This window comes from Grampus griseus, assembly GCF_964374135.1.
Source record: "Grampus griseus genome assembly, chromosome: 13".
Classification (NCBI taxonomy): domain Eukaryota; kingdom Metazoa; phylum Chordata; class Mammalia; order Artiodactyla; family Delphinidae; genus Grampus; species Grampus griseus.
Window position 1 is genome coordinate 30,428,758 of NC_139007.1, and position 144,179 is coordinate 30,572,936.

At 39.4% G+C, this 144,179-nt stretch overlaps 1 protein-coding gene and 1 long non-coding RNA gene across 4 annotated transcripts; one reads left to right on the plus strand and one right to left on the minus strand.

The window, feature by feature from the left end:
• Window positions 1-30,322: 30,322 nt before the first annotated feature.
• On the minus strand, window positions 30,323-97,721 carry FBXL4 (F-box and leucine rich repeat protein 4). Of its 3 annotated transcripts, none has more exons than XM_082669099.1 (9): window positions 97,595-97,721; window positions 82,325-82,413; window positions 81,061-81,644; window positions 69,203-69,545; window positions 63,320-63,564; window positions 55,427-55,589; window positions 39,207-39,278; window positions 35,444-35,756; window positions 30,323-30,839 (listed from the first exon to the last, which is right to left on the minus strand). In XM_082669099.1, the coding sequence occupies exons 3-9, from the start codon at window positions 81,570-81,572 to the stop codon at window positions 30,676-30,678; spliced, it is 1,812 nt and encodes a 603-aa protein (XP_082525225.1). In that variant the 5' UTR covers window positions 81,573-81,644; window positions 82,325-82,413; window positions 97,595-97,721; the 3' UTR covers window positions 30,323-30,675. The 3 variants fall into 3 exon arrangements, with proteins under 3 accessions (XP_082525225.1, XP_082525223.1, XP_082525224.1); XM_082669097.1 differs by having other exon boundaries at window positions 55,427-55,640; XM_082669098.1 differs by having other exon boundaries at window positions 55,427-55,640; window positions 82,296-82,413.
• Window positions 97,722-99,338: 1,617 nt separating this feature from the next.
• On the plus strand, window positions 99,339-106,481 carry LOC309831788. The gene is made up of 3 exons (XR_014297634.1): window positions 99,339-99,578; window positions 103,622-103,691; window positions 106,298-106,481. It is a non-coding gene; the product is annotated as an uncharacterized lncRNA (long non-coding RNA).
• Window positions 106,482-144,179: the final 37,698 nt, after the last annotated feature.

The window sequence follows — 144,179 nt, forward strand, 5'->3', positions numbered from 1 at the left end:
TCATCAGGCAAGCAAACAGGATCTGAAACAAGAAGTGAAAAAAAGAAAATAACATAGGGGAAAGACTCAAGACCGGGATGCTAATAACAAATTGTTTCAGATAGTCTTAGGTGGAACATCACAAGGTTCAAGGTTAGTGAGACATCCAAGCAGTGTTGCATTAGTTTACAAGTTTGCTGATCTATTTAAAGTCCTGCCTGGAACAGTGGTTTAAGTATATATATGCCCATTCTGAAAGGTAGTTTCTGGGCTTATTACATCTGATCATCTTTTCTAACTCCTAGTCAATATTACACAGGTCCCAAACAGATTCAGCCAAATGATCTTATCAATAGTCTGAACAAGAAGTGACAGAAAGAAGAAGTGTTTTGTGACTGCAGTCATGCTGATGGGTAAAATGTTTAAGCTGGCTATAGATTTGAGTTCTGCGTCAATATCCCCCTCCGTTGTAAGCAGAAAACAAGCAGCATATGCCCTCTGCAGGGCATTTGAGTGGACCTTGAGAAGGCTTTTTTTGTTCTTAGCCACAGGGGCTACTGACTGGAAACCATCACGTGTTAAACGGACACGCCACGGTTTTGACCCATGCTTGCCGTTCAGACTCTAGAGCTACTTGGGCAGTTTTGATGCCCGTTTGGGGAGTGTATGGCATGCCAAGTTGAAAAACTCCATGGCTGCCAGTGGGAGAAATTTGTGGGGCAGTCTTCCCTAAAATGTTGACTAGCCACAACGACAAACCCTTCCGTTTCCCTAAAGACAATAATGCAGAACACGGCCATCCTGAAAGAGCTCCTGTGTTTCCTCAAGACAGGTCACTTTTAAATTTTATGGGGTAAGATGGGGAAGAAATGATCGTGTGGGAGAGTTATGCGAAGGTCAGATGGAGGGAGTGACCATAAATAATATTACGCTTGGCACTTCTAAACATTCTCAGTTCCCATGAAGTTACCTCCCTTATATTTCAGATTCAACAACAAAAGCACTCTTCTCCTTCCCCTCCCGCTTCTGCCAGTGGGAACCACACACTGGTGGGCAAAATTTTCTGGTGAAATAAAGGCATTAATCTTTCTATCTTCTTATGTCTTCAAAAGCAACTAATAAAGAGATGTAACAGCAACAATGGGGAAAAAATGTCATGTGAGCACATTGGTACCTGCCCTTGTGTGTCTATATGCTGCATTCATTTGCCTTTCATTTGCCTTACTGTGGAAGCAGCTTGCATAGTGCTGGGTTGCAGGGTGAGAGGAATGATCTTTTTATCACTGGTCTCTGTGATTTGTCTTTGTTGATTTTTCAATCAGTTTATAGAACTCTGTTCTAGATTCTATTGAATTCCTAGACAAGTTAAAGAATGAGGTAAAGAACGGAGCTTGTACAGAAAAAGGAAGAAGGATGGTGAAGTGAGGGTCAAAGGTAAAAGTGTTTCTTCGGGTCTGTTTGCGTATTTCAGTGAGGCAAAAGGGACAGTGTTTATTTAAAATGAAAGAAAAAGATGCATCTTTGAAGTTACTATGAATGAATCTTGACAATATGACTAAATGGGATGTACAGCTAAATTTATACAAACGTTTTCCCTGTTCAGGAAAGTTTACTTTTTCAGTGGTGCATAGTCTCTTAACAGGGGGCAGATGGTGTTAGGAGAGAACCAGGGCTCCTGGTACATATTGCCCCTACTTGATTCAGGATGGGAAATAATGCAAAAGTGGCAGGGGCTTGCCACTCTGCTAGCAAATCATGGAATAAACTTGCTCACCTTTGTAGAACTTGGGCCAGAGTTATTTCAATGACCCTTATGTAGATGTGGGTACAGAAGGGCCAGAAAATGGCTTTTTAGTTTTCTTTAAGGCTTTGCTTGGTTGTGGAGATAAAGAAAAATCAGAATATTTTCACATTGTTCTTGTGTTTGGTGGGAAGCTAGGAAATTTGTTTCCTCCTTTTTTTTTTTAAGAAAAAAAGTTAATTAACTTTATCATGTAGTACTTTCCCTTTAGCATACCAACAACTCTGCTTGGCCTAGCTATTAGAGGTTTTAGACACAATATCATATCCCATCAAAACAACCCTGGCCTCTCTTATTGTTCCTAGAATTCTGGTTGTTGATAACATTAAGATGTATTTCTTTTTTTTTTAATGTCTGAAATGTTATTTAATACACCAGTAAAAGTGCATCTATATCTTAAAGTTCATTTCTTCCACGTCTTTCTGAGTTTTTATAGCTCTTTGTCTGGGATTTGGAGGCGGGGGGTCGGGGGGACTTCCTTACGCGGATCGCAGATGAAGAGCCTGGGCTCTGGAGTGGCCTGTGGCTGGCGGCAAACAGCTCTCTGCTCTCAGAATGGGGAGCTGTCATCTAGAAAAAAGAAGAAAATAAATGCCCCACAAAGACTCACTTGTCACTGATTTTAGAAAGACAGGGGAGCACTTGGACCCCATCTGAGCAATATGGAGGGGATTTTGATTGTTATAAATTGTATACGATTAACTCTCGGTGTGCAGAACGACGGCGATAGGAAACCTCGCTGTGGAGTAAATTTGAATCTGCGTCCATTTTGATTTGGAGCATATATTTTTCCTCCCACCAGTGTTTCCTCTGGGTTTGTTGTTTAAAAAGAAGGAAAGAAGAAAGCCACACACAACTAAATATGGCCAAAGTTTGGCAGCAGAGTGGGAAAAAGAAAAAGTTTCTTGCGGGTTTGTAACACAAATTAGCCATTGTAAATCACTGGGCTTTACGGTTCCGGCAAAAAATCCTCGTGGAAAGTGTTGGGAGTTCTTTCCCTCCTCCTATTAAGAAATCTCATCCCGTCCGAGGATTTTTATGTTCCACAGCACAGAATTCTGAAGAGAATGATTTGACTTTAACAACTTTGGGTCGTTTGTTTGCTACCCTAACAATATTCCTTCCAAGTTGTGACAGCGCCTGGGCCAGGCAGGCTAGTGTGCTGCGCGCGGGCGTCGGCCCGGCACACGGCGCACGGGAGATGCCCCAGCCCCGCTGCGCGCCCCCCACCTCGGGGAGCCCGGCCGCCGAGAGAAAGGCCCAGGCACCTCGGCCAGCCGGCACGGTGGGGGGGGGGGGGACCGAAGGAAGACGAGCCCGGCTCTTCCCTGACTCCAGCCCCGGCCCTCGCTCCGGGACGCTGAACTGCCCCTGAGTGTGGGCCAGAGATGGAGATTCTCTGCGGCTCCCGCTGCTCGGGCGCCCCGACCCCTAGGGGGAGGGTGGACAGCCCGGACCTCCTGGGCTGTTCCAGAACTCTCCCTTTCCAGGCAGACCCTGGGAGGCGGAGGGGGGTCGGCGATTGGTGGGTTCTCCCACCCCAGGCTGAGGGTAGAGCTGGTGGTCAGAAGAAGGAGGGCAGATGCCCTGGGTGCGGCCACCGCCCCCGGGGAAGTTGTTCCTAGTCGCGGTGAGTTGGTGGTGCCTCTCTGGGGGCGCGCGTGGCCGGGGCAGGGATGCAATGGGGCACAGAGGCAACTAAGTGTCGAGGGTCCAGGGGCGAGTGACTCTCCTAGCTTTCTGTCTGCGCGGCTTTTCCGCTTGACTCTGCAAAGTTGGGCCCAGGACATGGCTTTGTGCTTGAGAGAGGCAATTGTGGGAGAAGGAGCCACAAGAGAAGAGGGCGGAGGAGGCGACTGCAGGAAAACTGGGGAGGAAAAACGCTGCCTGCGAAGTAGATAATTTGGCCTTGTCCCGTTTGTCTATTTTGGGGGGAGAGGGGGTGGGGAGATGGGGAGGGTCAAGGAATGGAGCAAGGGAGCCGAGAGCTGGTGAGCGAAGTTCTGAGCGTGTTCGCTTCAGCCCACACCCATCAGACTTGTGGCTGCCCCCGACCTCAGCTGCCTGCCTCCAGTGGAGCGGAACCGAGTCTCCCAGCGCTGAAACTGGGAGGAAAACGAACCTCTAAACCCTCGGACACCGATCTCTCCCTGCTGGGCCTAAAGTCGCTCTTACGTCTACACAGGAGGAAAGTCAGTTCCCCAGCGAAGGGAACCTGGGAGCCCCTCTGGGCACCCCATCGTCCCAAGTCAGAGCTGAGGACAGCGAGCAGGGAGGGGCCGCGCCGCACCACGCGAGGCCTGGGGTTCTCCTCTGGGGTCTGGGTACCCGAAGCCCAGGCGGATGCCCGCCTTGGTCCCCCCAAGGCCCCTGGGAAGGGTCGCTTGGTGGGAGGAAATCACTCAATTCTTAAAACCCTTGTCGACGGGCGCTGGGAGTTCTAGCAAGGCCTTCCGCCTCCGGAGGAGGGCAGGCCCAGCGGGGCACTGGGGCTCTTACGGCCTGGGGTGCGCGGCGGGGCCACTGAGGTGGGAAGCTGGCCGAGGAGGGGTGGGAAGGCGGCCAGGGCAGAAGCAGGGATTCCGGCGCGGCGCAGGTCCGGGCTGGCGCCCGGCCCGGCCTCCGCCCCGCGCGCCGGGCCTCCTGCTCTCTCCCGCCGCGCCCGCCCGCGGCCACTCACCGGGCCCCAGAGCCAGCCCGGGCGGGGACGCACGCAAACAAGGATGCTTCTATTTACTCGCCTCTGCCTGTGGATTTCTAAGACATTCAGCAGGCACAATCATTAAACTAATTTGTATTTGATTGTTTGGGCGGACGGAGGGTAGTTTTATTGCGCTGAGCATTCAAGCAGGCACGCATCGCTGATTACCAGTATACATTAAATAAAGTTGTTTGTACACATTGTCTTACCACATATAGGCAGAGGCTTATTATTCTAATTACTCTAATTAGTGCATTGAAATGTTTTCTACTTGATTTGAGGAGACAGTGATTAGTTCTATTACTTCTTTTAACTCGTATTTTATGGAAAACTGTTGGTGCATGTTCAAATTACTTTATTTGCCCCTGGAATATAACGCTGACCCAAACGCAGTGAACTGCACGGCCCTTGCGGGGCCCCAACTTTGATGTGGGCCTCGGCTTGGAAGAGGCGTCTGTTATTTATTATTTCCCTCCCACCCGCGCGGCCGCGTCTCCCAGAGCTGGGCCCGCCGCCCCCGCCCCATCCTGCGTCCCAGCTGCGCGCCCCGCACTGGCCGACGGACCCGCGTCCCTGGCCCGCTGCCCCGCTAGTTCCCCGGTTGCGATTACTTTTAAGAGACGCCCTTAAGCATATTTCCCGTGAATCTGTTTCTTGAGCTTTAATGTTACTATTAATTGATAAGATCAGCTCATCAAACATACTATTTCGGTAGGGAATTGTAATTAAAACCTTAATCCTGTTTGAGACTTTTTTTCCTTTAAATTCCTTTTTTCTTATGGAAGGGGTGCAAAGTTCACTATAAAAAGTATTATAACAGGGAGATTAATTCGTTATCTAAATAACAATCTTTGCTATTGATCTAACGTACTTTCGCCACCTTTTGTTGGTCGGGGAGGCCCTTAGAAAGGAGAATATGACAAAGCAGAAGATTTGGAGCGAGCCCCACACACTGCGATCCACTTGGCAAAGCCAGGGGGTCTGCGGCCCTCCCCGCTTAACCACAATCCGAGGAAGCTCCCGAGGTGGGTCTTGGGCGGCTTCGGCGAAGCCACGGGGAAGCGCCGGGTCAGAGCCGCAGGCCTGGGAGCGGGGCCTCCTCGGTGATCCTCTCCCCTGGCAGAAGGAGATGTGCTCAGTTTCTAGGTAAATATTCCACCGGTTCTGCTTTTACTGTTAATATTTAAACTCGGATTATCCCATCTCTAAATGCGCGTTCCTAACCTTTGCCGGTGGCGGGGATGTAATAAACCCTGGCGGGGCCGGGGCGTTCAGTCTAGCCCGGTCTCTGCCGCCGCCTCCCGCCTCCCGCCCCCACCCCACGCCCCGTCGGCCCCCCCCCGACCCCCCGGCCCCCGCCCTCCGCCCCCCGCCGCCCTCAGCGAAAGCCGCGCGGGAATGAAATCAGCGCCTCCCGGCAGCTGACGGCTGAGCATCCTGGGCGCTCGCAGGCTGGGGGAGGCCGCCCTTTATCCCGGCCGAGGAGTCCTCCCGGGCTGCAGATGGACTGGGGCAACCCCGCGGCGTCCCGGAGGAGAAAGCGCTCGGCTTCCCGGATGCGGCAGCCCCCAAATGGCGGGTGGGAGGCGGGGAGGTTGGGCGGGGTAGCTGGTGTGATGGTGGGGATCGGAGCCTCTCCAAATCTCTCTCCCCTCCTCGCTCGCCCTCTTTAAAAGAGGTCGTGGCCCCAGTTTGAGAAGAAACCCAAGAATTTCTGAAGCGAAGAGGAGCGTCTGTGCTCCTTGGTCAGCTCAGTGGTCCGAGAGTTTCTTCTTTTCTAAGAGCTTCCCCCCACTCACACCCTCCTTCTTTCCTTCTAACAAAGTCCTCTTCCCGCACTCACAGACTTGTTATGTAACAGTCTCCCAGGCGGGTTTAACGAGAATAAAGGACACCCCAGCCCCACCCCTCTTTCCTTCCCCTTCCCTCCTTCCTCCCCCCTCTCTTCCCCCGGTGCATCTGTTCTCCAGGACTTTCTGTCCTCGCACCCAAGACGGCCGCAGGCCTTAGCCGAGTAGAACTTTGGCGCCCCACAGTGGCATCGGCTCAGAATTACTCTGGGTTTTACAGCCTCCTAATCTGTTCAAATGTTTTGTTGAAGATCCAGTTCTCCTTCCCTATCCTCCTCCTCTGCCTCCTCACTCTGCGTTCTTTCCCTCAACTACTAACCAAACGCTTGTGAAGGTGACTCTATGCATCTGACTCATACAAAGGTTTCTAAACATCCAGTTCTAGAAACTAAGTAGTTTCTAAACCATTCGGTTCCCAAAACTGCGTCTGCGAAGACCATACCTGCAACACCAGAAAAGTTCCCAAACAAAGTTAAGAGGAAAGCGCGCCCCCCCCCCCCAGTCCTTGGTTCCTGCATGTTTGGACTGTGGTGGGCAAGTCTTCAGTCTCTCAGAGAAGCCCCAGCTTTTCAGGGCCATCAAGACCAGAATACCAGGCTAGAAGCAATGGTTAATATCAGGAAAAAGGGTGTCCAGTAAACGCTATTTTAACTCAACCTAGGTTTCACCTGTGATTTTTTCCTATCTAGTAGGTTTGTTCAGTTTTAGGGTTCAAAAGAGAGTTTCCATCTGTAACTTGAATAGAGACCCATGCATGAAAGAACTTTCCAAAATAGGGAAAACATCTCCCCCACTCCCTCAACACCTACCAGGGGTGTCAATTCAGCACACAGAGCTGAGCTTTGCTTTCTTCAGAGCCCAGTGAATTAGTCCCTCTTTCACTCTATAGGCCATTTTCACCATGGATGGCGATTTCCCCCTCTGCCTTCTCCCAAGTAACATGACAAGGAGGGAGAAGAGGAGAACAAGGGTCTGGAGGTACTGGAACTGGGCCTGCAGTCAGAACACCTGCATTTGTGCACCAGCTCCGCACTTCTCTGTGCGCAACCTGAGGGAGTCAGTTGATCTCTGAATCTCAGTTTCTTGCTGTGCAGAATGTGGTTAATACCACTTCTTTCTTTCCAACAGGATTTCAGTAAGGCTCAAATGAAATAATGTCCAGGAATGCATATAAAATGTGAGTCTAATGGAAAGGGCTCTTGTTGCGAACTCCAGTGGAGGCTTCTGCTGTGACTGTCCAGCAAGAAAGGTTTTTAACTTAAAAACAATGATGCAGTCTTATGTCTACCAGAGTGGGGAAAGAGAAATGCAGGGACGGCCATCTCAATTGCATTATCCAGGAAAGGCATCACCAATTCTGATTAGCTTTAAAACCGGGCTGCCGCTGCATGAGATTTTTTGTATTTAGGATGTTCAGGCCCTGGCTTGTAGCTAAAACCGTCACGAGGGCCTCCAGCGCCACATCCCAGGACTCCTGCAAACCACTCCATGTCTTTGACATCTTACAACCTCTTGACGTTTATTGCATCCTTCTCCGGGAGTCATTTATAGCTGCCCGCCTTAGCCAGGAAGGGAATACTGGGATCATACACTTAGAAACCAATCACACACGCACGTAAATTAGCAGCAGCAACAAGAGCACTAACCACCGGCAGCTCATCGTGAATAGATACAGGCCTCCCACCTGTGGAAAGCTCCAGCGCTCCAGGGCCACGTCCAGCCACTGGGCTTGCAAATAAAGACAGTTTGGATCCAGCAGGCGCTCTGCGACACTCTGGAGTCGCCCGGAGAGGCGCTGTGGCGGAAGTCGGTCCCCCACTCCGGGTTACCCTTCGCCGCTCAAGGGCCCCATCCCACTCAGAGAGTCCTTCCACCACCGTAAGTTCCCTTCCACCACCCTAAGGAGTGGCCCGGCCAGTGCCTCCTTTCGCTGGCCCCGGGAGGCCCCCCTTGGGGCGCACAGCCGGGAGGGGCCGCGCCGGAGCTGGGGTCCCACGTGCGCGTCGGGTGCGGGCGAGGCGGAGTCTGCGCTCTAGTCCCGCGGGAGCCCCGAAGGTGCGGGCAGGCCCGGGGCGCCCAATGTGCAGGCGGAGCGAGGCTCGCCCAGGGCCGCTCAGAGCTGCACTCCCTCTTCCTGTTGGTAACGTGGGGCGGCCGGGGCTGGGCCAGGGCCAAGTTTTACAAACACTGTCTCCCCAGGAGTTCAAGTGGGGAGGCGAGAGGCGATCGGTCGGGGCCCGGAACCGCCACGCCGAGCGGAGTATCGGGGGCCCCAGCATCCCGCATCCCCGGGACCCGGAGAAGCCGCCCCGCGCAGACGAGGAGGTGGCCCGGCCGGGAAAGGACCTGAGGTCCCGCGATCCGCTCCCCGGCGGCCCCAGCCGCGATCCAAAGGCTCTCGCCTAGATGGTTTCCTTCTGAACGCCTGGAGGCCCTTGAAGCTTCCCTGGTCCCGCCGCGCCACGATGGGGGCAGAGGGGCTGCGGAGGCTGCCGAAGGCCCCGAGGGCAGCGCGCCTTGTGCGCGGGGAAGGGAAGCGAGAGGGCACCCGGACGGCCTCTGGGCGGGAGCCAAGGACTGCACACTAGATGCACTGTCACCTGTTTGCAGGAAAAGCCAAAACACTAGCCCCAGGACCGCAGGACTTCTACCAAGTGCATGGAGTCCTGAACCAAGATGTGTGGGCACTGCTTCCCGCAACAAGGCGTTGCTAATGCCTGGACGTGAACCCACACGCGTTTCCCAAAGGACACACCCAAGTTCCATTGATTAGGATCCTTAGCTGGAATAATCAAATTTGGAAGGGAAAGGTAATTTAGCACTCTTTTTGTTAAAAAGAGAGAGAGTGCTTTGGCAGAAAAAAGAAACTGGAGTGGGCCCTCTAGGAGGAGGCGACTGGCCCAAGGGGAGGCGGGGAAGCAGGAAAAGCAGGTGATCTGGTTTGGTCCCTGGGCCAGAGCAATGGAGCCGGCACCTGGCTTGAGAAGGCTGCTAAGGGAGCCTCCTATGGAGTTAATTAGTAGAGGGTGTTGAAAAAGTTTTAATTAGATTCGAAAGGCAATTAAGAGCCATTGTAGAGGACTGATCCGATGAATATCAGGCTTCAGGAAGGAAGACAGTGGGCGCAGTGCGTTGGGTAGGTCTGGGAGGACAGCAGGCAAGAAGGTTAGCTGGGGACCTGCGGGAGGGCCCGGACTCCACAGTGGTTGGAGAAGTCTGAAAGAGACAGCAGCTGATGGAAAGGAGGAAGAGAATGGTGAGGCCATGATTACACCGGGGGGGGGGGGGGGGGGGGATCAGTTGGCCCAGGATAGAGAATGGGAAGCAAGGAGAACTCTCTCTCTCTCTCTCTCCCTCCCTCTCTCTCTCTCTCTCTCTCTCTCTCCCTCCCTCTCTCTCTCTCTCTCTCTCTCTCTCTCTCTCTCTGTCTCTCTCTCTCTGTCTCTCTCTCTGTCTCTCTGTCTGTCTGTCTCTCTCTCTCTCTCTGTCTCTCTCATACACACACACACACACACACACACACACGAGTCTCTCTGTCTCTCTCTCTCTCTCTCTGTCTCTCTCTCATACACACACACACACACACACACACACACACACACACACACACACGAGTCTCATGAAGCCATCAGGATAGCAGCTTTCTCAGCAAGATTTGTCTGTTTATTGAACGTACCTCTAAGGCAGACCTTAGTAAAATCAACTTAATTTCAATTCAAGAAATTTTTATTAAGCACCTACCTACCATATGCGAGGCTCTTTCTTAAATGGTGTTTCTGTAACTGAGCTGGAGAGAACAGGAAGGAAGAGAAGATGAACATAAATCAGAGGCCACACATTTTTCATAGTAGGCGGGATCCACGGGCTGCGAAACCTTTACAGAAGGACCACAGCCAGGCTTCCTGTGACTTCCCAGAAGGAGGCCTGCTTGAGCCATATCACTTCTTTTTTTCATGTATCTTCTACCATATATTTTCATCCAAATCTTTATTTGCTTCCAAGGAAGTTAAAGAAAGGAGCCTATTTTTAAGAAATTTAGACATCCGTTAAATTTCCTTCCTTAACGCGTCAAGTCATCTAAAACTGGGAGGGGTTAGATTTGGGGTGTTTGTTTACATTTAACACTACTTCCCAGTTAAAGTGCAGAAACCCCTTTCTAAGATTTCCTAGCCTTCAAAAGATAGGAATGGTATACTGGATTACTTTTTGTTAGGAGGAAAGGCAGGCAATTTGAATAGAGGCCAATGGAATACAAATATGTCAATATTCTCTTGAATATAGTATAAAGGAACTGAGACTGCCTGACTTAAACGACAGAGCACAAACTGTTCCACATCATATCTTTTCCTCTTTTGTGTGCCACTGATAGTCAACCGTACAGTGGTTCTTTTTTTTTTTTTTTTTGGCCCTGACCAGAGATTGAACCTGGGGTCACGACCACTGGACCACCAGGGAATTCCCTGGTGGTTCTATTTGCTATTTCCCATTTAAAACCAAGCTAAGCAGAGGATCTTGATTTTTTTTTTCTTAGAAGTTTCCTAAGTAGTATTCAGAAAAGAACTTTTCACCTGAAAAATTTGTTAGAAATTAATATTTGGGGGCTCTTGGGAGAAAAATGAGGAACTATTTTCTGCAATATTTGTCAGAATAAGATGTAGTCCTAATATGTTAAGAGAAAGTTTTCTGGAGTACTTTCACAAGCACTTTTTTTAGATGTAGACATACTACTCCAAGACCACCCCACCCCCTGCAATGTTTTACAAATACGCCATATAAAAAAACCTCTCAGGTGCAAATAAGTGGATGGGACAGGCTTTTGGCGCTGAGTTGGAAGATGTACGTGTACGGTGGAGCCTCTCTTCTTGTCATTACCGTAATTAATTTGGAAAGAAGAGAAAAGGGTATTGTGAAATGATAGTGCATGGGGGCTGCATTACCAGAATAATCTGTATAGTGAGGCAACATTTTAGAAACCAATTTAAAAAATATTTCTGAAAGAATTTCAGGTAGTATAGATTTGAATGCTATCTTAATCAGATGATAACTCTAATGGATACCATTCTCTTTATAATTTTGCAGTATTTCATACAGAAAGATCAAAAGAAAAATATAACAAATACCTGCACACCTACCACACCATTTAAGAAATAAAACATTGCCAATGTTATTCACCCCTCAGTTATGGCTCCGTGATGGCCTTCTCCTCTCTTCCCCACCAGAGGTGACTGCTATCCTGAATACAGTTTTGCCATCCATGAATTTTAAAATATTTTTCTACATATTTTTTACACATGCATTTCTATTTTTTTATGTTTTAAAACTTCATATAAATGATATAAAACTTTTGAATAAACCACACTTCATAGAAACAATATTAAATATCTCAGATGCAAAAGGCATCTTGGGTACACTGCTATACTTTTCAGACTTACATAATGCAACATATTGGTTCAAAGGCCTGTATGGCTCTTCCAAACCAGTTATGTTTTCAAAAATTGAAGCTCTGCAGAGCAGAGTAAAAGGCAGAATTAGTAATTACAATGTGTTTTTGCATTTTTCAATAGGAGCAAAATCTCTATATTTTACGAATTATCAGCTTGGTTGTGTATATAAGCCAAAGAAAATAGACTGGAATGTATGTGTACTTATAAAAACTGTATATACTAATACTTGGCCCTTCAGAAATATGTACTTTCAAATAGAAAGCATTATTTTTCATTTGGAGTACTTTTATAAGTATTACATGGTTCAGGAAGGATGCTACTATATATATCAAGACAATTTGGAAATTAAAAGTGTACTAGTTTCTTTCTCCATTATAAATAAAAACAAGAGGGAGGTAGATTGTTCCCAAAGCTCGTCACACAGTAGCTCCCATCCGACACCCTTTCCGCAATGTGATTTTGCCATTCCTCCCATCAGGTGGTAGAGTTATTCCCCCACCACCATTCCTACCTAAGCTGGGTTGGTCCCTGCTGTTACCAAGAAAACGCGGCCATAGACATGACTCTACATGGCTTACAAGGTAAGTTTTAAAAGACCTTGTCACTTCTATTTTTGCACTTGGAACCTCTGAGGGGAGAGGAGAGATGAGATGAGATGTCTCAGCCAACAACCTGGCTGAGCCCAAGCCCGGCCAGCTAGCCGAATGCAGCCACACCGGCGCTCACACAAGATCAGAACTGCCCAGACCATCCACAGAATCAAGAGGAATAATAAGTCATCACTGTTTTAAGCCAGACATTGTGACGTGGTTACAACGCAGGAATAACTAACTGAAACAAGGTAATATGAGAATGGGCTTGTGTTACAGCTCAGGCACATTTGCGCGGTAAGGTGAAGTCGTAGGAAAATGTCCACAGAGGGAAGTCTTACCAGTTCTGCATCATAGTAAAACCAAACATTTTTTAAGTTCCTGGGGTGCCATTCCTGCCCAACTCACAGTCCTCCAAGGTATGTCTAATATGAACAGAGACTTTACACTAGATGAAATTTTTCACACAACCAGTCCAAATGACGCAACCAGTCCAAGTGACTCCCTAAGCGTGTGGGGAGCCCTGAACTCCTCTGATATCAGTATTATTTATATTTGCCATGAGGAGTTTATAATCCAAGTACACAAACACATACCAACTTCCAGAACAACAGAAACAGATAGGTATTATGTGTCAGCTGACTCAATTAGAATCCTTAGTTGGAGGAGAATTCAAAGCTAGGAAGAATAGGGTAAGAAAATGATTTAGCAGTGTTTAATAAAATGAGAAGACAGGGGGCTTCCCTGGTGCTGCAGTGGTAGAGCGTCCGCCTGCCGATGCAGGGGACATGGGTTTGTGCCCTGGTCCGGGAAGATCCCACATGCCGCGGAGCGGCTGGGCCCGTGAACCATGGCCGCTGAGCCTGCGCGTCTGGAGCCTGTGCTCCGCAACGGGAGAGGCCACAACATTGAGAGGCCCGCGTACCGCAAAAAAAAAAAAAAAAAAAAAAAAAAAAAAAAAAAAAAATGAGAAGACGGGATCTGGCAGGAAGTGAGATTGTACTTTACAGAGGGGATGAATGGAAAAGACAAAGAGGACTTGCCGTTTATAGGAAATGACTGGGAGGAGGAGTTGCTTATTTCTTCAAAATAGTAGGATCTGACTATTAGGGTGCTCCCATTTGCAGCTACTGAAATTCAATCAAACAGGCTTCTAAACCCTCAAAATCAAACAAAACCCAAAAGTAAGCAAAAATGGGAATTTATTGGATCAGACAACATAACCCTTCTGAAATGACTCAATCCCGGGGGACAAAAAGCATCAGCAGGACTGAGTGTGGCTCACTTCATCTCCTGGCGGCTGAACGCACTCTGGTGACTGGAACTGCTGGCTTGAATGTGTAAATCTGTATTCTGTACAGTGAGGAGCCCTAGCTTGAAGAGTTCCACCTGAGGCCCAGAACTAGTGCCCATCACTAGTGCCCATCACACACACTTACTGTTTAAAATGGCCATCATTTTAAACAGTAAGTGTGTGTGTGTGTGTGTGTGTGTGTGTGTGTGTGTGTGTGTGTGTGTGTACAGGTGTGTGTAAGGAGGGTTGCAATGCTCTGGTCAGTCCTGAGTTCACATGCCAACTTCTAAAACCAAGGAATCAGCTGTATCCAAACCATATGTCCTTAGAGTCTGAGAGTTGAGTGTTCCTAAAGAAAATCAGGGTGGTGGGTCAGGAAGCGGTAATATGTGGCTTGAATAGACAAAATAAATGGAATAAAATAAAGTGTCTACTATAATCAATGTACTTTTAATACAGTAATACTTGTATTTTAATCATCTGTTGGCTGTGACTTAAAGTAAGGATACTTGGAGAGCTCTTTCTCTCTTCTATCTTGACTTAGCAACTTAAAGAAATAGGTTGTATCAATATTTGAGTTACAAAAGAGAAGGTTATTTGTCTCTTACCCTACTGTTTCCTTATTTCTTACTATAGAGGTAATAGACCTTTCTAGGAAACTACCCTTAGAAGATTAAAAGATTTCATCTAAAAAATGTACTTATTTGAAATTCCACAACATTCTTAACGAAAAAATATTATCTGCATAATTACATTAAATGGCTTCTGGAATACATTACCACTAATGATGCTAATAGAGTTAGTCCAGATGCAAACTATAAAAACATCCATTATCTTTTGTCCTTGAAGGAACTTCAAAAATTGCTTTTTTTCTTGTAGGAAGCTTACAAATGTTATACTCTAATTTCTTGTCTGTTGTTTTGTAAACTGTTCTACAGAGCCCCGACAACTCACAGAAGTTTCTGAAATGATTCTGAAAATATATCCCATAAACTTGTACTTTTTTCTGTGGCCCAATTTCATATGTAATTGATTTAATGTCTGTAGTCACCAACATATTTAAATATGATTTTTATTTTCCTTCCTAGCTTGTATTCAGCCTACAGATATTAGCACTATATACAACAGAAACATTTTCTACTATTTTGTAAGAAATAAATTGTTACCATTATTGGTAATACGCAAAGTTGAAAATGGGTTTCATTGTGCATCAGTGTTATGTTAACTTATAGAATTTACAAAAAATGTCTGTAGTGATAAAGTAACTTGAATATTCTGGGTCTCAAGTTCATAAAAAAGCAAATGTCCAACAAAAGTGATGTTTATTAAAAAGTAAAGTAGATGTTTGTAAGGTAGGCAAGAGCATGGCGATAGAAGAGTATATGTAATGTAAACTTCTGCTAGCTTTGAGTGGTTGTATGACGTCATTATTACCTACACAATATTCTGAATCTAGTTAATAAAATGTTTTTATTTTCTTGTATATAATATGTAGGTCATAAGCTTTTTTAGATTAGGCAGTGTTCTCCAGAGAAAGGATATATATGTATCTATGTATATACATACATAAAGGAATTGGCTCATGGGATTATGGAGGCTGGGAAGTCCGAAATCTGTAGGGTGGGCTGACAGGCTGGAGACCCAGGAGGACCAGTGTTGAAGCCCAAAGGTAGTCTGCAGTAGGAAGAGGAAGAGCCAGTGTTGCAAAAGAAATCTGAAGGCAGTATGCTGGAGAAATTCTCTCTTGCTTGGGAGAAACCAAGCTTTTTGTTTGATTCAGACATTCGACTGATTGGGTAAGGCCCACCTACCTTAGGGAGGGCATTATGCTTTATTTGAAGTCCATCAATTTAAATGTTAATCTCACCCAAACACAAAGAATACACCCGGAATAATGTTTGACCCAAAAGCTGGGCACTCCATAGTGTCAAGTTGACATGTACAATTAACCATTCCAAATGCACTCCTTGTCAACTTGGCATCCATACATATCTCCTGAAACCATACTTATCTCCAAATAAAGACAATAAGAAGGTCACAATTCCACCTAACATGACACAATTATTCTGCATACAACCAAAACTGCACTAACCCTTTCCTGAGGAGAGGATGCAAAGTCCTTAGATGACATTTACTCTTCTTGATATCCTTAACTTAAATACTACAATGGAAAGTTAACAATACTTTTAAATATTATGATATAAAGAGAGTACCTCATATTACCTGATAAGGAGATAGGAGAAGGAAGAAATAAAGATATTTGCTATACAAACACACACACAAACATATTCATAGTAAAATAAGGAAGAAATATGACAATTTCTATAACTGGTCACATGGTCCTGGCTGGTGTTCCTGACTACTTCCTTCCACTATCCATTCCGTATTCCCTTTGCCTTTAGCGAGCACCTCTGCTGGTCCTGGTTCTTTACCTGGTGAGGTGACCCAAACCGTCATACCTGACAGTGTACTGTCATATAGGGAATACTGAGGCACCAGGCCAGGCAGTAAGTGACAAGTAGGGAAGTCTAGTCTTGGGTGGGGAAAATGTCCAAATAAGTGGACTGTTTTAATGTGTTTTAATCTTATTTTACTAAAAATGTTGTAAACTTTTCAACAGCTACTTGTTTCCTTCAGTTTTCCTAGTGCTTTGGACCTGTTGTCTGAATAACCTCAGTTCTGTTCCAGGCGGCTTATTTTTATGGCAGAAAAGCCTCTACCAGTATATGTGTTGGTTTTAGTGGGCATGTATCAGAGGATGCTGAGGAATAAATTATCCTCTTAGTTTGTTTTTTAATCAAGAAGGTTTCTAGTTTTCAGAGGAAATCCTGAATGCTATTACCCGTTCATATACTATCCTGTATGTGCTTCACATGAAGATAAGTGCTCATTTTATGGGAATGTAAATCTCGTGCCTTTCACCAACACTGAATTCATAGTTGGAGTTTCATATTCAATTAAGTAATTAAAACTTGTTGAAATGAAATATCCACTTTAAATTGCCACCATTTAAAATAAAGTATCACACATAATTAAAAAATAGACAAGAAAAAGATGGAAAGAAAAGAGTTTGCAAAAGAGATGATAAATCTGAAAGTAATAAATTAAAATGACTTTCAAAATAGATGGGAAATTAAGAAAAAGTAAAACTGCCTTTTAAAATATTGCCTATTTTATAAAACTTGGATCTTAATAGTCTTGCCTTATACTAGAGACAAGGCCAAGCTGTGGATAATCTCCAAAATTTTTTTCAATAAATATTTATTGAGTACCTACTATGTATCAGGTACTATTCTAAGCCCTGGAGACTTAGCAATGAACAAAGCAGTCTTTGTGCTTATAGAGCTAAAAATGAAAGAGGGGTGGATATAAATCCATCCATAGTTTGTCGAATAGTCATAAGTACCATAGTCATAATAGTCCTTTTATGAACAAAAATATAGCAATGTATGGAGCCCAGAGAAGAGACTATGCTACTTTATTTTGGATGGTCAATAAGGGCCTCTCTGTGTAGACAATATCTGAGCAGAGATCTAAGGAAAGTGAGAGCTGGCGTGGTGAAGATACATGGGGCAGAGCATTTCATTAGGGAGCGAGATGCTGAGGGTGAGGGGACTGTTGAGGAACTAAGATCTCATAGGATAAGGGCTCTGGTTTTTGTTTGTTTTTTTGTTTTTTGCGGTACGTGGGTCTCTCACTGCTGTGGCCTCTCTCGTTGCGGAGCACAGGCTCTGGACGCGCAGGCCCAGCGGCCATGGCTCACGGGCCCAGCCGCTCCACGGCATGTAGGATCTTCCTGGACCGGGGCACAAACCCGTGTCCCCTGCATCAGCAAGCCCCTCTGGGTTTTATTCTGGATGATTTTAAGCAGAGAAATGACATGATGTGAGTACATGTTAAAAGGAGTATATGGATATGGAAAATTGAAAGGAAACAAGGGAAGAAGCAGGAGACTGGATGTAATAATCCAACAGTAGTTGTAAGTTTGTAGTATTTCATTTTCATTTCATTCTGAGATGGATCTGCCCTGTATGCATTTGGAGAAGGCTAACACTAATCAAAGCACTTTTACTTCAAAGGAATATTAAGATATTTTAGTTTCCACATTTCTAAAATTTATATATGAAATAATTCCATCACTTACAGAGGTCCCATGCACTAAATGTGGTGATGAAAGAAATTCACAAAGACAAAATACAAACACCAAATAACGAATGTATAGCTGAGAAGCACGGTATTAATAACTAATTTTAAATTATTATGCTAAGTGTATAGTATCCCAGTATGTGGGTTTTTAAAAAAATTATTATTACCAAAATAATTTATAGGATTTGTACTGCTTAGACTAGTTTGGACAACTGGGGTGCTTGTTAAAAATGTAGTTTTCTGGGTTCTATCTAGTCTCAGAATCTCCATGGGTTTGGGGACAGGAAATTTACATTTTAAACAAGCTTCCAGATGATTCTTATATATAATGATGTTTAAACCAGTAAATCTCAGAGTAATGGAAGAATAGTAGTTTAAATATTAAGATAAAAACAAGTAGGATTGCATTCTATTACTTGGTCTCAAATCTATTTTTTAATCGGGCACAATATGAATAAAAGCAAATTAAAATTCTATCGCTCTGCCATAATTTAAAAAAAAACAGTGAGTTAAACTATAATAAAAATTGCAGAAGGATATGCTTTGTTAATTAGATGATGATAAGAAAGCATTAGAATGAGAGCTTTACAGTAAGAATGACCTTAGGAAACTTGTGGAACAACTTTCTTATTTCACAGATGAGAAAATTGAGACTCAGAAAAGTTGAATTAACAGCCAAAAAGAAGCACAGTACAGACTGTGGTCTCATGACTCTCGTTTCCCCTCTGTTATTTCCATGACTACACCATCACTTATCTAGGAATATTTCTGTGAGTTTATCTTTTTTTTTGCTTGTGGAACGCGGGCCTCTCACTGCTGTGGCCTCTCCCATTGCGGAGCGCAGGCTCAGCGGCCCCGGCTCATGGGCCTAGCCGCTCCGCGGCATGTGGGATCCTCCCGGACCGGGGCACGAACCCGTGTCCCCTGCATCAGCAGGCGGACTCTCAACCACTGTGCCACCAGGGAAGCCCCGAGTTTATCATATTTTTAATTTCCTACAAAATTAAGTGACAGTGATATTTGGGGAAAATTTATTTTATTTTCCAAAACATGAAATACAAAGAGTGAGGATCCTTCTAAAAATCCTGAACCTAAGCCAATGTAATCAGTAATAGATTTTTTTTAAACATTAAGATGTTATTTCCTTTCATATTATTTTGACGTCCTCTGGCTACTCATAGTGAGTACAAATATATGTGGTACATTGTGGTATCACTGTTCAGAATCATCTGTTCCCCACACTGTGGGCTATGACTTAACCATAGCTCCAACAGGATGAGTAGCCTTGTTGTCTAGTGACTGGGCTTGGTCACATGACTTGCTCTGTCCAACAGAATATGAACAGACTTGATGAACAGTATATCCACTGAGACGCTTTCATTTTTTATTTTTAACTTTTTATTTTATGTTGGGGTATAGCCAATTAACAATGTTGTGATAGTTTCAGGTGCACAGCAAAGGCACTCAGCCATACATATACGTGTATCCATTCTCCCCCAGACTCCCGTCCCATGCAGGCTGCCACATCACACTGAGTAGAGTTCCCTGTAACCAACAGGGACCTACTGTAGAGCACTTAAGACACTTTTAGATGCATTTCCCGTTGCTGCCAGTTCTCCCGCATCCACGCCCTCTGCCACCACAGGGCATACCCCAGGTAAGGCCTTCTCTGTCAGCCTGGGTCCTGGTGGAGCAGACCTGAACCTGAACCACATCTTGAAGGACAGCCACAGCCAACAGCCCACAGAGGCCAACTTACCACATGACTGAGAAATAAACGTTATTGAAAGCCACTGACATTTTTGAGGTTGTTATTCATTGCAACCTGATAAAGCTAGCACACAAATGCTCCCATATCCAGGACAAAAATCTGGTACCTGAGGCAGAAAAATATCAAAAGTGAAAATGTTGAGGGTCCCAAGCCAAGAGTCTTTGTTATAACAAAACCGTGTAAATATCTTATCAATGCGCCTGCATATATGTTAGTGATGTTTTTTATGTAGTTTAGAGGTTGATATACGATAGGTGCATATTTGAGTTATAGTCATTTGTGTCTGGAAAATAGGTGTAATGAATCTACATGACAATTTCATAATGTAAAATTGCACCAACATGCGGAAAGGAAGTGTCACAATTTATCTGGGGATATAATGTTCAGTCCATGGAAATATAGGGAAATGGTTTTTAAAATTATAATCCCACAAACACACAATGCTCTCTATCAGCGTACATGACCAGTGTCGGTTTTACATTAGCGAAAACAACTTGCTTCTCCTTGTGAGTTTTTTCAAAATTTTTCTTCTTAGTATTCTTAATTCTCCTACTGATTACTGAATATTAATTTAGAAAAAATGCTTTTGAATTTTCTTCTTTCAACGTATTCAATGGCAAGGAAGAATTTCATAGATTTTGAAGGACCACCTGATTACACCTCTGGGGGAAAACTAGCAATAGCTTATTACGCCTATTTCTCAGAAATTATGAGATCAACGTTTAATAACGTCATCCGGCAGTGGTGAACTACAGCCAGTTCATAACAACACAAAAGAGCAAACTGTGCATCTCATCCCAACTCAGGCTTGAGGGACTTCACATTGATAGCTTGAAATCAGTCACAGTGGGAGAATTTATAAGACAAAAATTGGAAAGCACTACAAATCAGGGCACTACAAATTTTCCCCCTCTGCCAGAGAGTTGGTTTTTAAACACTTATCAGTGTACCACTGGGCTTAAAAATTCACCTTCTTTAACATTTGGTATTTTAACGTTCAAAATATTAAAAAATAGATGGCCTAATTTGATTTATGAGGGAGGATGTAAGGCTACAGTTACAATGGAAGCTAGTGGCTTGTTACAGAGGTTTCAGAAGGACAGAAGGCACTGAGGCATGAGACTAGATGATGCGCCAGGAGCCCTGTGCCACTCAGACTCGAGACTGGTAAAACTGATGCACCCAGCTTAAGAAATGAGACCCTTGATTTTGGCAAGGAGTGCCCATCGATGGGAAATCAGAAGATATTTTAAAAGACAGAAGCTGAACAGTCATCTAATAGTCTAATAGTGTTTCTCTTTTCTGGGTAGATACACATGGTCAGACGCTGCTGACAAACCGTAAGGATGAAGTATGCTAAAAACACACATTTAAAGGTCTTTCAACTTTACAAATACTTCTGATTATAAAAATGTATAAATATTTATTTTAGGTTTTACTGGGTGCAATTATTTTTAAGACTTTTAAACAAGTTAGCAGGGCTTCAACACTATCAGTTCTTTATTTGGGGTGTCTGTCAGCAAAAACATCTCAAGTAAGAAGAATGGTATGCCAGAATGTGTGTTAGTATTAACAGTTCTCTAGCTTGTGTTGTTGTAATCTTAGCAGCAATTCATAAATATTCTATAGAACACATTGCTGAAATATAACTTCCCACTTAAAAAAAAGTTTAACAAAATAAACACATATTGTTTTTTGTGAGACAAATAAACGCATGTATATATATGTAACTAACATCTAATAGAGTTCATATAAAAGTATCTATTAGGGAAGAAACAATTCTCATAATAAATTACCACATTCCTTTATTAAAAGACTTTAGCAACAGATGATAGTAGTGAATTGTTATTACTATACCTTTAAAAAATATATTACATATTAAATATTTTTAAAATAGTCACTGATCAGAAGTTAATCTAACATTTCTACTTTTTTCTATTACTACACAATTGATGATTAGAATAGTATATGGGCTAGCACAAATATTAAATAAAGCAACTTGACAGTGAAATTCTACTGCCATTCAGTGTTATTAATACTGAATTAAATATAAAAAATATTAAAAATAATCAGATGGTACAGCAGTTCCTTTAGGCATTTCCAGTGACTAGATCATGATTCATATTTCACAGGATTTTAGGAAACCAATAGTAAACACATTCTAAAAACCTAATATATGAATAAAAATTGAGTGAGAAATTTTGGGCCAAAATATAAAGTAATCATGCTCAGAAACATTATTTTAAAATTCATATCATCAAAATATTTAGTCTACTTCCTAATCTTCTTAAATAAAAATTAAAAATATTTTTATTAGAAACAAATTATAATGTATAATCTTAAGCAAATATATTAAAAATTATTGTAGTGAATACTTTTGATAATACACCATATAATGCTGCTTAGCAGCATTTTCCAAACTGTGCTCTGAGATACTAAAGTTTCCAGGAAATGTTTACAGGTATTCTGCAGCAAATTAGCAAACACTACAAATCTTCACTCTATCCCCACCTTCACAGTGTCCATTAGATATTAAAGGTTCTGAAGTTCAGTAGTAAAGAAATCTAACTTTGTTGAATCCATCGTATCCTATGCTTATTCACCATAAAATTTGCTTTGCACAAACCATTTTTGAAAATTGCTCCCTGGTTGTTTATATACATTCTGTAACCACCCGCCGCATCTTTGCCTAGCACACAGATGTCAGTACATTTTTGTTGTCAGTATATACTGCTGACTAAATGAATAGATGAATGTGTTTTATCTTGTGTCATTTATTCCATTCTAGCTCACTAAAAGTAGTTTGGGTGTGACCAAGAACTGTGGAACAACTTAGGAGTTTATTGGTAATGAAGGAATTGGCTTCTACAAAAAACAAATAAGGTACATGACACCTTATAAGTAAAAGTAGGAAAATACTGTATCAAACTTCGTTTTGTTTTATTTTATTATTATTACTATTTTGGCCGTATTGCATGGCAGGTGGGACCTTAGTTCCCTGACCCGGGCCCTCAGCGGTGAAAGTGTGGAGTCCTAACCACTGGACTTCCAGGGAATTCCCTGGTTTGTTTTAAATAACAAACTAAACAAACTTTAAGTAAATAAATCTTATTTGGGGTAACTACTGAGAAAGTATAAAGGAAAAGTAAATAACAGAATGCAGTTTACAGTTTAATTGCAGATGCAAGCAATTTTAGAGTTTACAACGGACCCGAGCGGATGTCATTTCATAGCATGAGGATGGATTGTTAGCGTTCAGCACATAGATGATAGCTTATCTTCCAGGCTTATTTTCATCTAATTTCATAGAGGCTGTGACACAAACCTATTTACCCAAACCTTCCATTATATTCAGCAGTGTCCTGAAATGATCAGTTTTGAAAGTGAACTAATGAGATACTCAAGCTTATCTTATTACTCTAAAGTACAGGATAATATGAACAATAAAAATCATTAGACACTGAACAGCATTTTTTTTTTTTTTTTTTTTTTTTTTTTTTTTTTTGCGGTACGCGGCCCTCTTACTGTTGTGGCCTCTCCCATTGCGGAGCACAGGCTCCGGACGCGCAGGCTCAGCGGCCATGGCTCATGGGCCCAGCCACTCCGCGGCATGTGGGATCTTCCCGGACCGGGGCACGAACCCGTGTCCCCTGCATCGGCAGGTGGACTCTCAACCACTGCCCCGCCAGGGAAGCCCCATGAACAGCATTTTTATACAAATAAAATTTAAAAACATCTCAGTCAGTTGTCTGCACAGATTCTCATTTGTAACGGAGCTGTTTTATCTTTGGCATAATTTACTCAATTTATCTGATCATATGACTGCTTTGCTTTAAAATTTTTCCTTAAAAATTTTACAGCTAAGACTGCACTAATTTACTTTACCAAATACATTGATAAAAAATCTTCCTTCCTCTGAAAAATGTCGATTTTGACGTAACAGCCTTTTTCCTTTCAAAATCGAATAGACAATTAAATGGTATTCATATGCACAAAAATTTAAGCCAAAAATTCAGACTCATAGGCAAAAACATTAAATACACTCTGCTCTGCCAAAGGAAAAATCTTGGCCTCTATCCACATTTATAAAGCAATATATAAAATATATATAATAAATCATCTCTGATTAATTTCTCTCTTCCCTTTTGACTTGTAGCTATAGCTGCCAATCATCACCTCATTTGCTTATTGACATTAATGTACTGCTAGAGAACTAGGCTGCAAGTATAAAACCATAGCTGCAAGAAGTAGTGTTTTGGCAATAGCTAACATTTTGTTAAGGGTCATTGACAAAATTTCTGGAGTGGCTAAAAAAAGTTCTGAAGTAGCAATATTAAATGTGCTAAATGGGGGGAAACTAACATGCAACACTAATAAACGTGTGATAAATGGCTCTGAAAATGAAAATTACTCTGTTAGTAATAGACATCCTTTTATACCTTAAAGTAAAAAATGAAAAGCCAAACATTCATTAATAATATATATGGTAACCAAATGTATTTTTTATTGACTCTCCTTGGTTAGTATTATTACACTAGCAAATATGAGTTTTCAGTCTCTAATTCCTAGGAAACACCAAAAAATAGAAATATTTCTGAAAAGAAGTGTTTTTCTTTGCTACATGTTGGTTCAAAATTAATCACTCCGAAGGAGAGGAAGAATATTAACTGTCTAAACGTTTTGCTACATGTTGTCTATTTTTAGGGTCTTACTTCAGAGCCATTTAAATTGAGAGGATCCTTTAATTATGCTCCCAGAGTCAGGAACATACCTTTTATCTATTATGAGCCACTGGGAAGATAATTTGTCTTACCAAAATTCTAAGATAATTATAAAAAATTTAAAAGTCAGTTGACAATGCTAGTAACAATGGGTCATCTGGCTTCAAATTTTAATGGATAGTCTATATATTCTCTCTTATTAAGGAAACCCTTGTACACTGTTGGTAGAAATATAAATTGGTATGGCCTTTATGAAAAGCAGTATGGAAGTTCCTCAAAAAATTAAACAGAGAACTTACCATACGATGCAGCAGTCCCATTTCTGGGTATACATCCAAAGGAAGTGAAACCAGGATCTGTAGGGTGCACCCCTACATTCATTTCAGCATTATTCACAGATTCACAATAGCCAAGATGGAAACAACCTAGATGTCTGTCAATAGATGAATGGATGAAGGAAATATGGTGTTTGTGTGTTGGTGGGGGGGGATATGTATAAAATGGAATATTGTTCATCTTAAAAAAAAAAAAAAGGAAATCCTGCAATTTGCAGACAACATGGATGAACCTGGAGGACATTGTGCTAAGTGAAATAAACCAGACAGAAAGAAAAATACTACATGATGCCTGTCCAAACACCTAGGGCTTGTCTCTGATTGGTTCTCCCCCTTCCCCTTCATCCTCCAGACAAATTGCAAACTGTTCGAAACAGGATGTTGAAGGTGCGGATTCCCCAAGTGAGGAGATTGTTAGGAAAGAGGCCGGTGGGGAGAACCCGAGCACCAGGAGATGAGGGGATGAAGGGCCTTTTCCAAACTCTTCCCGATCAGACGATGTACCATCCTCTTTGTGTCCCATGCATGTTTCAGCTGTAGGAAGGTTCCCCTGCACCTGGAGTTTTGGGATCCATGGAATTGGGGGCCAGGAAGTATTACTCTAAAGGGGCTGCATTTGCTGACCCATCCTCACCAATTCTCTCAGCCCCACGAGTGTCCAGTCTTAGGTCTCATGCAGCTGTGGGTCTAGTGCGGTCAGTCCACATTGCATTACAGCCCCTGAACGTAATTTGTAAGTATTTTCACTGTCTCACTGTCTTTGTATTTCTTTTTTATAATTTACTTTATAATGGTGTATAGCTGATTTTCAATGCTGTGTTTCTTGCTGCTGTACATCCACTTGATTCACTTCCAGAGATACATCAATAAATTTTTTTTCAGATAAAAAAAATACTACATGATTTCACTTATATGTGGAATCTAAAATTGTCAAATTCATAGAAGCAGAGAGTATAATGGTGGTTACCAGGGACTTGGGAGGGAGAAATGGGGAGAGGCTGGTCAAAAGGTACCAAGTTTCAGTTATGCTGATGAATAAGTTCTGGTGATCTATTGTACAACAATGTGACTAGAGTTAACAATACTTTTTACTTGAAATGTGCTAAGAGGGTAGATCTTAATGTCACCACCAAAAAAATGTGTTAACTATCTAAATAGACAGGTTAATTAGCTTGGATGTGATTTTTTTTTCACAATGTATATCGAATTATCAATTGAATAACTGTATACCTTAAATATATACAATTCTAAATTGTCAAATATACCTCAATAAAAAAGAAAAAAATTCCGAAATTCTTGTTATGGTAAAAAAGTTTTGTTTTCTCTGAGTCAGTAAAATACTGTCCTTAATTTTAAAATCCAAATGGTAAAATGAGAAAGATTATAAGCTGAGGACAGGTTTGAATGTGGTTTATAAAATTAGGAATGGGCAAACCTGGGTTAACTAACTGATTTAAGAATCTCCTCAGAGGTCGCACATTCGGTCCACAAGCCAAATCCAGACTGCAACTTAAAAATGGTTTTCACATTTTCTAATGGCTAATAATAAATAAATCAAAAGAATATTTTGTGACACATGAAAATTACATGAAATTCAACTTTCAGTGTCCAGAAATAGTTTATGGGAACGTGGCGACATGTATTCACTTACTTGTCTATGGTGCCTTCCACATTACAATGGCAGAGTTGAGCTGTAGCAGCAGAGACCTATGCAGTGCTCTCATAATTTTGCACTACTGCTCAGCACATTACAAACTGTAGTGATAGTTATTACTACCAACATTTTGAATGCCGCACATACTGTCATTCCACAGTATTTCAAATTTTTTTATTACCAGTGCATACCGATAATGTCGGAACAACAAAAAAGTAGACTTCAAGTGTCATGTGTTTAAGGCACGGAGGAGTATGGATTATTTTGTTATCGAATTAGATGGCAAAGCATTGTGTCTAAAATGCAAAGACCCTGTAGCTGCTCTGAAAGAATATTATACATGGTAGAATTACCACACTAAGCACTCACCACAATATTTTCAACTCATAGGAATGTAGTGGCCAGAAAAGTTAGAAAATTAAAACAAGGTATCTCATCACAGCAGAATTTCTTTACAAAAATTAAAAAATGAAAATAAAGCTACAGCCAAGGTAAGTTTCTGAGTGGCTCATTTGTTAGCCAAGCAAGGAAAGCCATTTACCAATGGTGAGTTAATTAAATTGTTTTTGATTCATCAGCTAAAGAAATGTGTCCAAAGTAAACTTGCTTAAGACTATTAAATTAGCCTTTTGGCAAGAACAGTTGCTCAAAGAATTGAGAACATTGAGAACAACATCATTAGTCAATAAAAAACCAAGGCAAATGATTCTGAGTTGTTCTCCTTGGCTCTTGATGTGTCAAAAGGTGTTATTGATACTGCTTAGTCATTATGATTTATTTGATGAGTCAATGCCAAGGTTGAAGGGACTGAAGAGTTGGTTTCTATGAGTCGTCTGCATAGGACAATTACGGACAAGAATATTTTCTAAGAAGTTAAGAAAACATGAGCTCAGTATAACCTGAAGTAGAATCTGCTAAGATGTGTTACAACTTGTGGTGGTAAAAATATGTGTGGGGTAAACAAGGGCTTAGTTGGTCAAATTTACAAAGTTTGTGAAAATGCAATGTTTAAAACCTATGGTTATATACTGTATTATTCATCTGCAGGTACTCTGTGGAATATGTATGACTCAATCTTATGTTACTGAACTAGCAGTGTCAATGGTGAACTTCATCAGCTGTTATTTTTTCATCAGATGTAGAAGCTGAATACCCTCCCACCCAACAGTCTGTTGGCTGAGCAGTGGTAGTTTTACTGTTGAGTTTTTGAGATCAGAGCTGATACTGAGATTTTTCGGAACCAGAAGAAATGCACTCAACCGATATTACAGAATACTGAATGGCTTTGTAATTTAGCTTCTGTTGCAGCCTTGATAATGTTTTGTAATGAATGCAACCAAAAACTGAAACAGTGCGCAACAGTGAGAATAGCTACTCCCACTGTAGGTGGGATTCACTGGGATTCAGAGAAAAGCTTCCGACTCAAGGAGAACTGTAGAGTGGTGCTTCTCAAAGGGTGGCCCTCAGACCAGCAGCATGAGCATCACCTGACTATCATTAGAAATGCAAATTCTACTGAATCAGAAGCTCTGGAGGTGAAGCCAGCAAAACAGTGCTTAGATGTGAAACAGACTACCGTAAAGTAATTTTGAAGACAACTAACAGTGTTTGAATCATGAAGTCATGTCAAGCTGCTTTATATACTTCCTGTGCTATCAAAGGTAAGATAAGCGGCAGGAGCTCTATTCTCACATGAACTGGCAGCAGATATACTTTCTGAGCTCAAAGGATATGTCCAGGACCTCAATGCAAGTGTAAAGGAAATACCCATTTGTCAAAATCCATTCAATTATGCAATTGAGGAGCTTCCACCTAACCTTCAACCAGGAAGTGAGTCGGGAAGTGAGTAATCTGCAATGTAATAACATCCTAAAAGAAAAATATCAAGAGAAGAAAGAACCTAATGGAATTCTTTCAATGCCTTCCAAGTGATAATTATGCTCCATGAAAATCATCTTCTCGTGGATTAATGTAAGTATCTGGCAATACTTATCTGTATGAAAAGATATTTTCAAAAACAAAATATGTAAAATCTTACTATAGATCAACATTAACAGATGAATATGTACAATCAATTTTGATGACAAGAAATATTAACATTGAATCCCAATTAAGTGAAATATCCTCCCCCAAAGTATTTCTTTCTTCTTCTTAGTAGAACTGTAATACAAAAAACTGTTCTCAATTATTCTTATGTTTTGAATTCTGTCAATAAAAATGTTGTGGACATTCATTTTCTCTTTAGTTACATAAGTACTTACATAATAATCTCCATTTTGCCTCTTAGCCCACAAAGCCTAAAATATTTACTATCTGGCCCTTTACAGAAAATTTTTTGCTGACCTCTGCTCTAGAACCAGATACTACCTGGACACTTTTAAAAGCATGGACTGAATGAACTGTCTCTACAGCTGGATGGCTTGAGTCTGTATGCTGCTGGCTCTGCCATTAGCAGCTATGGGATCATGAGTAAGTTCTTCAATCTTTCTCTGCCTCACCTGTAAATGGGAGTAAGCAATGGTATCTATTTTACAGGGTTGTTAAGAGGGCTAAGTGAGTTAGTAAATGCAAAACACAGGAAAGAGTGCCCGGCACAAAGTAAGCATTAACTCAATGGCAGCTGTTAGCTTAAGACAAAAGCACTGCTTCACCCAGTTGGTAGTCCAATTATAAATCTCATCCTCCTAAAACGTCCACTGAATAAAACATTTAAGATGTTTACATACATTCCTGGGTGAAAAGAAAATCCAAATGCATGAAGCTAATAATAGAGGATAACCAAGCCCTTTTCCAACTGCCCTTTGCTTCTGCCATCAAATAGAAGACATCGTGGGCCATACCAACAAGACAGCAGCTCTCATACAATGGTTTCTTACGTGGAGGAGATTGGATTACTATTTTAATATTCTAAATGTCACGTATTACATTCTTTATATTCTATAAAAGAATAAACACAGTACTACTAGTAATTTATAACACTTATAATTTTAAAATTTGACATATGGCTTAATTCAATAATATATTCTTATTCATTCAGTATTTACTGAATGCCTACTATTTTCCGTATGTATAAATCCACTAGCTTTACTTTGGGGGTAAAATGCTTTCATATATGTACTATTGAGAGTATCCTCAAAAATTTCCTAGAGATATATATTAACTGTGCTAATTTTTAAACTAAATATGCTTTTTCTTAAATGACTACACCTTATAGCAAGAAATTCTAGACTAGTGCTGTCCAATATGATAACCACTAGCTTCAGAAAACTACCGAGTACTTGAAATGTGGCTAGTACAACTGATGGATGGAATTTTTAATTAAATTTAACTAAAATTAAATAAAATAGCCACATGTGGCTAGTGGCTGCTGTATTGGACAGCAGAGTTCTACGGGATCACTCTAGGATGTGTGGATATTGGAAATTAACATTTTGCCCTGTGTGGGAAAATAAATTTTGTTACACTATATATTTGGTATTAGTTTGCTATTCAAAACAGCCCTGCCTTTTCATTCCAGAAAATATTTTCTGTCTACTTTCTTAGCAGCAGAACTAAATCAATTTACTATTTGACAAAACAATGTTTGTTTGCTTTGTTTTCTCCACTGTCCCTGATTTCTAATTATTTAAGGTGCTGGGGCAGAGAAAATAAAATAAAATAAAATCCACATATAATTCAGAAGTCTTAAACCTTTCCTTCTGGCAAATTTTTAAGGCATCTGCTGAACAGCTGGAAAACTATTTCATTTAATAGTTTACCTCTTGTTCTTGATTATGCCCATATTTTACTCCTGTTATTATCCAGTAGTAAAATAGATAAATATATCAGAAGAAAACTGGAAAAACTGAAAACTTTCAAGTTGAAGAATTAGTGTATCAACGTAAAAAATAATCTTAACAGATAAAAAGTAAGATTCTTTCTCCAACCAACTCTGACAATTTTGTACATACCAAAAGAAATACTGGCCAGGTCATAAGGCTTATAATTAATAAGGCATCTTTACATGGAAGTGTGAAAAATTAACTTTATTCTTGCATAAATATCATGATATTTTATTGTTCAAAGTGCTCCTTTCAAAATAAGTTAAAATATTTCCATATTACTCTTTTATTAAACATCTAGTTATTGACTAAAGCACAATATCACTGATTAACATAAGACAAAAATAATATGAGCCACTCACATATTCTTGAAGGAAAGTGCTTACAATATTTTGTGAAAACATTTGTTTACATCACTGATTTAATGATTTAATGGACATTTCCATATTTTTCTTTAAAATCCACAAATGTCTTAAGAGATTCCCACCATTATAAAAACTAAACAAAACCAACCCCAAAACAAAACCCTACAAAAGCACATTAATTTTATTATAAGACATATATGAAGTCACTGAGTAAAGCTCTTTTTTATAAACACTTTTGGAAAGCTCACATTGAGTTCTAGCACAGCTCTATTATCAATCTGTGAACAGAAGGACACATCAAGTAAGGAAAGATCTTTACAAGATTCCAGGAGTTTTCTTAAAGATGCTGGACTTACCATTCTTGTTCCTGTTTAAAAAAAACCAAACAAAATATTATATAACACATATAATATCCTGATAAAAGTCCCTTTTTATTATTTAAAATACACTTAAAATAGACTTTTACAAATTAAAAACATTTCTTAAAACAAGACTTCATATTGAAATAGTCCTGTTAAAAAAAAAAAATTTCCCAGCCAAATTGGTATCTAGGACCTGAATTTTGTCAATCTCTACCCATTCTTATCTTCATTCCTACCTCCTACCCTTTCCAATCAGCTCCTCCAGACTTTCCTATTTCTGTTCACCCCAGTTCAAAACTGTTTGCACATCTCATTTTCCTGAACCCATGGGTCAAATCAGACAGCAATACTTAATGATTCAACCTCTAATTCCATGCAGTGCAATTACTGAGCAACTACCCTGTAGAAACTTCTGTTTCAGGCACTGGAGATACAAAGATGAGTAAGACACGTGTCTGCCTTAAGGAACTCATTGACTAGAGTTGAAAGCAAATAACTACAACACAATTTGATAAGTTCTACAGTAAGTGGTAGGTATAAAATGTCATTACTGGAAGACAAATGATGGATGATGAGTACTATTTAGCCCATGTTAAATCTGAAGTGATTATGAGATATTCGGTTGGGTTATAAATCATATAAATTATGTAAAGCACCTGATGGCACTCAATAAGTACCAAATATCACTAGGCTCTAAGATGTCATCTGTTGTAACTATAGCTTTTCTAAGGAGAAAAAAAAATCATCACAATCGTATTACACATATATACCTGGGATGGGGATTAAATGTTCTGAAACACTAGTCTATGCCTTTTTCTCTGAGAAATCCTTTCTTCGCCCCTCCCCACCATGAGAAGGGAGAAGTAACTATACTTCTACCAGAAGCTGTAACTATACTGCTACCCTGGCTGCGATTGGCCCCATGATAAACCAATGCAGATTCTCCTGGGAATTTAGAATTGGGATTCAGTAAAGCCTCCAGTGCCCATTTGATCTCTTGAACTAAAGACATGGAAAACTGGGTCAGGGCTGCTATATTTAGCCATGTGTACCCAGAGGAACAGAGATGGCCAGCATGACAAGAAAAGAACAAAGCAAAACCAAAGGGAGAAGCAGACACAAACGTCTCTGTAAGTGTACAGCGGCAGAGGGTGTGGCTTAGGGACAGGGGCCTGAGTATACAGGATAGGAGAAGGAACGAAAAAGAGAAAAAAGCTTCCTCGCCTTTTGATGGTTTTCCAGTCTCTCCTGAGGTCTGACCATACCCAGTTTCTACCCATGGGATCTGAGATGGACACCTGTATCTTCATAATAATCACCTTTTTCGTATGCTTAAGTTATCTGGAGGGGGTTTCTGTTATATAAGATCAGAGAACCTCACCTAAGCCATTTGGCTCTGTGGAGATTTTCACCTAGGGCTGTGACTTTTTTCTATTTGCCAGTCTTGGTCATTAGAATCTGAGTTTCCTGATAAATTAGGAGTTCCTAAAGCCTAAGAGAATGCCAGGGAAGGAAGTCAGAGATTGAACATTTAACTGGGCTAGGGTCACCTGTCCTATGTTTCCAGGGTACTTTGTGCTGTTGTTTTGTTATCCACTTAGGACACAATTTTGTTTTCAGTCAGCTTGCTCCTTCAGGGCACTGAATAGCTCCAGTGTTTAAAATAATGCCAAACATAGTATATGCTCAATAAGTGTGTAATGAATGAAAAAATGAAGGAATGGTGGTTAACTGTCCGATGCCATCACCCTGGTATAGACCCTCGTGAGATGGATTATTGAAGCTAATCTCTTTGATTTTGATTTCTTCCTTCTCCAATTCACCTACTACTCATTTCCAGATAAGTATTCCTAAAACACAGCTCTAAATAATATCACTCATATCCCTAATTAAAACCCAGTAAAACCTCTTCCTTGTTTAATTTTGTGCATACTTCTCATCCTGGTGCTCAAAACTCTCCAGGATACCCTCCATTATACCAACATTCTAGATCAAATTAGACTGCCTATTCTCTCAAGATATTCTGTACTTTTAACACCTTTGCTTTCGTTTCATGCTATTCATTCTGCCTAAAATGCCCTTCTCCCCCAATTTCCTGCTCACTTTTTAAGGATGCCTTTCAAATATCTATTAGCCTTTTAAATTAGGCTTTTCCTTATTTCTCTGATCATATATATACTCTCTTTTCTTTGAGCCCCATCAAAGTGGACTTGCTTCTGGCTTGCATTACAGTTATTTATATGCTTGTTTTATTCCTTCTTGCTAGGTTTTCAACTCCTGACGACAGGGACTGTGTCTTATTTGGCTTTGTACTGATCGACAAGTACGTTTAGTATGACTAAGATTTGCCACTTAACATTCATATGTGCTAATCACAAAATGACAAATAAAATAATGAATATCAGCATGGTTTAACTAAGAATCCTTTTTTTAAAAAAAAAATAAGGATTCTAACACTAAACGATGAAAGGAGACCAAAAAACAACAATAAAAGTAAAGAAAATATAGCACAGTGGTTAGAAGCATAGACTTTGGCTCAAGTCCAGATTCCTTACTAGTTATGAGCCCTGGGCAAATCACTTAACCTATTTCCACCCGTTTCCTCCTCTGTGGCTAATAATAATATCTACCTCATAAGGTTGTTGTGATGATTAAATCAGTTAATATATGCTCAGAACAGTATAAAGCACATAGTCATGTTGTTGTTAACTATTAATTATTGACTACTAGTGATATTACTTTTTATTGTGCTCTTTATATTTGAAATAAGATGTTCCAATATATTCGCATGACAGTCATCTTGCATCGGTAATTAGATTTGACATAATAAATAATGATACTGCCTTGCTCTTACGCTCATGAAAGTCACAAATGTCTTCAAAAAGAAGTCTTTATACTTCGTACCTGCTTTTCTTTTATGTCTCTGTCAAGTAATTCATACATTTATAGACCAAACTTAGGCCACCTGACAACTGAACCCACTGCTCATCACAACTGTGCTCTTGTTTTGGGATCAGTGTTACCGACTTCTTTGGTAGCATCTCTTTCAGATACTGGCTACTCTCCATCTCAAGTGTATGTTTTTGGGTTTATTTGAGGGTTTTTGGAGGGAGAATTGTAAACTAGATTTTAAACAACAATGGCACCATCCTCTGAAGTGAAGCCTGACGCAATTAGTGATCATTTTAAAAGGCCCTTGACTGCCTTTCCTCATTGTCCCTGTGAATTCATGACTTTTTCTTGAATGTTTCAAAATAATTACCTTATTAAAAAAAAGTCTAGGCTAATTCAAGCGGAAAGGTAGATAGGCAGGCAAAGAAACAAGCAAGGTAAGTGGTGTGGTGTTTTGAAAAGACAGTACTGACTGTGGAGACAAAACCCTTGTACGTGAACCCTTGCTCTGCCACATATTAACTGCTGGCTCCAGCATCCTCATCTATGAAAAGACAATGATACCCAGCTTCCTGAGCAATGAAGATTAAGGAGAATATAACACAGATGAAGTATCTAGCCTAAAGTGTACATATAATAGGCAAGAATTTCTCCCTAAGGTTTTTTTTTCAGTCAACTGTTTTTATTGATTTTTAAAATTTTATTTGTTTCTATTGAAGTACAGTTGACTTACAATATTGTGTTAGTTTCAGGTGTACAGCACAGTGATTCAGTAATTTTTGCAGATTATATTCCATTATAGGTTATTATAAGACACTTGATATAATTCCAGTGTATGTATCCTTGTTGCTTATCTATTTTATATACAGTAGTTTGTATCTGTTAATCCCATATGCCTAATTTCCCCTTCTTAAATTTTTAAGCAAGAATTTCTGCCTACAAGGAACTTGAATAAGTAACATGCAACTATATAAGCAACATCTACAAATGTACCATAAGCCTGGACTGTGGAGAGATTTTAACTGAAACTACAAACATAAGTGTTGAAAATCTTCAGGTTTCCCTTTGGTTGAATGTTGAATAAACAGTAAAGGATATAATTAGCACTTCAAGGACTAATCTGTTAGTATTAATAGATTACTAGCACCACAGTGCAAGTGCTATTTGGGTTCACCACTGTGTGGGCAATTATAACCGTGGCATTGCTAGCACTTCTGGCCAGTGTCAGAAGTAACAAAATATCACAGGGTTTCTGGCTGTAAATTGCAAAAAAGACACAAGGAATCCCAGCACTGGGAAGGATTTTCAATAGCTCTGCCTTAGGGTAGAACTATTCCTAAAAACTAGAATCATCAGGGATGGAAATTTCACAAGATTCCTTAATCAAGAATTTAACGTCAAGAAGCCATATGTGTGTGTGTGTGTCTTGAATTCATTAAACAAGCGGATTAACTTCTTATCTGTCAATAATAATAGAGAACACAGCTCACACAAATTCTCACTCTTCTTACTAGACCAAGAATTATGGTTATTTAGAGCTTTCTGATAGGTTCAACTATAAAATTCTGTTACTGCCCTCACTCTTTTACTTAAGTACAGTTATAATTATCAGGACAACATTTTTATTGTATCCAAGAATTTTTTTTCTCCCTATAAAAAGTCTGAGGTTAGTTTTTATGTCAAGGCTTTAAAAGAAATTTATAGATTGTATCCTTACCTAATATGTCCAGTTGGCGTAATCTGGTACAATTACATGCTAGTTCTTCAATGTCTGTGTCACACACAGACCTGTTAGCTGTTAGAAAGAGTTTCTGCAAGTTTGGAAGCTGGCGTGCCAGTTTGGCAAAGCAGCCGGTGCTGCTCTGCAGAGTAGGGCACCATCCGAGGTCAAGTTCCTCCAGAAGTGGACACCCAGAAGCCAGCTCTGCTATCCCGTTCTCAGTAATGTTCTTACATCTCCACAGATCCAGAGTCCGGAGTTTTTTACACTTGGCTCCTATCATGCTAGCTATCACGTCATAGTCTTCAATCTGGAAATCAAATAATTTCAATCTTTCCCATATTATGCTCAGAAACACAAACTGTTTTGAGCATGTTAAAGCATTCTTAATCATCTCCTGTTGTTTGCTTCTGTGCAAACATACCCACACTGTCATTAACACAGATGTGCCCACTCATCTCACAGACCTGCCACCGTTTCGTAAAACAGCGAGAGTAATCACTTACTTAAAAATCCATTTAACGGAATTCCAGCCAGAGGACGTTAATGAATTAAATCCCAAAGCAGTCTGAAATCCTCAGTCCCTCTTAAAGAATCTGAGGATTATGTATTGTCCTTGTATGCCTCCCATTTTGACGGTAGCTGTTGCTACTTCGATATCTGTAAGATCTCCCTGATAAAGGTATGCACTTAGCTAGGCTCTAAAATAGTAAGTGAATATGCTGATGGTACTAAGAAGGCTACTCGTTTTGGGTCAAATGAGGCATCTGGGGACTGAAACTGCAACCTGAAAAATAATTTAGATTGTGATAAGTTAGCTGCTGTCAGTTATCGGAGGTGTCCAACGATTTACCTCATGATCGTGGGATAAGCTTCTACTATTCAAGAATTAAACATTTCAGTTCATGGGCTTTGAATGTTTTAATAATGTTTCTTTAAACAGATTCTTTTAGGAGTTTCATTTGATTTTGTTATAATCAGGTATCAGCATTATCATCAGAAGTCAAAAGGAAACGAAACAGCAAACATTTCCAATGATTACTTCCTTTTGTCCATTTGTTTATTCATATTTTCATCTCCGATGTGCTGGGAGCAACAGTGAATCAAAAAAAAAGACTGTGTTCACATTTCTTAGAAAGACAGACAAATATATGAGCAAAATAAATTCAGAGAGTGATAAGTAAAACAATAAAACAGGGTGACATGAGAGTGATCAGAGTGGCAGAGGTTGAGGGAGGGAGTGGTAGCTGCCGGGATCTCTGGGAATGAGCGTGGCTCATTCAAGGAACAGAAATATGATGGGTACACGGCCCAAGGGGAGTGAGAGAGAGGGCAGGCTGTGAAGTCAGAGAGCTATGCAGGGGCCAGGCCATCAGGCTGTGAAGGACTTTGAATTTTTATTTTAACTATAAGGAGATCAATGGAGGGTTTGAAACAAATATGATTCACATTAAAACAAAAACCCCTCCGGACTCTGGAGGATGGTCTAAGGTGGGTATGAATGGAGGAGGAAGCCCAGTGAAGAGGCCTGCACTAGTGCAGAGGAGAGATGCTGGGTCTTGGATCAAGGTGAAGCAGTGGCATTGGAGAAGTGGACAGGTTGGGGGCTATATTTTGAGTCAGAACCAAAGAGCTGATAGATTAGATACAGTGGTGATGATTTCTAAGGTTCTTCAGGCACAATCATGCAGAAGACCACGAGAAATCGATTTGGGTAAATACAACTATCTTCTTAAGTGAGTGCACCCAAACAACACAAAACTGTAGCTTTGATCATTAGTGCCGCCAATTAGCTTCTTTAGGAAGAAGCAAATTAAAAACTTTCCAAAACCCATGATTCTGATTGCTATTATTTTGATAGTCAAAAATAAAATATCAAATGAATCATCCTGCCTTTTGGTCAGCTGACAGGAAAGAAACTGAAATAAACATGGTATTAAAGTATCAACCAAGAGCTGTCTGTGTTACTGTCCTGGTGGACCCAGACCTGCTGTGAAGAACAGTACTTCTGTGACAAGTATGAAATGTTTCAATCATCACGTTAGTAGCAGTATCAGCAATATTAGCAGTATTTCTGAACTTCGAATGTCAAGTCCTTAAAACTTCATTTCCTGGCAAATAAATATCAATTGTAACAATACTGGTAACTACATACTTTAATTTAAAAATGGCCTATTTATCTGAAGTAGCATTTCCCATACCATATTACATAATAATAGATGTAACATGAAAAAATGGGTTCATTAGTCAGGTAAAGTTGGAAAACACTGGTTTAAGCAAAGGCAAACTGTTTCTTTATTGTAGGACATACCATTGAAAACTCCAGGGGGAGGATATAGGAGCATCGTTTCCTAATTTAGACCCAGAATTCCTATTCCCCCTACAATACACAACTTTTTAACTTGAATATCTTTTAGGACTAATGTTCCATAGGTCAACTTAGGAAAATGCTGACTTCAACTACACCTAACTCCAACTATAAACATACATAATTCCAACTCGAAAGTGTCTGTGATTAGAGGCCTGCTTTTCTAGAGAATGCTGCTCTAGGTTATGGGGAGGTAATTAACAGGCAGAATAAGATACCTCTGGCCAAAGTCAAAGCAGGGTCCTTACCAATCTAAAGAAGGCAGGCTAACAATAAGCAAAGTCCAAGTGACAGTAACTGGTTGGTATGTTGTCACAGAAAGTGCCATGAAGTGTCACTGAGCCCATCTAGAAGAGCACTAGAAGGACCCAACAGAAGCCCATGAAATGCAAAGTTGACCAGAAGGGAAATCTAATGCTGAGTTAGTGGGCTCTCAGATTGTTTCCAGAGACCGGGATGGGCCTGAGCCCATACATGGGGTTTAATAAGGCCTAAAAACTTCTCTGATCTTGCAACCATCCTGCTTATTCAGGTCTTCCTAATAAGTGGATGCAAAACTGGAATGGTTTAGGATCTCCTGAATCTGCTTTGGGTATGGGGGGGCAGGTAAGAAAATAAAGAGGAATGGATCGCTCCACAGTCAGTTATATTGGGAGACGCATTTCCTGTGAGTGTGCATGCATGCACACACGCACACAGGCTCACACGTATGCACACACGTGCACACACAGAGTTCTACTGTCCCTTGAGTGGCAGTCTTATTTATTAACCATGTAATTTAGTTGAAAAACATTTAATTCATCCCATGAACTCTTCCAATGACATATAAATTATAATGTTATATCTGAAAGGAGTTTCAAGATTATTTATTCCAACAGTCCCTACGTTTTTGGATTTCACAGACCAGTAACGTTTTAAAGAAATTAGTTCCAACATAGGTTGGTGTCCATCTTTTCATCTTACTCAGTAAGGACAGTGAAACAAACAAAATAAACCTATCTACTATCATCAGCATTTCCAGAAAATAATCTCTGAACTCAAAAACTAAAATTAGCTTTGTGAAAAACTTACCAGACTACTGGCATTTGGGTATGATTGATATATTATTTTGTAAAGAAGCCCAGAGAGCTAAATAGCTTGTCTGAGATAACATCTGGCTTGAGGCAGAACCACACTCTTTGCACCACACTATACTCCTTTCCTTGTTCTCACAGATAAATAATGTCAAAGACAAATTCTCCCATTTAAGAAAAATGTTTTAAAGCGGGTTGCACATAGTTATCCATAAATCTGAAAAGCTGTGGGTGGGTGTGGGGAGGGTCAGGATAAAAGTCACCCATGGGAAGAAAAAGAGAAGCAGCAATTGAGAATAAAGAATTTTCCAATACTTACCATGACACAACTACCCAAACTGAGGTGCTGAAGCTCTGAACAGAAGTTCAAAACGCTGAGCAGGGCTGTTTGCTGCCATCAGGAACCACATCAGAGGCAAATAAGGAAAGGACAAGAAAGTGAAACAAAGAGAAGAGGTCAATTAGACATTAAAGGCTGTCACTGCTTTTCCTGAAATAGAGCTCAAAACCTTGGTTACAGACACCACAAATGCCATTTAATGAGTCCCCAGGTGTTCACACCATTGATTGGCTTGGAGTCAAGGTAATCATTACTTGTCTCCACGTAGTAAGTCCTCACTCTGTATATGATTTTGCATGCCCTAAAGACACCTATATTCCCTATGACCTCTCAGTGCATTTTCCAAACGTAAGCAATTTGAAAGCCTGGTGAAGACTGAACAAGACAAGCTAAACCATCCCTCCCTCCCTCCCTCCAGAAAAAAAAAAAAGCACCAAGGGTTGGTGACAACTGTAGAACAGCGGCAGCTCTGACATTCACTGATCAGCTGCAGGCTGATGGAACTGCCAATAGCCACCCCAAATCAGGACTGAGCCCGTGACTTTAATGTCAAAGAATTCTCTTTGTTGACAAGGATCCCAACAACCATCGAGCACCTGTCACTAGCACATGCTAACTGAAACGTGCACTTTCTAGTCGTGTTCCTGCCATTTCAGCCCATCCATCCTGTGCAATGGAAACGGTCTCACCACTAAAGAAACCCAAAGGTGTCCGAGACTGCTACATAATCATGGTTCCTGAAATATCTCTGAACAGTCAAAATTTCACTTGATGACATGCCTGCCATGATAAATTTAAAAACGAGCAATGCAAAGCATTCAGATTTTTAGTTTTTCCTTTCATAAATTAAAAAAAAATACTACACAAACATGTGGCAAACTTTCTAAACATCTGAACTAAATAAATCATATCTAACAAAATTAAGATGATATTATACAGCCTCTGTTTAATCTATTCCAAGTGTTCAGAAGTGAAAAAATTATCAGTTGGGGAGGGATTGAAGAATGTGCCAATGACAACACAAAACATTTATTCAGATTCTTATTGAGAAAATAAAGTAACAAAGTACTTCATTTAAAATAAACTTAGGGCAAAAATAAAATAATAGTAGTTATAATAGGCCCTAGATTGGTACCAAACTTAAGACTAATTGTTTCACTGTTGTGCATTTTTTAAAATTTAAGCAAAAAAAAAAAGTTTATATTGATTTTATGCTTAAGTTTCAACACAACTTATAACATTTATAAGACAATGCCATGTAGCTCTCAGAATGTTGACATCAGAAGAGGTATATGAAGATAAGTTTCAGATTCTCCATAATACTTAGCTATTTTAACATACTGATGGGAAAATGACATTAGGTTTGTTTTTATTAAAGTACCAGATCTTATCACAAAGTTGTTTTATAAGATTTTCCCAGAGCAAGATCCAGAACATAGTAGAGAATTTTTAGAGAGGATTCCACATACTCTTGTGGATAAGAAATTTTAAATTAAAAAAATACATATACATATACCTCATTCATGATTCATGGAAATTGTTTGGTCATTTATTTTTAAATTCCTTACAATGAAGAACCTCAAATATGTGACAAGTACAAAAGTCCAAGACAACAAACACCCATGTAGTCACAACTCAGATTTATCAAATCTTAACATTTTGCCTTCTTTGCTTATCTACTCTATTTGTGTATCCCTCCATCCATTCACATACTTTCTCAGAAGTGACCTTTATCATGACTCAGGGTTTAAAAACATGCTTGAAAATTACATAACTTTACTATACATTATGATCACTTTTGAATTAATATTCTCATAATTATGTATCTAAAAAACACCTATGTAAGGGTAGATGCATTTCAAGTCGTAGAAGAGGAATTAATGGCCTATTATACTTATTCAGGCAAATATTTTACAATAACTTATACAGTCTGCATATTAAATTGAGAATTAAAAATACATTTAGGGCTTCACCGGTGGTGCAGTGGTTGGGAGTCCGCCTGCCAATGCAGGAGACACGGGTTCGAGCCCTGGTCCGGGAGGATCCCACATGCCACGGAGCGGCAGGGCCCGTGCACCACAACTACTGAGCCTGCACGCCACAACTGCTGAGACTGCATGCCACAACTGCTGAGCCTGCATGCCTGGAGCCCATGCTCCGCAGCAGGAGAGGCCACCGCAATGAGAAGCCCATGCACTGCAACGAAGAGTAGCCCCCGCTCACTGAAACTAAGGAAGGCCCGAGCGCAGCAACGAAGACCAAACGCAGCCAAAAAGAGAAAAACAAATACCGCATGCAGCCAAAAATAAAATTTAAAAAATAAACAAATTTATAAAAAAAAAATTCATTTAGTAGTAGAATTATCATTTTTCATTCCTACCTTAAAAAAGGAATTAACATAGAACATAAGAGATTCATATTGAATATCACACATCTTTGCTAAATAAGAGATGTGAGATCAAATGCTGAGACCAAGCTATAAGGGGATAAGGATGACCTTGGAAGGGATGCTGTGAGGAATGTAACAAGGAGTCAAATAGAGATAAATAAAAGGGTTGACTGGTAGCAATGAGGTGAGAAAGCACAAGTTAACAGTTTCCTGACTTTCTCCAGCAGAGCTCAAGATAAGCCAGAGACGGTGGGAGTACCCAGGTATAGAGCACACATCTATAGATCAGCTTGCAATCTCTCCAAATCCAGCTAACCGATTTCCTCCTAGAATATCTTTAGTATCTTCTTTCTCTATGCTATTAGTATTCAGAATTAAAGTACTACTATTGATGCTAAAGCAAAAAGGAGAAACTACCTCTTCACTTCCAGACATAAAATGACCTGATTTTAGAGAGACCACAGTCTCAGTGATTTAGAGCAGTTGAGAAAATACTGCTCATGGGCCAAATTCAGCCCATTGGTTGTTTTTGTAAATAAAGTTTTATTGGAACATGGCACACCCACTCATTTATGTATTGTTTATAGCTGTTTTCACACTACAACAGCAGGGCTGAATAGTTATGACAGAGACCATATGGCCTGCAAGGCCCAAAATATTTGCTATCCAGCCCTTTGCAGAAAGAATTCGCCCACCCCCAATTTAAGAAAACAATTCTACCTTAACGAGTACTTGCATCACTTTTACCCTTTTAGAACACACAAATAGATGGATTAAACCTATATTAAGCATACTACAAAAAAAGGTATTCAGAAATAAAAACTGAACAATTTTATGAACCTTTTACTTAAGACTTAAGATATCTTTTAGCTTCCCAAATTGACAAATTCTGCTGGTTAGACCTGTAAAATTCAATATAAGCACAAGAGTAGCTCTATAAAATTAAAACACAATTTAAATAGTTAGCAGCTTTAATAATGCAATGCAGCAGATTCATTTTCAAATGAGTTTGCAATTTTTAAACAAAGGCCAACCTTATTTAAATCACTGTGGAACCGGAGTCACTAAGAAGTGACTGGCTCCATGTTAATTTCTTTTACAAAATTTTCAAAACATACTCTAGGTGAAGCTGGCACCTGGTAGTAGGATTTATGTTCATAAAGAAAGAATCCTTTGGGGACTTCCCTGGTGGTCCAGTGATTAAAAATCCGTCTTGCAATACAGGGGATGCTGGTTTGATCCCTGGTTGGGGAACTAAGGTCCCACATGCTGCCGGGCAACTGAGCCTGTGAGCCACAACTAGAGAGCCTGCGTGCCACAACTACTGAGCCCGCACACCACAACTAGAGAGAAGCCTGCGCATCAAAATGAAGAGCCTGTGTGCTGTAACTAAGACCTGACACAGCCAAAATATAAATAAATATTTTTTAAAAAAAGAAATAAAGAACCCTTTTATATTCAACCTAAAATTTACCTACTAACTCTGTTCAGCAGCCTCAAAATCCAATGGATAACTATTAAGTTATAGAGAATTATTATTGCCTCTACTTGTTACAAGGAAATTTATTAAGAGGTAAAAGAAGGCAGGAATTCAAATTTTCATTGACAGCTTTTTAAGAGATGCTACCCATAAAGTTCAAAATCTCCTATGCTCTACACTACTAAAGTGCTAAGCAAAAATACTTAATAAAGTGATAACTGATACTTATTATACTCACATAAATGGTTTAGATATTCCAGATTTGTAACTTAGTAGAGTTATAATTATGCATACCATAAACATTTTATAATGAGACCTTACATAAACCACATATGCAATGCTGTGTTCATATTTTATATTAATGCAGGTTTATAATTATTATAACTAATTAATAATTTTTGCAATTAAAAATTTTTGCAGTTAAAAATTAACTGTTGCTTATCTTTAATAAAGAATACAACCCTTACTTGTTAACACTCAGTATAGGAAGATAGGATCCCAAGTCTGTATTTCTCTAAGTCCTGATTCCTAAGGACTTCCCTGGCAGTCCAGTGGTTAAGACTCCGTGTCCCTGGTGGCTGAGTGGTTAAGAATCCGCTTGCCAATGCAGGGGACACCGGTTCGAGCCCTGGTCTGGGAAGATCCCACATGGGGCGGAGCAACTACGCCCATGCGCCACAAATACTGAAGTCCTCACCCCTAGAGCCCGTGCTCCACAACGAAAGAAGCCACTGCAATAAGCCCGCACACGGCAACAAAGAGTAGCCCCCTCTCCCCGCAACTAGAGAAAGCCCGCACGCAGCAACGAAGACCCAACACAGCCAAAAATAAATAAATAAATAAATAAATTTATTAAAAAAGACTCCGTGCTCCCAATGCAGGGGGCACAGGTTCCATCCCTGGTCGGGGACTAGGATCCCGTATGTTGCATGGCACGGCAAAAAACAAACAAATAAACAAACCATGATTCCTAGAAAGCATCTTAAAGAAACAGATGTTTATATATCACAGACATGCACCAGCTAAAACAGAGAGACTAGTGACATCACCTGATCACAAGTATACTTTCACTGATGATATATTTCAAACATATCACAGCAATAACTACAAGTAATGAGATAGGATTTTATAAAAGTATGCTGATTAAATGAAAATTTATAAATTTACAGAAGAAATACCACCAAAGAAATCCTAAGAACACAATCACTCAATTATGTAATTGAAGATCCAGCTACATATATGTATGAATTTCTCTTTCTCTAATTTAATTTTTTTTTGCCCCCGTGTTCCAATCTCTAAATTTGGGGAAGGGAAATATAGAGTAAAAGTTGAAGTATTTTAAGACCTATTTAAAGTAGTTGAAACTAACTATATTTAGAATATTTCAATTCAATTACCTTATAGATATTTGCTATAAACCAAATTGTCCTTTTATACAGTTTAAATATATAATACAGTATAGTTTATATACTGATACATAATCACAACTTGAAAATAATATTGTCTTTTATAGGTTAAACCTGAAGATCAGCATTGTGGTAGAAAAGTAAGACTTCTGATTGTTCTCTAAAAAGAGAATGTTCAAGATCATAAATGACATAAATTAATAAACTCTTACACATGCCTTTGAGGGAAAAAAAAGGGAAGTTCTCTAAACCTAACTGTAGACCTACCCTAAACCACAGTCTCAGAAATTTTAGTATAAGGTTCAAATAATGTGTTAAATTCCAAAAAGCCGTATGTGTGAAAGAACAAAACCTAAGACTAAATCACACACATTTGCCTTGCCCTGTAGTCTCCTTTCAGAGCCTATTTTTACCACTGTAGTGGATCTCTCCTATAATAATACAGTTGAATACATCTTTGCTCACAGATGACTAAACTGATCAATTTCCATATCAACCCATGATGGATGATGGCAGAGATGTGCAGTCAAAAGGTCATGGCAGTTTGCACACCGGCTGGACTTGACTGTAACCTTACTGCCTATATAAAAGAAAGAATATTTTGATCAGAGGGGTAAGGGTTGGACCACCAAGGGAGCATAGGAATCTGAAGCACACATTGGTTGATTGACACTGTTCATCTAAACGATGCTCAGCTGAAGAGGGTGCACTGGTCCAAAGACTTTATCTATTTTCTTCCAAAAGCATGTCTTTCCTTCCTGTTAAGAGGATGGTATCAATCTGTTTTGTGTTGATGCCTTTAAGCATTTAAGTCACATAACTAATGCTCACTGTTCTCATTCTGAACTCACCAGACAGGTCTTATAACTGTAATTTGGTTTCCCCTGTGACATGCCAACAGTGAGAGAATGTGTTAATCAGCTATCTCTAATGAATGTGTCCTTACCAGGTAGATTTCTTATACCCGGTATACTGGTTACTGTCATGAATGTGGATGATAATGAATCTGACCCCCAAGAAGCTTCTCAACTGTGACTGAATCATAGCCCATCATGCAGGTCACACACACTCAATCCCACCAAAAGGCCTGGTACTTCCCACTGGCACTTCTATAAAGCAATCCAGGATAGAAAAGAAGTAGAGACATATTCTTGCCTGGAGACATAAAGACTTTTAAAAGTTTGTTAGTTTTAGAATATAATATAGTAAAAGTTATTAAAATATTAATTCTTGATTCTGTTTAAGAACAAAGTAATTATTAATATCTTTTGTTTTATATGTTGTCTAGCTAAACAAATCTGTCTGAAATGGACTGCCTTTCAGGTGACAGCTAATGACAGCCTGCATTAGTCAATTTAGGTGACCAAAGTAGGATCTTCCTGCTTCAATTGTTCGATCTTAGTTAATAATAAGCAGTGGCTCTGGTGAGAGGCCACTCCTTTCCTTAAGTCTGTTAAATGCACTTGCTCTACTAAAAGAAAGACCATCCCTGCTTCTACTTACCAATATACAGGAATGTGTTCTCTAAATCAAATAAGAACGCAGTCAGGAGAATACCATTATCTATGTGTCAGAAAGCAAATTCGTGGCACTAAATCAAATCATGCTGTTTTCAAACGACAGTTTATGTATCTTTTGTAGGAAAGCTCAGGTGCTTTCATTAACAGACAGGGTGGTATGCATTTTTACTTATATATTCACTCTGCTGGATAAACTGGCACAGAAAAAAACTAGGAGGAGAGTGTTGATATCCAACAGAAGTAAAGATCAGCTACTTTTGTTTGTCTTCTAGCTCCTGAAGATGAAGGCAGTGGGGTCCTTGGAACTGTCACCCCTGCCTAGCAGGTCAAGTAAACAGTTGCTGAACCACATTTATGGATTACTGTCATATACTAGTCCCCTACAATACCTATAATCAGTTTTTGCACTACTTCAGATCCTTTCAATTTATGCTCTATCATTCTTGAAGTGAGGCAATCAAAATTGGATGCAGGTGTTCCATTTATAACTCCAAATTTTAAAAAAACACTCTTGGTTTTCTTGTCTGCTGCTAAGCAACAGAATGACATTCTTACTGAGCTACCTATCATGCCCCATCTCACCCCCAACTTCAGATATTTTTTCCCAAACAAAGAAAAGGTAAATAAGCTCAAATTCCTAACACTAATCCAGATTGTTTTAGACAATGCAAAGGACTTCTCTTGAAGTCACTTTTTATGCAATATGTTAAAAAGTTATCCTTATGCTATCCTTTGTAAGTTGTATTAGTTTGCTAGAACTGCCATGACAAAGTACCATAGACTGGGTAGCTTAAACAACAGAAATTAATTTTTACAATTCTGGAGGCTAGAAGTCTGAGATCAAGGTGTCAGCAGGGTTAGTTTCTTCTAAGGCTTCTCCTCTTGGCTTGAAACTGGCCATCTCCTTCCGGTGTTTTCATATGGTCTTCCCTCTGTGTGTGTCTGTGTCCTAATCTCCTCTTCTTATAAGGACACCGCTCGTATTGGATTTGGCCCCATCCTAATGACCTCATTTAACTTAATTACCTCTTTAAAGGCCCTATCTCCAAATACAGTCACATTATGCGGTACTGGGGGTTATGACTTCAACATATGAATTTTGGGGAGACACAATTCAGCCCATGGCACAAGTGTTTACAAATAGGTTGCAGGTATATGTCCCTTCAGGGGTAAAAGAGAATTATATCTTCTACTTATTTTCAAATGGTTCAGGAAAAATATATGCATATAGTAGGCAAATCTACTTTTTATGCCACTTTTTGTAAGTCTAAAATTATTTCAAAATAAAAGCTTTTTCCTTTTAAGTATTTAAAAGTCTATTTAATGAGTTAAATTTCTATAGCCCTCCTCTCATGAGAATACATCATCATGTATGGCTAAAGAAGTACTTGCAGTTAATGTTTATCATAAATAATAAGAATCTTGTGAATAGAGATGAAAAGGACTAAAGGTACTTAAAGTCTTTCCAATCATTATATACCTCACTGTAGTATAATTACTTCTTTGTCACGAATGGCAGAAGAAACTAAGTACAACTAAAGTTCTCCTTCCTGTTTGTTCTAAGTTCCCATCTTTTGCCTAAAAGTCTTGCCTACACAATTCTAAAAGATCTACCAAATTCAGTAAAAAGAAAATTACTGCATTTAACCACTCATTTCACTAGTTATGCTGGGATCACGCAATAAACAGGGTCTAAATCTCAGCTTGAGGGTCATTTCTGTCTCTCCATCACCTAGTACTATCTTGTTTTTCACCAGGCATACATTTACTGCTCCGCAACTGCTGAAATCCAACAAATGTATACCCCTAACTCTGAAAAGAGGTTATTTAATGATTTTCTTTTTTTGGTTGATGTTATAAGAAGACATTTGCTATTTCTCTGATGAAGCGATTTTTCATCACAATCCTAAACATACCTAAAGAAAGAAAAAGATCTCATGAAATAAACTAACCAAACAAATAGAACTATATTTCACTATTTTTTAGAGCTAAAAATTCTGGACAAATACAGTTCAAATATTTTCTTACAAGTTTTCCAAGTTGTAGATCCACCCACCCCTCTGCTTAGTTGATGTGGTTATTCTGTAGAAAGACAAACTTACGCTTACTAACTTAGCAAATAAAGAAAAAATGAATTGACAAGCGAGAGTTATCACTCATTCATTCAACACAAGTTTACTGAATATCTACTAGACATATTCACTATAGTGAATACCAGACACTGTTCTACGTACTGGTTGTAAAAAGTAAACAGTCAAACATGGTCCCTCCCATTAGGGAGTTTATAAGTTAGGAATGAACATCCCTTTTACCAGAAACAGATCATAAGTGTGAAAGCAGTAATTCGGCCTAAATCTCTCTTAGCACATGATGGAAAAGATATTCCTATTTAGGAAGACCTAAAAGAATACTTCACAAAGTTGGGAATGATTGTGTAGGACTATGCTGAGTAAACCTACACTATCATTTTCACATTTACACAAGTCCATCTAATTTATAAAGTGTGTTGTTGTTAACATGTACGACCTAATTTGGTCTTCTCAATAGCCTATGTGATAGGCTAAGTTTTTTTTTAACAGATAAACTTTTAGCTTAGTATAAGTGACTTACCCAAGCACATAAATCTTTCAAGTGGGAAAGTCAAGAGAAGGACTGAGTTTTTTCATTCTGTCCCATCTGCCACAGATTGGTCGCTTCACCCTCCTCTGATAGCCTCAAATGCTTCCCTCTGTCCCAACCGATTTCCCCATCAGTGAGGGGGCTTCCCTGGATGTGGGAATCTCTCCCCTGCTTCAGCTTCCCACCCCTCCACCCCCCGGGGTGCAGGTCCCATCCTGCTTCCTCTCCTCCTCCTTCTCCCTTCTTTCTTTCATCATACCCAGTTATACGGGGATCTTTACAGTCTTTCCCAGTGTCCAAGGTCTTCTGCTAGTGTGTAGCTGGTGTTCTGTGAGAACTGTTGCATCTGTAGATGTACTCCTGATGCATCCGTAGACAGAGATGAACTCCACGCCCTCTTACTCCTTCATCACCTTGGAACTCTCTAGGACTGAGGTTTTTGACACTGATCTCTGATACAGACGAAATAACAAATATCTTCCCAGCTTTTAAATTATCAAATAATGTCTGAATCAACACCCAGACCTACTGCTAAGCAGTTTTAACCATACCTAAAGTCTGAACAAGATCCTACTGCTGCTTCCTCTCACTGTAGGGTACTAGCTATGGTATTAGCCAAAGCAGTGGAGCTGGGGAGAAAAATCTTAATGAGCTAGGCCAGGTCATAAAAGGCTGGGCTCAAAAATTGGTGACAATGACACTTGGGGCTTGTTTTAAGGTTGCTCTCACACAGTTGACTACCAAAGCAGCAATTAAGCAGTACAAATGAAATGCACTGGGATAGAGCCCCAGTGTCTGACAAGGTTACACATGAGGCTCAGTGGTCAATGCAGCAGGCCTTGTTGGTAAAATGTCAGGTACAGAGAAGACCAGTGCTCTGGGTCCACTGCCTATTTCACCATTGGCTCAGGGAGGTGCTACATCAGCACACCAGGATCCACCTACCTGCATACGAGGCAATTCTGACCCTACTATAGTTTTGTTCTCCTGCATTCTCATTCTTATTGAGTAACCAGACCTGCAATAGGTCTGGCTCTACCTAACCACTTAAGAACACACTACCTGGACATCAACAATGCACCCCTTTACATGCTAAAATATTTGGGGAAATTATATGTTCCAATGCTGCTCCCCACTATAGTGTAATATTGAGAGTTGGCCTATATATATATATATGTATATACCATGTGCTTGAGGTAGTTCATTAAGTACGGACTCTACAAACTATTACTTAAATTATACTAAATGTAATTTGAATAACTAACTGCTATTATAAATTCAGAACTAAGACTTCAAACCAAGTTTGTTCATAATAAAAATAAAAGGCAAAAGTCCATTTGTCTATAGTAGATATTTTAGACTAGAAAATGTTTACAGAATATAACTTAATAGTTTGCATTTTACACGGGATCAAAATGTTGTGTATCTTACTTACAATGTTATATTTCCTTACCAATTATGGATTAGAAAAGGATTAAGCAGTAAAGAGAAAAGCTCTATTTTAGATAGACAGCCAAGCTATTAGAATAACTACTATTCTATGCTCTTATGTATCTTACAATTTTCACTGTAACTCTGAGGCCACCAAATCTGGGTTCAAATCCTGACTTTAACTTATTGCTCTGTGCCACTGGGAAACATTAATCTTTTGGGACCTTCATTTCATCATCTGTACGATTTAAGAGTAACACTCTTAGACTCAATAGACTAGTGTAAAGGATTAAATAATATGCGGAATGTCTAGGACAGCAAACAACATATTCAGTTAAGTTTTCCCAAACTTTGGGACTAAAACCCAGGTCTCCAATATCCTCTAAAGCTATATTCACTATGCACACAGATTTGCTTCAATCTTATAAAATGGCATAAATACATTACATTTATTAATGTAAATTATATATAGGCACATAAATATAACTCTACTACATCATAAATCTGACCTCTCTGAAGATTATACACTATAATAGAGTCAATATTTTGAAATACTAATTTTTTCTTATTTTATAATTATGTAGTGTTTAGAAAAACAAGGGTAAAAGTGGCACTGGATAATATGTATTCCTTTAAAAAAAAAAACCTCTCCCAGGAAGTTCAAATTCATATCTTCTTTTTCTCCTCATATATTTCCTTAGAGCCATCACAGGCATCTGAAGTCAACTGCTATTCCTTCTTTCCAAGACAGTTTATAACACCTGAATGTACTGCCAGCGATTACGTGGAAGGTTTAGAGAGAAGCCAATCCCCTAAATCTTGTCTTCTCACTCTGTTTTCTCCCATCCACCAACATCATTGAGTGCAGGACTGAAGCAGTGAACATATGGAAGGGAAAAGGGGGTGACATAATGCTTTGCCTAAGTGACAAGGGAGGTGCTTATGCTGTGGCTTCTGTTTGTTTTAAAAGAGACCAGCTGATTGTGTTGTCTTTTCCCTTTATTCCTCTGAGTTACTTGGTGCCTGTGGGGGAGTCTGATGCAGATCCCAAGAATGACAAGATAACAGAAGTGAATAAAGTATAGGCAGAGAGACCTGGGAAGCTGTAAAAGTAAACACTGCCTGGGTAGGTTTTTCTTAATTTTGAATTTTGCCATTTATATCACTAAGATGACACTATTTTTTATTTTATTGTAAGTCAACTGTAGATCAATGAAAATCAATTTTATAATTTTTTCTATGTACTAAATGTCAGAAAAATTGTGTAGGGTAAGTTTATAAATGATTTTATGGTATTTTAGCAGATAGACTAATAAAAACAAACTTTAACAGGTAGTAACATATGGTACAAACCAAATTTTACTTAATGCAGTCATACAGTGATTTCACATCTATGTTTAAGTAACTGAGGGAAGCTGAGCTGATGCTATTTAGACTTGGATGCATATGTATAGGTCTCCACTCGAAATGAAATCTCAATTCCTATAAATCACACTTTTAAAAAAATATGTAGTCATATTCTATCAGTTTCTTGGGGTAAATGGAAGAAAACTGTGGACTATGTAATGATTCCCTGACACTTAGATCATGTTAATTTATGACATTTCAAAAGCATCACATGGAATACATTTTTACAAATCATCACAGATGTAAGATGCCTAGCAAGTTGATATAATTTCTTGGTTTTTACCCGATTTTTCTTCCTGAAGGTTCACTTATTAATGAACTATGCTACATTTCTTCTTAAAGTTAAATTTAATCAGAATATTTTAAAATGAGGCATCATCTTGCTCAGAGGATATCAGACACACAGAGCAATATAAAACAGTAAATACACCAGTAAAAAGCAGGTGTGGCATAATTTCAGAATAGATAGGTCTACCCAAGAAAAGATAGCTGACAATTTTACACCCACATAAATGACGAGTCATTTCACCACAGACCAGTGAAAACATGGGCTAACACTATCTTTAAACTGGCATTCAGGGACAATGGTCCTCTCATTTTACAAAGAAAGAATCTTGGAATTTGAGAGACTATGTGAGTTAAGTTTGTCACTGGTAGGGCCAGAACTAGAATCAAAGTCTTCTTTCCAACAAAGCAGGTCACCAGTTAAACTTTAGGTAAAAATTTTGCCCCAAACCAGGAATACTATATTCAGACTTCCACAGATTAGTTTAAAAACTACGTCAAGCTAAAGATATCTACTCTGATATACCAATAAAAAATGCTACACACCCAGATGGTTTTATAGATAAATTCTATCTAACAGATAATTCTCATTTGTTAAAGTTATTCCAGATCAAAGAAAATGATGTCAATGTCACAAATCATTTTGCTAAGGTGTCATAATCCCAGCTCCAAACCTGACAAAATGGCATGAAAAGGAAAAACACAGCTCAATTTCATTGAAGAAAGCAGATGTAAAAACTATTGATAAGTCTTAACTCTTAAAGAATATTTACAATGAACCAGGTACTGTTGTAGACACTTTATATATATTAAATCAGTTAATCCTCATAACAACTCTTTGAAAGGCATACTATCATTATCTCCACTTTACTGAAGCACAAGGGGTCAAGAAACTTTCTCAAGGTAACATAATTCGTAAGTGATAAAGCTAGAATCCAAAATATTGGATTCTAAGTGATAAAGCTTGGCTCCAAAACATTAGGAAAATAACCCAGCTGTGTATTAAGTTAAAACATGTAGGACAGGGCTTCCCTGGTGGCGCAGTAGTTGAGAGTCCGCCTGCCGCTGCAGGGGACACGGGTTCGTGCCCCGGTCCGGGAAGATCCCACATGCCGCGGAGCGGCTGGGCCCGTGGGCCATGGCCGCTGAGCCTGTGCGTCCGGAGCCTGTGCTCCGCAACGGGAGAGGCCACAATAGTGAGAGGCCTGCGTACCGCAAAAAAAAAAAAAAAAAAACATGTAGGACAATTATACTGCAATAAAGATGTTAAAAAAAAAAATGTAGGAATTACCGCAAGAATGTAAGGATTGTTCAACATGTCATTATATTAATAAATAAAAGAAGAAAAAAGATCAGTGTGGTAATGGAGGCTTTAAAATTTTTAAATACAATATACATTTTTGATAAAAATATTCTTAATCAAATGAGAATGATAAAGACTACTTATCAGAAAGAAACATCAAACAATATATAAAATTAGTAAGCTACATGAGGAATTTCTATTTAGTTCACTAATGAAGTTCCAGTGCCTACAGCAGTGCCCGGCACGTAACAGGCATGCAAATATTTGTTACATAAATATTAAAAAAAGAAAAAAACATTCCCTCTATATTAGAAATACAACTGGTATACCTATTGTGACTCTATTATTCTACACTATTTATGAAGTTCTACTAAATGTAGCAACACTTTAAATACTGGAACAGAGAGAAAAAGTATATTAATTTCCAGATTATATAACTGTACCATTAGAAAACCCAAAAGACATAAGTTATTAGAACAATTATAAGCATTCAGTAAGGTGAGCAGATACAAGATAGATATACAAAAACCCAATTTTTCTTTATATTAACAATAACCAATTAAAATTAAATAAAATAGTATCTGAGACTAAAAAATAGAAGGGTTAAATTTAACCAGAAAGATATAAAACCTAAGTGAAGAAAACTATAACATGTTCTTGGATGTAAAACAAGACCTATATGGACAGATAGGAAGCCTTATTACAGAGCAAAATGAAATATAATAAAGGCACTGCTAATAAAATCCTTGCTGAAAGATATATCTGAAAGAATAATACACAAGGATATTTTTTTTAAGTTTAAAAAGAATAGAGAGGAGACTTTCCTAACACATAGTAAAACATACTACAAAACTGCCATACTCTTACTACTGTTATTAGTAGCTAATATTTATTGAGAGTTTACTATGTGTTCAGCACCCTCTAAGTACATCACAGGTAATTAATTCTCACAATGACCCTATGAGATCTGTATTTTTATTATCTCCACTTTAGATAGGAGGAAACAGAGAGATTGAATACTTGGCCAAGGCAACATTCAAGACAGGCAAGGGGTCACTAGAGTGGGGTACACCATTTTGGAAAAGTAATTTGGCTACTTAAATCTTTACTGAATGGCCAATCTTTACCAAGTATGATACTAGATACCAGGAACATGGCAATGAAAGAGACAGACAAGGGTCCTACCTTCATGAAACTTATATCCCAATGTGAGGAGACAGGTGATAGTATGAAAACCAATAAGATAATCTCATAGTGATAAAGTTGCTAAAAAGAAAATACACTGTGGGTGATATGACAGAAGCAAACTAGAAGGAGGGGGGAGGGTTACCTTTTATCAATGTCTAAGAAGCCATCTCTGAAAAAAAAAAATTTAAGTTGGACATTGAGTTGAGAAGAGGGCAGCCATGTAATGAGCTGGAAGGATATTCCAGACAGGCAGAGGAGAAAAAGCTGTGAGCTGGGACTGGATCAGAATGTTCAAGGAATAGAAAGAAGGCCAACATTACTGGAGTAGAGGAAACAAGTATATGGCAGTAAGTGGATGTTTATCACAGGGGCTCAGGCACATACTGTGACCAGATATACCACTTACAGAACTCTATCCAATAGCAATAGTAACCGGTACATATAAAACTCTGTGCAAAATAATGTTATTGTTAGATGGTTTGTAAAAGAAAAACAGCTGGAAAAACCGACATGTTGACCATTTGGGGAACAGTTGAGTAGATTATGGTAAAATGTAATATGTATACATATAGCTCATCCACTTTGTTCTACAGTAGAAACTAACACAACATTGTAAAGCAATTATACTCCAATAAAAAAATAAAATGAAAACAGTCAGGTGGTAGTATATGTAATGACCTGGTAAGATGTCCTAGAGCTATGTGAAAAAAAGCAAGCAGATCAATAAATATTTTTCTTTAATGAGACTCCTAAACTATGTATTAGGGATTTTTAACTCCAAAGTCTGGTCCTGGATAAACTCCACTTTGCTTCCTCCCACTCCAAGCAAATGTTCTCCTACATACTTTCCTCCCACCTCTTTCTCTAATTCATTCCCTGTCAGCATTTCGGCTCACCTCAGCCCATTGCTTGTTTCTTTACCTACAAACATGAACAGCATGACAAAAATTCTAAGAGCACAGAGGATAACGTTTTCTTAAAATGAGAAAAACCCACAACACAATAGACTAATTCTGAAATGACTGCATCAGCCTGCTCTAATGATTTTAGAATAGTCAGGTTGCATCATATACTTAAACTATTTGAAAATCAGAAATCACATTATTATGAGCAATTACAGGTAACTAAATATTCGGTTGGCTATTAACACTAGCAGAGGTGGAAATCTTACCTCTACTTTTGTTCGATAGAGAACGAGTCGTTTCAGGCCACATAATTTGGCAATGTGGTTGAAAGCTTGAGGTGGCAGTTTATCACAGGATGAGAGATTGAGGTCCTGTAGATTTACACACATCTCAGAAATAATCTCCAAGCAAGTTTCATTAAGGAAGTGGCTGCAAGATAATTCAAGACGCACTAATTCAGATCCACAGACCTTCAGAAACCTGTAAAAACAATGTTCCATGTGAACTTCATAAAACTAAAAGATATTTTTTGCAAGTACTTTGGAATTATATCGACTCTAAGCAGTCATCTTCAGAAGAATAGATTTCTATTAGGGAAAATTAAAAACTTGTTTCACTTAAATTCTCATTTACTGCATGCCAAAACAGGCATGGGTAGGCTAACATATATCAACCTAAGAAGATAAAATGGATTCACATCACATAAAAAGTCAGCTACTGCTAAGTGGGAAATTAAGAAAGCAGAGGGTGTTTTTCGTCTACTTACCTGTAATTCACATCTGAGCTGGGAGAGCCAATAAACAAAACGTAACAAAACTCTAAACTCTTGGAAGTTATTTCTCCCTAAACAGTACCCATTCAGGACTGGATAATTTATTTGGAATGTGGCACACAAAGTGTCATCTCTAAATGACCTGAAAACAAATCAGACTAGCCTCCTCTCAACTAAGAAAATTTCTGGGTTGGCTTCACTCTACTGTTGAGATATGTTCCTTGTAACTGATGCTATTTAATGCCTAGACTGATGTTGAAATTATTACAAGATATTCAATTGCAGCTTCACACAAAATACACAGAAATAACTTCATGTGGAGGACACAAAACCCTTTATCAGAGTAGTAATAACAATATTTATCTTCATTACGTTACAGATGGGGGGAAAACAGGCCTTTCCATAATCATCATCTGATAATAAAGGTAAAATGTGAGCCTACAAGTATTCATATCCCTGAAACTTTATCAACAAGCGGTGCGCCTGTTTATCCCTTAAACAAGCGCACCACTCATCCCCGTCCAGGTCTCTTGACGTCTTCTTGCCCATCTCAGTGTCACATCAGTCACATACTGTTATTTTATTTATGCTGCATCTTTTTTCTACATGATTTAATTATTAGCTTACAAATACACATGCAAAATAAAACTGACAATCAATCACTTATGAAAGTAAAGGAAGTAACACTGGACTTCTAAGTCAAAAGATGGATATTTTGCCCTGTTCCACCATTTCCTAGCATGTGACCTTGGAAAAGGCATTTACCCAAGTCTCAGCATTTCCTCAGATGTAGAAGGCAGACTAGAAATATGTTAACAGCATTCACCACACTGTGGTTTTGAACATCCCACAATAATGTGAAAGCAGTTTGCAAAGACCAAAGTACCCCACGAACATTAAAATAAAAGTGAAATCTTGGCCAACACACATTCAAACAACAATTAAAAAATGTAATTGCTACAAATTTATTTTAAATGTTGCAAATAACTCAGTAGCCCACACATCTTATTTACACCCAAACATCCAAGAACATCCCTTTATTCTTAATCCATTGCAGCGTATGTTCTGCTCTCCCTAAATTCATCCTTTCCTTTTAAATGCCAAATTAAACGGCCTTTCTTTCCAGTCCTTATATTACCTGATTTATTGCGGCATTTCACACAACCGCCCTCACCTTCCTTCAAATTCTCAGATAGTCCTCTCGCTATTCCCTCCTTAAATTCCTCCGACCTGTCTCACTGCTGTGTCCTTTGTATTATAGTAGCTAAATTGCCAGTTTGCATCAAGCACCTTCATTCATTCACTCAACAAATGTTTATTGAGCTCCAACCATGACCCAGGCATTACTCTAGGCACTTGGAAGTTGGCAGTGGGCAAAGCAAAGTTCCTGCTCTCATGGGGCTTACTTACATTTTGGTAGGAGAGGTAGATCATAAACAAATCAATTATATGAGTAAAATTAATAGTATATTAGAGAGTGAAAAGTGCCAACGAGAAAATAAAAGCAGAGAAGGACAACAGGAAGTGTCAAAGGCAGACAGGGTGGTAAGGGAAGCCCCATTGAGAAGGTGAATCAAGACCCAAAGGAAGTGAGGGGGTGAGCAAAGCAGTTCCCTGGAGAAGCAGCACTCCAGGCGAAGGGGGGGGCAAGCGCAACAGCTCTGAGGCAGGACAGCTCAGACAATGCCTAGAGTACGGAACTGTCAGGAGGCTCGAAGTGAGAGGGACATGGGGAGCAGATCAGAGAGGTAAGGGGCAGTTCAGAGTGTGTGTCCTATAGAGACTCTGGCTTTTATTCTGAGGGAGATGGGATCCTCAGTCATCAGAAGGTGCTGAGCAGAGGTGTGGCACGACCTGCTTGTCTGTTAACAGAGTCACTCTGGTTTCTGTGCGGAGAACAGACTGAAAGAGAACAGGGGTAAAAACAGGGGGACCCTCAGGACACCACGACCATATTCAGGGAAGAGAAGATGGTGCACTGGATCCGGTGGTGGCACTGAATGCTGTGCTCAATATTCAGACTCAGGATCTATTTCAAAGGGAGGCAGCGTGTACCACATTATGACACACCTTCTTCATACTGAACTGAACTCAGTTTTCTGTTAACCAGTTTCCTTACATACTGATTCGTTTACATTGAGTTTTATAAGGTGCCTCAAATCCTTCGGCAATTGAAACAGATTCTTGGTGTACCCAGTACTTAGCATGATGTCAGGCATGTAAAAAACACTGGATGACTTTGTTGAATAAATCTTCCAATGGTGAAAATTCATCTGAAGAATTTCAATTTCCTCTACTCTGGAACAAACTAAGTTTTATGGACTCAGAGAATTTTTCCCTTAAGAGGGTCAAACTCCTAAGAAATATGACAAAATTAACATTTTTACCTTACTCTGAGTATACATCATAGTTATGACTAGTTCTTCACTATTTATAAGCTAGCAATCTAGAAATGAATGTAGGGTGTCGGAGATCTGGAGTATCCTATTTTGATTTGATACTTCTAAAATTATTTGCAGATTACAAAAGTTAAATGAGTACATTAACTCTTAAACTTAAAATCTTGAGGCATCTTATCTCCTGAAGGTCTTCATTATTTGGCAAAGCACTTTGTTCTACAATTCTTTTTGGTATTGGACTTGGAATACTTTGACATTTCTTTTCTCTTTGCTCTCACTAATGAACTTTTCCCTTCTAAAGATAGAAAGTAAATCACCAGAAAGCCAACTGTTAATAGATTAGAAAACATCCCAAACTGATTGAATGAATGAAAAAATTTGGAAGCACAATAAAGATAATGATCATGCTTATCTACCTTTATGACTCTCTCTCTTCTTTTTTATATATTGCATATTTTTACTGAGATTATTTGGTCAATATCCCCATAGTCTCTCCTCCTAAACTTACAAGATCTACACTACCTACTTTTTCATATTTCCATTCCAAGAAGGCAGAATTAGCAGCAGAATCAATTAATTAGCTGAACACAACTCTTGTTTCTTTCCTTAATGTTCCTCATAAAGTTTTATTTTAACGCATAATTACATACATGTTTTTGTCTTGGTCATCTATTTATTCATTTCAATTGTGATACTGGTCACTTGAAAGGAGAATTATAGCTTGTATACTTCCTGCAGCCTGTTCATACCATGTTATGAATTCTCATCAAGTATTTCTTGATATTGAGGGTATTAAGAGAAGACCTAAGTTCAGATAAACAATCCCAAACGAGGTCTCTTGCTATGAGAAATGGAGTCTCTGGAGAGAGAAATAAATTGCTTATCTTTATGAGGTGAATTCATTTGTCCAGATTAATATAAGTACATAAAAAGTAATTTACTAAATGGTAACTTGCACCCTAAAATAATTAACATCACATGAATGAATGATTTAAGTTTATTCATCACAAAATAAAAGGCACTAATCCTTACAAGCTGCCTGAAGTATCAAGGTAAAGGGGAGAATTAGGTATAAACATCCACGGCTTCTGATTGCTAATCTCATGTTTTGTTAGCTGACCCTCACTTGAGTTTTATAAGACAGTATATTTAAGATAATTTTAATCCCAAGTAGCTGGAGCATTATTTACTATAGCCGATCCAAAATAAAGTCATTAAAAACAAAACTTCTTGCTTAACTGTGTACGGTACTATCTAGCAATGGTAGAAGGAAGTGGAAAAGAAAGTCTTAAATTGTCTTTAATCTCTAGGAATTGACCATCTAAAAGAGACAACAGTGTAAAACACAGGCAGGCAACTGAATAAACACATATATGAATAAGCAAAAAGCTCTCTATTCCATAAAACTGTAGCTCTGTGTCAAAACATCAAGCTCTTAAATCTAGAAAGCATCCAATAATGTTTTCTGAAGGGAACAAGTAGAAGGGTGAGGGATAGAAATCTCTACATAACTGAGGTGGAGCTCAAGGTGATTATTTTGAGCAACTACCTGAAGAAAAACGATAGAGGAAAAATAAATAGAACCTAAGACTTTTTGAACATCAGAATGATATAATTAAGCCTCAGAGCACCAACAGGCAGGGAGGCAAAGGCATATCCAAGACTTTAGGGAAGTGTATTATAAGAGAAAAGTGGAATTACGTAGATGTGATTTTAATGAGTAATGATATAAATGAGCAGTACTTGAAGTTACAAATCACAAATCTGTAGATAGAATAGGATTTTAATAACTGATTAAAAGTTTTAAGTTCTTATTATTCCAATTTCCCTGTTATTTTGAATAAAATAAATTCCTAAGTTCTTTAAAATCCAGTGAAACAATTCCAGCTTGTGAAGATAAGGTTTTTAGGTAACAAAAATAAACTATATCAAACTTTTCCCAAAGACTTACTCAAAAAGTAAGCTCGGGCTTCCCTGGTGGCGCAGTGGTTGAGAATCTGCCTGCCAATGCAGGAGACATGAGCCCTGGTCTGGGAGGATCCCATATGCCACGGAACAACTAGGCCCGTGAGCCACAACTACTGAGCCTGCGCGTCTGGAGCCTGTGCTCCGCAACAAGAGAGGCCGCCATAGTGAAGGGCCTGCGCACCGCGATGAAGAGTGGCCCCCGCTTGCCACAACTAGAGAAAGCCCTCGCACAGAAATGAAGACTCAACACTGCCAAAAATAAATAAATTAATTAATAAACCCCTACCCCCAACATCTTCTTTAAAAAAAAAAAAAAGCAAGCTCATCATCATTGGTCTCTATTTTAAAAATGTACTTTTTTTCTTTAAAGTATTACAAGTAAGTCTTCTTCACAGTAATGAGCATAAATAGACCATACTTACTCATAGATTATTCATTAATAATCAAGCCATGAATATTTATCGTTTTTTCTGGGAATGCTGCCTATAAGCCATAATGACTATCAATTCAGCAGTCGGGTCAAGGGGGCCAACGGCAATCAGTAGGCAAAACTCCAGTATCTCCCACCCAAAAAAGATTGCCTCTCCCTGTTATTTAACCTTTTTATTTTCTTAATGAGAACAATGACTATACTTAAAGGAATGCTATCAAGATTTATTTATGGTTTTACTGGCTGAAATACTCCTGTGAAATATGGAAAACTTAAATTAATGTATGTACTTTTGTGATTATTTAAACAGCCCCATGGCAACTAAATGGCTGAACTGAAAATGGAAGAGAAATTGCTGGTGAGAAAGTAGATTGGAGCTTTAACCTCATAAAAGAAGATCTTTATCCATCACATGTCTAAAATGCTAACAATAGCATCGTGAAGTTTTCTTCTCACAACTTATGTTTCTGCTCATGCACCCGAAGAAGCTACATAAAGTTTTTAAAAACTGATTTAATACTATCCCTACATTTTATTCATTATACCATGGTTATATGCAACATTTTGGCAAAGAAGCTGGACTTCAGTCATTCATTACCAATATTTTCTTTAACTCATTAGTTGCCTCCCTGTTATTTTATTTATAAAATATAGGGAGGATATGTTTAAATGTTTATTCTTATATCTTTATCTTTTCTGTAGCAGGAACTATATTATCTATCTCTTTACATGGTCCACGACACTCACCATAATGCCTTACACACCAAGAGTGAAAACAAACAGTAAGTTCCTAATGGTGGGAAACATTGAAAAAAGAGCTATGAGGGATTAAAACACCCAAAAGTCCTTATAATGTAAAATAATGCTTACTGATACCAATGGTTCTATCTGCTCTCAGAGTCAGTTAGTCTTGGTTTATGATCTATAGTGTGTGCTCTCAATACCCACAGTCATCATTAGCTTCAGTTCTTCTCGGTCCCATTAATAGCGAGGAAAATTAGCCAATGAAGTGTGTGTGTCTGCAGCAAAAGGAAGTAGAAAGGACTGAGCTTGTGTTCCACTGGAGAGCTGTCAAAGATCCAGCAATTTCCAAAATGTGGATTCTATAAAAATTTACCAAAATCACACTGCCAAAAAGAAATGCCTAATTTTTCTACTATATATATATATAATATATATATCCCCTTTTAAGCAAATTTACATAATAAAAAAGAATTTTGTATACATAGCCTGTTGTAAAATCTTTAGACTCTGACCCACAATCCCATCATGTTCTATCTAAGAACCCCTTCCCCTGGCTCTATTTCTGGCAGAAAAGAAACTCAGTGCATCCATGGTTTCAACATGTGCTATAAGCCATTACTGCTTGTGTTTATTTTTTACTTTGATGCATAAACTATCAATATTAGCATTTTGAACACATTGGTGCTATTTCAAACATGACTTCATCTGAATCTAATGGTATCAAATGCAGTTCTGGAACTGCATCTTTATTTTTATACTTTAAGTCAAGGGGAACAAAGCTCAAAATACAGATTTCTAATTCATAAACCACTGTTCAGGAATGTATCCACTGGGGATATGTGTAGGGAGGGCTGTAGTTCATTCTAACTTCTAAAAACAGGATAGGAGATTATTTGTTAATCAAAAATAACAGGTGGGGCTTCCCTGGTGACGCAGTGGTTGAGAGTCCACCTGCCGATGCAGGGGACATGGGTTCGTGCCCCGGTCCGGGAAGATCCCACATGCCGCAGAGCGGCTAGGCCCGTGAGCCATGGCCGCTGAGCCTGCGCGTCCGGAGCCTGTGCTCCGCAACGGGAGAGGCCACGAGAGTGAGAGGCCCGCATACCGCAAAAAACAAGCAAACAAACAAACAAACAGGTAATTTCCCCAAAGTGTCTACTTCTTCGTTAATGAAACGGATTATACTGTAACATACAATGAGAATAACCATCAAGGTTAGGAGAAAAACACCTGTTTGTTTCACAAGAAAAATGACTATGGCATTACTAAATGAATATGTACTCGTGCAAGCTTTCAAATGTTTAACAGGTGACGTTTAATAGTAAGGAAACTAAATGCTTAAATAGAAAGGAGCAGAAACACCTGGGCAGGTCTGCAAGTGTGGTCGCCTATTTAACATGCAATTGCATTTTCAACATAATTAGTTTAAATGAGCTTCTAAATTTGGGTGATGTATTGCACATGTAATTAAGATTTAATTAAAAATGTTCTATAATAAATTGTTTTCCATTTCTGACAAATCACATTAGGGAGGTAGATTTTGATTTGGAAATAGTTTTTAGAATGTGTTAATCATCTGTGCTGAAAATATGAGAAAGAAAAAAAGGAGCTCTGTTGAAATTTCCTTGGGATTTAAAAATATGAGGTAAAGGGCATAATTTCCCTCCATCTTGTGAAGTCTAGCTGAAGAGGGTGGTGAAACTAACTCATCCACTTTTGTAAGCAGAAGCACTCTGAACATGATCTAAAGTACATGATATATAATTTCAAACTTTTATTATCAAAACTACTACATAGTAAGTATAGCCTGCTGATTTAAATAACCTCAACAAGGCTTGGCACTGACCTGCTAAATCCTGAAACAGAGATGAAGCCCCTATTGCCAGTCCAAGATAAATTAAGCCACTGGACGAGAGTACAGCGAGGCTGCAGAAATTCCAGAGAGGTGTCATTTAGTTTTGCCCAGTATGGTTGCAGATTGAGGTGGATGTACTGCAGAGGATCACAGCAATGCTGGTTCAGTAGTTTGCAAGTCTGTGCTAATCTACACAGGTCTGGTAGTGTCAGATGATTCAGAATCAGTTGAATGAGCTACATAAAACAGAGAAACCAAGATCACCCAGACTGAAAAAACAATATCACTTTTTGAAGCATATGATATGATCTAATAAAGAATAACAGTATCATACATTTTATAACAATACTTTCACATACTACATAATTCAACAGAATTATCCAAATCAGTAGTAACCATACATACATAAGGCTATATATATTACATTTCAAGAGCATTCAAAGTATATTCAATTCATGTCGACTATTTTTTTTTTTTACAGCGCAAAGGTATATTTTGGTAATCTATTGAATAATAGAATTTTTCACATACTTAACATTTACTAAACATCGACTACACGTCAAACACTGGTGAGAAGAGCTCCCACTTTCAGGGTTTCCAGAGTCCAGTGGGGACTGGTAAGTACGATGATATGTTTTAATAGCTTGGATAGACGCACAGACTGCTACTAGAGCCTGACACAAGACACAGGCCTAACCTCAGTGAAAGCGGACTTGGACCAGCAAGGCTCAGCTTTAAAGAGAGGCAAAACTGGGGAGAGGAAAGATTAGTTAGTGGTAAGGACTGGATCACAGAGAGCCTCACCGAGGAGCCTGGATTTATTCTGAAAGCAATGAGGAGTCTTGAAGGGATTTATGTAACTGCAGAGTGACAGTCATATTTATGGTTTAGAAAGATCATTGCAGGGGGCACTACCGGAGGCAGGAAGGGAAACCCGCCTGGCGGCTACTGTAGATTCCAAGAAAGAGGAATCAGGGGCCTGCTTCAGGCAACTGGCAGTGACTAGGGAGTAGCTAACAGATACAAAAAAGTATTAAGGAGGAGGAATCAAAAAGATTTTTATCTCTAATTAAAATAGTTTCTTTGAACTAGTTCAAGATTTGTTTTTTCTTAATGGTGAACAGTCAGGGGCTCCTAAACTAATTTTCAAAGAATCACTGCTAAATAGCCTATTCTGAACCAAGAAATACTAAGAAAAAAAAATCAAATTTTTTTTTTTTTTTTTTGCGGTACGCGGGCCTCTCACTGTTGTGGCCTCTCCCATTGCAGAGCACAGGCTCCGGACGCGCTGGCTCAGCGGCCATGACTCACGGGCCCAGCCGCTCCGCAGCATGTGGGATCCTCCCGGACTGGGGCACGAACCCGTGTCCCCTGCATCAGCAGGCGGACTCTCAACCACTGAGCCACCAGGGAAGCCCCTGTATTATATTTTTAAATAATTCTATTCACTGTATTTTGTTTGCAGAAGTAAAATTGGTCTGTAATTTTATTTTTATGTGCTAGAGTATTATAACAGCTTCACTAAGAAGTTAAAAACTTTCCCTTTTCTTTATGCTATGGAAGAGTTTAAATAATACAGGATTTGATCACTTCTTAAATGTCTGAAAGAACCTATGAGCCATCTGGGCTTGGCAACTGTAGGACCTTAAATACGTGTAGAATGAATTAAAAATTTGTTGTTTTAACTACAATATTAAAAGCTATTTCAGTAAAATTTTTAAGCAGTTAGTGCAAAGAGACATTAAAAGTTAAATATATCCATGTATCAGAGGATAAATAATTTACTTTTTTCCAGATGATTTATAATTTAAATAACTCCCAGCAATTGCTGGCATCATTCCAAAGTCACCATTATTAAAAGATGTATATTGTGTGAAAACATTTTCTGATCCTTAATATTATATTTTAAGCAAATATCCAAGTAGAAGAAGAATAATGAAGTTATTGAGACCATGACACTGGCATGTGAAAAAGCACTTTTGGATTCTGATTAAGCAAAAGATAACAGGTTTTAGGCCCACAAGATAATACCCATTAATTATTACTCATCTAGTACCTAGTGTCTGTCAGAAGATGTTTTTATATGGGGGTATCCTAGCCTAAAGTACCATTTGACACCATGTTGTATGGAGGATGTTGTATGTCTCAAAACACAGCTGATCTGCCCTCAAAACACACTCCACTCATAATACAATTATTTTCAACTAAGGAAACATTATGTCACTTGACATATTTAAATGTGGGGTTTTTTTTCCCTTTAAATAACTTGGATTATATAATTTAGGCAACTTTTAAAAAAAGAGTTTCTCTTTTTACTCACTGTGAGATCATTCAGTGTTTTGCAGCATCAACTCTTTATGCATTGTACTGCTTTCATCATGACTAATTAATGTCCTTCAGGACGACTGATTCTATCTCTCGGTTTCGTCTATGTGATTTTGTTGTATTGATTAAACTCCTTTCATGTACTGGAAGCCTTTACTCTTTATTGGCTCCTTCCCTACAGCATAAAAGCATAGTGAAATCTCTCCCAGCTTTGCATCACAAACAGAAACCTTCCCACCCTGCTACATCTTCTGCCACTCGTCTTTTCTCCTTTTAAAAGATAAATTAGAGCAAATAGTATCTATAATAATTTCATACTCTTCCTCATTTTGACATGCCTTATTGAGTGTGACATGAAGGGGTGGAGTGTTAGGATGCCAAGTATTATTCACTATTGGGGGACAGTCTTGCCCATGATTGGTGGATATTAATAGAAATATTTTTCTGCTTATGCTCAGAGAGCAAACACTTTTTGTCTCTGCTTCTCCCCTGCTCCTTGATGCCTTAACCAGATATGGTAAGGTTTTTCTCATCTCTCACCCTATGGTCATAGTTCCATTAAACTGATACTGGTAAAGGATCATCAGAGATCTCCCGATGACCAAAACCAGCGGGCACTCGTCACTGAGCTCTCTGCAGCGGTGTGGCCGACCACACCCATTTTCTGTTCTCTATACCTCTTTAGCTTCCTATCGTTGTTTTTAAGACAATCTCATCCTTGTCCCAAGTGCCTTTTCTGACTTGTCTTCCTCTCCTGGACTCTTAAATGTTAGTAATCCCATAATTCTATTCTTGGCCCTTTATTCACACCCTCAGAGTTTTCCTGGTCAGTTTCATCTACCATGGTAGCCCTCTCCTCTTCTGAGAAGACTCACACAAATGTAAACTCAGACCTTCCTCCTGCGTTTCAAACTCAAATAGCAACTGCCTACTGTCAACTTCTCAATCAGAGAAGTTGGCTTTGATGAATCACAGGCACCTCCAAGTCAATGCACCCTTCCACCTTCACCCACTGGTTTATGATTAATGGCATATCCATCCACCAGGTCATTTCAACCAGAAGCCTAAAAGTCCTTGTGATGCTCTGCTTCATGTCCACATTCAATAGTTACTTTGATTTCTACCTTCTGCATCTCTAGAATACTTCTCCGGCTTACCTCCTTTCCAAACTTTCCAGTACCCAGAGCTTCATAACTTCTTGCCTACATTTCTGCAGTAGCTCCTCGACTGGTATCCCTGCTTCCCACCTTGACCTCCTTTTGGTCTATTCTTCATTTACCAACAGAATAATCTAAGAAAGAAATCTCATTTTGTTATTCTTCTTTTAAAGTAAATAAAACTTTCAATGTTTCCCTACTGACTACAGAAAAGGTTCACAATCTTCTTCATACCATGACACATAAGAAAAACAAACTTTACATGAGGCCAAACACCTGGGCAATCATTCTCACTGTGGGACAAAGCATGTGCAAAAATGCCTGCATATTATGGATAATTTCTGGAATGCTATTATTCCACATCTTTTTCTCCCACTAAAAAAAGCATATGAAGAATTCAGAGAACACAAGAAAGTGAGTGTGAAATTATTATAGGTATTATCTTGGATTTGTTCTAATTTTTTACCAAAAGTAAATGATTTATAAAATCTAAGGTCTCTATGACTCCCCTCCAATGATTCTGCGGTGTACAGGAGAGACACAGCAGCCTGAGGACCACTGGCTGAAGAGAGAAAATGCAAACCTCTCGGTAAACCCACAGAGCCCTCTACAACGTGGCAGGGTGGGCTGTGCACTGCCAGGGCTGGGATGTCCCAATCACTGTCATCTGTGTGGATGGTGGCCTATGGAGTGATGCACGGAGGCAGCCCTGAGCCTGTGTCCAAGTTCATCTCTTGCAGCTTCTGCTATCAAATCCTATTCCAGCCACAGTGAAATACTGGAGTTCCCAAACAGGTCACACAGTTTCACTTCTTCTCACCTTTGGACACTCTCTTCCCTTTGCCTGAAGTTCCCGTTATTCATTTGAATGTGACATGTTAAGCATTTTACCAGGTCTGGATAAAATTCAACAAACTCTTTAAAATACATTTGCTGAATTTAAATCTCTATACTGTAGTTTTAGGAAACGGGTAAGAATCAAGGAAGTGAGCTTCCTCCAGATGAGCTGCTGCCATTGCTGCCAGGACAGACCCTCCTTGAAGCCCCAGGGAACAACATTGTCAACATCCCACGCTCCTCTCTCCCAGCTCAGCTGCTCCTCCATCTTTCCTCCCTCCTCCCTCTAAGGGCCAGGGTGTCTTGTCCACCTATGAAGCTTCCTTCCATAACACAAGACTTGACCTAGAAGGCCTGGGCTGGATCCTGGTTCCATGGCTTACTGACTGAGTTACCTTAGATCCTTAAATTCATCTTTATGTGGCAACTTTAGCTACTTCACAGGATGTACCATAGCATTTGAACTGTGAAACGTTGAACAGGCGTTATAGCTCCTGTTAGGCACTCAAGAGGCTACCTTATTGTTCCATGCAAGTTAAGCTACTTGTATTATTACAATGAAACCTGAAATACCCACCAGTGTGGAAGGGGGTAGTTGAACTGGTTAAAGTTTAAATTTATAAAATTTTTCTTTAAAAGATCTGATTATATTATTTTTAACCACACACAGCTCTTCTCAGCAGGGGAAGGAATGCCTGGCCCTACTCCCACCCCAGGGGGTGTGCTAATGGCATTCGATGCCTGGGAGCCAGGAGTGCTAAATATACCCTGGAAACACCCCTGCAGTGACACACTGAAAACAAGACTTTAGGTAAAAGGCACTCTATACCTGCCTAGACCAAAAATCATAGCTAGTTAGAGTATAGAATAGAGTTAGTATAGAAGAGTATATGACACTTGGAGAAACTGCGCACTATTAAACAGAATTAGCATTTCTCTCACGGTCTAATTAATACTCTTATTTTTCATAGCAAATTTTTTTTTTTTTTTTTGTGGTACGTGGGCCTCTCACTGCCGCGGCCTCCCCCGTTGCGGAGCACAGGCTCTGAAATCGCAGGCCCAGCAGCCATGGCGCACGGGCCCAGCTCCTCCGCGGCACGTGGGATCCTCCCGGACCTGGGCACGAACCCGTGTCCCCTGCATCGGCAGGCGGACTCTCAACCACTGCGCCACCAGGGAAGCCCGCAAATCATCTTTAATATAACCGGTATCAAGTTAAGCACATATTGCCCATATTAACACTGTGTAATTATGAATTAAAGTGGAGTGTAATTTATCATTGCTTTATGTATTTTGGTTATTGTTAATCAGTGATAAAATAACCTATATTTAATAGTTTATCCAGAATCACTAAAGTCAAATCCAAAACAAAGGTGGCGAAGTTACTGAACACAATTTTGTCTAGTCTTTCCAAAATCAAAATACACAATACATCAGATTATGTATACCTTGCTAATGCTCCGATTTCTCTGACATCTAGCAAAATAAACATTAACATCTAAACATTTTAAAATGATAGTATGTCCAATATTGCTACTGAATATCTTTGGCTTACCTCATAAGGTAGTTTATCAAAATATCCATTACTTGTCCCTTCCCTGAGGGCAATACTGCTAAACTTTTTGTTCAGATTGTCCATTCCACATCCATTCTTTTCTTCATAGTCATCTTCTAGATCATTCATATCAATAAGTGAAGTCTTGAGAGAAAGCACTGGCTTGTCCTTTGTACCATGTAATACAACGGCATCTAATTCAGTGTAATAATCCAGAAGAGAACTATTTACTTCCAGCCGTATAAGATTTGTGGGAAAATTTATCTGCTTAATACAAGGTTTAAACTGGCGAGCCTGGGAAGCATTCACCTTCGTAGGTTTCTCTGACCAAAGAATCTCCCATCTGCCAAAGAAAGAAACTTCCCTATAATACAGTTTAGAATGAGATTTACTGTTACCTTAACGTTAGGGGCCCAGCCCAATACGTTACAGTGTGAAGCAAAAGCATTCAACAAGGTGGATAGGATCAAACCAAGAATTGTTTCCAGGACATGAAAATAATTTTAAACCTAAATGCCATAGACCTTATTACTTAAGATATTTTTACTACTTAAATTATTTTTACAACTCCCTAGAAAGTCCTTTTTGGCAGATTTCACTTTGGTAAGTTAAAAACTGGAATAGGTAGTCAGCGGTACATGAACAACACTCAGTTTTACAGATAAAGTAAACACGAAATATTAACGCACACAGTAGAAAGCACTCCTGTGTGCATGCCCTAAACCAACTGTGGAAACTAAACTTCTCACCTTGCCTCACGAAGGTCTCCTTCTCTGTTTCTGTTACTGGTGCCATACAAATTCAAAACTTTCATTATATTTTTCTTTGGCCACAGCACACGGCATGTGGAATCTTAGATCCCCCCACCAGGGATCAAACCCGTGTCCCTTGCGCTGGAAGCGTGCGGAGTCTTAACCACTGGACCACCAGGGAAGTCCCAAAACTATCATTTTCTTTGATTTTCTTTTATCCAGTCATTAAATTTTATCAGAGTTTTCATGAAATTGTCTCATATATGCCCTTCTCCTAAGTTTCCATTATTGTCATCTTTTAGTCATCCTTGTATCCTCAGTACCTAGCAAGTAGCTAACACGTAACAGGTGAATAACATTTTCTCCTATTCCTTCAAAATGAACTTCTACTTTTCAACAAGGTTAATCATTACTTTCCAGATAATAAACTTATTTCCACACGAAGGTGTTTGCTCATGTTGTCTTCCCCTCCCAATGAAATGCCTAACCTACAATTATCTGCCCATCTTTTCTTCAAGGCCTAACTCATATTCCATGTCTTTATATAGGTCTTCTTAAAAAATTAGTTTCCAAAATTATTTAAAGATTCTTTGTAACATAGCATCATTAGATATATAATATTCTCCAATATATGGCATAAATAACCATTTCTCTAATATTGTTTTCTAATATAACAGAGAAACTTAAAAACACAGACAAAAATACTTTAATAAATACTTCTATTTCTATTTATTTACTTTAGCTAGCAAAACTTTTACATAAAGATTTTATGTCAGAGATTAAGAACATTTTTAAGTCTCCCAATACATACTACAAACTGCTTTCAAAGAAGCTTATGCCAACAATATGTAAGAATGTCCACTGAAAGCACTCTTTATTTTTAAAAATAATCTCTAATTTCACAGTGACCCAGGTCTCTGTGACATAATTTATAATTCACTGACTACTAATAACACTTAAAATGTTTTCATATGCTTATTAATCATATCAAATTTTTTCCCCTCCAATATATTGTCAGTTCATTTCGTTGCCCGAATGGCCTATTTACTTTTTATGAATTTTATTTTTTTTATACAGCAGGTTCTTATTAGTTATCTACTTTATACATATTAGTGTATATATGTCAATCCCAATCGTCCAATTCATCCCACCACCACCACCCCCTCTCCTCCCCGCTTCTCCCCCTTGGTGTCCATATGTTTGTTCTCTACGTCTGTGTCTCTATTTCTGCCTTGCAAACCGGTTCATCTGTACCATTTTCCTAGATTCCACATATATGCGTTAATATACATTTGTTTTTCTCTTTCTAATTTACTCCACTATGTATGACAGTCTCTAGGTCCATCCACGTCTCTACAAATGACCCAATTTCGTTCCTTTTTATGGCTGAGTAATATTCTGTTGTATATATGCACCACATCTTCTTTATCCATTCATCTGTCGATGGGCATTTAGGTTGCTTCCAGGACCTGGATATTGTAAACACTGCTGCAATGAACATTGGGGTGCATGGGTCTTTCTGAATTATGGTTTTCTCTGGGTATATGCCCAACAGTGGGATTGCTGAGTCATATGGTAATTCTGTTTTCAGTTTTTTAAGGAACCTCCATACTGTTCGCCACAGTGGCTGTATCAATTTACATTCCCACCAACAGTGCAAGAGGGTTCCCTTTTCTCCACACCCTCTCCAGCATTTGTTGTTTGAAGATTTTCTGATGATGCCCATACTAATCGGTGTGAGGTGATAACCTCATTGTAGTTTTGATTTGCATTTCTCCAATAATTAATGATGTTGAGTAGCTTTTCATATGCTTCTTGGCCATCTGTATGTCTTCTTTGGAGAAATGTCTATTTAGGTTTTCTGCCCATTTTTGGATTGGGTTGTTTGTTTTTTTAATATTGAGCTGCATGAGCTGTTTAGATATTTTGGAGATTAATCCTTTGTCTGTTGATTCCTTTGCAAATATTTTCTCCCATTATGAGGGTTGTCTTTTGGTCTTGTTTGTAGTTTCCTTTGCTTTACAGAAGGTTTTAAGTTTCATTAGGTCCCATTTGTTTATTTTTGTTTTTATTTCCATTACTCTAGGAGGTGGATCAAAAAAGATCTTGCTGTGATTTATGACAAAGAGTGTTCTTCCTATGTTTTCCTCTAAGAGTTTTATAGTGTCCAGTCTTACATTCAGGTCTTTAATCCATTTTGAGTTTATTTTTGTGTATGGTGTTAGGGAGCATTCTAATTTAATTCTTTTACATGTAGCTGTCCACAGTTTTCCCAGCACCACTTACTGAAGAGGCTGTCTTTTCTCCATTGTATATCCCTGCCTCCTTTGTCATAGATTAGTTGACCATAGCTGTGTGGGTTTATCTCTGGGCTTTCTATCCTGTTCCATTGATCTATATTTCTGTTTTTGTGCCAGTACCATATTGTCTTGATTACTGTAGCTTTGTAGTATAATCTGAAGTCAGGGAGTCTGATTCCTCCAGCTCCATTTTTTTCCCTCAAGATTGCTTTAGCTATTCAACGTCTTCTGTGTCTCCATACAAATTTTAAGATTTTTTTGTTCTAGTTCTGTAAAAAATGCCATTGGTAATTTGATAGGGATTGCACTGAATCTGTAGATTGCTTTGGGTACTATAGTCATTTTCACAATACTGATTCTTCCAATCCAAGAACAAGGTATATCTCTCCATTTGTGTCATCTTTGATTTCTTTCATCAGTGTCTTATAGTTTTCTGAGTACAGGTCTTCTCCCTCCTTAGGTAGGTTTATTCCTAGGTATTTTATTCTTTTCATTGCAATGGTGAATGGGATTGTTTCCTTCATTTCTCTTTCTGATATTTCGTTGTTAGTGTATACGAATGCAAGAGATTTCTGTGCATTAATTTTGTATCCTGCTACTTTACCAAATTCATTTATTAGCGCTAGTAGTTTTCTGGTGGCATCTTTAGGATTATCTGTGTATACTATCATGTCATCTGCAAACAGTGACAGTTTTACTTCTTCTTTTCCAATTTGTATTCCTATTATTTCTTTTTCTTCTCTGACTGCCGTGGCTAGGACTTCCCAAACTATGTTTAATAACAGTGGCGAGAGTGGACATCCTTGACTTGTTCCTGATCTTAGAGGAAAGCTTTCAGTTTTTCACCACTGAGAATGATGTTTGCTCTGGGTTTGTCGTATATGGCCTTTATTATGTTGAGGTAGGTTCCCTCTGTGCCCACTTTCTGGAGAGTTTTTATCATAAATGGGTACTGAATTTTGTCAAAAGCTTTTTCTGCATCTATTGAGATGATCATATGGTTTTTATTCTTCAATTTGTTAATATTGTGTATCACATTGACTGATTTGCATATATTGAAGAATCCTTGCATCCCTGGGATAAATCCCACTTGATCATGGTGTATTATCCTTTTAATGTGTCGTTGGATTCTCTTTGTTAGTATTTGTTGAGGATTTTTGCATCTATATTCATCAGTGATATTGGTCTGTAATTTTGTTTTTTTGTAGCATCTTTGCCTGGTTTTGGTATCAGGGTGATGGTGGCCTCATAGAATGAGTTTGGGAGTGTTCCTTCCTCCACAATTTTTTGGAAGACTTTGAGAAGGATGGGTGTTAGCTCTTCTCTAAATGTTTGATAGAATTAGCCTGTGAAGCCATCTGGTCCTGATCTTTTGTTTGTTGTAATATTTTTAATCACAGTTTCAATTTCATTACTTGTGATTGGTCTGTTCATATTTTCTATTTCTTCCTGGTTCAGTCTTGGAAGGTTATACCTTTCTAAGAATTTGTCCATTTCTTCCAGGTTGTCCATTTGATTGGCATACAATTGCTTGTAGTAGTCTCTTATGATGCTTTTTATTTCTGCAGTATCCATTGTAACTTCTTCATTTTCATTTCTAATTTTATTGATTTGAGTCCTCTCCCTCTTTTTCTTGATAAGCCAATGGCCTATTGAGATCCAGGTAAAAACTGATTACAGCAAGGCATTTAGGGAACTGAAATAGACAAGAGTATGAAACTCAGGGGAGAAATCTGAGTTGAGACTATAGAAGTCATCGACATACAAGTACCATAATGGTCTTTAGGCCAAGATGGGGGCAAGAAAGGCATATAGCACCACTCTCAGGAGAAGGGAAGTTTGGTTAATTTCTATGTTTAGGAATAAAAGCATAAGGCAGAAACTCAACGGGATTCCAGTAAACATATCACTAACCATAACAGTAGGACTTTTGCAGTTAACAGAACCCTTATAATTACCCCATATTTGTTAGATTTGCTACTTCTCTCCTGAAAACTAGGAATAAAACCCATCAAACATATAAAGAACCTGTGAGTATTTGTATTCAGAGACAACCTGAAAGTAGGAATGGAGAGACTGGTCCCTCTCTACATCCAATCTTGGGAGGCAGGGGAAGAGTTCTAAGGAACAGAGCAGGTTGCGGCAGATTTGAGGAGGAAAGGAAAGCTAGCTGGGCATCTTCTCACTTTCTGTGACAAGGCAGAAAAGCAAATTTGGAATGCCAGCCTAGACCTAAGAAGTGCCCCTAAAGCCTAAATGCAAAAATCTTTAGGGTTTCTAACAATGGAATTGATTTGAACACTCTACTGAAAATCCACACCGTTAAATAGAGCTAGCCATACAGGAACAGAAGTACGAAACATTTAAAACCATGTTCAGGGGAAAACACATTCCTAATTTTGAACAGTACATTTCCAAGAATCCTGGGGTAAATGGTGGAAGGTATTAGAAAATTCGAACTGTGGTTTTACTCATCCTTTTTTTGCTGCTGGAAAATGACATGAAATGATGCTGGAGGAATGTCTCATGTCCAAGAAACAAGGACCACTCAGGACCCTGTTAAATAACTACCTGTACCGGTTCACAACACATGTGGACTAAACCAGCCTATTTTATTGTTTAGCTTCAACTAGAAGTTTTTATGAGCCTTAACAGAAACACTGAAAATGTAATATAGAAATCACCTCTGCCGGGTCCCTTGCCAAGCACTGATTAGAGCAGAAATATTCTACTGTAATAATGTATTAATCCACTAAAGTCCTCTCTCTCTCTCTACCTTGCAGAATGGACAAGGTTAAGATGATGCTTTAAAATGACTTCCTTAACATTTCTAGCATGTTTAAATGTTTAATGCTATGTTAGCATCATTTTTGCTTCTGACTTTATATAGCATAAACATTATATATTTAGTTATACATATAAGTTTAAATATGATAGCATTCTTAAAGTTGAAAAATATCAAACCTTATCAATTAGAAATATTTTTAAATGTCTAAGCATAAAAAAATTCAAGTATCATTAGTTTATTTATATTTTATTTTGATTTTTCTTGATAGCCTAAGAAGTAATAAAGAAAAGTGGTAAAAAGATGGAAAAATTATTTTATAGATCTGTGGCCAGTTGAATTAAATAACTCTGAGACCAATACAAATTGATTTGGGGGTATCTGTATTTAGGTGTTTTTGTTTAAAATTCTAATAGAACTAGAATATATTATTTTAAAGTTAGAAAGAGAAAGATATCTACTTTACCCAACAACAGAATATGTCAATCTTTTTTTTTAATTATAGTATGGTTGATTTACAATATTAGAATAGTTTCAGGTGTGTGACATAGTGATTCAATATTTTTACATATTCCACTTAAGTTTATTATAAAATAATGGCTATATTTCCTATGTCAATCTCTTTTTATTCTAGAAAATTAATGCCAGAATTTAAAAAGCTAGTCAGTGAAAATAAGCAAATACAAGCAAATGCACGTGTGCGTGCGTGTGTGTACACACACACACACACACACACAATTTTCCATGAGATAGCCCTGACTCTTAATCCTCTAGACCCAGAACAGTGTTGATGAGATTAAACTGCTTTAAGTCATGGCCTTTGTAGTCTGCACATTCATGTGCTGACTATATATGCCCACACACCGTATTCATCTACTGGACAAATATGACAAACACTAATGTCCTTTGTAAGTATTTTAAATCTACAGAATCATGTGTAAAATTTGGCATGGAATCCCTATCAGGCTGCACTTTGTCTGCACTTGGAGCCCTTAATTCTGGGTTGGTAACCAGCATTCTCTTTACCAGCCCACTTATTTCTCCTTCTGTTGATTGCACTGAATGCCTACTATATGTCCAGTGCTTGGACACAAAGCACTCTGTCTCTGTAACTGTTGACCTGTTGTTACTCACTGAGAACATCTCTCTAGGGCTCCCAGGAAGCAGCAGGTAGACAAGAGAGGAAGAGAGATGTTCATCAATAGAAACTGGAAAAAGCAAGTTTTCTAACATATTCAGGTTGGAAGCCAGGCACATGGATGCAAAGAGCTTCCCTATAACCAAAATTCCTCCTGGTTAGTAAGCACAACTAGTAACCAGCAAAAAGAAAGTTCTCTTGCCAACATTGTTCCATTTTACCTGCTGAAAGTGAAGGGATAGAATAGGAAAACAAACTAGAATAAAATTAAGTACTCTAATAGGTATACCTACTCACTCCCTGCTTCCCAGCCTGTCTCTAATTGTAACTAACAAAGTGGCATCTGCTTTAAAAAGAACTAACCGATAAAGGGTCTGATCATTTCTGACTTAAATGACAAAATCATGCTTCTTGACTCACAAAGTCAAGGGGACCAGACTATGACCAATTCGTGAAATCATTGCTTAAGCAACTTCCTTTGGCAACAAATTCTTTCTGTGTCGGCCACTTTCTTTCTCCCTGCTTTCTTAACTTCAATATTCTGTAGCGAAAATGCTTTCAACACTCAAAAAAAAAATCCATACCACTAAATTTTATCCCCAAATAGCTTCATTCCAGTCAGCTTCCTCAATATGACTTCAATTTGTCATTCTCTTCCTCCTCTTTTCCGTCTCTCTTTCTCATGTGTAACCCTGCACTAGCCTTTTTTCTGACTCTTACACAAGCATCTATTAAGATCTTATACTCAGAACCAGGACACTCTATACTACCTTTTTTCTTTTCTCTTAGTAGAGCACTAGGCCCGAAGTCAGAAGACTTTGAGATCTTACAGAACTACCTGTAACTTTCCTACCTCACTCACTGAACAAATAAATGCAATCAGACAAAATGGAGAAAGATTGCTTTTAAATTTTAAATGTTCTGGGACAAGTTCATTTCCCATAAATTCCTGAGCTACTCCAACACACTCTCTTATTTGCTAACTCCTAAGGGAGAAATAAAACTGTATGCAATTAATTAAAGTAATAGGCAGTACAGTACAGTGGTTCCTAAACCACAGTGTGTGATAGAGCTTTCCATGATTAAATGTGAAAAATAAAGAATACATTGGTATATATAAAGATATGCACACATATACACGTAAGTTGCCAACCACTCTTTATTCGAGATTCTGAGCATGCTAATTTCTCAGTATAAACTGGGGTTTCTTTTATGAAATGATAGTGATGAAAAATGATGGTAGCAAAGTAACTAATCTGAGAACCCTATATCAGTTCTCTTTTATTATCAATACCATTATGTTTATACCATTATGTTTACCAGTTTATTGGAGTTGACTTTCTCTACCTGTGCTCTGCTTAGATCTCCTGGTAGGTCTGGTGCCCATGTCCCAGATGTGCGGGCTTGCTCCTAAGGGCTCCCACCTGCAGCCTTCTACAGAGAACTACATAGGCTCCCAGAGCCTCCTCTTCATCCTGAGAGTGGCATGTGCCTGGAAGACTTCCATCTCCCCTTCCTACTCCCCCAGCCCACAGCCCAAGACAGACAGGCAGGAGCATCAGAGCCCAGCTCCCAGGCAACTGTGCCTCCAGGCTGACTGGGATTTCACAGGACTTTGCATCCTTGCCTGATTTCTTCCCTTCCCTACAGTGCTTTCCCCACTCCCTTATCTTCCCCACTCCTTACCAGTTTCTTCAGGAGCACTTCCTTAACAAACCTTTAGTAGAGGAACAGTCCTCTCAAGGTCTGCTTCTGGGAAAATGGATCCAAGAGCTCTATGAAATCCCAAAGCTTGTGGCCCTTCAACAGCTTGTTCTCTCCACTCTGGGGCTTTTCTCACTTCTCAGAACACCAAGATCTCACCTCATGGTTTCACCTTTGCACGTAGTATTCTCTCTCCACCATTCCTACCCAAACTAAAGCTTCACTCAACCCTCAGGTCCCAGTTCTCGGAGCCCCACAGGTTAGGCGTTCCCCTCTGCCCGCACATGCAACCTGCAATCTCACGGCCCTCTTCCAGGCTTGCCTGTAAAACTCAAAGAACAAGACCCACATCTGTCTGGCTCTGTTTTGTTCCTGGCAGTGAGTGAGCAGAGAAGGTGTTCAATCAATGTTTCTGATTGTCTAACGAAATTCACCAAAACGTTAACAGTTACTGAATCTGGGCAGAAGAACTGTGGGGTTTTTTTATATATTTTTTCTTTTTTGGTATTTCCTAACAAGTTTTTTTAAACACTGAAACTGATTTCATAATCAGTAAAATTTAAAAGGCCCTTTTTTATTCTGCAATAATATATATTGGTTAGCTTCTTTTTCTCTTAAAAGTTAATGGTATTTTCTGTGGAATAAGGCTAAAAATCAGTTAGGCAAAGTAGAGATACATCTATAAATAAAGCTGTCACTTTGATCACAATCACGCACTACAGCTCTCAGCTAGGAACCCAAGAGCATGATTCATACTCAAAATCAGTTATGCAGACATTAAGTTTTAGATCAGAGGAAAGACATTACATGTTGCATAGATCTTATCCCCATATTGGTTCATCTTTTTAGAAAAAAACTAGATAGCTTTGAGGAAAGAGGCAAAAAATGACAGAGTCCAATGAAACAATTCTCACATAAGAAAGGATCCTACTCAAAGAACTTTTTTTTCCTCTCAGGAAAAAAAGCCTGTATATTAAAGGATGCTGGTTTCCTGTTTTTTAAAAAAACTGACCCATTAATAATATTGTTCACAATGAATTATCAAAATCGTTCTGATAAGAACAGATAAAGATTATACCAGCAGTCTCCAGCTTGAGTTGAGCTGTACTCTGCATTTGCTTCCTGGTAGACTGGGAGGTGCTCCCTGGGAGTTGAGGGGACAGGGACTTCAAGGAAGCAGTGTGTTAGATGCAACATGCAATGTGATCTGCGCCCTCACTCCTCCTCCACAGGCAGCTGGGCGCCTACAGTTTAACAGGTGTCACAGACTGCCCTTGGGCTAGAATAAGCTCATAAGGGCAGAGATTTTTGTCTATTTTGTTCATTGTTCACTAATGTATCCTCAATACCCAGAACAATGCTTTAGCACATAGTAGACACTCAAATACTTAATGAATGAATCAAGCAATATAAAGGTTAAAAACTGATAAGATCAATAAGTACTCGAAAAATGGACAAATAACATGACAGACAGTTCAAGGAGAAGGAAATATAAATGGCTCTGAAACATGAGAAGATATCCAACCTCAGAGATGATAAAAGCATTTCAAATGAAAGTTAACATGAGATAACATTTTTCCCCTAACATTTTTCCCCTAACAAATTGACAAAAATGCTAAAATTTATTAAAACACTCTGTAGGTGAGGCTTCGGGAAAACATGCATGTATATACATTGCTGGTGGGAACAGAAATAGGAGAGCCTCTTTGGAGGGAAGTTTGGCACTACGTATTAAAATTACAAATACATAGACCCTTGGCCCAGCAATCTTTCTGGCAACTTATCCCACAGATATACTTGCACACATGCGAAGTGACCCATGGCAAGGTTATTCACTGCATTAATATTAATAATAGCAAAAGTATTGAAACAACTAAAAACCCATCAATAGGGGAGTTGTTAATAAGTTGGGGTACACATACACTGCATTACTTGCAACTGTAGAAAAGAATAATGAAGCTCTCTTTGCACTTACATGAAAAGATACAATATACACCAGTAAGTGAAACAAATGAGGTACAGAACAATGCAAATAGTGTGCTTATTTTTGTGTATAAAGAAAAATAAAATAAATACATTTGTATTTGCTTATATTTGCATAAAGAAACTCTGGAACAATGCAAAGAAGTGGTTTCTTTGAGGGGGGGTGGATCCTAGGCACATGGGGAACAGGGTACATGCAAGACTGCATTATGTAATTTTTAGATTTTTGAACCATGTGAATATATTACCTAGTCAAATAATTATATTTTAAAAAAGCAGGAGGCTGAACTACAGAAATGAGAAAGAGAGAAAGAGAGAGAGAGCGCGCCTTTAGGGAGAATGCATGAATACTTAAGGCAACATGTATTTATTTTAATTAATTAATTTATTTATTTTTGGCTGCACTGGGTCTCCATTGCTGCACGCGGGCTTTCTCTAGTTACGGCGAGCAGGGGCTACTCTTCCTTGCGGTGCGCGGGCTTCTCATTGCAGTGGCTTCTCTTGTTGCGGAGCACAGGCTCTCGGCACACGGGCTCAGTAACTGTAACACGTGGGCTTCAACAGGTGTGGCTTGTGGGCTCTAGAGCACAGGCTCAGTAGTTGTGGCGCACAGGCTTAGTTGCTCCGTGGCATGTGAGATCTTCCTGGACCAGGGCTTGAACCCGTGTCCCCTGCATTGGCAGGCAGATTCTTAACCACAGCGCCACCAGGGAAGTCCCCAGCATTTATTTTTAAATGAATATACTTGTTACGAAAACATCCACCTAAGATTAAAGCTAATCCCCTACGGACTTCCTCTAAAGTGTCACTCTGTAGGTCGACTTTGAGTTACTCAAAGTATTTAAAAGCAGTAATATGATGTCTGTTTGAAAATCTGTTAGAAATCATATTTCCAACTAACTTCTCAGATTGGTCCATGTCCCAATTAGTTCAAATCGTGCTTTTCATTTATAGTAAATTCACACACAAATCTCACAATCCATGATTATTATGGTGTGAGGTTTTATAGGTATAAAGAATGCATTACATTTCATATGTCTGATCTTTCTTTCCCTATCAGAAAACTAAGGAAAATTTTAAAAATCGAATTTGTTTAAATGACTTAAGAGAATGCTTCCAGTGAAAAAAGACCTCCAGTATTAAAACTACCACAACCTTTCAGCCATAGAACATGGTCATTAAAAAATGAGTCTTACCTGACTTCAGCTGGTGGACTTGGGGAATAGGGATTTGCAGAACAAGCTAGAATTCTAATGACTGCTCCAGGATGATAGGTTTCTAGAACGTGAACAGCTGTAGGATACACCTGTTGTTCAAAAGCAAGTTCCACATAGTCTTGGCTCTGGAAGTTAGGCGGCGTCCTCTTAAATGGCACAGGAGCGCTGGGACACTGATCCCACCATGTTCCGTAAGTTCGAAACACAGCTGTCTGAGTGAAGTCACCAGAACTCGGGAATACATTTGGTACACCTGCTAAGTTCCACATGGTATAGGACATGCTATTCTCACTCCCATAATGGGAGCTGAAATCCACTACTTCTTTGGCATACTGGACCACCTCTGCATTGAGAGGGGAAGTCCGGCTGTTTGCTTCTATAGTTCTATGGCTGTTCATCATTTCTCCTCTTGTAGCTGTCCTGGCTCGGCGCCGAAGGCACATATAATAAAACATAGTCAGAACTGTTAACATGGGAAAGACTGGTGGCATCTAGGTGTGAATTATGAAGCTTCAAAAGGTCAGGTGTCCTCGGTAAGACGCGCGAACTCTTTGAAGGATGTTCTAAAAAAATGAATGGCTTGTTGAAGTAAAATAATTTAAATAAACAGAAAAATGCATGGATAAGGTAATAAACGGCTTTTTACCCAATGTAATTTCCCAGAATGAAACTGAAAAAAACAACATTCACGTAAATGAGACTCTCTGGTATAATTTATCTAATGTACTTTTAAGAAAACTGAATACTGAAAATGTATACAATTTTATGCTATATGGGAAGCAAAACTGATATTATAAGGCAATGGCAGATGTATGACCCAAAAAAAACCTATTTTATGCAAAATTATAACTATCCTTCAAGAAATACTAAGTCCTTGAACTTTTAAAATTAAAATTATTTAAAATATATGGGGAACCACTAAAATACTGCTGTAAATCCAAAAGGACCTTAGGCATTTTATAACTTCACATTTAAACAAATGATTCCCTATTGTTAATTATGACTCACTTCCGAACATGCTAAGTACAGATTTCACATTACGGGAATACAGATTTCTGGAGCTGACAGTTAATCCAGACCAACTATATTAACTGCCTTACACATCACAGATCACCAGACAGTGTTTAATTTATAACCCCTAGCATCATTTGTGAGGGTAGTCCATGGCTGGCTGGCATCTGGTTTGTTGCCAGCTACTCTTAGAAATCACTCACCCCAGATAGAATGGTCACAGGATACACACCAGAAATGCAAAGGTTGGCACTCATCCATGTGGCCTGGCAATTACACTCTGATTTCAGGTACCAATGTTGAAATATGACATTCTTTTACCTGTAAGACAAGAGTTTTAGAAAATATTTTTATTTCTGACTTAGGAAGTCAAATATCCCAACAAGTTTATTATCATAGATAAATAGCTACTTACTAGATACAGAACGTTCAAATTGAACACATCACATCTTTCTGAATTGTGTGGACAATTTTGAATAATTAATATATTTTTAAAATTTTATGACAGAATGTAGTAAAAATATTATTAATGAACCCTTTTTATATAGAGGTTGCAAACCCATAGCTTATAGGTCAAACCATGCCAGCATATATATTAGGACCAAATATATTTGGTGATTTTTAAAATTTGGATGAGTTTGCAACCTTTAACAATCCAGAAAACCCTGTTGAGAAGAGGCCTGGTGGCCGCTCCTGTTCCCAGCCAGCTCTACTAGTTTACAACACAGGCCTGGCCCCTGTCTGCACTGACTAGTAATCTCTTGTCTACACAAACAGGGAAATCAAGCATACTCATTTTTCTACCTGTAAAGTCTTGAGTTTAATTTCTCCTAAGTAAAAGAAGGAAAATAAAACAACTTTTCTTTAGTAGAGCAAAACGTTAACACTAAGATTATAAAACATTAAACGCCTCTCCAACCCCAAACCTCTAACAGCTTTTTGTTCTTACGCACAAGATAGAATCTAAATCCCTTGGTTTGACATTTCAAGGCTCTCCTCAAGCTAGACCCATTTCTTTTTGTCTAATGCAGTAAACTCTTTCACTTTCTAAACACCCTTCCTATTTTACTTTAACTCTACCTCGACATTCCTTTTCCAGCCACTTTATTCCATAAGTAGGCTTATTATCTGGTACCACCTTTGTATCAGATATATACCCTTGTTCCACAAGGGCCTACATTAGGACCAAGTTTCTTGAAGGAAGGAATCTGGCCAAAGATTTCATTTATCAAAGTACTCAGTACATAGTAGGCACAAAATATGTCACGTGTTGACAGAAAGATGATGAGCAAACAAAAAAATTATACAAATCTAAAATAATTTAAAATTAGATAACAGCATCCTCTTCCTCTCAATCCCAGCCAGATCCACACTGAAATGCCTGACAAAAATATAACCGGCAAAACAGTAAATGAAGAGCTGAGTTAGAAACACGTGAGGAAAACCCACAGTTGTGAGAAACAGAGAGGAAAGTCAAAGGGCGGAGAGCAGGAGCTGAAGCTAGTATGAGTCAGGGAACCAATTATGGGTCTTAGTGGTTGTAGTAAGGGGACTTTCTAACACACATGCAGAGAGGTTATTTCAAGCCACGGGTCACATTTGGAAGAAACTTCATAAAGCCAAATTCAGGAAAAATCACCCTATCTGTAAAGCCAGGAACGCGAAAACTTAGCTCACCGGCCAGGAAGCCAAAGTACACTTGACATCAACATAGGCAGTGGCGGAAAGTCACCGGAGAGAAATCAGAACCCTGTTAGGCGTGTACCACGCAGAGTGTGGGCCTAAATTCACACCGTCTTCATGGCTGAGAATCCCTACACCATCCCTAAGCCAAAAGATCTAAAAAGAAAGAGTGGTCCTGAACTGGTAGGGGCAGATGTGAACTTCTTTGCAGGGATGCTTCCACAACACGAGACTGACTAAACCCTTACTAAAGATGCATCACAGTACAAACTTGCAGACCGTAAAAGAAAATGAACCACAGGGACGGACAGTCAGTAGGCAGACACACTAAATGGAAGAACTTGCACCCTAAAAACAAGAAATAATAGAACACTCTGAACAAGACTTTTCCTGAAAAGACTAACAAAGCATGTATTAAAATAAATAAGGAGTTTCTGCAGCACATGCTCTAATGCTGACATATCATGAGTTGACAAATCAGATCACCTCAGGACATACAACACCAAGTGCTGAAGTATAGGACAGGTTATAAATGTGGGGAAAATAATTATCTAGAATATCACCTCTTTATTCAAACATTTCACCTACCACAAGTATAAATATGTCAAATAAAAAAATTTACAAATGCACAAGTATCAAATCTTTAACACCAAAACCTGAAATGAAATAGCTCTTTCTTTTACCACATACACTTTATTTCAAAATAGGCCCCCAGGTAAATTAAGAAGTGTAATTTTCTAAAGAAGTTACTTGGCCCATCTCTTTCTTAAAAGAAAATTAATGAAACAAAGTTAAACTGCAAAAATGAAATTTATGAAATAAAGAATAATGTACAAGTATCCAACTCAATTGACAGCTCAGCTAATTTGGAAGACTGTGGAGCTCAGCTAATTTGGAAGATTGTGGATGTTTTATTCCTGGAAATCTTCAAGGGAAGGACAGAAACCCATCTGCCAAGGTGGATGGATGGGTCTCACTGTATCATCTATAGACATCACCTCTCTCTCCACAGTCTATAAATTGCTGTAACCGAGCTCCTTTTACTTTCTTTATAAAACTGCATTTATCAGAAAGTAATAGTTTTATAAAACCAAAGAAACACCTGCAAAATAAGATATCATCATTCATGTGAACATTCACAATCATTCCTGGCAAAAAGGTTGAGACAAATTGTGAAAGACAAATTCTATTTGAACTACCAAGCCACGAACTTTACAACTGTTTCCCAGCTAGCTTTTACCATCATAGATTATGGGATAATATCAAAAACAGCAAGACTGTCGTGTGGGCAATATCATTTTTAAGCTGTTGTTAAAGTTAAGTAAAATTCTGCACTGAAGTAACATATGTACAAGTGAGTTATAACTTTATAACATATAAAGAAGTTTACATTTACACATGAAGTTTACATTTTCACATTTACATATGAAGAAGTTCAAACTTCTCAGCGAGAAATGTAAATGGATGCTTGATTTTTTCCAACTATGGATAACAATAATCTTTAGAGTTAATTTTTTGTAAGATAAAGCTAAAATGACAAAAAATTTTAAAAGAAGGAAAAGCAGTGTAAAAAAAAAAAGAAGCACTGGAAATAAAGCACTGGAAAAGCAAATATATTTATTATTTTTCCAGCCATACTATTTGGAAAAATGTAATGAAGTTAAAACCTGTTTTTGAAAACAAACACGGCATGGAAATAAAAAAGGGAAATGTGTAAACCCATTGTTAACATTCTTCTTGATTCTAAACTCCTTTCCAGTCAACTAAGATGATACATCAAAGTATTTGGGGGGTTGGGGACGAACATATGGAGAAGAAAGGATAGCTCACTCTACTTTTCCCTGGGAAATGAAGATGAAAAAGGGAAGAGAGCCGCAGTTTCAGGACTCATGTGGGCAGCAACGACCAATGCAGAAGTTTAAATTGTCCATGTACTATCTGGACTTTTGCCAAGGCATTGAGGCAATTTGTGATAACCAGTGAATATCCCAATGGGCACTGAACCAAATGCAAAAGATACAATAACTCCCCTTTAGGAGGAGAATGGAATTCAAAGACAAAATGATTTTTCCCACCTGGTGCAAATAAACAAATATTAGTCTGGTACACTAAATTTGTCCAAGAGGGTGACTATAAGATGTACCTTTTGGGAGGTATATACATTTCTTTTTCAGTTCATTCAAAAAGCTACATTATACAAGGATCATTTTTACAGTGAAATGTCTGTAATATATTAAATGTGCTTTTCAAATAATTTTGACTATAATAAAACATTTGAGCAAAACAAAAAAAAAGCTACATTAATTTTAAGGATTCGCACAATACATAAAAATATTATTTTCCGTTTAACAAAAAGTCTGAAAAAGGGTGATCTTTATTTTACAAGTTATTTTATCTAATCAATTGTCAACAATGATTACGAAGTAAGAAATTCCCCACAACTCACTGAAATTTTATACTAGCACAATCAAGGAATACAAAACAACAGCCATTTTAACCTGCATCAGGAGACTTTCATACACCTTGGGAAACAACTTGCTTTATGCGACATGATATCATTTTAATACAAGTTTACTTTCAACCACATCTTTCATATTATAAAATGCTTAACGAAGTTAAACAATACAATTACAGAGAAAGCAATAACAGTGGAAAAGAGAAATTAAGAGGTATAGACAAGGGAGAACATATGTTTACTACTGAGATTTGAAGTGAGATGGGGAGTCGATGAGGCGGAGAGAAGCAGGATGGCAGGAACTGCAGAGAAGATGGCAGAGGAAAGTGGAGGAAGGAAAAGGGCTTTTCATGAAATCAACGAAAGGAGGCAGTTGGGATGAACTCGAACGCCTAGGTTCATGGTGTGATGGAATAACCTGGAAAACAAGTTTAAAACTCCAAAGAGGATTCTCAACTTATATTAAAGTCAAAAGATATGGGAAAGATAAAAAGGCCAGGCAAAAAGGCAGAGCTCTACACTGAAGGCAAGTCATAACACAATACTTACTTGTAAAATAACACAATACTTACTTGTAAAATAGCCCACAGAGATGTGTCAATGAAGTGACAGAAAAAAACGAGGGTTTCGGCAGCCTTGCAGGATGTTAACAAAATGTCACAGAAGGCGTAATGTGGTAACAGATCAAGAAAAAATGGCTGAACTTTAAATGCTGTCATTTCTGAATCCTGATGAAACTGATCAAGAGACACTGCTTTAAGGAAAGGACTTTTCTGGTTGAGTCTAGACATCAAGACACGAGGGAATGGAGGAAAATATCAATCAAGAAAAGAATGGAATTACACTTGAACTTGGTGCAGCAGCTGACATAACCAGCCCCCTTCCCTGGCCTGCCTCCTGTAGGCTTCTACGCCACCACATGCTCTCCTATCTCCTCCCACCCCTCTGGTAACTTCTCAGTCTCCTCTCTGGGCCTTCTCCCTCCTCATTCTTCTAAAATATACAGAGGTCCCATTAAAGGAAGGCTGTCTTCTTGATAACATGATACATGAGAACCTCCCACCGACCTTGGACCAGTCTTCTCCCTGTCCCTTCCACTTCTACACATCCCACCCTTCCTGTAGACCCACCAGAACCTCCACCACGGCCTCAGCTGCACTTGTGCTTTCACACCTCAGCACCTTCAAGTCTCCCACTGAGGCTGCGTGGCCCTGGAATTCCCTTGCTCCTCCTCTGCTTGGCACCCTCTTACTCATCTTTAAGGTTCAGACCTTATCCACTACCCGCTTTTTCCTTGCTCTTACATTTCGTGTGCCATTTCTTACATGCTGAGATATTTTTTCTACCTTAATAGACTACGAACCCCTCAAGTTCTAAGAATGTGTCTTAATTAGAACTACATCTTTAGGGCTTAGCACATGCCAATATATACTCAATAAACATTTATTCATCTTTTTTGGAGACTGGCAGAGTAGATGGCAGAAGAGAATTAAATAAGTTTAAAATAGACACAGAAATAAAACCCTTCAATACAAGGCACATGTAGACCAAAAAATGACGCAAAAAAAGTTCCATATCTGGATATAGAGAAAAAGAGGGGGGAAGTGGATAAGGAAAATGGAAACACAATAGGTAAGAATCAAATGTATGACTTTCCTTGAAACACTCCAATAAGGAATAGTATATATATTGAAATTTTACTGTTCAAAGAGAATGTGAAACAGTGGTAACTTTTTGTACTAATTCTATTAGTACAAAAGCAGCCTTGAATACGTAAAAAGACCTGACCTTGGCCACAAAGAAACTCTGATTGAAATTAAAGAAAGATTCATGAAAGAGATGATTAGAGAGGTAAAAGAAAGCTATTCTCTCAAATATGGTGATTTTTTTTAACACTCCAAATCTATGTTAAGACCATACGGTGATTATGGAGAACTGGAAAAACTGGATGAAAAAGAAGTTCTTAAACAAAAAAGGGATAACCTCAAGCAAAAGAAAAGAGACAGGCCAAGAGAGGCAATAATATAAGAGTAAGGGTAAAAAGACAGGTTCATATTGTTCAGGTATTAGATATGCTATAGGGAGGAGCAAAGTCTTAACAATAGCATCCCTTAATTACTTACAATGTACTATATTGAAAAATATGACAGTGTCAGGAAGGAGACTATGGGGGGTTGAATATTATAACTTCACGTTTCTCTCTCTTCCTCTAAGTAAATTCTCCTCCAGCATTTTTATTATGATTATAGTTTGTAATCAACAAGGCCCCAATATAGAATAAACAGGTTGAGTTCTTAACTGAACCATGTGGACGAACAGAGAGAAGAGAGCCTCCTACCCAGCTTCAAGGCTTTTTGAAAATCCAGGCATATAAAGCAGAAGGAGAAGGCAAGGGAACCAACCAGGAAGAAAAACCTAAAGGCCAGGGAAAAATCTTGAAAACCAAAGAGGTAAACAGTATCCATTTCTCTTCCAGGAATCAAGGTCAGCTTTGAAAATACAAAAAGTATGGAACACAGTGGGCTCTTCAAAATTTCTGCTGAGTTAATGAGCAAATGGCCAGGACTAAGCAGGAAGTGCCTAACCAGTGAAACTAGGAATACACTTGTCAGAAAACAAAGGAGGTTTAGAATCAATTTAAACTAGGAATTGACAATGGTTAGTTCTACAGAATGTTTTATTTCTCCTCTTTCTTTCCTAGACTTTAACAAGCATATCTAAACTTACAAAATATTTCACAAGCAATCTTTAGTAGCACGAAAAAGGAATTAAGGACTCAATGTTAAAAACACACACACACACAACTGTAGGATAAATGAATGGTGATTTTCTGATACAATAGATCTGGAAACCCTCTTCCTACCCAAGATACTATCTCACAAGTGACAAAGAGGGACATATTTCTAATTACACAGGTATGACACTATAAAGTACCTTACTTACAAATGTCACTAATGCTATATTATCTCTATTTTACATGTTTCTTAATTGTTTAATGATGAATAAGAATAAACCATCTGAATGGGAAGAACTATAATAACCCTAAACCTCTAGCTGACACACAACGTATATTTAACTAAAACCTACAGTATTAAAAATTAGGAATATCTGGTGACAGATAATTTTAATGGACACACTAGAGAGAAAAAATCTCTCTCTAGCTATTAAAACCACAAAGTAAATGTGAATTTATTTTAGCCAAATACTAACTATACATTTGTACATTAAAATAAAGAGCATTTTACCTAATAAAAATATACTGAATTTATTTGGCCTTCCTAACAAAAATCCAAGTACAAGATCATAGGTATGTCACTGCTAGCCATTCAAGCTAAAAGAGCCATTAGTTAAAATGGTGTAATACTGTTAAATTAACTTTGGGGTATAACTTACATTCCAAAACATGTACTCCATTTTAAGTGTACAGTTCAACGAGTTTTGACAAAGACATATACCAGTGCAACCACCACCAGGACCAAGATATAGAATATCTCTATTCTCCCAATCACCCATCCACTCCCTGTGCCAGGAAAAAACTGATCTTCTTGCTGTCACTATAAATCATATTGTCCTTTATTCTAGAGTTAACATATAAGTGAAATATGTATGTACTTTTGTGTCTAATTTATTTTGCTCAGCATAACTGAGATTTTTCCCTGTTGTTACATGTAACAGTTTGTTCCTTTCTTGCTAAATCATATCTATTATACAGACATATTCATTCACCTGCTCATAGACATTTGGGTTGTTTCTAGGACCAAAATGTTTCCAAAATGGCTGTAACATTTTACATTCCCATCAGCAATAAGTGAGAGTTCTAGCTGCGCCACATCTTCATCAACAGTTAATATTGTCAGTCTTTGGACATTCCAGTGGGTGGCTGGTGATACCCTACGGTTTTAGTCTGCATTTCTCAATGGACTAGTAATGATGTGGAGCATCTTTTCATGTTCTTATTTCCCATACGTATCTTCTTCAGTGAAATGTCTATTTTGCCCATTTTCATTGTTTTTTTGTTTTCTTATTATTTATTGAGTTGTAAGAGTTCTTCATACATTCTAGATACAATCTTTATCAGATATATCTTTTGCAAATAGTTTCTCCCAGTCTGTGCTTCCCTTTTTTTTCCTATAAATTTATTTTATTGATTTATTTTTGACTGCATAGGGTCTTCGTTGCTGTGAGCGGGCTTTCTCTAGTTGTGGCGAGCAGGGGCTACTCTTCATTGCGGTGCGCAGACTTCTCATTGTGGTGGCTTCTCTTATTGCGGAGCACGGGCTCTAGGCTCGTGGGCTTCAGTAGTTGTGGCACACGTGTTCAGTAGTTGTGGCTCATGGGCTTAGCTGCTCCACAGCATGTGGAATCTTGCCAGAGCAGGGCTTGAACCTGTGTCCCCTGCATTGGCAGGCGGATTCTTAACCACTGTGCCACCAGGGAAGCCCTTGCCTTTTCATCTATTTGATAATATCTTTTAAAGAGAAAAGTTTTCAATTTTTAAGGGCAATTTATCATTTGTCTTTTATGACATATTTTTGTGTGTCCTAGCAAATGCTTTACTTAAGAGCAGTTTCAAGTTTCAAGTTTCAAACACTAAGACAGATAGTGTTTAATATCTTAAATCTGGGAACAGTTAAATACAGATCATTCAAATTTTAAGATATCAAACTGGATGCTACAAACACTTCCAGTGGGAATACAAAATGGTACAGCCACTTTGGGAAAGTCTGACAGTTTATTATAAAGTTTACATACTCTTACCAAACCATCCAGCAATCCCACTCTTAGGTATTTACCCAAGTGTATTAAAACCTATATTTAAACAAAAACCTGTACACAAATGTTTAAAGCAGATTTATTCATCATCATTCCAATCTGGAAATATCCAAGATGTCCTTCAACAGGCAAATGGATAAACAGTGGTACACCTATCCAATGAAATACTACTCAGTAATAACAAGGAATGAGTCACGGATTCAGGCAATAGCAGAGATGACTCTTAAAATGCATTTTTTGACTGAAAGAAGACACACAAAGGCTACCTAATTGTTTAATTTCATGTACATGATACTCTGGAAAAGGCAAAATCATAGGGAAGGAAAGCAGATCAGTGGTCACCAGGGAGTTAGGGGAGAAGACAGGGTTGCTTCCAATGACTACAAAGGGGCCACACAAAAGAATTTTTATAGCAATGAAACCCTTCTGTGTGCTTGTTTTCAGTCTTTGCTGTGGACCAATACAGTCAAGTTGGAGATTTGGTATCCCAGAATCAGCTTGTTTATGGGCATCCTAGCTTATTAGTCTGTTTTTGACCAGCACACCCTAAAAGATATCTACTAGTTGGCATGTCCTGCCCATTCATTATGCGCAGGGCAAAGCCTGATCTCAGAGCCCCAGCCACTCACCTGGCCTTTGGGGACCACCTGCCCAGAAAAGAGACCTTCATGACTTCTGAGAGATTCCCGACCACGAACAAATCAGTCACTACAAATCTGAATTTATATATATGAGTAGAATTAGCAATCTTAAAGACATAGAAATAACTTGGGTAATTAGAGCAAGTGGTCTCCAACAAAAGTTAATGCAAAAAATAGAAGAGTTTTAAAATAATAACTAGTATCTTTAGTGTGAATTAATAGGCCATAGGATCCATAAAATAAGTTCAAGCGAATTTAGAAAAAAAATTTTTTTAAGTTCGTGGAAATTAAAGTCATGGTGTTCAAAATAAATTGAAAATCTAAATGAAAAAAATAATAAGTAACCTGGAACACAGATGCAAGAAACCAGTATCTATATAAAGTGAATTCAAGAAGAGATTGAAGCTGATGAAAATTCAAAAAAATGCTAGAAGATACTGTAATATTTTAGAAATTCTTAAGGAAAAAGAACTGACTCAAACTCTTATTCACATAGATAAACAAACAACAAACAGAAAACTGTTTCTGGACATGCAAGTATACTTCCCATAACTCTTCTTAAAAACATTACTCAAGAAAGTATTCCAGTCAAAAAACAAATGAACTAAAGTAAATAATTTTTAAAAAGGGAAGACATAATATTCAAGTAACCAGTGACCTTATAGTTAAGTCTAAATCATTATAGATGCAGTAGTGGTAAAGTTGAAAAGGATGGTTAGGGAAAAAAAAACAGAAGATAAGTGATTTAAAAAGGAAATCAAATCAACTGAATCAAGAATGTGGGGAAGGCAAGGAGTCAAGGTCTCACCTTATTAAATGGAGGTGTAAGGGCAACAGAAAGTCAATTCTACATGGTTTTAGAATTTCCAAACTTGCAGGGGAGAAAAAAAGTAAATATGAATAGGTTAAATTTTCCTATTAAGAAGTAAGCCCTTTAGCAAGCGATCCTTCTAATGGAGTGATTCTGTATTTTGACTGTGGTGGTGGTGACAAGATCTACATAAAATGTCAGAGAACACACATACACACACAAGTGCCTGTAGTGATAAAACTGATGAAATCTGAGTAAAGTGTGCAGATTGTGTCAATGTCCATTTCCTGCGTGTACTATTGTGCTATAGCACAATGTTACCACAGGAAGAAACTGGGTGAAGTATATACACAAGATCTTCCTGTATAATTTCTTTTAAGTGCTTGTGAATCTATATCTTTTTTAAAAAGTTTTCTAACAATGCAAAATAAATAATAAATAAAGACAAATTTTCAAGTTGGGAGGGGGGAAGGTTTTAAGGAAAAATGAAAGTCTAGCTAGATGATGTTTTACATTTAAAGAGAGGCAAGTAAAGCAAAATGATGCAGAATAACTGAAAGAAACATATGGGCAATAAAGAGCTATCCAGTATACACAAAACTGACAGAGATGGCAACAGTAATATCAGAAATCAGTGAACAGAACAAAAAAATTTATATTTTATAAGATTAAAATCCACTAAGAACAAACATCTTTAAGGATGAATCCAACCAAATTCACAGTCACAGTAAGAGACTAATATATTTTGCTTACTGATTTGTCAGTTTTGAGAAAACAGTAAATAAGGATATAGTACAATGAATGTGTCAAACCAAAAACAGGGAAAGGACAGCTTATCAAAAATGCTTTGGGAAAATGTCCATACATTTAGAAAAGTAAATTTAGAATACAGTTGATCCTTGAACAACGCAGGGGTTAGGTGCATGAGACCTCTGTGCAGTTGAAAATCCATGTATAACTTATAGTTGGCCCTGCATATACACCGTTCCTCCTCATCCTCAGTTTTGCATCTGCAGATTCAACCAACAGTGGACTGTGTAGTACTGAGCATTTACTATTGAAAAAAATCCACGTCATACTAGCAAATGCAATTCAAACCCATGTTATTCACTGGTCAACTATATTATCAAAGCAACCTTTTTTTTTTTTGCGGTACGCGGGCCTCTCACTGTTGTGGCCTCTCCCTTTGTGGAGCACAGGCTCCGGACGCACAGGCTCAGCGGCCATGGCTCACGGGCCCAGCCGCTCCGCAGCATATGGGATCTTCCCCGACTGGGGCACGAACCCGTGTCCCCTTCATCGGCAGGTGGACTCTCAACCACTGAGCCACCAGGGAAGCACCAAAGCAACCATTTTTTAAAAATCTAAATATATAATACAAAATATCCAATAAGAGAATATGTACAAAGAGTATTTTAAAAACCTTGGAACGGAAACTCAGGAGGCCATAAAGGAAGAGAACACAGAACTGACAACATACATATTAAAGATTTCTACATGGCAAAAGATCCCAGAAACAGCATTTAAAGAATAAACTATGAAAAAATACTAGAAATGGTGTACCAGGTCATTGATAGCATGGCATGTAAAGAGCTATTACAAATCAGTAAGAAAAAGAGGAACACTTCAACAGAAAACTAAGCAAAGAATATGAACAGGTAAGTAACAAAACATTTACAGATATTCGACTTCATCAATAAGCAGACAAATGCAAAATTGAAACAATAAAAATACTACTTTTCATCCATAAAATTACTAAAATGTAAAAAATGGTATCATTTTAGCAGTGATTTTTTTTTTCAGGAAAATTCTTCACATGTCTCTCACATTTCTGCATATCCTATAAGCAGAGTCACTGATAATCTCTGTTCCAAACTATCCTTTCAAGGGTATTTATACAGCAAACGTTGTTGGCAGATAAAGAGAGGTCTCCCTCTGGAGTAGAGGGAAGGTTTTTTTTTTTTTTTACCATCCAGCATAATAAAGATAATGTCTCTCTCTAGGGCAAAGGTTAGGCAGGTTTACTTGCAGCCTATTATGAACGAGTCAGGTTCCCTAAGCTCAGGGTTCCTCTCTTGTAATGCAATCTACTGCATGTGCTAGAATCATCTGACCCTCATCACATCACCCTGTGGAAATTAGGGTTCAAGGAAATGGCACAAGACAATGATGATCCTCTGGCTACTGTAATTACTGTGCTTTGTCTCTGACCCAGGATCTCATGTTTTCTACCAGCAACCATGAAACTATGAGCTTGCAAGTAGGGTAAAACTCAGCCTTGGCAATTCCTGGCAATGATACAGCAACAGCGGGCAGCATTCTCAGAAATTGTATAAATTTACTCTTATGGCAACCTTTTGAAGAGAAATATGGAACAATCTATCATAATTTCAAAACGTATATAGCCTTTGACCCAGCAATTCCACGTCTAAACATTCACACTAAGGAACTAAGTAAATGTGCAAATATGTGCACATAAAAGTAATCCCTGAGGCTTTGTTTCTAACAGAAATAAATTTGGAATAGCCTAAATATCACCAGAGGATTGGTTAAATAAATTTTGGGTTATTCCTACAATGAAATATCAAAATACTTTAAAAAGATAATGTTATATGCACTGACACAGAAAGATTTTCATCAATTATTACCAACTGGCAGTTACTGAAAATTATATGTAGTATACTGCCAGTTATTAAACACACTTAGGCTTATACACATGTATTTTTAATGTCTGGAAGGAAAGAGAACAAGTGATTAAACAGTGATGATCTCTGGGGAATGGGGTTACCAGATAGGTGGGCACACCACACTTTTACTTTCCCCTTTGGCTATTTCTGTATTACTTGACTTTTTTTTAAAGAACGTATACATTTATTTTATGATCTAATAACATTTGTAAGTATCTATTATAGCAACACTTGAAAATCATTACATTTAAGATGTTCAACTGGGATAGTAAAATACAAATGGGCATGGTGCAGTCCCAGGGATCACTTCTATAGGCATTTATCCCTTAGAGCTACTGACCAGGTACAGAACATCCTGAGTCACAGCTGATGAGGAGAGACACACTCCACTTACTAGTACACAATGCAAAGTCAAAAGACATGCAGATTTTGAATCAAGCTGCTTTTCTAGGTACATCTCTAAGGAGCAACTCTAACATGGCAAGTTGTGAGTTAGCAAGAGAAGGGATTTATTTAACAATGGTTAATGATTCAACTGACCATGAGAAAGGCAAGCTAAAAAATAATTTCAACAAGAGGAAAGAAACTTTAAGGAGGGGGTGGAGTAGGGAGGAAGGGATAAAAAAGGAAATCAACTTACCCTCACTAAATGTGTCCATTCCAAAAATATTTAGGCACTGTTTGAATCACTAGACACTAAAACACATTATAAAGCTAAAGTAATAAGACCAGTATGGTATCAGTACAGGAAGCCAGAGATTGCTAAACATTAATTCAGAAAAAGTCCCAAGAATATACAAGAATTAGGGCCTCAGATAAATACAGTACTTGCCATCAGTAGGGAAAAACAGAATTCAACAAATGATGATGGGGACAATGACTAACAACTACGAGAGAGGAAATAAAGGGCCTTAATTCCGTCCTTATACTAAAATATAATTGAGGTAGGTTAAAGATTTCAATATGAAGAATAAGACCATTAAAAGTACTAGAAGAAAAGAGAGGAGGACACTTATATACAATTCACGTGACAAAAGGTCTTTCTTCAGAGGATACCAGAGTTAGATCTATGAAGTTAAAACCGATTATGCTGATCACAGCAAAATTTAAGAGGATGAGGCAATGAGACTAACCCAGTAAAGAAAGAAAGGGCGGTTTTTGTTAACTGGCCATATTTAGAAGTAAAAGATAACAGCAACATTTTACGATGTCACTGTACAGAGGACTATAATTGCATTACTGGATCACGGCGCTAGTAAAAAGGAATTAACCATCTTACACTGAGCTGATGACCTCTCTGATTTTCAAGTCCATAACAGAAGGGAAGAGTATGAAAATGCAGGACTCAGAGAAGCCAAAATTTGGGACAGTAGTAAAAAGAAAAAAAGAGAGAAAGAAAAGATATGGTACTCAGAAAGGAAGTGTGGAAAGAAGGATCCAATTCAATGAACGAGTAGAGCACCTACTACGGGGCGATGCATACTGTCACTAGAAAAATAAGTACATGTCCCTTTCCCCCAAGAACTTAGTATCTAATAAAGGGCTAGAGAAGCACTGATGTCTCAGGAAAATCTCCCTCTACTCAACCAACAGGTACGATATGTAATATAGGACAACAGAAGCAATGAAATGAGCTTTAAGTGGAAAAAAATGTACTTATATTCTGAACTTAAGAATACCAAGAAGCAGTAAAGGCAGCTTGTGTCCTCTAACAGATAAAAGCAAGCAAGATCCCACACCTGCCGTGAGTCCTCCGGGGCATAAAGCCAGACACAGCATCCTTGCCAACGCAACTACCTGACCACAGGTTTATAGCATCTTGACTTTCTAGTTATTTGTATATTTTAATTAGTGACTGCAAGCGAGGCTCTGTGGCAACGAGCATTTGGGAAACCATCAAGGAAATCCAAAACCACTCCCATTGCAAACATGCTGACAAGGAGGCCAAGTGGATGTTCATCATCACACTGTATTCTAAGGATATCCCTAAAACACAGAAACTGGGCTGCTGCCGGGTATCTCGTGGCAGTCCTGAATTAAGACATGGGCCTGGTTAGGTAAAAACCATCGGGTGCCAAAAAGAAATCAAGGAAGCACGCGCAGGAGGCAGCAAGTACACAGGCGGGCAGGTGGCCGACTCAGGGCTGCAGGGTCAGCACTACCCGCCAACCTCGCGGTGTAAACAACCCTGCACCGCGCGCACTGGGCGACGCCTCACGCCCGGCAGACAGTCGAGCAGAGAAGCAGCGCCCGAGGCAAGTAAGCTGTTTGCAGGGTCACCAGCAAGCCCCGCAAGCGCAGGCGGGCGGCGGGTCCGGTAAGGCCGGGGAGGGGACCTCTGCCGGACGCCCGGGCTCCCCGAAGCGCGGCTCCGCCCGGGCCCGGCCCAGCCCCAGCGCCGAAAGAGGAAGACGGAGACCCGCAGGAGGGAGAAGTAATGGAAGGGCCGTACCCTGCAGGGTCCGGTAGAGGCGCGCGCCGTAGGCTCCACCAGCGGCCAGCCGGCGGAGGGAGGCCGGGGCGCGGGGGCGACTCCCAGGCTCCGCTCAGCGGCGCAAAGGCGGCGCGCCCGGCCGAATACGACCCGGAAGGAAGAGGCGCAGGCTTCGCGGAGGGGCGTGGCCACGGACGGGGCGGGGCCACGGCGGCGTCTGGACCGGCCCTCCTAGGCCGAGGGGAGGAGCTTCCTACTGCTTTCTTTGCCGGAGTCGTACCTTACAAATTGCCTGTTACTCGCCAGAAGGCAGCGGTTGCAAATGTACTGCGTAAATAATCTCTTCTTCTCATCAGCCTGCTAGAACTTCTCCAGTCTAGAGTTGTTGGGTCAGGGGATGCACAGGGATTACTGATGTTAAGGTTTTCAGAGGAAAAGTGGAACAAAAGTTATAGGCGCTCCTAAAGGCATAATTCACCAAGTTTGCAAACCTCTTCTGTCCCAGATACAAGTCCTTCCTGCAGGCTCATCTCCCTCCCAACATTCCGAAGGCCGTGATCATTACCTCTGTTGAAGAAGATGCTCTCACGGTCTCCCTTCATCATTTTAATGTGTTTTGAATAGATACAATATTACCCTTTTTTTAGTTTGCATATTTATCTTGCATATTGCAAGGTTTCCATTAGGATGGAAAACGTTTAATAATGAAGAAAGGTTGACCTACACATTACTTGCTATCTAATTGCTCCTAAAGAGGCAAAATAATAAGGATATTTATTTATAAATTATATACATGAACTGAGCTAATACATGATGTGCAGTATAAATTGTATATAAAAATGGAAAATTTTTAACAGAATTGAAGCTTAATCCCCATTCCACCCTCAACTCTCCTTGAGTGTGGCCAGCACTTGGTGACTTGCTTGCAAAGAATATGGAAAGGAGGGGAAAGTAGCTTCATTGTGGAGAAAGCTGGGAAACACTTCCTTAGCCAGATGGAAGTTAACACGGTTAGTGATAAGCCAAGTTGATAGCATGTGCCTTGATATGGTGAGAGGAAAAGGGTACTTCATCTCTGTGATAGTCTTCCTCAAAACCTGTAAACCCTGTCTAACCTTGAGAAAACATCAGAAAGCCCAGGTATCCTATAAAAAACCTGAACTAAATGCCAAGTTAATGAAAACAAAAAAAAAAAGAAAAACTGAGAAATTGTCACAGACCGGAGCCCTCTCCCTTAGGAGACAGGACCACTAAATGTAACATGGTATTTCGAATGGGATCCTGGAACATGAAAAGAACATTAGTGGGAAATCTAGTTCTACTAGAATAAAGAATGGAATTTAGTAGTGATGTGCCAGTGCTGGTTCCTTAGTTGTAACAAACGTATTATTATAACATAAAGTATTAACAATAAAAGGAAAATGGATGAGTGATGTAAGGGAACTCTGTATCATCTTTGCGACTTTTCTGTAAATCTCTATTTATTCTAAAATAAAGAGTGGATTACAAATAATAAATTAATTGTAAGTAAATGAAACTGACTGTTTATGGTTGCCAGCTAGACTTAATTGAGCTGATGTCCATAGAGCACTCAGACTCAGTCTTACTAAAACAGTTTCTCATTTCTCATATAATTTCTAAATAAACTTTTCATTGAAGTAAAAAATGTCTTTAGAAAAAGACAAAATACAATGCAGAGTTTGATGAAAAGTGAACATACACATGTATTCATCACTCAGGTAAAAAAAAATAATTACTAGCACTCAGAAGCCTCTCTTTGCTCTTCTAAATCTCTACCCTTTACTCCTCTTCAAAGGTAACGGTTATCCTGGGCTTCCCTGGTGGCGCAGTGGTTGAGAGTCCGCCTGCCGATGTAGAGGACGTGGGTTCGTTCCCCGGTCCGGAGAGATCCCACATGCCGCAGAGCGGCTAGGCCCGTGAGCCATGGCCGCTGAGCCTGCGCGTCCAGAGCCTGTGCTCCGCAACGGGAGAGGCCACAGCGGTGAGAGGCCCGCGTACCGCAAAAAAAAAAAAAAAAAAGTAACCATTATCCTGACTTCGAATACCAGAGATTCATTTTGCTAACTTTTGCCTTTATGTAGATGGATTCATACATTATATGTACACTCTTTTGAATCTGGTTTCTTTCTCTCAAAATTAGGTTTGTGAGAGTTATTCATATTATTGAGTGTAGTGGTAGTTTCTCGAGTTTCTGTGGTACAAATATACCAAAAGTTATTTATCTATTCTACTCCTGATGTACTTTTAGTTTTGATTATTACAAGTGATGCTGCTATGAACATTCTTACTCATATTTGTCAGTGCTCATCCTTTGCATGCCCTTCCATACATTTCCTATTGTGTGTGTGCGTGTGTGTGTGTGTGTGTGTGTAAGAGATGTAGTAGTTGGTGCTGTTGTTTTTAAAGGCACTTGAAGTGCTGCTTGGAACGTATATAAGGTTCTATTTAAGGAAAGGAAAAGACCACGGCAAAGTTCCGTTTCTGTGAGTAGATGGAATTTCGATCATCATTGTTCAATCTATCCTCCCTCCATCCTTCTCATCTCAAGGGCCATGCCATTGCCGTGCTTTGTTTGCTGGGCAGAAGAGCCAAGTGAGGCCAAGGAAAAGGGTGATACTTATCAGTTCATGATGGCACTGATTTAATGGGTGAACTAATGCCTTGTTATTAAATGGAATGTTGTTTAGAGCTGAATAGCATCCCACGCCGTAACAGCGCTATTACAAATAAAGAAAGTCCAAACAAAGCTTAATTGTGCATAAAGTCACCAGCTCAGCAAGTTGCTTATGATCCATTCTATGTTAGCTTCAAAAGTTACAATGTTCTGCTCAGAAGGGGAGGCGGGCAAAGAAGCAGCAGGTTCAAAACTCTTCTTTGTCTCTAACTCTTGAAACACTCACCGTCATACCCTCTGCTATTTTCAAGTGATTTTTCTTCATCTTTTTATTTATTTATTTTACTTTTTGGCTGCATTGGGTCTTCATTGCTGCGCGCAGGCTTTCTCTAGTTGTGCCGAGCAGGAGCTACTTTTTGTTGTGGTGCACGGGCTTCTCATTGCGGTGGCTTCTCTTGTTGTGGAGCTCAGGCTCTAGGCGCGCGGGCTTCAGTAGTTGTAGCACACGTGCTCAGTAGTTGTGACTCGCGGGCTCTAGAGCGCAGGCTCAGTAGTTGTGGCGCACGGGCTTAGTTGCTCCGCGGCATGTGGGATCTTCCCAGACCAGGGCTCAAACCCGTGTCCCCTGCATTGGCAGGTGGATTCTTAACCACTGCGCCACCAGGGAAGTCCCTTTTCTTCATCTTAAAAAGAAATTTCTACCAGTTATAAACTTTCAGGGCAATGAGTAAGCATGGCAACAAGATACTACACCAGAGAGGCAGAGATGTCATTCAATACGCTGCCAAGAGGACCCAAAATGTCTTCATAGTGAGCTCCCTTAGGTGTTCTGCCATTGGTTCCCAAATAAGTTCTTCTGTCAAGACCTCTCAGAAAATGCAACTCCATACATTTCCTACATAACTCAGCCAAAATAATTTACCCCTCTGTGAAATCTTAAGTTAACTAGTTTGTTGGAAAATGGCATTCAGTCAGTAATATTAGTCCAAGGTGTTTAATTTGCAGGTGGCCAAAGAGCATGAATAATAGTGAAAGTGGTCTATCAGTGTACTTTTTTAAACCTCTTACAGTCTAGAAAAGAGTTTCACTTTAATATTAATCTATCACAAAATTAGTCTGGAAATCGTCACAGCCGTTAAGAAGAAAATAAGAATTTTAAGCCAGAAGTAAGCCCAAAAGTTATGTAGTCCAAACCTCCTTTTTTTTTCTAATTTATTTATTTTTTTATTTTTTTGTGGTACGCGGGCCTCTCACTGTTGTGGCCTCTCCCGTTGCGGAGCACAGGCGCCGGACGCGCAGGCCCAGCGGCCATGGCTCACGGGCCCAGCCGCTCCGCGGCATGTGGGATCTTCCCGGACATGGGCACGAACCCGTGTCCCCTGCATTGGCAGGCAGACCCTCAACCACTGTGCCACCAGGGAAGCCCCAAACCCCTTTTTTTACAGATGAGGAAACTGGGGCTCAGAGAGGTTAGGTGACTTCCCCAAATCAAAGTGTCAGAACTGTCCATGAAACTTAGTTCTCTGACTTTAAATCCAGAGGCTTTGGGGTTCTTGTTTTTTGTTTGTTAATGATACCACATTTTCATGTTATTATTTAACAAAAACTAAACTAATCATGCTTCTATATTACCATAACCTTGAAAGAGCTGAATACAATAGAAAGAAAATTGAACTTGGGAGTAGGAAGACCTGTCTATCTAGCTCTGCTATGTAAGTAACTCTGTGATCTTGGATAAGTTACAACTTCTCTGAGCTTGTTCTCAGGTCTATGAAATGTGCCTAACTCACAGGCACTGGAGAGATTTAAAAGAAATCATATATTTGAAAGTAATCTGTGAGCTATAAAGTACTATGCAGTGTATGAATATTATTAATATTTATTACAAGGTGTTGAAGATCAGAAATTGAGTGTTTCCAGTACAAAATGTCAGAACAGAACCTTCAAGTTCATTCTAGTCTAATCCTTCCCATTGTCACCAGAGGTGAGAAAAGCCCAGAAAATGTAATTTACCCAAAGACTTATGGTAAGTTGCTGGCAAAGCCAAGACTCGAATATAGGTCTCCTAACTTACAACTTCTAATGTCTTTGAAAAGTGACTACTAATTACAAACCAGTAAGATGGTTTAAAATAACCAGATAAAACTTTAGACAATCTACACAGGCCTCGAAGGGATATCTTGAAATATTTTTTTAATATTTTTAAAATATATTTTTAAAATAACTTATCTAACTCAGACTGTTCGTGCTGTTTTGAGTTGTACTGTTCTTTCTTCTGTAGCTTGAATCATTTACTTAAAATTTTAGCATTGATAAATGATTCTCACTGGTCAAGAATAATATAGGAGAAATACCACCTGGAGACAGTGGACAGAATAGATCTCTTCCTGAAGTAACTTCACACCTGTGGTTCTATGACGGCTAGAGCACACAGCTGTGAAAATGAAGCTTGTGGTCCGGACCTCCACTAAACCCAGTTGAGGCTACAATCCCTCTCCTTCCTACTTTTCCTTTTTGAAGTGGAGATGCTTTTAAAAGAGCTCCTGTGTGTCTGCATTAGGCAGATCCCTATGGTCTATTCACAGAAGAAAAGCAAAGATTCTCTGTCCATACAGGTAAAGCAAAAATGATATGTGACTGAGAGTTTCAGTAGTAATGTTCCATATAATTGAAAGTCTTTAATCCCTTACAACTATTTTGTCCTCAGTGGAAGATTTGAGGGGACTGGATTATCCAGATAAACACTCAGTATTCATTCATTTATTTGTGCTCTGGCACAAGTGTGAATAGCCTGTCCCCACTGTAATATAATCTATGCAATTATTTAAAAGAAAATTATGAAAATATGATTTTCTAGGTTACATATATCCATTGGAACATAAAGAAGTGTATCCTCTTTTTGTTATTGAGCCATAACTATTTTCCCCATCAAGTTAATATAAATAATATCACAGGGACTTCCCTGGTGGCACAGTGGTTAAGAATCTGCCTGCCAAGGCAGGGGACACGGGTCCAAGCCCTGGTCCGGGAATATCCCACATGCTGCAGAGCAACTAAGCCCGTGCACCACAACTACTAAGCCTGCACTCTAGAGCCTGCGAGCCGAAACTACTGAAGCCTGCGCACTACAACTACTGAAGCCTGTGCACCTAGAGCCTGTGCTCCGCAACAAGAGAAGCCACCACAATGAGAAGCCCGCACACCGCAACAAAGACCCAATGCAGCCAAAAATAAATAAATAAAATAAATTTATTTATAAAAATAATATCACCTATATAGTAAATACAAATGAACCAAGAATAATTTATTATGCATAATTTAAAATGAAATCTTTACACTAATTGGTGAACCTTTATTTTAAAGCTTCCCCCAAACCCAGTACCCATTGACGACCTATTTCCTTCATCCAGCATTATCTCTTCTGGATAGCGTGTGAGCAGACAAAGATCATCTGGCAAGAAGCACCCTAAAAGTGTATCTGTAAGTATCATCCTTTGTGGTACTATAACTGTTTGGGATTTCTTGGTTAGAATCCTCAGTGCCTTATTGGGAAAAATTCCTCTATGTCAAAGAAACATAGAAAATAAATTTAAAAGTAGCTTTCTTTTTTTCTCTCTCTTTCTTCTGGTTATAAATTGGTAGAAGTTTTCCAAGTTTTGAGGAGAAATTGACTTTCCCCTTTAATGGGTTCCTCAAAACGTTACCGAGGATAAAGTTCCTATTATACACTATCCTTCTGCTATTTTTTTTCTTGCTTATCATTTCAGCCTTTAATGGTGACAGATCTGATTGCTTTAGAGTAGGGGGTCTTTCCTCCAAATCAAATGACTCACAAAGCAAGTCACTAAAAGAAGAGGGTGAGAATCCAGGATGGGCTGCTGGCAGCATTCCCCCTTCCGCTCGCTTCTTGGTCTCCTGCCCCCTGAGAACGCCTGCGGCTGCCAGGACAACATAAACGTCTTGGAGACGGGCCAGACGAGATTTAACAATGGTCAGCTTGGATCAATCAGTTGTGGAACCGAGCACTTTATCTACTATTTCCTAAGTAGATTGCTATTCATATAATGTTGGACTATTTTATAGGATGAGAGGTCTTGAGCTAATTTCATATTTGTATGTCCTATTTCCCTAATAATGAATATTTTTCCATAGCCTTTAGTGCAGCTAGGAAGCAAGCTTAATGCAATCACTGAAAAGTACCTCTTTAGGGAAACAACACAAGTATTTGAAATTCAGAAGAGTGGGTTTTTGAGCTACTTTCTGTGAAGGTCATATTCTGAAGATGGGAGGGGCCGTTTTTGGTAAGGACAATATCACTATGTATTCTCCCATTAATAAGAATTTATGTTCATTTAGACAGAGAGTTGGACCTTACATACAAATTGTGTCTGGTGGTTTATTCTATTCCAGTTCTGTCTGTGCTGACTGCAAGTAGGAATCTAAGTAGGCATTCTTTCACAAGGAATGCCTGACAAATACCATTTGTTGTAAAAATAGTAAAAATCATACACGCCAGTACTTTAATGTGAATCTGAGTCTCCTGGGAATCACGTTAAAATACAGATTCTGATTTTGGGTGGAGCTTGAGTCCTGAACTTATAACAATTCCCAGGCTATGTGGATGCTACTAAGCCCTGAACTACACTTTGAATAGAAAGCTTTAGGCCATTTCACTTGCGAATATTGTATCTGACCTATGTAGATTTAGTTAGCATGACCAAGCACCAATATTACAGAGCAATATCTCAACTTTAACTGGCGTCTTGAATAAGGTAGTAAGTGGATAGAATCTTGTTAAATATGTGTACCACTCCTTTAGATGGTTTTACATTTCCTTGGGAATAGGGGGAGGTAATCTAGATTCTATTTTCATTTTACTGAAAAGGCCAATTCAAGAGAAAAATCTATGAGGCGATAGCCCAAGTGGGTATCCCTTTAGTCTCAGAAGACTGTAGCTGGCCCATCTTTCAAGGTAATTGAGGAAGCCAGCAGCCAGTATTAGCAGAGTTTTGGAGACCGAATTCTGGCATGTGCCAAGACTACATGAGCTGGATGAGTTTAGCTTTCTATGTGTCAAAGTTCTCAACCAGTAATGCCAATCTCTAGCTGCTATTCTGCTCTGGCCTGCTTTTGTTTTCACCAAGTGCAAGTGCAGCACAGAAACGGGGGCATAAGAAAAATATCAGATTTGTTATTCACAGCAACAGCTCCAAGCCCAGACAGCTGCAAAGTAAATCTGAACAAGGTCTTGCTGTGACTTTGTGACCAAAGACTTAATGCTCTCATACCATTAGTGGGCTCTAGCACTTTATCAAACCTGTGATATTCACTAGCTACCAGTAATTGCTGATTAATGAGCAAAGTTTTCACTGCCTTGTTTTCTTCAGGATTCTAATATACCTTCATCTTCTGGAAATGTGTTGAATCAGTCAGTTGACATTCTCTGTGAGCTTTTTTTTTTTTTGCGGTACGCGGGCCTCTCACTGTTGTGGCCTCTCCCGTTGCGGAGCCCAGGCTCCGTACTCGCAGTCTCAGCGGCCATGGCTCACGGGCGCAGGCGCTCCGTGGCATGTGGGATCTTCCTGGACCGGGGCACGAACCCGTGTCCCCTGCATCGGCAGGCGGACTCAACCACTGCGCCACCAGGGAAGCCCTCTGTGAGCTTTTTTTAGATATTGCTGTATCTAAACAGAGGACATCTTGCTCTTTTACCTGTTCCGCTTGAGATGACCTTGTAGTGCTGTATCCGCATTAAGTTATACCTTTAAGAAAACAATCACACTTTCATGCATTCAGAGAGAGCAATTAACAGACTAGAGCATTTGGGAAAAAATTTTTTTGTTCTGTAATTTTCAAAAGCTCTTTACTTAAGCAGGATACGAAAATGATATAACTAGAAGGATTTCTAAACAGCATCTAGTCCAAGGTGACAAATGAGTTTCACTTCCAGTGCCGCAGGACAGAGGAACGAGGACAGATGTACCTTTTATTTTCCAATCCAGATCTAGTATCAACCTTAACTTCTAATCTGAGTTTTTCTTTTCTTTCCTTCTCTCTTTTTTTTTTTTAACTATTTCTCTATCCAGACACAAGTACCAACCAGGCTGCAAAATTACATCTGAGGAAGGACTGGGGACATACCAAGAGCCTAGGACAACTCTGCCAATTTCACCTCCCTTTCAGACTTCCTCTACCCCTTATTCCATTATTGACCAGCATTTGGGGCTCCCCAGTACCACATACATGGCAAGCTTCAACCTCTAGCATTTTTAAAGGGGTCCATATTACGACTGGGTGCTTTGTGCCTGATTCCATGGTCACAAAGAATCACATTACAGCACCCTTGAACCATACTATAGAATGTTTATGACCAAGCCACAGCTCAAAATAGTTGGGTACATAGATGTGTCTCTGGTTTCCATTTACATCCTTTTCCAGAATCAAGGCTTCAAAACTGCTGGCAGGTGCCTCCTTTGCTTTCCACACTTCCTCTCTCATTGCATATAGCTCTGGGAGGGAGGCACAGGTGGGTGACAGTACCATTCGAGACCTTATAATATGTTGGAAGCATCCAAGTATAGAAATATATTTTGTCTTGTTTGTTTCTGGATTCAGGAGAGTGTTAATTGCAGCCAAGATGTCTAGAGCTGATTTAGATGTCTCTCTGTCAGTGTGACCTTGGCTAAGTTACTTCACCTTTTTGATATTTTGTCAAGTGCGGATAGTGGCACTTGCTCTTAAATGTGGTTAATCAAGATATGCAAAAGAACTTTGCTCTCTCCACAGGAAAGTTTCTCATCTACATAAACACAAGGAATTATTAAGATACTGATATTTTCAGGCTGAGTTAAATGTGATTGAATTTGGCACCATTAAATGTGCATGTTCAGTGATTTCGTTATTGGTGGGCTGATTCTTGGTATGTTAATGAAGACCTATCTATAGTTTTCTTGATTAACTCATGGCTCAGGACTTGTTACTTCAAGCACCAAACAAGATTCAGTTTTTTGAGGCATTGCATCCAATATCTCAATTATTCATCTTAGGAATTAGTGTAAAATTAGCACAGATCCTGTTCATATGGAAATAGATGGGTATGTTAATTGAAATGCTGTAGCTGGAAAAAGTTTTGCATAAAGAAAGGATTGATATTAATATCTTTGAATGGAAGATGTATATCATATTGTTAGTAAGGAACAATTCATTCATGTGTACTTTTTCTAAACAATTATTTTATGTAGTTTATCTCACTTCCAAAGTAGAAGCTATTCAGTCTAGCAAATATTTTGAAATAGAAATATGCTAATAACACTTTTTAACTTAAAGTAAAAGATATGTTAAAACATTAACATTGGGCTTCTTTGGTGATGCAGTGGTTAAGAATCCACCTGCCAATGCAGGGAACACGAGTTCGATCCCTGCTTTGGGAAGATCCCACATGCCGCAGAGCATCTAAGCCCATGCACCATGACTACTGAGCCTGCGCTCTAGAGCCCGCGAGCCACAACTACTGAAGCTCGTGCGCCTAGACCCCGTGCTCTGCAACAAGAGAAGCCACCGCAGTGAGAAGCCCGCTCACCACAACGAAGAGTAGCCCCTGCTCACCGCAACTAGAGAAAGCCCGTGCGCAGGAATGAAGACCCAACGCAGCCAAAAATAAATAAATTAATATTTTTAAAAATTAACATTTTTTTCTTGCTCCTTCTTGTCATATTTTTTATCACTTTTCATGTTCAAATTTTCACATTCAGCTGCTGTAAGGGTTTATTAATTCTTAATCAGAACCAAATAATTAGGGTACACTTCTACCAACTATCCAGATTAAACACTAGGTGTGTATGATAACTTGCCATGACTAAAATTCCTTGGTTCTCCCAGGTAAGTCCCTTGAAGACTTTTCTGAAATTAAATACAAAGTTAAGCCCAAATAGTGGGAACAATAATATATAGAAATGTGAAGTAAATGAGACACTAATTTACATTGCATGTAAATATATATATATTTTATACTTACGTATATATCTATATACACACGTACACATACACACCAGACTCAAAGACTCTAATCAAATTTAAATTTCTGAAGCTTATAATCATATATAATAAATACATATCATATAAACCTTATTATACTATTATAACCTTAGTATAATATTTCACCATTCCTTGTCATTCAGAAATTTAACTCAGAAATTTAACTCAACAAATTTGTGTTGTGAATCTCTTATGTGAAAGGTATTCTGCTAAGTGCAGAGGACATAAACACTAACAAAGACCTCACTACCTAGCCAAAGACATAATCCATATGTACAGATATGTTAATCACAAGAAGAGGATTTAAAAGCATTATAAACAAAATTCTGAAGGAGCATAAAGTTGGATAAGATGCCACCAAGCATGGCTACTTAAAGGAGTTGGCGTGTTGAACTGAGCTAAAGAAGATAGGTAAAATTCCGGGGATCTCCAGGCAAAGGCAAGGACATGAAGAAGAGCTTGCAGAGGAAAAAGAGGCAGGAAGAGTTTTTGGGGACTAGTGATAGGAGAGAGCTGCCAAGAGTAGCGAAATATCGCCAACCCTTTTTTTATCCACAGCATACTGTGATCATTTTGCCCCCTTTTGATCAATGTTGTGAAAATATTGTTATTGAACACAGATTGGTATGTGAAGAAATTCTAAAGCAGGAGTGATTTTCTAGGGAGCACATACACTATCATTTCACTTCTTCTGATGGCCTGAGATAACTGAGGGTGGCATTAACTGACACAGTCAACGTTAATGCTCCTTAAGCAAGAGCTTAAGGAGTTCGCAGAAGGAAAAAAGAATCATCCAGCGATACTGTGCTGGCAGCCATCTGACAAAATCAGAGCACAGGGAAGATGGCGGGGGGAGGCACTGGAGGCCCCCGGGCTGAGGCGCTGTTGGCTGAGACTGCAAGTCCAGGCCCCCAGTTCCACTTCATACTCCAGTGGAACCCGGTAGTAAAGGGCAGTAGGAGTTGGGGATAAAAACATTGAGCAAGTAGTCCTCAGAGAGAGCGGCTTCTCCAACCATTTCTAACTCAAAATTATGGGACGAGGGGCTTCCCTGGTGGTGCAGGGGTTGAGAGTCCGCCTGCCGATGCAGGGGACACGGGTTCGTGCCCCGGTCCGGGAAGATCCCACATGCCGCGGAGCGGCTGGGCGCGTGAGCCATGGCCGCTGAGCCTGCGCGTCCGGAGCTTGTGCTCCACAACGGGAGAGGCCACAACAGTGAGAGGCCCGCGTACCGCAAAAAAAAAAAAAAAAGAATAGCAATAAATGGATCAACAGTCAGGAAAATGTTATGGCTATATCAAAAGATGAGTGAGTGAGTGTATATTTATATGTTCACAAGGTATCTGAGTGTCATTATTTTTACAATTCCCTGCTTAAACAGACTTAAAAACGACATTGAAAGCCATTGGCCCCGACGATCTCAGATAAGAGAGCCTTATCTGAGGCTGGAGGGCTCGTGCCAGGTGGGTGACATTAGGGGTCTAGGGAAGGGGCAGGGAGAATGGAGAGTAAGGGTCAGAGAAGAGACACTTGAAGAGAATAGACTCAGCAGGAGAGGAAGGAATATGACCTGAAGATTTGAGCCTAAGTGCTTGAAAAGATATTCATCAGAAGAGAGGACCGAATTTTGGGAGGGCGTGATGAAAACACTTTATTTAAATGTAATGGTTTTGGGACTTCTCTCATGGTGCAGTGGTTAAGAATCCGCCTGCCAATGCAGGGGACACGGGTTCGATCCCTGGTCCGGGAAGATTCCACATGCCACAGAACAACTAAGCCCGTGCGCCACAACTACTGAGCCTGCGCTCTAGAGCCCCCAAGCCACAACTACTGAGCCCATGTGCCGCAACTACTGAAGCCCATGTGCCTAGAGCCTATGCTCTGCAACAAAGAGAAGCCACTGCAATGAGAAGCCCATGCACCACAGCAAAGAGTAGCCTCCGCTCGCTGCAACTAGAGAAAGCCTGCGTGCAGCAACGAAGACCCACACAGCCAAAAGTAAATAAATACGTAAATAAATAAATAAATATAATGGTTTTTAAACTGTGGTATTTCCCAGGATTTGGTCCTGGCCCTCTTCATTCTTCCGCAAAACACTCTCTAGGCAAACTCATCTCGTGCCTTTGGTTAGCGTATTCTAATCGTGCCAGAATTCATGATCCAGCTCAAACCTCTCTGCTGAATTTTAGACTAGTATATACAGCTGGCTCCCACACACAGCTCTTCTTGGATGTTCCATAGAACATTCGTTGAACATTCAATGTGTGCAAAGCAATTTATCACCTTCCCACTAACACCTGTTCCTTTTCCAAATTACCTTAACAAATGATACCATCATTCACCCAATCATTCTGGCCATGAGTGATCTGGAAACCAACGTAAATGTCTTCCTTTACCCCACCCTTCACATTTAATTGGTCTCTAAGACTTGCCATTTCACCTTTTAAATATTGTTTGAATCTACCCTTCTGCCTCCTAAGTCATTTCCCTGACTTCTTAACTGGTCTCTCTGCCTTCATGCTTTCTTCCTTCTAATCCAGGCCTCACATTGACAGAGTTATATTTATAAAATGCAATATGATCACACTACACAAATGGTTAAAACTCTTCAATGACTCTCCATTGTTTATAAGGATCTAGACCCAAATTTTGTAGATGGTACATAACATACAGGACACATCGTGAACTGCTCTCTGCCTCTCTGTCCAGATTCATCTCTACCTCTTGTACCCTATGATCAGTCATATAGAATTATCATGAAAATAGCCCTGCCTTCCAGAATTTACCATTCAAAAACTCTGCACAGTGGAATTCTCAAGGCAGAAGATCTTACCTTGATCAATGAAGAGCATCTGTATTTGCTTCAAGGAATCTTTCAAGAAACAGAGAAAAACAATCTCAGTCCAAACTTTCTGAATTCATTTAAAGAAATTCCACAGAGAAAAATCCTCAAAAGGGGATATTTGCAATATATATTTTATTGTAAATATTTGTTTTATGAATTTATAAATATTTGCTTCTAATTAACTATATTTTCTAATTTCCTTGCATTTACTTTTATGATTAACATTGGTATTTTTATAGCATGATTAGGACCAGAGCTCCGATTCATAACACTGTATCTATAGGACTTTATCTAAAGAATTTATCTAAAAATGACTTGACTTCTAACAATCATACAAAAAGCAATTATGCTGCCAGAAGTACCCTATACACAAAGACAGAAATGAAAAAGAGAACAGAAAGGATATTAAAAGAACTCCAAGAAAATGTTTTGCACATCTCTATAATAATAAAATCAGAAAGAAATGAACAGTAGTCTAAGAAAATATAAATTACCAAAATTGGCCCTTGACGAGGTAGAAAATCTAAATAAATCAATTTTCATGTAAAAAATAAAGTTGTCACAGAACTACTCCTCAAAAATGCAGGACGCAGATGGTTTTACAGATGAATTATTTCAAACTTTCCAGGAACAAATTTTTTCTATGTTATATAAACTGGTCCAGAACATAGATATAGAAGGAAACTGTTTCTCTCCCTTACATGAAGTTAGCATCCATTCTAACAAGGAGAATACAAACTTCAAACCAACTGCCCTTAAAAGAACTGACACAAAACTCCTAAGTAAAAGATGAGCCCATTTAGTTTGAATATTTTTAAATGTTAAAGAATGACCTAGGGGCTTCCCTGGTGGCTCAGCGGTTAAGAGTCCACCTGCCAATGCAGGGGACACGGGTTCGAGCCCTGGTCTGGGAAGATCCCACATGCTGCCGAGCAACTAAGCCTGTGTGCCACAACTACTGAGCCTGCACTGTAGAGCCCGTGAGCCACAACTGCTGAAGCCCACGCGCCTAGAGCCCATGCTCCTCAACAAGAGAAGCCACCGCTCGTCGCAACTAGAGAAAGCCCATGTGCAACAATGAAGACCCGATGCAGCCCAAAAATAAATAAATAAAAAAGAAATAAAATTTTTTTTAAAAAAGAATGACCTAGCAAAGTTAATTTCAAAAATGCAAGGATAGTTCAATAGTAGAAAATGTATTAATAAATCAAAAGAGGAAAACCATATTATCATCCTGTAATGAAAAAAAAAGGCATTTAATTTATTTTGATAAACTTGAACTAGGAAAATGCAGACAGTCCGTGTTTGGCATAATCATCACCTACTCTTAAAATGGGTATGAAACGGTTAACCAATAAACCCCTGAGATGCCACAAGGTATCATAAACTCCATACATTCTGTACAGTAGAAGAGCCTGTTTCAGTCCAGTTCTGTCTACTCCCTCCTCCCGGAAATGGAGCATGAGATGCAAAGTGCTTCCCATGGCACTGCCCTGGAGCAGAGTAGGTATAGACAGACCACAGGGAGACAAGGCAGAGAGCAGAGAACACTGCACAGGTAAAATCCTCACTCCTAGAAAAGCAGGCAGCCATAGCAGGCATTTCAATGGCATGTTGTCAGAAAGAAATACAACTGATGAAGCAACTGCTAATGCAAAGGCTGTTCACTCTCTGGAATTGACATCACAGATCTGGTGTAGAGAAGTGATCATTTAACATAGATGACTGAAGACCTGATCAGTGGGGGACAGAGAAAAAAAAGGCAATGATCCAGCTCAATATAAAAAGAGCATCCAAACTGGGGCAGGATAGAAATTGTTACCTTCGTCACACCTGGAACCACACTGCGGATGTGCCCTAGTTTGGGATATTTATTTATAGCTGAATTCATCATATAATTTGTAGGATGAAGAAAGAGGGAGGTACTACACAAGCCCACGCTACACAAGCCCATGAAGACCTAAGGGTCTGCAGTGTAAGCTGCTCTTTTCTAAGAAGAGTCTCCTGAACTGCTTTGTTTTGCTTTGTTTTTTTTTGTTGTTTTTTTAAATAAATTTATTTATTTTATTTTATTTATTTATTGTTTCTGGATGCTTTGGGTCTTTGTTGCTGCTTCATTGCTTTTCTCTAGTTGCAGTGAGCGGGGGCTACTCTTCGTTGCAGTGCGCAGGCTTGTCATTGCAGTGGCTTCTCTTGTTGCAGAGTACAGGCTCTAGGCACACGGGCTTCAGTAGTTGTGGCACATGGGCTCAGTAGTTGTGGCTCGAGGGCGATAGAGCACAGGCTCAGTAGTTGTGGCACACGGGCTTAGCTGCTCCACAGCATGTGGGATCTTCCCGGACCGGGGCACGAACCCGTGTCCCCTGCATTGGCAGGCGGATTCTTAACCACTGAGCCACCAGGGAAGCCCTTTGCTTTGTTTTTCTCTGCCTTTAAAAGTTGGGGTGAGATGTGCCTCCAGCTTCAAGTGAAAACAAACTGCCACAATAGCCACTGCTGACTGGGGAAGAGATTGTATATGAAGCAAAGGCAGCCTTAGAATGGAGCCAATGAACCAAGCATTAAACTAATAAAAGATGATGAAAATTGTTTAGAGTGCAATAAATTTAAATTTAAGTAAAAAGATGATGTTTGAACTAAGTATATGATTACTTTCTAAAAATACACTTTGGTAGTTTGTATGCATAGGCAGCTATGTCAAGAGTTCCAAGACCACTGTCAGGCTGAATGATTTGCTGAAAGGACTCACAGGACTCAAGAAAGCTGTTGTACTCACGGTTATGATTTATTACAGGGAAAAGATACAGATGAAGATAAGAAAAGGGTAAAGGTACCTAGGGTGAAGTCCAGGAAACACCAGGCACAAGCTTCCAAATGTGTCATCCCAATGGAATTGCACAGAGACATACTTAATTCTCCCAGCAATGATATTTGACAACACATACAAAATGTTCCCCAAAAAAGCAGCTCAACTGAGTCTTGGTGTCCAGGGTTTATAATGGACGCCAATCATGCAGGCATGCAGGGCTGTATGAATGCTCTCAACTACTCAGACTCTGCCCATATGCCCAGAGCAAAAACAGGCATTCACTATAAGTCACGTTTTTTTTTTTTTTTAATATATTTCACTTTTTAGAGCAGTTTTAGGTTCACAGCAATATTGAGCAGAAGGTACAGAGATTCCCCATATACCTCCTGCCCCTACACGTGCATAGCCTCCCCATTATCAATATCACCCACCAGAATAGGTACATTTGCTACAATTGATTAACCTACATTGACAAACCGTAGTTTATATAGGGTTTATTCTTGGTGTTGTACCTTCTGTGGGTTGGGTTAAACTTGTAATAACATGTATCCACCATTATAGCATCACACAGAGTAGTTTTACTGCCCTAAATATTTTCTGCACTCAGCCTAGTCATCCTTCCCTCCCCACTAACTGCTGGAAACTTCTGATCATTATACTGTCTCCATCGTTTTGCCTTTTCCACACATCATAAGGTTGGAATCATACAGTGTGTGGCCTTTCAGCATGGCTTTTTTCACATAGTAACATGCATTTAAGGTTCCCCCATGTCTTTTCATGGCTTGATAGCTCAGTTCTTTTTAGCACTGAATAATATTCCATTGCCTGGATATACCACATATATTTATCCATTCACCTACTGAAGGACATCTTGGTTACTTCCAAGTTTTGGAAATTATTAATTTAGCAGTAATAAACATTCGTCAGCAAGTTTCTATATGGACGTTAAGTTTTCAACTCATTTGGGTAATACCAAGGAGCACTATTGCTAGATCGCATGGTAAGAGTGTGGTTAGTTTTGTAAGAAACCACCAAACTAACTTCTCAACGGGCTGCATCACCAGTGGTGAATGAGAGTTCCTGTTGCTCCACACATAAATCATATTTTTAGGGTAAGTCTATCTGGTCAAACAGGTGTAGCCTGGCCCAAGACCTCAGGCACACAAAACACTCTTAGCTGGCAGAATACTCCAAGGTCTCAGAGGCTATCTCCCAGCAGTTAGTCAAGGGCCAGCTCTGAAGCCACACTTTTATTTCGAAAGGACTGAACTTGAGCAACAAAGGCCTGCTGAGTTAACACTTTCCTGCCCCCCACAGCCCAGGTCGTGAGAGCCCAGCTGCTCCTAAAAAGAACCTGTTCTACACCCAATTAGCATGAGAAGAGGGTTTACCCTATGATTTTCTTCCAGGCAGCCTGAAGTAACAGGAAACACCCACTGGCTGAAACACAGATCCTTCTCTCCTCAACGGTGTTTTCATCATTCCTGGGGTGATACTACTCCAACCCCCAATTCTCTCCGTTACCTCTAGCTAGCACCGTACCCTGCCTAGAGAGACAAGAAATAAAGTTCTCTACTGTTCTCCGGGCTGGAAATCCCTCCCTACCCATGTGGTCCGAGGGAGGCTGGAAGCAAGCGTTGAAGGTTGCCTGCGTTTGTTGTGGCATTGGTGAGTTGCAGTTCTTAAAGAATCCATTTGGTTAGAGGAAAAGAACCTGCTCTCAGCTCCTTCTCTGGAATTCAGCAAAATAGTAAAACCTTTCACTAGACTACTTTAGAAAAGTGACAATTCTTTGCGAGGCTGGGATGTGACCTGACAGAAGAAAGCATGTGCTCTGGATTGGCAATGCTCCGTCTCTCTCTTGGCCAGAATGTTTGGGTCTGGGACACAAAGAGGAGGGGAGAATGATGCCCTTCATAATGACACCTAAGGACCCACCCTCAACGTTTCCGGTTAGACAAGACCAGACGGAGAAAAATAATGCATGCATGATAAGAAAGCTGGATTTATCCTGGAGGTAATGGGAAGCCGTTGAAGGAATTTACATGGGCCATGACAGACTAAAATTTATATTTTTAAAATATTGCTCTGCACACAATGAGGATAGAGGAAAACGAGAATGGATGCCAATTTAGGAGATTAGTGCATTAATTAAGGCAAAACTGGATGGATTAAGATAGCATCCGTGGGAGTGGAGAGGACTTTGGATAAGAGATATTCAGAGAAAACTGACATGTGCTGGAAAGAAGCTGACATGATGCCCATATTCTGGGTTGGATGACAGACGGATGGAGAATCCATTAGCCCAGGGTCTCTAGTAGGAAATAACAGAGGAAGGAGTAACACCTAGCATGATGGACTACACTTAGGAGGGGTTAACACACCTTTAAGTTGAATGTTGGAAGAGGAATTTTAGGAAGATTATTCTGAAAGCAGTAAGTCACAGGTCCTGATTAAGTGAGAAACAAAAGCCAGAGAGACCCCAATTAGGGTGTGGCAGTGATAATAGGAAACGAAAGAAAAATCACTAACTTGAAACCGTAAAACTCCTAGAAGAAAACAGGCTGTAAGCTCCTTGGCATCAGTCTTTGCAATGAAAGAGCTATCAAGATTTCTGATATTTTTACCAGAAATAAACAAATGAGACTACATCAAACTAAAAAGCGTCCGCACAGTGAAGGAAACCATCAACAAAATAAAAAAGCAACCTACTCAATGGGAGAAAATATTTGCAAATCATATATCTGATAGGGGTTAATATCCAAAATATATGAAGTACTCATACAATTTAATAGCAAAAAAACCAAACAATACAGTTAAAAAGTGGGCAGAAGATGTGAATAGACATTTTTCCAAAGGAGACATACAGGTGGCCAACAGGTATATGAAAAGGGGCCCAACATCATTAATCATCAGGAAATGCAAATCAAAAGGACAATGAGATATTACCTCACACCTGTTTGAATATTATCAAAAAGTCTACGAAGAACAAGGGTTGGAGAGAAGATAGAGAAAAGAGAACACTTGCGCTCTGTAGGCGGGAATGTAAATTGGTATAACCCCTATGGAAAACAGTATGGAGATTCCTCAAAAATTAAAAATAGAACTACCATATCATCCAGCAACTCCACTTCTGGGTATCTCTCTGAAGAAAAAAACACTAACTTGAAAAAATATGTGCACCCCCATGTTTATTGCAACATTATTTACAATAGCCAGGACATGGAAGCAACCTAAGTGTCCATAATTTATGGATGAATGGATAGAGCAAATGTGATTTTATATATATATGTGTGTGTGTGTGTGTGTGTGTGTGTGTGTGTGTGTGTGTGTGTGTGATTATATGTATATGTATTATATAATCATTATTATATGTAAAGATTATAATATATACATATATGTGTGTGTATATATATAATTCAGCCATAAAGAAGAATGAAATCTTGCCATTTGCAGCAACATGAATGGAACTTGAGGGCATTATGCTAAGTGAAATAAGTCAGACAGAGAAAGACAAATACTGTATGATCTCACTTATATGTGGAATCTAAAATTACAGACTTCCCCGGTGGCATAGTGGTTGGGAATCCGCCTGCCAATGCAGGACACAGGTTCGATCCCTGGTCCAGGAAGATCCCACATGCCGTGGAGCAACTAAGCCCACAACTACTGAGCCTGCCAATGCAGGACACAGGTTCGATCCCTGGTCCAGGAAGATCCCACATGCCGTGGAGCAACTAAGCCCACAACTACTGAGCCTGCACTGTAGAGCCTGCGAGCCACAACTACTGAAGCCCATGTGCCTAGAGCCCATGCTCTGCAACAAGAGAAGCCACTGCAATGAGAAGCCCGCTCACCACAAGGAAGAGTAGCCCCAGCTCAATGCAACCAGAGAGAGCCCATGCACAGCAACGAAGACCCAAAGCAGCCGAAAATAAATAAATAAACATAATTTTTAAAAAATAAAATAAAATAACAAACAAAAGAAAAATTTATAAACTCTGATGATTGGTTAATAGAATACAATGTATGATGGGGAAAAAAATAAAGATGATTCCTGTCTTCCAATTTTAATTCCTGGCTGAAGTACCAATGTCATATGACAGGAATGCCATGGATAAATAATATTATTGGGCTTCTCTGGTGGCGCAGTGGTTGAGAGTCCACCTGCCGATGAAAGGGAGACGGGTTCGTGCCCCGGTCCGGGAAGATCCCACATTGCCGCGGAGCGGCTGGGCCCGTGAGCCACGGCCGCTGAGCCTGCGCGTCCGGAGCCTCTGCTCCGCAGCGGGAGAGGCCAAACGGTGAGAGGCCCGCGTACCGCAAAAATAATAATAATAATAATAATAATATTAATTCTAATAAGAAACTTCAATTTGAATTTTTGTTATATGGCTAAATTATTTTTTCCATTTGGCACAGAAGTCTCATTATGCTTACAACCATTATCATTGGGAAAATAAGTTTTCTTATCCAGAACTGAGCTGATTTCCAAATTACCACTTGTGCTGGTAATGCTGAAGTGCCATAGCTGTTGTTTCTTCAGTACTCTTGCTCTCTGATGAATGGTGATTTAGTTAGTGTAACTGTTCAACCAAGTTTTAAAGCCTGATTGTAACTTTCAGTTCAAGGTGTTTGACATTTTATCCACATTTAAATATCTGAAAAACATTTGGAAACTTCAGCTGGGAGACCAAAAAAATTCTGTCACAAAGGTTCCTGACCTTTCTACATTTCTGAGGAAAGGAATTAAGACTTCAGGTTTTCTTAATACACATTTGAAACAAAGTTCATTGATCGAAAGTTTTCTGTTCTGCATTTGGCTCTTTGGCTTCAGCTAACGTCAGTATGAAGTCTGTGGCTCTCCATCCATTACTTTCTCTTTTTCCCTCTAACCCCTATAAAGTTCAATTGACTTTCAGTAGAGTAAATGCAGATCCAGGTTCTGTTTAGGTTTGAGTATGTACTACCAAAGTGGTCAGAATACTAAACTAAAACGTCAATAATCCTAACACTGGCTGGCAAAGGATTTGCTTAAATTTGAATCCTCAGTCTTGTTTTCATTTTAGTAAAATTGGATATTTTCCAATTCCTCATTTATTCAGTAAATGATTCCTTATCGGGGGTGTACCGTGTGCCAGACATTTGGGATACATCTGTAAAGCAAATGAAGACCTTTCACTCATAAAGCTTACACTTGAGAAAGGATATAAGACAATGAGCATAATAAATAAATAAATCTATGGTATGTGAGGAGGTGGTTAGTGCTTTGAGAACAAGAAAATGTAGAGCAGAATGGGGAGGATTTAGGAAAGGGGGGTAGGGTGGAGCAGTTGCTGTATTAAATATGGAGATCAAGGTGGGCCTTAAGGAGGAGGTGAGACAGAAGCATAAACCTGAAGGATGTGAGGGAGAGAGCCAAAAAGATATCTGGGGAAAGAGCATTTCAGGTAAAGGAGACAGCAAAAGCAAAGAGCCTAAGGCAGGATAGTGCCTAGAATGTTCAAGAAACAGCAAGGACTGGGGTGTAAGGGGATTAGCAGAGGAAGTAAGCTATGGAAGCATAGGCATGGATAGGTATTCACAAACACCTGCTGGCAAGCTCAAGGTCTCATTTGATCTGAACATAACTATGCAACCTTTTTTCAGCCCCAAATAGATTTTCTGCTTGTTGATCTCCCATTTTCACCATTTCTCCAAGACATTTTGTCTATTTCTACCTCTACGCCTGTATGAATTCCTCTTGCACTACATTTCGTAGCTTAGTAATAAAATCCTCTTCTTTGCACAGCAACGTGGATGGACTTGGAGGATATTATGCTAAGTGAAAAAAGTCAGACAAAGACAAATACTGCATGATATCACTTGTACGTGGAATCTAAAAAATACAACGAACTAGTGAAGATAGTAAAAAATAAGCAGACTCACAGATATAGAGAACAAACTAGTGGTTACCAGTGGGGAGAGGGAAGGAGGGAGGGGCAAGATAAGGGTAGGGGACTGAGAGGTACAAACTATAATATGAGGTATAAAGCAAGCTACAAGGACATATTGTACAACATGGGAATATAGCCAATATTTTATAATAACTATAAATGGAGTACAACGTTTAAAAATTGTGAATCACTGTATTGTACACCTGTAACATAAAATATTGTATGGCAACTATACTTCAATTTTTTTTAAAAATTGGCCAAAATAATTCTCTTCTTTGCTAAGGTCTACCTCATGGTTCATTCATTCTCAATGATGCTTTCCCTAACTTCACTTACCCTTTTTTTTTTTTTATTTACTCAGTGCCACATATTTTATCCCTTAAATGTTTGCTGTCTGTGTCATTCCTTTATTCCATCATTCATGTTACTCTTTTTTTTTTATAGGGTATGTGCTTCCTGAAGTCCCAGATCACATGTCATACATACTTCATCTATATTTGACTAGCCTTGACTAGCAGAGTGTTTATATCTTATCAGGCTCTGGTCGAACAGAGATGAGTAACACTCCATCTCTATCCTGGAGGAGTACAAGCTGGAGAGAAAATGACTGGCAAATCAATAAAGATGATATTATACGATCAATGGACAGGTATAATTCTGAGAGTGACAGCACTCAGAACAGAGAGGAAAAGAGGAACAAATATGTATCAGATGCCACACGTTATCTCATTTAATTCCTACAATAGTCTAGCAGATGGAGGTTAGAAACCTCGTTTTAGAAGATGAGGAAATTGAGGTCCAGAGAGGTGAAGTTTCTTGACCGTGGTTACTCAGGTAGAGAAGATCAGTCCTGGGACAAGAACTGGGCCTTTGATTTTCATTTAAGTACACAGTTCTTCCACTTACCTATTATCCTTTATCAGTCCAAAGAACACAGCAACTGAGAAATATGTTTTATACCAGCCAAATAAAATAGCAATTTCTTTCATTTGCCTTATGTTGCCTTTCAAATATCAGAGGATGTCCATGGTAAACATACTTCTCTTTATTTTATAAACTTCAATCTTGTCTCTCCTCAGACTTTGATTTAAAAAAAAATAAAATCTAGTTCTAGCTATATTTTTCTCTTACAATCCCTATTATATGTTTGTTTAAAGATCAGTTGTGAAACGAAAATGTCAAGTTCAAATTCTAACTCTGCCTTTTATTTATTATAGGTTACTCAATTTAGTGGTTTTAGGTCACTCCATTTGTAAAATAGAGATACAAAGATGAGGACCCTTGTAGAATTAATTAATATTTTTAAAATCACTGATACTATGCAACTGAAAAATGTTATTTAAGTGGACAGAATTACAGTTTTCCTGGCATGCATAGGAAAGACTATTAGGATATGTGCATTAGATAATTACCTGACTTCTCAAATAACCATTGTGGAAAAATCTGAGACCATTCAAATGAGAACAAACAGAGGATAATTATTCAGAGCTTGCTGTATAGCAAGGGAGTCAGCAGCCATCATTCACATTTGGGCAGAGACTCAAAGGCAGGCAGAGGAGTGGGAAAGCTTTAGAGTAGAAAAAAGGGATCCTTCAGGTATGCCTTGACTGAAGGCTGTTAGCATGGGAAGCTTTAGACAGGCTATCTAGAAGTGGGGCATCCTGTGTGATTGGTTAAGAGTATATATTTGGCTTTCTCTGGCTGGTCCTCAGTTGGGGGCAGGGACAACAATTAGGGAAGCTGTCTTATTAATCAAGTCCTGGCCATTTTGTTACAGAGGTTAGTGTTTGGCTTTCTGGGTTGGTTGCTAGAGATAGAGAGTCTGACTTACAGCAGGTTGGCTCCCTGGACTAGTTACTGCAGGTAATGGATTGGTTTCCTGGTCTGGTTGCTGCAGACTGGGGGTCAGAGTTTTATTTTCATTTATGACCTGGCCATTGTCTTGTTAGATATTCAGTCTCTCACTGTATATCTATCAACAGTTGATTTAGCAGGTCTCTATGATTTAAAGAACTCTATACGTGTTTTAATAAATCACTATTTTAAAATTTAGTTCCAGAATCATCTAGAGTACATATACCAATTTTTCTAAGCATTAATCTCACTCAATTCAGTATATTAGTAATTTGAGTGTTTCCTTCTCTTGTCAAAACTTTTAGCTAAATATTTCAAATGTGACCTAAAATTTCTATCATGATTTATTAGGCAATATATGTAGGGTGGAAAAGTCATTGTTGGATTCTATAGAGTTTATTGCCATTGTTAATTACCATGGTTATCATTGTTAATTAGCCCTCCAAAAAAAGTTAGGCTGATCACATATGTGTTCATATACTTCAAAGGCTAAGAGGAAATAAAAAACTATAACTGGAACTCAAGGTGCTATACACTACACGATATGAAATTTCTGGAGAATGAAATCACTTTCAAAACTCTCCATGACAAAATAAATCTTTGTAGCCAGCAAAGCAAAGGTAATTCAGATCTATGCTGAGAGAGTCATAAAACTACTGTCAACATTGCGACTCTAGTAACTTTCTTTTGGTCACTTCCCATGAAGGTGGCCAGAAAGACAGAGTGGACATTTGTTTTTTCCCTGCCTGAATGATTTTTGATTAGTGATGTACCCCTTCTTCACACTCAGCTCTCACTGTCAGGGGTTAGAGGAGGCTCCTATGGGGCAGACCCTGGTGTAAGCCAATCAAAATGTCAGATTTCATGACCACTGTGATTGGTTCAAAGATGGGCTTATGATCTAAACTGGTCCAATCAAAATAAATGTCAAGAGTTTAAAGGAGAATACTGGAACAAATACTCTCACACTTTCCAGGTGGGCCTGAGCCAGAAATCCTGCAGCCCAAGGACAATTGGCAGCCATCTTGCACCCACAAGAAGGGTCACAAGTTTGAAAATAAAATCAACAGAGACAAAATAGAGTCCAGCAGTAAAGGGAGGGAAACCAGAAAGCAACTGATGAGATTGTTCGAATCTGAGTATTTTCTATTTATAACTTTATAGTCTTTTCCTAAAAGACTATAAAACATGGCAAAGCATAAAGACAACATAAACAAGGCTAAAGAAGCAAATAATCCCACTGTCCATAACCTTATCATCTAGAGATGACCATGCTAACATTTCAGAAGTCAGAATTTCAAAAGGCAGAGTCAAAAGCTTGTAGCTGGGGCTTCCCTGGTGGCGCAGTGGTTGAGAGTCTGCCTGCCGATGTAGGGGACGCGGGTTCGTGCACCGGTCAGGGAGGATCCCACATGCCGCGGTGCGGCTGGGCCCGTGAGCCATGGCCGCTGAGCCAGCGCGTCCGGAGCCTGTGCTCCGCAATGGGAGAGGCCACAGCGGTGAGAGGCCCGCATACCGCAAAAAAAAAAAAAAAAAAAAAGCTTGTAGCTGGAAAAAGAGGCATGTATCGGGGGAGCAAAGCAAAATGGCAAATATCATATAACACATATCATCAAGCAATCAACAGCAACTGCCATGCAAGATGGAACCATTTCTTTGGTGAAAGCCCTGTGGCAAAGTTTATGATTATTTCTTGCAAGCAGCAACTATAGCCCCAAATCAAAAGGCAGGATTTGACTAACCCAGGTTTGATTAGACAAATTCACACACGTCATCTCAGTGTCAAAGAACAGCTGCATTCATTAACTGAAGCCAAGCAAAAGTCATAGCTCTGTAAGGGAATATCTGTCTAAATGTCCCTAAGGCTTCCCTGTCCTCAGGAAGCTTTCCATGAAGAAAGCTTCCCTACAAGAAAGGAAATCACAGCCATGTACTTAATGTGATTTCAGGACTACAAGTCTTCATTTGAACAGAAAAGTGCCTTCACTTTGGGCCTTTTATATGTACTCCTACCTGAGCCCAAAACTCTTACCCCCAGAGACATTTTGGTGCATTAGAGAACAAAACCTAGTGCATTCGTCCTAAAGAGATAGTTTTTACCTCTAAAAGAAACAAAGATTGACTGAGCGAGAGTTCTGTAAATGAACCAGAGACAACCCCTGTGCATTCACCCAAAATGGCCCCAGAGTTACTGACTTCACAGCAGACTCAGACCGTCAGCCCAAAGCCAGCCGGAGCCAAACTCAAATTCTCACACATCCAGTTGCTTTAAATAGAGTCCATATAAACGTATTTTTAGCCCTTTGGAGCCTACCTACTTTACACACTCCCTGAAACCGCACCCAGTATCTGCTAACCATGGATAAGATGAAGCCCGTAGCTATAAAAGACGTCAAGGCACTTTTGCCCTTCAGCACTCTCGGACCCAGAAACTCCCTACCTCCAGCTGAGCAACATCGCTAGACACAAAGCTCCCCACTCCAATCTCCCCTTCAGCCCTAGTGCCCTTTTAGGTGGTGGTTTCAGCGTGCTGTTGCCTCTGCAAGGTCTCCTGCTGGGAGGGGCTCCCCTGTCCCACCACCCTGTCCGAGCACCCCTCAATAAAGCTTTTTGTGTGCTCTTGCCTCTTGTGGTCCTGTCCTTTCTTTGTTCAACTCCAACTTCTCTCAACTTACCAGAGCCAGCTGAGTCCCAGGCTTTCCTAATGCATTTGTACCATTTCTTTCAGAAGAAACGTGTTCCCCAAATCTTATTAATGAAATGACTTTTACTGCATGTTAATATTAATATATTTCCCCGGCTCACCCAAGTTCCAAACTGACTGAGAAATAAAGGAGTCAGGGGAAGGTGATCAAACTTCTGATAAAACTACTGAACTCTATGACATTCATGTGTGAATTCAGCAGTGGGCTTCCTCATGCTGCCGCGTGAATTATTAGGCAGATTTACTCACTCAGTCTCAGGAGGGGTTGGAGATCCAACCTGCCCACTCCAAGGGCACATCAGAGCTCGTGGACTCTCCAGGCAGCCGGGAAGATGCACCCCAAAATGATAGGCAGATAAAGAGGCTCAGTTTTTTCCTGAGTGCATCAGCCAGAGAGGCCCCTGAATGATGGGGAAGATATAGGTCAAGAGTTTCCCAATGGATGGCCATCCACATAGAAGGAATCAACAGCTTTGGGGAATAAGTGTTCTCCCCTAATAATCATGTTTTCTTTTGTGATTGCTACTTACAAAGGTGGAAATGCTTCTGTAGAGAAAGTTTAGATCCAAGATGACATGAATGACTTTACAATCATATATTTAAAGGAGGAATATTACTATTTCTTTAGGTAAAACGCTCATTAGGATGCTCAAATTATATCAATGAAAATGACTAAATTTATTTTTAGGTTTAAGGTAATAATAATATACAGGCCTAAAAATATGTCAGCTTACCTGACTGAAACACAATGGAATGAAAACAACTAACCAGTAGTTTAGTCTATAATGATAAATTAGCGCTGTATTCTGTGCAAGGAAAACATACCACTGCTTGGGGTGTGTTTAAAACCTCTTCTAGTGATTGTAGTTACTTTCTGGCTTTTCTTTCTTTCTTTCTTTGTTTATTTAATTTATTTATTTTTGGCTGCATTGGGTCTCCATTTCTGTGTGTGGGGTTTCTCTAGTTGTATCGAGCGTGGGCTACTCTTCGTTGCGGTGTGCGGGCTTCTCATTGCAGTGGCTTCTCTTGTTGCGGAGCATGGGCCTTAGGCACACAGGCTCAGTAGTTGTGGTGTGCGGGCTCAGTAGTTGTGGCTCGCGGGCTCTAGAGCACAGGCTCAGTAGTTATGGTGCACGGGCTTAGTTGCTCCACGGCATGTGGGATCTTCCCAGACCAGGGCTCGAACCCATGTCCCCTGCATTGGCAGGAGGATTCTTAACCACTGGGCCACCAGGGAAGTCCCTAGCTTTTCAAGATGAACAGTTCCGTCTTGGTTCTAAGAAAGAGGAGGCACTAACCACCAGCAGTGGTGACAGCCTAAAGCATAGCAACAAAGGAAGGAAAGCACTTGGGAGAACACGTCATCCTAAAAGTCTCCAAAGCAGGTTGTCTTGTGGTGTTTCTCAAGTCACAACCTTGATTACAAATACCATAAACTCACGTGTCCGCCTGGCAGGCTTCTGTATTTTGAGGTATACATATAAATATCCACTGGGCCGAAATGTACACAAGACTTAAGTCCCAGGAAACAAGAAAGGAAAAGTTTTGAGCACATGAGAACGAGAGGTTATATGAGGGTACTGTGGCTTTAACTGTAAGCCCTGAAACCCTGAGTGTGTTGTGACATTGTTGTGACATTTAAGAAGAGTTACACCAGACAATTTAGATTTCACTGTGACATATGCTGTATAAATTCTTTAATGTTTAGCTTATCTTGCACTAAACAGCAGAAGAATACTTCGTAAGTGCAAGTAGGTCAACATCACTTTAATTTGCATTATCAGTTCAGAAGAACATTTTACACTATATGTGTTGTGATAAAACACTGTGTCATTTCTGTCACCCAATGCAGAGTATTTTTAGGTCTTTGCACATTATGTGTAGAGATATTTGGTATCGCCTTTAATGTAACTTGCCATCTGTGTTCTAGTTTCTAAGCTTTGGCAGAAGTGAGCTAAAAGCATTGGCCAAACTTCAAGGGGTTAAGATTTTTGCTAACAAATATGGACTATTTGATATGAAAACCATCATTGTTTGATATGTCAAATAAAACATTTGTCAATCAAAAGTCTTTAAGCACTGGGCTATGTGACATTTACTCTTTTATAAACCAACAAAGTCCCTGGTGGCATGCCTTTTTTCCTCTCATTTAAATAGTGGTAAGAGAACAAATCATACTTCAGGGCAAGTTGATAACTGCCGGTCACGATTCCTGCCTTGTTTACTATAATGAGGAGGGTAATAAATGCATCTGACCATTTCGGCTGGCATTTGCATAGATGAATGATTTGTCCAGTCAGTTGCTCTCCAGTGATTTGGGTCTTTTTGTCAGCACAAAGAGCATTCAGTCTCTCTGGAATTTCCAGCAGCCAAGCTCTCATTAGCAAACATCCTTTACCATGAATGATTCAAATAATTACCACTGAAATAATAAACTGTTTCACAAAAACATTTTATTTGATGGCTCCAAACATCAACTTTTCTGAATTGTTGACATTCAAATAAGCCAGAGAGCTTCATTGTTAAGGAACAATGGCGCTCTTGTTAAAGGGTGGGCATTGTTTTACCTCCAGCAGACCTTTAAACTTGGCCCACTATCAAATGCGTCCCTCAAGCTGCCAGCCGACATTCTGGGTAATCAGAGGGCATGCACCAGATGGAGCTGTTAAAACTTTGCATATTCAAACTCCAGGAAATATTCTTTAGATTTTCTTTTGAGGTTGCAAACCTAGAACTCCAGATTAATTAGCAGTTGTTACTTTGTATCTTTTTTGCACCTATTGGAGCCAAATAATGTTAAATGTCCTCACTTACACTGAGCTATTCAAGCACAAGTTCTCTGCTGTAATGGTATTCTATGTGTATAATTAAGTGTTATTTGATATAGTTTTGGAGTTCAAGCAAATGAGCAGCAACAATTATACCTTATTATGATCTTCTCTAGTGCATAGCCATAGGGCTGCTCTCAGTGCATTACCAAGTTCATCGCACCAAGCAAACAGCAGTTCCTGTTATCAACTTTTTTCACCCTCTGCGCCATGCATAATTTAGAGAGTTTTATTAATTTTGAGCGGGTTTAATGTATGCGCATGTTCTCAAGATCTAGGTAGATTGTATGACTAAGTTTAGCTTTCACAGGGCAATTGTTTATGCATGTAAATGTCTGAAAAATATTTATCCTCAAAGCTTAAAAAGCTACGGTTTCATTTAAATAGATTAACTGGCACATTGCACCTTCTTCCTTACCTGCAAGAAAAAAATCAGGAAGGGAACAAGTGGAATGTATTTCTGTGCTTCGCAAATTTCCTCATTACTTTGCTTTCACTTTCAAATTTAGACATTTTATATAAGGCAAGAATGGAAAACCGTCAACAATACTGAAATACCTTGATGTTCATACAAAATAACAACTCGATACAAGAACATCTTGATCACCGTAAGTGAAATTTTTCAACGTTAGCTTTGCGGAATAGCTTAAGGATATTAATAATACCAGGTGGATTTTATAGACTATAGCCACACTCTCATAGAAGTCAAGGACATCAAAATTACCCCCTGAGATATGCCTAATATAGATGGCCACAGAAAATGGAATACAATTCCTTAAGCTTCCATTTCTATCCCACAAAGATAGGTGCAAATTAGAAGCATAATTTGTCATACTTAAAATAATTTACTTTATTGGGACTTTGTATCCAAATTCTCAAGTTTCTCCTTTGCGGCTAGCTGGGAATCTTTTGTACCAAATGGTGTGGATTTTTGTTTCCCCTTCCTCGTGCTGCCCTGCTCTGGTTGCGATCATGGTCAACACTAGGGAGCCCATTTTTCATTTTATTTGGCTTGTCAAATCAAAGGTCAAGAGATGATGAAGAAACCCCAAAATAGCCCAGGATTGGCAGGTTTTCCCCCCAAATTTTCTAACAGAATTTGGTACTTATGAAAGTGAGGGAATAAAGAACTGGCTCTAGCCATAAATTATGCAGGCAAGAGCTTTCCAAGTTTTGCACGGTTTCACTGCCTAGTGCCTAGAGGCCCGGAAGAGAAAAGCAGGCGTCCTCCCATTAATAGTGCTATCTTCATGATCGCAGGGCTGGGGGCACAAGAAGACAGCTTTCTGACATCGGCTCATCATTTACGATTGGCGATGAGGACAAAGAGTAAATGCAGCCTTACCTCTTTATCTGTGATCCCTTTCAGACGTGACTTTATAGAGGAGGGATATAGAGCCATCGAATGTCCATGCCAGGAGCGACATCAGGATCATAGTAAGCAGCAAAACTTGTACGAATCCAGGGCTCTTGACAGCACAGGCAGAGGTCATTCTCTTAGAGTTAAACTATAGTGATGCACCCCTAAGGCTTGAACCTCACTCGTGAGGACCTTTCTCATGACAAATTTACAGCAGACAGATGCCCTAAACATGCATGAAATTTCTTTCATGTTAATAACAATGATTCCACACAGTGCTACCACCGGTCAACAGGTTTTTTAATGATAATGTCACTCCAGGTGCTGGGACAAGATTCAGTCACCGTTGTGTTGCTCTCTCCCAGTGACAGGAAGGAGAATTGTCTGGTATTGTGCTCATAGAATAAAGGGAACATGCTCTTTTTAAAAGGCAGGGATTTTTGTTTAACGAATTATTCCGGAGACTGCTACTATCAAGTTGCTGAGATGTTTTTAAGCCCATAGCTTCCTGTGAGCAAAGTACTGTTTTCAGTTCCATTTGGAGGCAAGAAGAAAAAGCCCCACAGGGCCTTTTGAAACAATGCATTTTCTTGAGTTGTCCCAAAATACTGACGCATTTGATATTGTGGTTTGGTTGTAGAATTCAGGCAAGTATTTCCTCTTTAATAAATGCTCAAATGGCATTAACTTTTGCTTTAAGCTCTGTTATAGGCTGAATTGTGTCCCCCTCAAAATTCATATGTTGAAGCCATAACTCCCAATATCTCAGAATGTGATTGTATTTGGAGATAGGGCCTTTAAAAGGGTGATTTTGTTAAAATGAGGCTGTTAGCGTGGTCCTAATCCAATCTGACCAGTGTCCTTACCAGAAGAGAAGGTTTGGACACAAAAAGAGACACCAGAGATGCTCCCACATGGAGAAAAGACCACTTGAAGAGGCAGCAGGAGGGTCGCCGTCTGCAAGTCAAAGAGAGAGGCCTTAGAGGAAGCCAACATTGCCAGCACCTTGATCTTGAAATTCCAGCCTCCAGAATTGTGAGAAAATAAATTTCTGTTTTAAGCTACTCAGTCTGTCGTGTTTTGTTACGGCAGCCCTAGCAAATGAATACAAATTCCTTGAATGTATAACTTTATTTAACCTCTAAAATAGCCCTTGCCAAGCCCTCTGCCTGAAATGTATTTCCTCCCCTCTGTCTTTTGCCTGCCTAACTCCTACTCATCCTTCAGTTCTTGGCTTAGACAACACCTCCTCCAGGAAGACTTCCATCTGTGCAGCCCTGGTCCATACCCCTCTTTTGGGTTCAGTAGAGTGTCATGACACATCACATGACACTAAGGAGGAAACCTGAGTTCAAACTCTTGCAAGTAGCAGCCAAGGGCTAATAGGCTTGGCATTTGACCTTACTTTGCTCAATTTTAATTGAAAAATGTATTATGTTACAAGTGGGAAGTCACCAACTTGTGAAATAGAATAGCTGAGTAAAAGTAGGATTGTTAAGGTCTTGGGCTTAGGCCCTCAGATTTGCCAAATCCCGTGCTGCGCTGACTGCTGGTCTAGTAGAGACACACATATACAGTTATGCATGCACCTGTGCCCACACGCATGTTCACATTTACACACTTGGGCTCCCCATATGCATGGACATGCACACACATGTGCACGTGCATTTGAGGGAGAGGCAAACCGGACAATCCCAGAAGGGAGTTGTCACTCATTAACACTTTACCTAACAATGTGTGTTTTTCCTGTTTAGCCTTTATAAACTGCGTTGAGACTGTTTTTCATATCCAGTCTGATGTGGAAAGTCTTCTGATTGGGTAGCACTTAACTAAAGTAAGAATTCACCTAATGGAACTAGCTCCCTTCCTTGAAGTTCCCTGAGAGCAGAAACGCTTCATGGTAGCCTCGGTGCCCATGGGCACAGGACCTGAACTTAGAATAATGCCCAATAAATGTTGCTCTTAAAGTAGAAAGAACTGAGTGAGAAAGAGTGAAGTTAAGAAAAAGATGAAGTGAGGGGCAAGCTTTCTTATTCATTCATTGCTCAGCGACTTGCCTCAAACCCTACAGCCTCCAGTATTTGCATTCATCCTTTTTATACTTGAACTTCTCTTCAATGACCATGTTTCTATTTCTTTGTCATTTTGAAAGGGATGGATTTGAACCCACGTTTTCTGAGCCAGAATGACAAATTCTGCCTTTCCTGCCTTACTAGATAAATATTCAACCACAAACCTCTGATAACTCCCCCAGTTTGACTCTAAATAGCTATCATGAAGTAATTACAGATGCTTTCTCCTGTTGTGTGGAATAATTGCCTCATCTGTCCCCACCCCTGAACTTATTCACTAAGCTTTAATCATCACAAAAAATGTATTTATGCAAGGAAATAGCAAGTTATTCACTCAGCTCATTTTACTCACCATTGTCTTCTGATTTCTTCACACTACTTAATTTAGCACGTCAAGGTGAAACGATTAGCTTATCTCCCCTTGACACGGCTAGAGTCCACTGACAAAACACATTTGTGACATTCTTGTTTGTCTTTTTCCTCTCTAGTAATAGCTATCTCCTGAATTACTTATTGTTGGTTGATATTTCCAAGCCAGAATAAGTATGTGACCAGCAGATAAATCTGGTTGATAATAAATCAGAACAAATAAGGGCATCAAAGAAAATGCCATCTCTCAGGACCACTAGCCACGATAAGTGATTGTTTCAGATCAACATCTGCTTTTAACTCCTCCCGGATGATAAGAAAAGCCCAATTAACACCCGCAGTTTAAAAAGCTGCAACTTTTTATTTATCTAAGACTCTACTGCTAAAAACCTTGACAGATTTACAATTCTAAAGACAACAGCTTTTTGTAAATGTGTTTTATTTGCAGTTATAATATCTATAGTTAAATCAGTTCATTAAAAACAGAGTTGTAAACTATCTCCCAAACTGCCATGTTTGAGTGTTTAAAGCAAAAAAATGATTAAATCATATTCTTACACTGCATTTGGGTAGAACTGTGAAGTCGTCTAGTATACAAAATAATGTCCTTATATAGGAAATCCTTTGTTAATTAAGATAGAGGTTAGGACCGTGTAATCTTGTACTGAACATTTAGTCACTCGACCTAGAATTAAATGTGCATTGTCCCTAAGCACTTCACCAGGGGAGCATTCGCTACACTTAACTTCTTGAGTTGTTACCTACCCAGGTCTCAGAGAAAATGAGCAACAGTATAAAATCAGTGGAAAAAGTGACACCTTCTAAAACACAGAAACAATCAAGGAACACGCTATAGGTGCAAAGCCGCCGGTCTGGGTGAAAGCAGGCTGCATTTTGCCTTTTGAATTGTATTATTTCTTACTTGGCGTCATTCTTTTCACAAGAAAGCTAGGGTTTTTCTTTTTTTTTTTTTTTAATAAGAGCTGAAAAGATCCTAGAGTTTCCACGAGGCTCTGCTGTGGAACGAGTCCTGTGAGTGAGGGCTCACGGGCGGAGAAGGAGCCCTGGACCCAGAGCCAGAGGCCTGGCTCCCAAGCGCAGCCCTGCTCCACGGATCGTGTGATTTGGGTTTGCCTCTTAACCGCTCTCTACCTTTCTGTCTTCATTGTTAAAATCGGAATACTAATAGCTGTCCTGCCTGCATAGTTGTTATGAGGATCAGATGAATTAATAAACGTGAGAGGGCTTTGGAAAAGTTAAAAGTGCCCTTCTAGCGTTAGTTATTCTTATTTGACGTTCATATTCTTTGAAAATCCCATTTATAATAAGGCTCTCCTGGAGAAGTAGCTGTTTACTGAAATCCCATGAAAGCTTTGTCTTTGTATTATCTCTTATGGGTTCCCTGGGAAGTTCAGCAAATAAGTCTCTGTTCCCTACTGCGCCATGTGTACCTTGCCCAAAGCGATTCCAGGACCTGCCTTTGCGCTGCACATGGTCAGATCGTTGAAGATCGGCGCTATGGCAATGAGATTAAAAAATACATATACTATTTATACAGTGTTTTTCTAATTATAAAGGTAATACACTTTCTTAATAGAACATTCTGAAATGACAGGAACTCACAAAGAAAGAAAAAAATGTAAATTACTTCCAATCCTACTACCTAAATGCAAACATTGTTAATATTTTGACGTATGTCCTTCAGGCCTCTTTCCATGTATCTATGATACACGATGTGTATTTGTAAATAGACATGTTCCTATGAACTGGTTGTTTGCCCGCTCTCTCAACACCCCCCCATTCATATGCTGAAGCCTTAACTCTCAATGTGATGGTGTTTGGAAATAGGGCCTTCAGGAGGTAATTAAGGTTAAATGATGTCATAAGGTTAAATGATGTCAAGGATGGTGCCCTGATCCAATAGGATTAATACTCTTATAAGAAGAGGCACCAGAGAGTTTCTTCTCTCTTTCTCTCTGTCTCTCTGTCTCTCTCTCTCTCCCATGTAAGGACACAGAGAGAAGGCAATTGCTTTCCACAAGCCAGGAAGAAACTTCTCACCAGGAACTAAATTGGCTGGTACCTTGATCTTGGTCTTTTCAGCATCCAGAATTGTGGGAAATAAATTCCTGTTATTTAAGCCACCCAGTCTATGGTATTCTGTTTTGAGAGCCTGAACAGACTAATAACGGGTGTATCATACCCTGCTATGTCATTTGTGTTTTCTTCGCTTAGTATATGATGAATATTTCTCCATGCATTAACTATTCTACAATGTGATTTTAATGGCTTTAAAATATGACAAAACATGGATGCAACCTAAATTTTTAACCATCTCCTATTGCTGGATATTTTGATGGTTTTCAATTTTTTATTATTATAAGTAATGCAGTAATGAATATCCTTGGATTTACCTTTTTGTGTAGCTCTCATTCCTCAACACAGAATTGATCAGAAAGAATGAATATTTTTAAAGTTCTTGATATATATATTAAAATATCTTCCAGAAAGACTGTATCAATTTACTCTCCTATTGATAGTTATTTGAGGATGTTTATTTTCAAGAACTCCCACCAAAAATAGCCACTATCATTGTAAAACGGCATTTGTTGATTTGCAGGCGAACGGTTCTCTCCTTCCTATTTTTTAATGTGTATTCTTTTTTTTTTTTTTTTTGCTGTACGCGGGCCTCTCACTGTTGTGGCCTCTCCCGTTGCGGAGCACAGGCTCCATACGCGCAGGCTAAGCGGCCATGGCTCACGGGCCCAGCCGCTCTGCGGCATGTGGGATCTTCCCGGACCAGGGCACGAACCCGTGTCCCCTGAATCGGCAGGCGGACTCTCAACCACTGCGCCACCAGGGAAGCCCTAATGTGTATTCTTAATTACTAAACTAATGAATTTTGGGTTTGTTCTTTAGGGATAGGAAAGACTATCCCTCTTATCATATTGATATATTATGACTAGTAAATATTTTATTATTAAAATATTAATTTTTCAATATGTTAGACACTTTGTTTTATGACATATACTTTACCACAGGTAGAATACACTTAACGTAATCACCAGTCCTGCAGTTTCCAACATCATGTGCAGAACTTCACTGCTTTGCTATTCCTAATTCTCAGAAAACCCCAGAAATGTGGAATTTTATAGATTTTTATGGAAGCTGGAATTTAAGTCTGAATTAGTCTTAAAAATCTTCTAGGAATCCTTAAGACAGGGGATTATGAAATGCTTCAAAGTAAATGATATGCTGGTAATGTGATATTAGGATCTTCAAAATAAGTAATTTTAATTGTATTACATGGGTGTTTTCTCCTATAAGCCTTAATTATCCACTGTTACTCTTCATTATGGCACATAGTAGATGCAAAATAAATACTTGTTAGATGATTGAATGAATTAATGGGGGAATCATCTACTAGTTTCCTGTTTCAAATAGAAGCAAATAAAGTCTAATTCTATTCTAAACCACTTTAAATCAATACCTATAATCCTATTCATTCCTATCCCTAATGTAATTCTCCTTTACATTCTCCTCTGTTATGATAAATTTTACTTTTTTTCTTCCGAGATCTCCTGAAAGACCACATTTCTAGAAATTTTTGAGTGGTTTAATGTTCAAGGAATTGTTTTCCTAATGCTCTAACTCAATGACCAAGTCTTTAGCTGAGTTTCAAAGTTAGCAAGGGATAAAATTAGGGAAAGTAGGATTCACAATTTCTCCAAGTCAGGTGGAGAATAAATGACATGTAAAGCCTCTATTTATTCTTTTGTTTAATCAGCAATTACCATAGAAAATTTGCCCTAAACTGGCTTTGGAAAACTCATTGTTTTTTTTTTCCAGGTCATTACCCCAGGAAGCATTTTGATTTTTATTCTCTTTGACTGAGACCAACCTTGATCTACCCTCCACTCTTGTCCACTCCCAATGAAAATATCTTTTTTAAAAATTAGTGTCTATTTTATGTTCGTTTGCAAAGAGGCAGTTGCTGAGAGATCTGTCATAACATTTTTGATACAGTTAAAAAAGAGTTAAAAGAAATTTCCCTCAAAAAGACCAGTACAAAAGTACTCCTACATGTACTAGGCTTTCGAATGCCTCAAATATTTTCATGAATGAAAGCCCTCTTGGTTATTTTCATTATAGGAGAAATTCTTTTATGGAAAATTCAAACCAACAAAGGAAGCTCAGATAGCAGTTCTAACATTTTTCAGCAGAGTTGACCAAACATGAGTCCTAAATTGACGTATTATGAACACAATAAATAAGGTTTTAAAGGCTGGCTAACACTGCAAAGCTTTTTGAAACAGACTTGTCCTTTATGTATCTATCTTTCTGGGAGTTCATGGATCATGGGAGGACATGGAATTTGAAGGTCTCTGGTTATTCTTACAATAGCCACGGCTAACGGACAGCTGGGCCACGAGGGTCAGTTACTTCCTGTAGAATTATCTGTGATGAATTGTCCTTGTTGCCAGCTTGGAAGTGGAGGAGCTCTTCAATTGCCTGACCAGGCAGAGTTATTAAAAGATTGCACCGGCATTGTGAAAGGTTAATTGCTGATGGATAAACAATTCAACTCAAACAATTTCTGTTGAATTTCTACTTTGTACAAGGCACAAAGATGGCAGTGTTGGAAGCTGTGGCACGGGCAGTGATGGAGCTGGAGGTGGAAGTGGGGGCGAGGAGGGTGTGTTTCTGAGGGGAGAGAGTTACAAAGAGGAATGACCTAGTCCCTGTCCTCAAGTGTGGAAGTGCTGTAATGGAGGCGCAGATAAGGGCTATGGGAGCAAAGAGGCAGGAGACATCCTTTCTGAAAGATGGGGAAAGAGTATGGCTCATCCAGGAGGAGCCTGATGGTTCTAGTCTCAGGTTATAAGAGATGAAAAGTAAACTCCTTACAGTGGGTCAAGAGGCAGAGGGCAGTTTTAGGAAGAAGCGTTTTGTAGGTGACTGAAGGATATAGCTCAGACTGACTAAGGATTAATCAGTGGGGGAGAGAGAGAGACAGAGACAGAGAGAAAGAGAGAGAGGGAGAGAGAGAGAGAGAAGGAGGGAGAGACAGACAGAGAGAGAGGGAGAGACAGAGAGAGAGGGAAGGAGAAGTCTCATTATAAAAGAACCAGAATCTGGAACCGCCGAAGGCATTCAGTGAGACCTAACTCCTTTCAGGTTCTTATCTGTAATAATCTAGCTACATACGGAACGTTTGTTCCACCTCCAGAGTGCACGCTCCACGGAGGCAGCCAATTCATCAGTTTCATTCATTGCCCCAAAGGACACTGGGTACCTATAAGCACATAAAAATACGAGCAGAAAGAATATATAAAAGTATGTGATGAATGACTTACAGAACTAGTGATGAGGCCTGTGTTCCAGAAGGTGGGGTTTGAGGAAGTGCCCCAACCCCAGTATCAGCTGGTAGCATATATCTGTAAACAGCAAACGGTGAGAAATGTGGAGGATACAACAAGATATTGATTAGAAAATTTTGTTTATTCCTCTGGAGTTGGCATCTAGGACCCAATAGTGACCTGAAGAGGAGTCAATTACCCTATATTATAAAGACAGCAGAAAACAGAAACAAACACCTCTTCAGAGCTTATTAAGAGTTGGCCAAACCAACATTATAAATCAACTATACTTCAATAATTTTTTTTTTAATTCATGGAAAAAAGAAAGAAAGAGTTGGCCAGATAGGCCAACAGGGATGGGGGATTCAAAGGGATCACTGGAGTCAAAAGTCATCAACTGAGTGCGGAGCGCCCTGGGGGGTCTTCTCTCTCGTTCATCCTCCCTGCCAGCCCTCAAGTCCTCTGCCCAGTTAGGAGGAGGGCTTTGAGAGAATTACTTGTAGAGACTGGTTGCACATGTACTATGCAGCCTACTACTCTGGACTCCTTTTTAAGTAGAAAGAAAAGAGAGGGATGGCCGAGTGGAGAGAGGACCAGACACAAGTGGGCTGACTCCCACCTTTTGGGGAGGCAAGGATGGCTGCGTTCCCCTTGGATCAAGCAGATGCAGCAGCAGGTCAGCTGGGCTGAAGTCCAGAGTGAGAGGACACCAGCAACAGGAGGTAGTGGGACCTATTCCTAGAGAGGAAGGTGGAGGGGGTGTGGAAGAGATGGAGCCTAGAGGACCGCCAGGCAGTGTACTGTGCAGTGGGGCAGCGGGGCATCCCTCCAGGGTCTCCCCAAAGAGCAAGAATCCGCATGTTGGAGACCTGGAACAACTTCATCCCATGAGAGAGAGGCCATGTGGATACCTACCACCCAGAGAATCTCATGGTCAGTCATTCTTTTTTTTTTTTTTTTTTTTGCGGTACGCGGGCCTCTCACCGCTGCGGCCTCTCCTGCCGCAGAGCACAGGCTCCGGACGCGCAGACCCAGCGGCCATGGCTCACGGGCCCAGCCGCTCCGCGGCATGTGGGATCCTCCCGGACGGGGGCACGAACCCGTGTCCCCTGCATCGGCAGGCGGACTCTCAACCACTGCGCCACCAGGGAAGCCCGGTCAGTCATTCTTGGCCAAGGAAGCAGAGACAGCAGTGAGAAGAGATGGTAAATAAGAGACGGTAAAAAAGAGATGGTAAATAAGAGATGCTTGTCCGTTTCCACTATCCCCCTTTCTGTGCCAATCTATGGGAGGAGAAGGAAACCCAGTGGGAGAAGAAGCCAAGCCCCTCTATCAAAGGCCGGTGCTGGGAGGGAAGAATGGATGAACACTAACTTGGATATGAAACTAAAGATTTCAGTGAGAATGGACTCTATTCAGCTGAAAGCCTGTTGAAGATGTTGTTATGGAATGATGAAAAAGGAGGATTGGGCAGAATACATTGGGTTGGCCAAAAAGTTCGTTCGGCCTTTTCCATAGCGTCTTATGGAAAAACCAAAACGAAATTTTTGGCCAACCCAAGAGTTAAAGGCTTTGGTTTGGAGAGGGGAAAAGATTATGTTTCTTCTCCATCAACACCAGATGATTCAACAATTGTTTATAGGTATATCCATGGTCTTTCCTCACTGGGGAATCAGGTAGACTCTCATCTAGGAGGGAGTAGGTTGGTGTTGCTCTTCTAATGCTGGCCAGAAGCCTTACCTTTCAGTATCCTGATTCTGCTTCATCTGTTTGACACATCAATGATTCATTCAACAAACACTTACTGAACACAGCTGTCATCCACAAAATGGTCAGCTATTGTTACACCTGGCATTCAGTAAATATTTGCTGAATTGAATTAATAACAAAAGCCAATAGCATTGGGGGCTCACTATGTGCCAAGTACTCTTGCAATTGCTTAATATTTATTTCCTTTCATCCTTCAATCACCCTAGGAAGAGGGTATTACCATCAACCCTAGTTTACTGATAAGGGAGCTGAAGTACAAAGAGTTTAGGTAACTTGCTCAGAGTCACCCTGTGATCAAAGTGGTGAAAACAAGTTAAGGAGATTCCCAGATCATGACATAAATTCTTGGTTTCTAGCGGGTTTTTTGTAAATGCTGTCTTATCTTTAACACCCTCTTTTCTGGCCAAAACCAGAATTGTTAGCAAACAACACCATCTTATATGAAAACACTTATTTTATACAGTTATGTACTGAAAATAGACAATTTCAAAAAGCACAATCAAGTAATCAAGAGAAACTCTTCTGCGATCACATACATTTTTTTCCCCATAATTCTATAAAACATGTCATTTGCATCAAGGTCATTTTGTTATTTGCTTTTATTGGACACATGCAAATTTGGAAGATATCAAACTCTGCCAGCCTTGAATTGCATAATCACCGCAGCATTGATGTAAATATAGATCACTTAAAATATATCAAAGTAGGAATTCTAGGAAAAGTTTGATTGAGAAAAAAATATCATAGACATATATTTTTGGCTATGTTCACATCTACCTATGTAAATAACTGTCTACTCACGTTCATGAATATTTAGTTCAGCAATATTTTAAATTTGGATCCCCACCTTTGAATGGAGCTAACACATTGCTCACTGACTAATTTAACTTAAAACAAATCTTTAGGCAAGTTGTCCACTGAAAACATTTTACCCAGCAAGCTAATCATTTCTTCCAGTTGTTTAAACAATACACAGTATTGAACAGTATTTCCTTCTAAGCCTCATCACTATTTTTTTTTTTTTTTTTTTTTTTTGTGGTACGCCGGCCTCTCACTGTTGTGGCCTCTCCCATTGCGGAGCACAGGCTCCGGACGTGCAGGCTCAGTGGCCATGGCTCACGGGCCCAGCCGCTCCGCGTCACGCGGGATCCTCCCGGACCGGGGCACGAACCCGTGTCCCCTGCAACGGCAGGCGGACTCTCAACCACTGCGCCACCAGGGAAGCCCCCCTCATCTCTATTAAATGCACAGAAAGAGATTCAGTAAGCTGAGCCGTTAGAAGCTCAGCCTCTTGAGTTATGCCAACTTGGGATTCAAATCCTGACATGACCTAGTCAAGATATTTAAGCCACCTAACCCTCAATGTCGCCATCTGTAAAATGGGATAATAATAGTACCTACCTCCTAAGGCTGTCTGTAGTAACCATCAAATAAGACAATAGTTGTGAAGGGCTCAAAAGCTTAATGATTATACTGTTAATCTGTATTAAGAGAAATAAATTCCAGTCATGTTTATTAGTGACTCCCAAAGAACACTTGGTAGATATTTACATTATCATTGTTGAACTGAATCAAAATGCAGAAGGGAAACTGTTTAGAGTCAAACAACATAGCTATAGTATGAGTTACTATTTAGTTTTCCCCCAGCACATGCAAAGATGGGTTGCATAGGACTCACACTAACAGTTTTTGAAAATGTGGGATTCTGGTACTTTGAAGGTTCTGAGTCACTCCGAAGGTCTGGTACGAGGCCAGGAATGCATATTTTTAAAAGGTCCCCACAGGGATTCTGATGGACAGCCAGCTTTGGGAACATTGCCCAAATGCACTTTCAATTCAATAAAAACAAATTTCCCCAGTACTTCTGTTTGGCCAGGTGAGCCCCCAGGGGAAGGAAACCTGATCCCACGAGGTCCCATATCATAGCATCTGCAAAAATGACCTTCTTAACTCTCTCAAACTTTGGCCAGTGTGAAGAGGTCCCAGAACTGCACCAGGGAAACCGTCGGGAAGGGGACCTGACCCTGAGCATCTTCCAAGGCACCAGTGCCCCCAACGCAGGGATCCATAACTCCTCTCAACCAGAGCTGGAACAAGAGGCGTGGAGTCACAAGAAAACAAAATTCTCTCATGTCCTCATTGGATTTCTGTTCTTTTGTATCTCTCTGTGCCATGTAGTACAAAGGCAGTCCATAAACACTCACTGACTAATTACTGTAAGCTTAGAAAGTCAGCCTCCCATTATGTCAGTCCTTAAGGCACATCACCTATGGGATGTGAATTTAGCCAGTGAGGTTGAGTTAATTAATATGCCTCCCCACTGAATTCTATGAAAAACTGCATACATTTTATTTCCTCCCCCCCTGCATGTCTCCTCTTTTTCTAGTCATGTGTTTCGATCCCTTCTCACTTGTTTTACTCGTCTTTCCTGCTGTAACACCTTCAGGCATGCCATAAAGTCACATGTTACGGGATATAAATAACTGAAAAACATTAATCTCTGCGGTGGCAGGGAAGCTGTTGCCACTTTTTTTTTTTTTCCTGGAAACCTGCCTTTAATGTGACAGTATACTACAGCAGTTTGAAACATTTTCACAAAACATTTCTGAGTGAAGCCGGAAGGGGAGATGGGGAAGTTAAGATACTGCTGTGGCCTTCACACATCAGTTTATAACTTGCCTAAATATTTATTTGTCATCATGTCAACAGGGCTCAAACATGAGCCAATAATTCATTTCAATCCAGATCTGTATTCTCTGAAGTGTTCTTGGGGAAAAAAAGTTGCTCTGTACTTCTAAACTTTTATTCCACTATCACTGGAGAAATACTGATTATTTACTTATTTAGGGTTTTCTTTTGGAAACTCTTAACAGAGATGTAAATCGCAAGAGCAGGTAACATCTCTGTTTTTGCCCAGTGTTACATCTCCTATACTTAGCACAATGACTGGTCATGCTAGGTGCTTAAAAATATTTTTTTTTTAGTAAATGAAAACATTCTTTAGAAAAGAGAGTTGGAAGACTCAAGATGACAGAGAAGCCTTTGGAAGACTATTTTGGCGCAAAGAGAACTCCAATTTTCCAGATGGGAAATTCTTTTCTACCAGCACACACTCACAAACTCACAGAAGCATAATGAGACGAAGAGGACAATATGGTATTTGTCAAGGAAAGGAATTAAATGTCCTCTTTCTTTACCCATGATAACAAGGTGAGTATAGAAAACATACATGTGCTTCAAATAGAAGTTCCTGGAATGGCTCCCCATTTTTCCAAGGATGAAATCTTCTTAACTTAGCAAGGTTTATAAGGCCCTGAATGACTTTGACCCTGCTCACCTGTGTAGCTTCAATGTCACCGCCACCACCACCACTCCCTCACAAGTGTCCTGTATTCCAGACATACTGAATTTCCTTCACATTCTTTTGCATATGGGCCTTGACATACGCTGAACCATCTGCAGGGAACTTATTCCACCTCGTCACTAGCCAATTCCCTTTCATCCTTTAGGTGTCTGCTTATGTCATTTCCTCCAGGAAGTCGCCCAGCCCTTTGGGCTGTGTTCCCCTCCTATACTGATTTCTTATGGCATCCCCTATATTGCATTGTAATTGCTTGTTCTGTTGCCTCTACGGAGACTGTAGGCTCCGGGGGGCAGTGACCAAGCCTATGTTGTTCACTGTTGTTTCTTCAGCATTGAGCACAGTCCAACACATAGTCAATAAATAGTTCTTGAATGAATGAAGAAGAAGGGAAGGAAAGAAATCTGCAGCCTGAGCAAACAGAGAGGGACCATGCCAGAGGAGAGATGGCAGGTACACTGAGTCAGCATTGTCTTGGTTTTCCTGGCTCCCAGGAAATCTACTCAGTGGAGATCCAGAAGATATGGAAAGGTCAACAGGGAAGCAACTGAGCCCAAAATTATGTTAGGGAAAGGAGAGAAAAAAAGAGTAAATGATTGCTGATGAGGTTAATAGGTTTTGAAAAATCAAAGACTATTTGTAGTTAATACACTCATTACTAGCTATATATATGTTCTGAAGTGGTTCTTATTAAATGAAATTTTCACTTAATATCAGATAAAAACTCTTGTCGCATTTTTTTAGTTTTATCCTGACTTACGAGGAATATACCAGTCAAGATCATTCCATGCAACTAAATCCAAGGAAATTAATAAAACAAATAACTTGATTTGGGTGTGCAGAAACCATCAAAAAGAGAGTTTTTAATGAATTTTAAGCTTCGTGTTTTGAACACAGAACTCATTTAAGTCAAGAACTGTCACCTTTGGTCTCTGCTATCTATAAGCCTTTCTTGAACGCTTACATGCTCAGGGTGATATCCCAACAAAAACCATTTGTTGGGCTTCCCTGGTGGCGCAGTGGTTTAGAGTCCGCCTGCCGATGCAGGGGACACGGGTTCGTGCCCCGGTCCGGGAGGATCCCACATGCCGCGGAGCGGCTAGGCCCGTGAGCCATGGCTGCTGAGCCTGCACGTCCGGAGCCTGTGCTCCGCAGCGGGAGAGGCCACAACAGTGAGAGGCCCGCGTATCGCAAAAAACAACAACAACAAAAACAAAAAAACAACCATTTGTTATCCTAGTTTAAAAAGAAGGGGAAAATTGAGTCATAGTTATGAAGATAACCCAAATCACCATGCATTTCCTGATTGACTTAATTCTCTCACTCAAATACAATGCAGTGTTGAGTAGACCTACAAATTAGCTTTCAGTTCTACTGTACAAATGCAGTGGTCTGTGGGCCATAAAAGTGGCAGTGAGAGGTCTGACAAAGATTCTGGATACCCCAAGCATTGGGGGGTCCTGTTTGACCTGACTTCTCCTCTCCGACCTGACCACAGTGATTTATTTATTTTTTACATTTGATGCAATTATTGAGGTATCCATTCTACATCTGTAAAAATGATAAAATTAAAAGTCAGTTCACAAATCCGTAAACAAAGATAGAAAAGTAATAAAATAAAAAACATGGATTAAAGAACAAGATCTTGGGTATTGAACTTATATTGCTCCAGCAACTCACTTTCCTTTAAAGTGACCTACTGGTCACTCTTTAAAAACTTTTTAGGTCTCTCCCTCTCTCTCTCTCTCCCCCTCACCTTTCTCATTCTCTATGATTGAAACATACTAATTTCAATCCAATAATAAAGTATTTTATTATACACTTGAAAATTTTTAAAAGAAACTTTCATTGTATTTTTTTTTTTTTTTTTTTTTTGCGGTACACGGGCCTCTCACTGCTGTGGCCTCTCCCGTTGCAGAGCACAGGCTCCGGACGCGCAGGCTCAGCGGCCATGGCTCACGGGCCTAGCCGCTCCGTGGCATGTGGGATCTTCCCGGACCGGGGCATGAACCCGTGTCCCCTGCATCGGCAGGTGGACTCCCAACCACTGCACCACCAGGGAAGCCCCCATTTCATTTTTTGGATATTTGTTTAAATCTGTTTTCTTTTTCCTCTTCACCTTTATAGAAAACCACGTTCCCTTTTTAAAAAAAAAAAAAATTAAATTGTATTTAATTCTTAAAAGTGTCTATTAAATTAGCATCACTCAAAATTAAAGTCAAAGCTAAAAGATAAATGATTACTTCATGCCAAGTTCAACAGCTACATAAAATATCAGGTATACAGCTATTACACGAGCATTTTTGTTTTAAATTCAATTAAAAACCTATAAAGCCTTTCTTTGGATATTTCCATTAAATTATTGCATTTATCCAACTAGAACAACAAACATGATTCTCATTTTAACTCCTGTTATTAAAATGCTTTTCTTATTTTCTTACTCAGACCAGAGTTTTTATTGGAATTTTGGTTCCCTCATTTTTCTATCTATAATGGGAAATTTTCTCATAATTAGTTTTGTATAATTATATTTAACTTTCTTACAATCTACCCATCTTATTTAAAACTCTTATGTAACCTGACTTTTTGATATTATAACCATTTTGTGTTTTCCTATCATATAATTGGTCAAGGGCTTTAAAATAAAAACTGATTAGAGATCAAAA

Coding starts and splice junctions, on each gene's coding strand:
- FBXL4 (XM_082669097.1), bottom strand. CDS start 81,572: ATGCCACCAGTCTTTCCCATGTTAACAGTTCTGACTATGTTTTATTAT. Junction 69,546..81,060: donor AGTCCACCAGCTGAAGTCAG/GTAAGACTCATT, acceptor TTTCTTTGGCAG/ATGGGAGATTCTTTGGTCAG. Junction 63,565..69,202: donor TTGATAAACTACCTTATGAG/GTAAGCCAAAGA, acceptor TGTTTTATGTAG/CTCATTCAACTGATTCTGAA.